The sequence below is a fragment of the Simochromis diagramma genome, unplaced genomic scaffold (assembly GCF_900408965.1).
Source record: "Simochromis diagramma unplaced genomic scaffold, fSimDia1.1 OVJJ01000302.1, whole genome shotgun sequence".
NCBI classification, from domain to species: Eukaryota; Metazoa; Chordata; class Actinopteri; order Cichliformes; family Cichlidae; genus Simochromis; species Simochromis diagramma.
Genome location: NW_024386792.1, coordinates 8,928,352 through 9,033,008, shown reverse-complemented (window position 1 = coordinate 9,033,008; position 104,657 = coordinate 8,928,352). Strand labels below are relative to the sequence as shown.

The 104,657-nt window shown below is 40.7% G+C and overlaps 5 protein-coding genes across 5 annotated transcripts; 2 read left to right on the top strand and 3 right to left on the bottom strand.

The window, feature by feature from the left end:
- Window positions 1–14,954: 14,954 nt before the first annotated feature.
- cdk2ap2 (cyclin-dependent kinase 2 associated protein 2) lies at window positions 14,955–21,493 on the top strand. The gene is made up of 5 exons (XM_040024228.1): window positions 14,955–15,075; window positions 16,369–16,524; window positions 16,804–16,895; window positions 19,218–19,338; window positions 20,804–21,493. Exons 2-5 carry the CDS (start codon window positions 16,470–16,472, stop codon window positions 20,869–20,871), a joined length of 336 nt encoding a protein of 111 aa, XP_039880162.1. The 5' UTR covers window positions 14,955–15,075; window positions 16,369–16,469; the 3' UTR covers window positions 20,872–21,493.
- Window positions 21,494–21,842: 349 nt separating this feature from the next.
- Window positions 21,843–26,458, bottom strand: LOC120728959 (aryl hydrocarbon receptor interacting protein). The gene is made up of 7 exons (XM_040024227.1): window positions 26,323–26,458; window positions 25,677–25,859; window positions 25,403–25,591; window positions 24,559–24,735; window positions 24,276–24,417; window positions 22,746–22,975; window positions 21,843–22,618 (listed from the first exon to the last, which is right to left on the bottom strand). The coding sequence occupies exons 1-7, from the start codon at window positions 26,419–26,421 to the stop codon at window positions 22,613–22,615; spliced, it is 1,026 nt and encodes a 341-aa protein (XP_039880161.1). The 5' UTR covers window positions 26,422–26,458; the 3' UTR covers window positions 21,843–22,612.
- Window positions 26,459–29,806: 3,348 nt separating this feature from the next.
- On the bottom strand, window positions 29,807–38,150 carry tmem134 (transmembrane protein 134). Its single transcript, XM_040024225.1, has 8 exons — window positions 37,912–38,150; window positions 37,306–37,550; window positions 35,370–35,437; window positions 35,197–35,283; window positions 35,052–35,128; window positions 34,509–34,553; window positions 30,284–30,337; window positions 29,807–30,179 (listed from the first exon to the last, which is right to left on the bottom strand). The coding sequence occupies exons 2-8, from the start codon at window positions 37,504–37,506 to the stop codon at window positions 30,097–30,099; spliced, it is 615 nt and encodes a 204-aa protein (XP_039880159.1). The 5' UTR covers window positions 37,507–37,550; window positions 37,912–38,150; the 3' UTR covers window positions 29,807–30,096.
- Window positions 38,151–41,080: 2,930 nt separating this feature from the next.
- On the top strand, window positions 41,081–47,014 carry serping1 (serpin peptidase inhibitor, clade G (C1 inhibitor), member 1). Its single transcript, XM_040024223.1, has 11 exons — window positions 41,081–41,217; window positions 41,527–41,574; window positions 41,694–41,805; window positions 41,899–42,048; window positions 42,153–42,452; window positions 42,580–42,801; window positions 43,874–44,017; window positions 44,109–44,312; window positions 44,390–44,529; window positions 46,065–46,287; window positions 46,538–47,014. Exons 2-11 carry the CDS (start codon window positions 41,527–41,529, stop codon window positions 46,783–46,785), a joined length of 1,791 nt encoding a protein of 596 aa, XP_039880157.1. The 5' UTR covers window positions 41,081–41,217; the 3' UTR covers window positions 46,786–47,014.
- An 870-nt stretch (window positions 47,015–47,884) lies between these two features.
- Window positions 47,885–84,914, bottom strand: doc2d (double C2-like domains, delta). Its single transcript, XM_040024224.1, has 11 exons — window positions 84,726–84,914; window positions 81,108–81,513; window positions 80,526–80,605; window positions 79,887–79,961; window positions 76,874–76,983; window positions 68,787–68,913; window positions 67,799–67,855; window positions 67,062–67,186; window positions 57,132–57,213; window positions 56,794–56,890; window positions 47,885–49,906 (listed from the first exon to the last, which is right to left on the bottom strand). Exons 2-11 carry the CDS (start codon window positions 81,493–81,495, stop codon window positions 49,767–49,769), a joined length of 1,281 nt encoding a protein of 426 aa, XP_039880158.1. The 5' UTR covers window positions 81,496–81,513; window positions 84,726–84,914; the 3' UTR covers window positions 47,885–49,766.
- Between the last annotated feature and the right edge of the window lie 19,743 nt (window positions 84,915–104,657).

The following is a 104,657-nucleotide window of genomic DNA, read 5'->3' as shown; positions in this document are numbered from 1 at the left end:
CACTAATATCTAATGAGCCAATCACATTGCAGCAAGTCCATGCATTTAGGCATGTAGAAACAGCAATGACAACCATCTGAAGTTCAAACTGAGCAACAAAAGGAGGGGAAAAAATTTAAGTGACTTTGAATGTGGCATGTTTTGCTCATGTTAGATGGGCTGGTCTGCGTGTCCCAGAAACTACTGATCTACTGGGAAATAGCCATATCTGGGGTTTACAGAGAATGGTGTGAAAAAGACAAAATATCCAATGAGCTCCAGTTTTCTGGGTGAAGTTGCCTTGTTGATGCCAGGGATCAAAGGAGACTGCTTCAAGCTGACTGGAACGCAACAGCAAATAACCAATGAACACATCGAACTTTTAAGCAGCTGGGATACAGCAGCAGAAGAGCACACCAGATGCCACTTCTACCATCTCAGAAAAAGAAAATGAGTATGAGGTTAGCATGGGCTCACAAAACTAGATGACAGAAGATTGTAACAATTCAGCAATTGATTGAGTAATGCTACTGACTGTGTCCATTCCTTTATGAGCACTGTGTACCCACCATCCAGCATGATAACACATGTCGCGAAGCTCAAATATCTCAAACTGGTTTCTTGAACATGACAGTGAGTTCACTGTACTCAAGTGGCCAAAATCTGAGGAATGTTTCCAGTACCTTGTTGAATCTGGAGACACTGAAATCTGCAGGCTGATATTTTAAGAACCTTAGGTGCCTATTAAAAGGTTTTTAGAAATTTATTTTTTCACAATATATGACTTCTGTACATAAGTTCAAATAATGCTTCAAATGAAATCAAAAAGATTTTATTTTCCAGTCCAAAATAAGTTAACAGATGAATCGGTTCATGAATTCACGATTGCTCTGGAGTGAGGCTTGCTCTTATCTTTGAGATGATGTTCCCAGCTGCTGATAACCATGCTCTCTGTCATAACTTCAGTCATTTGAGAGGTGCATGAGCCTCTTTTCAGGACAAACTCATCTATACGCCTTTGATTAATACTATTAAAACACAAAACTGAATTAGAAAAGGCCGTTACTAATCACAAATTTGGTTATATATCATAGTTTCTCAGATGGTGTAGATTTCAATGCCAATTAAACTCTTTTCACTGATTATGTATATCATTAATTATTGACATCGTCTAACCCACAGATTAACTACCCAACGTAAGGTGGAAGAGGTTTCAGAATAAATGCTAATATTAATGTGAGAGAAAAAAAATAGGAGAAAGTGAAGCTACTTCAGTCTAATGGTTCACTGTTGCATTTCACTCATTAGCTAACAAAACTGAAACAGTGTTTGCTTAGCAAGTATCAACCTGAGAAGTTTGTTGTCTGTGAAATGCTTTCACATTTTTTAAAACCTCAGTTTCCATTTTCTTTCATCCTCCTCTGTTACATTTGGCTACATTCTTCTTTGTTAGTATTGAGTGAAGTCTTGGCAGATGATATAGATGATACTGCCCCCATGGCTTCCTGTAATGTACTGCAGTTACAAAAACACATTTACTAGTATTAGTATATAACAATAAAATTCAGCGTCAACAAATTTTTGTAGTTGACGTCATCAATTATGCCGACACATTGTTGCAGCCCTAAAGATGAACAACCATATTTGCATATACAGCAATTGATTTTTTTTTTTCCATTTTGTTCATTATTTTTTGCCTCCTGCCATTTCTCACCTCCTGAAAGCACAAAATAGTGAACAAGAAATCAGAAGCATATGTATTTTTTTCATTTTTAGCTTTTTTCTTTTTGTTTTCTTCCACATGAAGAACTAAAGATAATACATGTTGCTGTTCTGTGTCCATCTGATGCTTTCTGTTGTGAATTTATAGTCCGAATTCAAGTGAGCAGTGACATCTGAGCAGAATTAAGTTGCATGCAGGTAAACAAGCTGTGTACAAAGAGGAATTAACCAAAACCTTGAAACCAGCTGTTATTGTCTAATGATAATTCAGTTTTATTCGCTTTAAAAAAAAAAAGAAAAAGTATTTTTACAAAAAGTTGACAGGTGTGTTTATAGCTACTATTCTGATCAGTGTTGCCAACTTAGCGACTTTGTTGCTATATTTAGCGAGTTTTCAGACCCCCTTGGCGACTTTTTCTAAAAAGCGACTAGCGACAAATCTGGCCACTTTTTCTGATGTTATTGGAGACTTATTTATGCTGCTGTGGGCACCTCACCCGTGCCAAAGCCCCCAGCTGCTAAGTGGATCACAAGGTTTAAAACTACTTATAAACACACACACACACACACACACACACACACACACACACACACAGCCTATTTCAGGTCACTTTTGCCGGTCCAAGCCCGGATAAAGGAGCAAGGTTGGTATTGTGACATGAAAAAAACCCAATAATTGCTAAAAGAAATTTTATTTGTAGTTCTAAATAAATTCTAAATGCATTTAGGACATTTGTTACTCACTTTATGTCTCTTCCACGATGTCATTTCTCTCTCCAGCAACGTAGGTTACAATTACATTAGCATGACCAATTATGCAAATTAGGCAATGACGTCGTTTAGCGACTTCTAGGACAGCCAATAGCGATTTTTCTTACTGAGGTGTTGGCAACACTGATTCTGATATCCTGTGGGGTAAAAAATAAGCTGTTGTCCTCCACGGATTGTAAGTTTAGAAAAGATAAACACAGCTTCCAAATTTTAAAAATGAAGCCAGCACAGTTCAGTGCAGGGTTGCTTGCTGTGCTTTCAAAAAGTAGTTTGACTGCATCAAAGTCTCCCCCGCGCAGACATCTGTTTTATATTCTGTTCCAAATATTACTAAATAACTTACTAAATATTACTAAATAAAGAAATAATTTGTCTCTCAGAAACAGTTCATAACTTCCCTTCAACTCATTCATGTCACCTAAAAGGTAAACCTGTTTCTCCATCACCTGTTCAGCTCTGATGATTCAGTAAGGACATCTCCTGGTTTCATCTTCATGTTTCCCTCAATATCCATCCATTCCCTTCTGCTTTTCCTCATCAGAGGAATTTGTTAATTTGTTATATACCTGTTAGAATTGTAGAAGCGTGTGTAAATTAGCAGCAAAACAAGTGCAATGAATTTGTAAAAGCTGCACTGTTGATAAAATATGAAGCAAAATAGAAATGGCCTCGACCATAACAAGGAAGTTCAAGTTCTATCAGGCAAGCAAGGTAACAACTTGGCAGGCTGCTAATGAAAACTAATGTGAAAGTGGTCACAAGTGGATCAGGCAGAACAGACGATGTAACCCTGTTTCACCTTCAAGTGGACAGTGGGAGTAGCAGGATGTGCACTGCAGCATGAAAAACACCCTGATGAAACATTAACAATTACTTTCTTTGATAAGGTCAAGTAAACATGCAAAGCGCTGATAAGAATGGCATTACCAAGCGAAACTCTTTATCTACAAGCAGATCTTATCTATAACTATAACAGAATTTTTCTATAACTAAGTTTACACTGTTTAAACAAGGATCCAAAGCCTGCACTGCAGCTTATTGTTAGAAGAAAAACTCAGAAAAAAGGTTTAAAAAAAATGTTCTGCTGGCATTTAATTTGAAGATAAGAGAAGCGTTTTGCAAACACTTTGAATCCCCAGGGGTTAAATATCTCATACCATCTTTCTGCTCAAACAAAGTTTTTGTCACCTCCATAAAAAATAATCTAAGTGTGTGTGTGTGTCTCTTTGAACAACTGTACAAACCCCGTGTCCTGTTATTTTTCTCTCAGCCTTTCTCAGTAAAAATATGTTTTCATGTTCAGCTGGTGTTTTCAAAAGTGGCTTAATGCTTCTAGCACTTTTTGTTTTATGCAAATCCTTGCTAGTTGCCAGAAGTTTTTTCCTCTCTGTTCCCTAACTCATACAATTGCATCTTATAACTTTAAGAGCATTCAAACTCAGAAGGGTGAAATTATATTGATTTTACCTAAGACAAAAAGTTAATTTATAAATTTAAACATGTTCTTCGATCAGTCCCTTCTTGTTTTAAACAATTCAGGAAGAGAAGGGTAAAAACACACACATAGTATACAGAATTAAATAGGGAAAAGTTTTTTTTTGCTGTTGTTTGTTTTTGACTATATTTCTTGAAAATCAAAGATTCAGTATAAGCACCAACCTTAGGAGCTCAAACAAAATCAAATTCAAAAATCAGCCTTATTCAGTCCTTCTTAAGGCTGCCGTCAAAAGTCCCTGCTGACTCGTGTTAAAATGCACCAATTTAAAGAAATAAACCTTTCATCTAAAGATGGTCGCTAAAAGTCTAGACAGCGATTGCTATTTCCGCTTTTATTTGACCTCCATGAGACTGATGAGAAAAATCTGGTCTTGGCACATAAACTGTGCACATAAGTGCTACAGTACCTGTTCACCTGTGCACAAAAATAATGAAAGCAAGTGAATTTAACTAGAAAGCAACAGTCCATTCTATGTTGTTAGCATCTCAAATCCATCAGAAAAGCTGAACCCTTCAAAGAGCGCAAAATGTGGTTGAAAGACTTCTGAGGCTTTCAGCATCTCCATGGCGACAACCTGTGCGAGACTGTAAGCATGTGAAGCTGGAAACGGGCAGAAACCACTCAGATGTGTCATGCATAGAGCTCACAGCATATACTGGCCGCTAATAGTTTTAATTTCCTCTTGAACACATTTTCTTTGAGGGGAGCACATTTTCTCGTAACTGTCTAAAAATCTGAATTTTAAATCATTTTTTTAAAATATCTACAGCACATCAGCAGTAATGAGCATTCTGACTGGTTTACCAGCATTAGAAGCCCAGCTCCATGCATTAAAAAAAAGACTTACTTCTTACTAGCAACAGTGCCGCACTTATGGACACTCGAATCCTGCTAAGGCGTTTTGGCAGTTGTTGTTTTTTTGTTTGTTTTTTGTTTTTTGCTAAATGGAAAAGTGCATTCCCGCTGACCATTTTTAAGCGCAGCAAGAGATATCAGTATATCAGTACACAAAGACGTGCTGTTTGAACAGTGATATTTCCAGTGTTGGGACTAACGCGTTATTAAGTACATTATTAAATACAGTCCAGCCCTGTGTGCAGCTCATCTGCAGTCTGGTGTTACCTACATCTTCCTATTCGGAAGGCAGAATTTCCGAGTTCTGAGTACAATCAAAATCACCACAACTGCAGTTTTTGTGTTGGATGTAAAAAGCGCACATGACGCTGTGACGTAGGCTAGAATCATGGCAGCGGTCAGTGACGGTCCAGGCGTGGGATTTCTCTCGTGGAAATATGCACATTATTTTTTCTTTCTATTGGTAGGTGGCACAGTGCACTTGTGGCAAGTAAGCAAGCTAGAAGACTGGCAAAGTTATGGAAGCAACACATTAACAAGAGAATTCTGAGTAAAACCAAAGTTACTTTCCCTAGTAACTAGTTACTTTGAAAGTAACGAGTAACTTGAAGTAACTGAGTTACTTTTGATAGAAGTAACTAGTAATGTAACTAAGTTTCTAATTTAAAGTAACTTACCCAACACTGGATATTTCTGATGGCTGCACATGCCACTGTGAGACTAATGGAGGTAATGGAGCACTTTGCATGTACCTGCTTATTCTTACGCAGCCAACAAAAAGCATATGCATACAGCACCACTTCACACACAAAATCTAAAAATGTTTTCAGCTTGCTAGAATAATAATTTAATGGAATTCATAGCCAAAGAAAGCTCACTTTCCTGTGCAATGCTTTAAGGCTTGTCTTGCATCTACTATTCAGAACACAGTTTGTCACCTCCAAATTGAATTATATGATACAGACAAAGATAAAGTCTGTTCAAGCAGCTAGGGTTTTTTTGTTATCTGGGGTGTTTTTTGGGTGAGATTCACCCTTTATTCAGTGTTTGATGTGAGAATATAATCTTTCAAGCGCAGGTTCTACAAGTGCTTTAGTCGTTTGAAAAAGACATGCTCGACTGGAGTCGGGGGAGATGCAGTTTATGTTAGATGAAAGGCACAGCTGATGAGATGGGGTGAGAATACAACCCTTCTCATCACAAACGTCAAATGTAAGCACATCAAAATGCCTTATTTTTCCATCGCTATTAAAGTAAACATTTGGCAAGTGATGATAAAGCAGTCGACTCTGTACTGAACAAAAATGCATAAATACACACAACGTACAATGTGCAATGTATTGTTTTAAAATAAGGAGGATTTAAAATGTATAACGTGCTGGCAGAAAATTGCCAGGACATTTTCTGTGTTTTATGGATTTTATTTTATTTTTTACTTTTTTTCTTCTTAAAACCAGGTTTAAGCCCTGATCTTGCACATTTTCAAATTACCTGTATATCATTCTGTTTTTAGGTTCACTCCATATTTTTCCCCTGGCCATCCACACTGCACCTGCGTGGCTCTATACTGAAGCTGTAACGTTTCTTTCAAAGCCTCTCCCGGAAGTGGCTTAAGCACATTAGCTTAAGTACTGCACACTACTTAATTACAATTTAGAGGCACTTCTGTTTTTTCATTTTGAGAAACTTTAGACTTGAAGATTTGCCAGCGGTATTTTTCTTTGCTTGTTTTTAGCAACAGAAAAATACACAAACAAGTTATGAAATCTGAAACGTAATATTTGATATTTATTTATTTATTTTTAAAGTCTGTTGACTAATCATCTGCTGAAAGATATTTCAGAGTTTTTAGTGTATCCAGGAAATCCAGATAAGGGATATCCAGCTCAAAACTTCCTGTGTCATGTGTTGTTGTTTTTTTTTAATATGCAACAATTTTTAAAAAGCTAATAAGAGGCTGCGCTTTCATCTGATAATGGCTATGGGATTTCATTTTGGCAAATGCAATCATTCTTTTGCTCTCCAGACAGGCTGTTTATCTGAATGCAATGAAAGCCTGCTAGGACTCTGGCTCTGAATGAAAACCAGGAAGTTTGCAGTACCATAAATCTCTGTATATAATTGTGATGGATGCATGCAACCACACAACTGAGATACTTAGTTACCTGACCTCCGCACCAGTCCTTCCTGGTTTGGCTGAAAGGGGAGGCTGAGGGTGGAGCTGGTTTAAATGCAGAAGCCAATAAAGTGGACTGGACCATCTATTGTGATCATGCAGGGGGAATGGGGTTCTTCTTGAATGATGGTTAGCTGTTATCTCTTTAGTTTTCACCTTTGGTGTATATAATGGTTTATTCATTTGCTATATAACTGGAGCCGTTTCTCATTTGGGCAGGTCAGTTTGTTGAGTTATGTTTTTGTTAAATGACTTTTGAGTGGCGGTCTGTTAAGTTAACCTCTTTTATGGGCCCACTTGGTTCTTAAAAACTTTATTTTTTGTTATTTTGAATTTTTGTAATCATCTTGTCCTTTTTGGGGGTATAATAAAACCCATTTTTTTGAAGATTACATTTGTACCTGTGTGTTCCTGGCTGCTTGGATCATGACAATTGGTGGCAGCAGTGGGATACAGCCAGTTTAAAAAAAAAAATACACACACAAAAAAGGCACAGTTTTTTTTTTTTTGGTTTTTTTGAGATTTAAGATTAGTTTATTTAATAACCATCTCCACAATAACCAACATTCAGAAGTAGCATCATCACAATATTTCATATCAGGATACAATGATAGAATCTGAGACACAAAGGCTATATACACTACACAATTAAAAACCAAATGATGAACCAGATAACTAGTGAATAAGATAATTAGCTAATCAAATTATTCAAAAGACACGTTTGATGCATTACAACAGAATAGAAAATTATTTTCACAAGGCACATTTATTGAACAACAATGGGACTGTCTTGCATGCAAATGACTATTTGCATGAGATAAAAGTTTCAGGTTTTTTGTTTTTTTTTCCCCACTCCTTATCAAACCATGCAGAGAGGAGCAAGGAGTGTGAGAGTAGTCCGAGGAGATGTACCAAGCCAGCAAATGGGCTCAGAAGGACAAGTCGATGCAGAACAGGAGGAGAATGGAGCTCCTGGAGGGGTAGACAGCACTGAGGGCCAAGGTAGGGAGCCAACGATATCGGATCTGATCTTTCTTCTCCGTTCACATATGGGCCAGCAGGAGGCCAGAGAGGCTAAACAGAAGGAGGAAAGTGCAAAGCAAGAACAACGTTTTAAAGCACTTCAACACCAGTTTCAGTTGTTACAGGTAGAAGCACAAGCCCACACTTCTCCAGTGCCTGAAGGTCAGGCAGCTGAATCACCTGATCCAGAATCTCTAGATGATGACATTCTTCCTCAAGCTGGTCCCAGTATATCAGTTACTGGTTCATCAGGTCAGTCCCATTTTCTGGAGCCTAAGTTACAAAAACTCACCAACGAGGATGATATTGAACATTTTTTGATTACCTTCGAACGCATTGCAATGGCCTGTCGGTGGCAGAGACATGATTGGGTTTTTCACCTTGTACCGCTGCTTACGGGCAAAGCAAGAGGTGCATATGTACATATGGATGTTGATGATTTTTTGGATTATGACAAGGTTAAGGCAGCTATTCTTTATAAATATGATATCAATCCTGAGACCTATAGGCAGAGATTTCGATCTCTTGATGTAAACCCTGCAGAAAGCCCTAAAGAGTTGTATGCACGGCTGAAGGAGCTTTGTGTAAAATGGGTCCACCCTGAAGATAAAACCGTTCAGGACATTGGGGAAATCATCATCCTTGAGCAATATTTACGAATGCTATCTCCTGAGTTGCAGGTGTGGATAAAAGAGCATAATCCACCCTCTGCTGCAGAGGTTGCAAAGCTGGCGTTAGTATCTTGCCCAAGGATATTTGGCATCCTGGAGGCAGCCTGGGATCGAACCACCGACCTTCTGATTAGTGGCTGACCTGCTCTGCCACCTGAGCTACAGCCACAGTACAATGTTGCTGTTGAGGGGTTTCTGCTGCTCCTGCTGCTGATAGTGCTGGAGGGCAGGGCTGTGTTGATCTGAGACTGTAGACATTAAAAAGTCCATAGGAGAGATGGTAGCTGATTAAACAAGTATCATGAGATAATAACAAAATGCAAAGATTGGTGACAGCGCTTGGAACCATAAGGACACAAAAAACTGTGAGAAATAATTTAGGCTCTGCCTGTGAATCACTCTTTGCTTCTCTTCTTCCTTCCATCCCATCATTTCATATATATCTCTCCACTTGCTGTCCATCTGAGAACAAGGCACAACTTGCTATTGCAATAAACTATAATTTAATTATCCACACCTAACAACTCTTGCACTTAATCTATAATAAAATGATGACATAAAAATGTTATAGCACTGCCTTTAGTAGCCTCACACAGCTCCTATTGTTTCCTCCTCATGTCCTTACCAGGCATGTCTGGACAATGTTATATCATGAGTAATATTTTTTTTTTTAAATCCATCTAAATAAAACACACACATGCACGCACACATAGTGACATTTTAGACCTTCTTCAGAATACTGTATATACTGTGGGCATCACTGTGCTGATCCAGAATCCTTACATATTTATTACTAGAGCTACAATAATAAAGCAATGAGGAGGGGGAAGTAATAAATATGAAATAATGTCATTATGATGATTCCATTTGTTTCACTATCCACTCTGTGCAGGGGCAAAGCTTATTACATTTTTAAACTGTAGAGATACAAACATTTTACTGCTGTAAAATCCAAATTTTGTCTTATTTAAAATATAAATCTAATATAATCTGCTTCTTAATGTATGTTTTTTAAAATACAGCGTGTGTTTTTTAAAATATTATAATAATGCATAATTATGTGGACATGCATATTAGATCGTTTTTTAGTGAAATATAATCCCTCCAGAAAGGCAGGAAAAGCCCTGTAACTTACTTTAAAACTAAATATGTTCCCTAAAACGGTGACAGAGCTACAGACCCATGACAGCCTTACACAGGTAGCCAGCAGCTATGACCAGCACTACTTGTGCACTTTGGGCACCCATCAGAAAAGGGGCGGGTGCTCAAGCCCCTCTAGCCCCCCCCCCCCCCCCCTGCACGTGCCTGTCAGAGAGGAAGTGTCATTAAAATGCATGAAATAGCAAGTTAAAGACCCAACGTATAAGACAGAACTCAGATCATTGGTGGCCAATTAATATTTCCTGGGACTGTTGTGGAGGGCCACTCCGATAAGCTTACAAAGAGATAAATTTAACACTGAGCTGAATGAACTTCAGCTTATTGGTGCAGCCTTTCACTACAGTTCGATGTTCACATGTGGCCACTTGGGAAAATCTTTTGCCTGCCTTAGAATTAGATGATCCCCTCTGAGCAGTAGAAAGGTAGCGATATTAAGGAGGAAGAACCCTCATTGACACAGGCATCAATCCAAAGTGACCAATAGGGAAAAATTGCTAAATATGACTGACATTGCTGTCATCAAGCTGCCCAAACTTCTGTTTTGACAGAGCTGGTCATACTTGTTGATGATCAATTAATCAAGTGAATTTGATTATCGGCACCTAGCTGCTACTTATGCACTTACTACCTATGGAGAGAAGTAAACGTGTACTTAGTTTTTAACAGGACTGGATAAAGTATTTTAGACACTTTCTTTTTCATATTCCTGTATATATAGCCTTAAGAGTTTGCATCCAGATATACTGCAATCTAGACAGCATTTTTTACTCGCGTTGCGTGTTTCAGCAAAACACCTATGATTTGAAAAATATGTCACAGAGGTGCTGCTCAGAAGCTGAACAGTACTGCTTATCAAGCAAGAATGGAAAAACAATTCTCTTTCTTTTCAAAAGAACAGTAAATGATCCTTTCAGTTCTGAAAGGGTTACAGCATTGTTAAAAGAAGATGAGATGCAGCGCAATGCAACACAATGCTCCCAGCCTTCTGGAAATGTGTTGGTGCCATTAAATTAAAAAATCTGTTCAAAAAATGTTCAAGATGGGCTTTACGTCTACCAACAACTGCTCACACTGCCAAACCAATTCACCGGACAATTATATCCACGCTCTTTGGTTCTGTCCACCAGTTCAGAAGTTTTGGCGCGAGATATGTGAAGACTTATCAAAGTGTCTGAAATGTAACATTCCAACTTCCCCCTTAGTGTGTTTGTTGGGCAGCTTAGATAATGTCACTTCAGAAAAGAATATAGCCCATATGGTTTTCACTGCCCTATGCATAGCCAAGAAAACAGTCCTCATGAACTGGAAAAATAAAAACAATCTTAATTCTAACCAATATAGAAATTATCTATTAGATTACATTAGTCTTGATACAGAAACTGCTCTCCACATGAGATCGATTGCTCTGGGCTCCTTTGATCAGCTCCATCACCTAGTGGGGGTGGGGGGTCATAGTTTGGTCCATCAGGGTGTACACCACACCCCTGGCGTCGTTGCCCACCTCTCAATTTTAAATACACGTAGACATTGAGGGCTAGCAGGAGGGACTATGCACTTACCTGCTGCTCTCTGCCCTCCTGGGTTTTAAATGCACCTTAGAACACACATGCATCAACACTACAATGAGCGGGTGGAGGGAGGTTTGGAGTCTTCTCTCACCCCCGTTCTCTGTGGCCTGCTGGAGCGGGGGGGGGGGCTAGAAGGAGGAGTTGGCCGTCCGACTGCGGTCTGGAGTGTGGGGCCTCCCTGCTGCTGCGGAGTCGGGGCGGTCTGCCTCTCCCCACCGCAGGGAAAAGGGTAACACCACCTGGGTCTGGGTGCAGTTCCCCCCTCCAGGGGCAAGGGTACCTAGACCCGGTTAGTAGAGTATGCTTGGGGAGTGTGATCGTGTGTACAGCGTCTCTTTATGTTTGTCTCCACGTTGGTTGAGTGTGGAGTAAGTGCATATGAGAGCATGAGGGTGGGAATGGATGTTTGTATCTGTGTGTGCCTGTATGTCTGTGTCTATATGTCAGGTTGGGTATCAGACGCCACCTCTCTGGGGACATCTCAGGCCCTCCAAGGTTTGGAGGCCTATCTCCCCCCACCACCACTTCCCCTGCCAGTGGCGGACTCCCTCAGACATCGGTGCGTTGGTGGTTCTTTGTGTCTGGGGATGGGCGTCCAGGTACACACCGGCTCACTCCTTGGCGGCCGCTTATCGGGGCCTGGAGCCTGGGGCTCGCTCAGGCCACTTCGGAGGTGGGGTGCCCCCGGCCTCTCGGCCTGGGGCTCGGTCACTCAGGCACAGCTGGCTGCCGGCGGAGCTCACGGGCGCGTCACTGCAACCCCCCCTGGCTTCTGCTCGGCGGCTGCTGGGTGAGCCCTCATCTGGGACTCTCCTCAGCTCTTTCTGGGACAGTGGCGCGGCTGCCCCTCTGTTGGTCTTCCTTGGTCTCTTGTGTTCTGGGGGCCTCTGGATGTCTGGAGTTTTGATCTCCACCATACCTGCTTCATGCGCTGGAGGACGGGGCTGTGGCCCCCCCACACCCTCTAGCAGATCATTACATGAAGGAACCTTTTAAAAAACAAGCGCGTCCATGCTCACAGGTGTACACACGGGTGATCACACCCACAAACTACACCCTTTTTGGCTCCTACCTCAAAGCACACTGTGTTCTGTTGATCTTATGTGCTGCACAATAATGTTTAATATTTAGTATTTACTGTCATATTCCCATATATCATTGTGATGTTGTTTATTCTATTACTCTTGTTCTCTTCTGCTTGTTTTCTTTTTTCTTTCTCAGCAGGTGATCCAGGTGATCGATAGATGAATTTTTTTCTTTTTTTTTTTCTGCCCATTCTGTTGGTTTTTGTTTTTTGCCCTTCTCCCCCGTCCCTCTTCTCAGCTGTTTCTCTTTCCCTCTTTCTTTCTCCCCTTCTTTCCCCCAGTCAAGTCTGTCCCGTATTCAGCAAGTGAAAATAAAATAAACAATAAAAGGTGAATCAAATGGACCATTATGGCAAGGCTGGGATGGTCAATTTGGTAAAGTAAATCCGTTGGGCATCTTTCTTTGCCTTTAGACAATAATTCTGATGGCAAAAGAGCCAAACGGGACAGGCAAAAAAATAAAAAAATTAATTAAAAAAAATTAAAAAATCTCTTTCTAAAAGCAAGAAAATACAAGGTTTCAGTATTTGCAATGTTGTCTTGGTACTTTGTGTTTTCAGATACATTGAATATGTTACTAATTGGCAAATAATTATTGTGTTTTCTATTTACAATTTACACAATGTGCAATCTTTTGTAATGATACTTTAATAATGTCTGTCATTGCAGACAGTAAAGCCTTGCTGCAAATGAGCAAAAATCATTTTCACACTGCAAACAAGTGCATTGTCAAAACAGCAATTAAGATGATAGGTGATTTATTTGGAGCAGGTTAAAGTGATCTCTTTTCCATCCATAAATACATCTCCCACCTGTACCAAAATATAATGATGCAGAAGTGCAAATGGGTCTTTTTGTGCTACAGTGTTTGATTCCAGTACTTCAAAGGGTCATAATGTTACAGCAGGGGCATGATGACAGTGCATCTCCACAAAATCATAGTTGTCTGTTCACTCTTTTGGAGCAGATGAGGCTAAATCTGTATGCTAAACTAGAATAGTTCCACCACCTCAGGTAATGTAAATTAAATAAATAACCTGTTGAATTATTATACCTCTTCTAAGGTCCTTGTAGTTTACCTTAGTATTTTGACTTTATACTCCAGCTCCCGTATTTAAGAGGGAATATTTCTCTTTTTTTTTATTCCACCGAGTTTATCTGAGAACTATTACAGCATATTAGGACTTAACATCATCAACATGAAAACTTAACATCATACAGTTATCATAAGCTCAGCTCAGTGTATTTAAACTCGAATGTTGGTACTTTACTACAGCGGTCCCCAACCCCCGGGCCTCGGACCGGTACCGGTCCGTGAGTCGTTTGGTACCGGGCCGCGAGAGTTGAGGCTCAGGTGTGAAATGTATAGTTTTCAGGGTTTTTATCAGTTTTCAGCGTTATTTTGTTATCGTTTTTATCGTTTACTCGGTTTTCCTTGGTCTTTTCACGTGTGTTATGAATAAATTTTCTTTTTTTTCGGTACCGGTACTAGTTTTATTTTGTTGTATTTATCCGCGACACCTTAAAGACCGGTCCATGAAAATATTGTCGGGCATAAACCGGTCCGTGGCGCAAAAAAAGGTTGGGGACCGCTGCTTTACTACAGGAAATGTGAGATGAGAGATGAGATAGCCTTTATTTGTCAGTTGCAGGTCTGAGATGACAGACCTTGCCGACCGTACATGCAATACACAAACATCACATTGGGGAGACAGGTCAGGCTAGGTAGCGAGGAAAAAAAACATCGAAATGTGTAACATGTAAACATGCTGAAGTACTGCAAAAAGGACATCTTTTGTGATCCTATTCTTCTTCTTTGGCTGCTCCATTTAAGGGGTCACTGCAGCGCCTCAACTGCCTCCATCTCACCCTGTCCCTTGCATTCTTCTCTTTCACATCAACCCTCTGATCTTTCCCTTTCTCTTCTTCTACATCCTTTGTCCAGTATATCCATTATCCCTCTGCACATGTCCAGACCTTCTCAGCCTTGACTATCTATCTATCTATCTATCTATCTATCTATCTATCTATCTATCTATCTATCTATGCCCTCGCATGAATTGTAATTACCTATGTAATAAACTATTAATGGGAACAAATTTTTATCATGAGTAAAGCATTCAATCAAGTTACGCAAATATATATTTAAATTTAAAATGTGGGAGTGAAAGCAGAAAAATGAAGGTACATCAAGGGGTAAAATGTTCCCATTTCATATTAACTATTCAGACATGTTTCAAAGTCTAAAAGTTCTTCTAGACTTTATAATTATTATGTAAATGGGAAAGAATTTCTCTCCTAAATATCGTAATGTATTTATCTATAACTATATCTGCCATTTGTTTCAGCGTTCGTATTTTCATTTTCCCTACGTATGACGTGGGTTTGGCGCGGTAGTAGTTTCTGGTGACGAAAACATTTAGGACATATGTCACATGTAAACCGACCAATCAAATCGCTGTAAAGATTAAAAAAAAAAAACCAGCCCCCTCGTCTGCGCAGACTCAGCCACTGAGGAAGAGTCAGAGCTCGCGTCCCACAGAGGATTTCACGTCTCCCTAAAAAGGTACAAAATTGCCACTTTTTTGTATCGTTTCAGGTGTCATCGGTGGTCACAAGTTTAGTTTAACGCTATTAATAGTCGCTGTCTGTATTAGAATGTAAACGGTAAGCCTGTTTGGTTGGGGTTTACTTATGTTTTTGTGGTAACCGGCAAAAGCAAGCTAATCCGGCTAACGTTACCAAGTAGTAGTTAGCTTGGCAGCTTTATGTAAATGCTAACGTCAGCTTTTGTTTCATTGAGCACCTCTGGGCTCCCCTCGTGCGACTTTGAGTGACCACATTCACACTGACCCAGCCTATGAAAAGCTTCATTAGAGGCGGCTTAAAACACAAAACAAGTACAGTTCACAGGTTGACACATTCAGTGTAGTCTGATATTAAGCTATGGTTCTCTGCAGTCAGAGTACCATTGACAGATTAGGGAACTTGTATTGTAATTACGATGTTTTTGCTGCAAATTGTTAAATTAGAGTCCAGCGGACTCTTAGATGACCTGAGAAAGCTCATGTGGTTGAACACGAGCATGGGTATGTTTTTAATGGCACTTGTTGTTTTGTGACTGAATGGGAAGATTTAATGTACTTTCCCATACAGTGCAAGTTACTATCATGGGTCAGCTAAAATCATTGAAATCCACCTGGTCCCCTGTGAATGAGTTAACTTTTTTTTTTTTTAATTTTTCACAATAACTTTGCTATAATTAAAGGGGCAGTATAAGGTTTAATATTTATATATATATAGAGGACATGGGGATGGGTAGAAATGTTATGCTTTATCTACAAAACAAGTGCTCTGTGAATGTCTGATCAGAAGTAAATGTGACTACAGCAGTAATGATCATGTAATACAGCATAATGATCCTTTCTCAATTCAAGCCTGTTAATTTTTGCCATAAAGTTCAAATGTTAAAGTTGAACCTAAGAAAAGGCGTCATTTTAGCACAGAGTATAAAATGTCTGCAGTGAGGACCTTGGTTTCCTGTCGGTTTTCTCATCTCTCTGCTGCAAAAGCAACCTGAATGAGAAACGTTTCCACTGACAGGTCATAAATTTTGTTGTGTAATGTGTGACCTAAGGCAAACGTGCTCCGTTTTTACATAAAAAATGTTTGCGTTGCTCCCAAACACATCCAGGCTGTCAAGTCTTGCTACTGCTGTTAAAGAAAGGACTGTTGTGCTCATTTCCTCTCTGACTTTTGTTGATGGTGATTCCTGATTATTCTGATTCACAGCTTCCTTTGCTTCCTTCTATTCATGGATTGAATTGCATTTGTGTTTCTGTGTATCTTTATGCATTAGCTCTTAGGAGCTCATCATCACCTGTAAAGCTGTATAAGTATCGGGTTGACGGGACTGAAGGAAGCGGCACGTCGTACGGGGAGCTGCCTGCTGAAATCGCCATGAGTTACAAACCCATTGCTCCTGCACCATCTGGCTCCAACCACACTCCACCAGGTATTTTAGGACCAGCTTTAATGTTGTGCAGTGCCGTTATTAGCATGTTGTCAGTTTTCTGTGGTGTGTATGTACAAAACAGTTCACACTGTGACTATGGTCAACAGTCCCATTGCCTTCATAAACCAGTGCTGCCCCACACAATATTTTATCAGTCATTAATAATACAGCATAATAGTATTATTAAACTATTTTTTAAGATTTTACATTTGAAACAAAATTGCTTGTGTTTTAGGTTCAGCCTTTAATGTGTTCTATCTCTTCTCTCCTTCTGGCCAGGGTCTTCTGTGCCCTCTCCCTCTCTTCCATCGTCGTCCAACTTCAGGCCAGCCTTCAGTGACTTTGGCCCGCCCTCCATGGGCTTTGTTCAGGTACAACAACAATTTAATTTCTCTGATACTTGAATACAGACTGCTTTAGTAAAGAGTTGTCATGTTTTTACTGAAGCATAGGTCACCAAACATGGATTTTCAACCACTCTGATTATGTCAATACTGGACCTTAACTGAGTAAATAAACTTAAAAAAAAAGACTTGTGTATTCACATACTTTTCACACTCATGTCCCAGCCTGGGGTTTGATTAAATTCACCTCTTTACTGTTACTGAATTATTTCTGAAAGGCATGATAAAATCTGCTTTATTTGAAGCTGCACAGAAGTTTGTTTTTGTTCCCATACATCCAGCAAAAAGTGAAGCATTAGGAGTTAAACAGTTAAGTTTAAGTAAGTTAAGTTAAAGCATTACAACATACAAGAAGATACTTTAGAAATGTCTATCAGTAAAGTCACCCTCTAAGGTAGTAGAAAAAAATGTGCCTTTCTGCACTACTTATTAGTGCTATATTGATTAAGTACAGTAAATATTGTTGGCAGTGGAAGGCGGTCACGGTTTGACTGAAGCATGTTTCATTAGCATAAATTGAAACCACTGAAGGGAACTTGATTTCAAAAGAGTTCTGAGAGGACATGGGAACAGTTACATTATTGTTAGATGAGGCAGTGAATACTTGAACACTACAATACTACATCATTGCAGTATTATAATTATTTCATCATTGTTACACAATGTTCCCTCTAAGCTGCGCGCGTGCGCAATTGCGCACAGCTGGCACGGTCTCTGCGCAGAAAAAATCTGCATTGCGCACAAAAAAAATTCTTACCTGAATTGAAATTAAAGTAAATACGTTAACAATTCTGTTTTATAGTGTTAGTCAGTAAGTGACTGGCTGCTCCCCTATGGGATTAGAACGATGCCACCTTATCCCATAGTCCAGCCAAGGATGCGATTCACATTCGTATATACGCAGCTAATCAACGTCGTTGACAGGCTATGACAGCGTCCTTCTGTGCCGACACCGGTGTTTTAGTCAGCAAAGCGGCGTGGCTGATGTGGAGTGAAGCCACATTAATGACAACGTGTACAACCATTGGAGATGTGAGCAGGACAGATGGGAAAAAGTCTGGACTTTATACCAGTTTTTAAATTGTGTTGATAGGTCATGTGAAACCAGAGTTGTGATTAAAAAAAAGAAATATACAATGTTTGGTTTTCTTCCTTCCTTCCTGAAACAGTAAAAACAGTGTTTTATAAGGAAAACTCTCAAACGCAATCTCCGCCTGTTAGCAAAGACAAAACCAAAACACCCCCACTCTTTCCTATTGGTCGAAAAATGTACCATGTCGAGCAATCAAAACATGGCATTTAGTTGTAAAGAAACGGGAGGAAGTTTTAGAAGTTACGGCGGTTTTGAGATGTGAGTGATTTGGGACATTTAGCGCAAATCTTCTGTAGTTAGTGTGTAGTGTATTCAATAGTTTTGTTGTGTGTGTCAGAACTAAATGTTACAGGTGTTACAGGAGTGATGCATCTCCTGTTGTCAGGCCTGCAGGTATCAGGCTTTTGATGTTCTCCTTTATCATAGTGGACAGAAATTATTTTCTTGGTGGCACAAATAATTTGTGTGGCATCAGATTTGATGCAGAACAGCTGATTGTTCTGTAAATAGTGTGAAATGTTTGTTTAAAAAAAACCTTGGCGGCATTTTAGGTAAACAGCTGCAAAAAACTTTGTTGTTTGCAAAACTCCGTTACTTTTTTGAAGAAGTAACTATATAATTAATTGCCCAGCATTGGTCTTTATATACTGTATTTTGCAGACAGAGAGTTACAGGACTCTCTCCCAGACCACAGACTCAGACTCATAATACAAGTCAGAGCTTTATAAAAAAATAAAAAATAAAGTTGTGTTTTCAAAATTGGAGTTCAAGTTATTTTTACTTCCAACAGTGTTAACATACTACACAGGTCTTGAACAAGATTTTTTTTTTTTAATTTTCATTGTAAGTGGATTAAAGCAGTTAATTAAAAGTAGTCCAACATAAATGTAAATGCTGTAATTTGATTATTTTAATAAACCATGTAACTTGGATGGATTCGATGCTGGCGTGACCACAGTGCACAAGTCTGCTGTTGCTCACAGTGGTCCAAGGGTTCGCTCAGGGAGTTTGTGTGTTCGCTCAGACACATGAAAAATTACAGGTAACATTGTTGTTACATCTGCTGTAAAAAGCAAACTGACATATTTTTCACGTCATTCTACAAAAAAGAAAAAAAAATCTACATTTTTCATTCATGTCTGGCGTGTATGTGGAACTGTGACATGACTAACGTTTTTTACTACTTTCCCAAACAGCCTGTGAAAGTGTCCCAAGGGTCCACCTACAGTGAGCTCCTGTCTGTCATTGAGGAGATGAGCCGTGAGATCAGGCCCACGTACGCAGGGAGCAAGAGCGCTATGGAGAGGCTAAAGAGAGGTATGTTTTAGTAGTCAAAAGTGCATGTCAGTAGGATTCAGATCATTGTTGCTGTTGTTTCGGTGTTTGGGGGGTGGGGTGAAGTTGTTTTTTTTTTTTTTGTTTTTTTTTAATGCATCTATTATGCAAATGGAATCAGAGGAAGAGTGGTGAACTTCTCACTTTTCTTAGCTCTTTGGTGAATGTGGATTTCACACAGCTTATTCTGAAAATGCTTATTTACTTGCTGCAGTAACAGTGCTCTGTTATTATCCTTTTATATAAAGAAAATTGTCTCTGACTCCAGCTGAAGACTTAAAGCCCGATATACACATTTATAAGAAATTTGCCAGGTAAAGCCCCCCATGACAGCTGGAAGTTATCACAGTCAGTTATCCATTAAGACACATTTGTCAAAGTGTGGGGCACAGTGAAGAATTTAGTGAAACTGAGTTGCATACATGCATTTAAAAGATAAGGTTTGTCACATGACTGTGCAGTCCTGTGAAACTATAAGTACACTCTATGATTTGGTAGCTTGTGTACATTTAGCAGCAATAACTAAAAATAAGTTCTCATTTTCTGTATGACTGAGTTTCATATCTTTGGAGTAATGATCCCACTCTTCTTTACAAAGCTGCTTCAGTTCGTTGAAGTTTGCAGGGATTTGTTCTGTACCTCCACCACTGATAGTTCAAGACAGATGTTTGTGCTGATATGCTGTGTTTGATTTGTGTTGTGCTGTGCATTACCCAGAATATCTCCACTTTAGTCTTGTGTGTCCAAAATGCATCATTCCAGAAGTCTTGTGTATCCACAGTATCTACACCTCCTTTGGTCTTATTGTAGAACAGGATCAGTTGGGCTTTTTTTCCCTTCTCTGGTATTTTCATCCACCATTTTGTTGAGTCCAGATTTGTGCATCACAAACCAAGAAGATCTTTAGGCCATACTCGACGGGCTTGTTTGGATTATATTGTAAAAATCTGAACCTTCCCGTGAATGGCACAAGCGTTTGTCTACAGTGACACAATCACTGGGGATAAACTGTGTGTTAGTTCTTGTTGTGTAAAATAACCTGAGTGGTTGCACTCTTTGTGGTCCACAAAAATATATTCCTGACACTCACACTTTGTAAGAATATAGGGTAATTCCATAGGAAACAAATGCAGGAAGTTTGGGGTAAAAACACAAAAACTAGAATTTTATTAAAAGTATAAAAGGAAAGTTAAAATTTTAAATGGCATGATAGCCAAAAAGTGTTTTTGAGGTATAGCTGGAATATGAAATGACAGCAACTTTTCATTAATTAGGTAGGTAAGAAAACAACATTAGCGGGTCTTCTTTGAAATACTTTTATGGGTTAAATCAACTCGGTTTTCTTGGTTAATGAGAGACCTCTAACTTGGCAGTAATGACTGTTGCGTTTGTTGTATTTGAGTTTTTTTTTTTTTTTGTAAACTTGCCTTGTGTTTGTGTCATACAGGTATAATCCATGCCCGTGCACTGGTCAGGGAGTGTCTTGCAGAGACGGAGAGAAGCGCCCGCACATAACCTTTTGGACAAATCCCTCCACCTGGCACTGGCACTCTTTTTCCTGTGACACCTGCCCACATCGTGATCCCCATTCGATGTTTTATAACCTTTTTTTTTTGTTGTTGTTATAAATTAAATCCTTCCTCTTTCCACTGGCTTTTTAGAGGTGCATTATGCCCCCTTGTATCTGTTCACAGCATTTCCCCCTCGCCCATTTTGGTAAAGACAAACTTTCTGCAACTCGTTGGGCGTACGCAAACAGAAAATTTTATATCTATTTTAAAAATGTGGGGAATTTCAGCACATTTTTAGGTCAAGCTGGGGATATCAAAGTGGATGGGAATGTTTATATTTGTTCAACAATGGGATTTGACCAAGAAAGTTGACTTTTTTTAAAGATGTCCCCACTGCACCAGTGTCGATTTTGAACATCCAGTTTTCAACCCATGAGCATTTTCTGTTATTCTGTACATCTTGAATATCCTCCTGTTCCTTTCACCCTTGTTTTGTTTTCCATATTTTGTAAACACACATCGGACGTTTCTCATTCCCAAGAACTCTGTATATCTCATGTCAGTTTGTTAGTATGGAAATTTTGTAAACCAGATTTTTGAGATTCGGTATGTATAAATAAAAAAAATAAAAAAAATCACAAAAAAACTGTAAAATGCTTTTTAGGTTTTTAAGATGTTACAGTAGGTTTTATCAAACAAATGTGACTCAACATCTTTCAGTGGAGTGTTTTTTGTTTTTATAAAAGTAGTTGAAATGTTTATTGACCTTGGAAATAGTGTTTTGACAACATCCTTAGCAGATTTATTTCTTTATTTTTAGGAAATTAAACTTAACGGCCTTAATCTAGAAAACATTTAAAGAGCAAGGACAGTTTGTTTTTTTCACTCAAGACTTCTGATTGATAGAAAACATCCTAATTTTTTTTTTTTTCAATAAATCCAGCTCTATAGGCCGTATTTAACAAAACACAAAGCTGAGGATAAACACAGATTTATTTACAGTTCCACAATCACAAGCTCAATAACATGTCACTGCAGGCAAGCTTGGGCTAAATGACGCACTGCTTCACATGAACAGTAGAGTAGCTCTTTCTAAGCAAGTGAATGAGATACTGTGAGTTTGCGCAGAGTACATCTTGACATAAAAATAAAGGTAGTATTTAGTACATACGTGAAATAAGTACACAGTAGAAAGCAAAGACAATGAAAGTGTTTTATAAGATTGTCGCAGAGGTTACGTTTCATGGCCCACGTATCATGTAGTCATGATGATTCTGCTGTGACCATAATAGAAAGGGGGTGCGAGGCAAAGATGAGATACATGACTGTCCAAAAAAAACAAGATTTTCTGATCATTTTGATCATGGTAATGGGCTCCCAAATTGCAGATAAGTTGATCATTAAAAGGAAAACGCTCCCTTTAAGAAGGTAAATGAAAAAAAAAAAAAACGCTCCTTTAAATTAATATTACAGACTGAATTAATGGCTGTGCCTTACATTACAGTCCTCTAAAAAAAAACTGGGTTTTCACTTTAAATTCCAGCTACAACATAAACATTTTCAAATCAAAATCTTAATTTAACATTTAGAGGACTAAAGCTGCAATGCAAGTTTTGTTTGCGCATCGACCCGTGGCTGGGCGTTTGGCTTGGATGGAATAAAAGTGAAACGCCGAGTGCACTGACTGTTTCTCACCTCCATCTTGAAATTAACAGGCATCCTCTCGAGTCCAACTCATCGAGACTTCAACCCTGCAAGAAGGAAGGAGTATAACACGCTTCATTAAAACACAATACGACTTACTTACAAAACAAGCTCCTCACTTGCGGGCCTGTGAATATGATCAGTGCAATTAGGAAAAACTCAAACTGGACTGACTGTAGTGGCAGTAGCTGGTGGCGTGTTGTAGTTGAACAGGTCCTTGTAGCGACCCTTTTCCTCCTTCTGTTTGGAGCGGATCCTCTCCTCCATGGTTTTCAGCTCCTTGGCCACAGACGGTCCCAGAGAAGGATCCAGTTCCAAGAGCTTCGCGAAGTCGGCTCGCGCCTCCGTCTCGTTCCACACGGCAGCGTGGGCTTTAGCGCGCTTGTAAAGGGCCTTTACGTTGTCTGTTAGGAGGAGGAAGAACAGCTATTCAAACTACAACATTGGTGACACAGGGCAGGGATAGCTCAGTAGGTAAAGTGGTTGCCCATGATTGGAAAGTCAGGGGTTTGAATCCACTGAACGGCTACCCTGAGGTACCCCTGAGCAAGGTACTGTAGCCACCCACTGCTCCTCGGGCGCTGCACTGGTGGCTGCCCACTGCTTCACTGGGTGAATGGGTTAAATGCAGAGGAGTAATTTCTCTACAGGGACTAACACATACACATCACTATTAGATAGGAGCTCAACTGGCTTGTTACCCATCACAATTCGCAAATTATTGTAATGTGTGACATGCAGAAAGAACGTTTTTTCTAAACCTAACAAGAATTTAAATCCACTGAGAAGTCGAGGAGGCCCGAAAACACTCGTTTTATTAAAATCTGACTACCACAGTAGCAGGAGGAGCAATTCTTGTGCCTTGCCATCACATCAATCCTTCGGACGGATGAGCTAACGAGAATAGCAGCGTCCAATAATATTAATGACAGTGAGACGCTTTTCCATGCCATAATAACCCTGAACAACTGCACAGTTCACTTGTATGGCATGAGATATAGTTTAGTGTTTGTATGTGCAGAGGGCAATTGTGAAGCAATCAGCTGTCACAAGTAAAATAACCTACGTATAATGATTTATTTGATTATGCTGAGCATCCTTGTGTTGGTGATAAAACTCCCAAATGGTAAAGAATAAATGCCAAAAATAGTAACAGTATTTTACCATTTTAATATAGAAATGAAAAAAAAAAACAAGACTAATACGACAACCACAACTGATACGATCAGTCAGGTTCAGGCTGGTTTGTGCGTCTGTTCAACTTTCTGTGTAACACCCCGGAGTGGATCGGAGGACATGGGCATGACATCGATGCGTGGTTGCATCTGTGGCCACGAGGTGGAACCAGGTGATCCACTGACCCAGCTCCAGACCTAAGCCAGGAGGTGCGACTTATCTTTGACGATGAGGCTAGTAGTTGTGGCGGTGTCAGAGTCAAGCGTAAGAGGGGTAAATAATTGAAGTTATGCAATCTGCGACAACTTTGACAAAACTGACTCTAACAGAGTCACATTTGTTTAAAAAAAAAAAAAAGATTAAAAGATGTATTTTACCAAGTTTCTTAGCAACGATGATGTGCCACAGAAAGGCAAAAGGGAGAAAGCAACTAATGCTGTATTAAGCAAGACGCTAACGTTTAAGTGGTGTCATCCGTCAGCAGTGAAATTGGTGCAAACTAACTAAATTTGAGTCAGGCAGCCTTACTCTCGTATTTGAAGAGAAGGGACGAGCAGTGTTCGATGACCTCGTAATACTGGCCCTCGAGCAAGAGGCACTGACAGTAGTTGAGAAGCAGTGTTGTGATCATCTGGTCCAACTTTAACCAATTTTCATCTCCAGGTTGCTCCTGAATAAAAGATAAAAGTATTCACAAAATGACAAGAGACACAAATCTTAATTCCACTTGAAAACATATTCAAGGAAGGAAATGTATGACAGCAATGTGTCCATGGTTATCAGTGCACAAAATGCACGACTGTCCCCCAACCTTGATCTGTAGGTTTTTAAGGCAGGCGATGCCATTGTAGTATTTGTCTCTGGCCTCACTGATGTGGCCTTCTTTGAAGAGCTTGTTGCCCTCCTCGTGGATCTGAGGCACAAAACCGAGTTTCTCTTCATCCGTCATGGCCCACACATCCAGCTGGAATGACCCGGGAGGAAGAACCTGGGCAGGCAGAGAGACACATGAAGTACATTTAGTATATTTGATGCACCTATTAATGGAATATAATGAGTGTATTTACTGAGGAAGAAATTTGAAAAATATATATTTTTCACTAGTATTTTCTTTCCTTTTTCATTATCCCATGAAAAGCTTGAAAATATTTCATAATATAGATTAAACAACTTTACAGTTAATACAAAGTTAATACAGGCTGAAAATACTATTTGATTTATAGCTAATTAACTGAAAATTATTCTAATAATCATTTTTCATATAAAAATAATACATTTTTACAGTACCAGCTTTTGACAAGTGAGATTCTGCTGCCTTTTAGCTCATTTAGTCATTGATCTACTTAATGGATAACATAATGATAATAAAATAATAATGTTATCCTTCACATTTAAAAATCTGACAAATCAAACATGCACCTGCTGTGGTGACATTTTGTGAATAAAAAAAAAAAAGCTCTATTAAGTTTGGACTACTGGTAAGATCAAACAAGCATAATTAAGGTGTCACTTTGGACTAACAGCACAATCTTTAATGGCCTAATCAATAAAGAAAATACAAAAATATATATGTACAAAAACTCAAGTACTGTGTTGGTGCTATTACTGGAACCCAACCCAGCACCACCATTGATGTTGCTCTCCTTCCTGCTCACCTCCAGCAGCTCGATAGTAAAGACAAGTGGCTGTGGATTGGCTTGGAGATGATCCAGGTCCTTGTGGCCCAGAGAGTGGTGCGAGTGGATCTGGGCAATGCCACAACAGTGCCTCTGGCCTTCCAGAGGGTCCTTACCAACACTGATGTTTCTTAAGGACTGGGACACAAGCGGATAAAGTGCTGTGTGCTGAGGAATGAGACAGAGATACAATCAGCCCTGAGGAAGAATGAACTGTTTAACCAATCAATTCCAGTATCACCAGCTTACCAACCTTGGTGTCACAGGTAAATTCTGCAACTTCTCCTTCTCTCATAGTGATGACCAGTCTTTCCCACACAGCCAATTTAAACTTTTTGCCCAGGATGAGCTCCATGGGTTTACTGCGGCCCCCCATGGTTCTGGAGTCATCCAGCACGGTGCCCTCACACAGGCTGGTGCGGTAGTGAAAGACCACCTGATCATAAAAAGGGAAATGGTGTTATTACCTAAAAGAAGGAAGAATTAGCACCCCCAAATGACATATCTGTAAAGGTCTGCGTTGTATCACACTGTGACCAATCACAAAAATGAAAAATTGACTGACGTGAGAGCTCGACGAATCAGAATTCACAAACACAGGCCGTCCTGTTCCCGCCCCTATCTTTCCATCAGATGAAACAGACGGGGGGGAAACGAACCAGGCCTAAAACGATCCTAACCCCGTCTACTACTGTATCACCATAAATCGACAAAACACTCTAGCTTGTCGGGGATGTGTGTACACAGAAGCGTCCGATACAGCAAAGACTCGGACTGACTCGAGTCCAAAGTGTTAGCAAAGGTATAAACGCCGATAGCATTAGCTAACGTACCTCGTCGCGTTACTCAGGCTAAAGCCTGGATTGAACCCGATCAGTCGCTGGGACCGGAGGTCTTACCTTAGTTCCATTGGGAAAGGTCGATAAGTCTCCTTTACCGGGACTGGTTAATTTCTTTTTAATTCCCTCCGCGAGAAGCTTGCGAGCCTCTTCCTCCATCCTCGGTCGACTCTCAGTTCACGAGATATCACGATCTTTCGCGAGTGCTGTCGTTTCGTAAGACGTCATTAGGGGCGTCATCTAGCGCGAGCTTTTCGTTTTAAAAGAAAAACAGCTGTAATGGTTTACAATTGTAGATGCTCAGAAACAAACACGCAAAATAACGAAATAAATAGATTAATAAGATTATTATTTAGCTACGCTTTTATTACATTGATATTACCTCCTGGTAATAACAGTCCCGATGTCGCCAGATGATGGCGCTCTCGAATATCGGAATAATGCAACGTATTTGTTTTATTTACAAACACACACAAAACGTTTCACATGTTTTTACTTTTTTATGAGTTCTCTATGTACATTACTGTGCAAAAGTCTTGAGCCACCCCCTCATCTTTTTATATTTTCTTTCCGAGGAGAGAGACTTAATTGTGTCTTGCAGGTCTTTCAGAGATTTTCTTTAGACATTGGCTGCTTTTTTTTTTTAGTTTTTTACTCATTTTCAGTCCAGACCTTGTACCTTACAATTTTTAGAGGAATGTTTGTTTGTTTGTTTGTTAAGTAACTTAACACTGACCCACAAATCATTCAAGCACAAAACAAATCCAGTGAAGACTTGACACAGGACCTGAGAGATTCTTAATTGAGCCATCTACTGTTGACTGAAGACTCATCAGAAACTGTCTAACTGGAAGGGTGGCTGTCAGGAAGCCATTCTGAAGGAAGGAGACCAGAGAGAAAAGGCTGAGGTACAGCCATCTGTAAAACACAGCGAAGCCTCTGTCGTGGTCGGTGCATTTCAGCCAGTGATGTTGAAGATCGTGCCACATTCGATGGGAATATGAACACAGAAAAGTGCCATCAGATTTTGACCCACCATGCAATATAATCTGGAAAGCATCTGATGGGCAACAGCTTCATTTTTCAGCATGACAGTTATCTCAAACACACTGCCAGCAGCATACACACCATGCTTATCTGTTATTTCTCCTCCTCTGTGTGGATGTGAAAGTCTGCAACCCATTGATTTCCCACACTCTACCCGCTAGCCTCCGGCAGATGGACTTCATCATTTTTGTGAATTACCACTATTTTTTCTCATCATAATGGTCCAAACATTGTAGCTTCATACAGAGTGATCATCAGTGCAGATCACCAAGAACCTTGTTATTTTTAAGAAAGTGCTACCTTACTCCTGGCTCAGCAGTTATCTGACCAGTATGACAGGAAAGCAGCAGAACCCAAGTGTCCTTCATTGGGTTTGTTATTATTGCTGTTATTTCTTTTTAAAACTGGGATCACTGGAGATTTAGATATTTAGAATAATCTATTGTCAATTTAAATGGAAATAGTTTCTGTTTATTGGGTCCAATTGCTCTTTTTAAGAGTCAATTAAATCAACCCTGAACATTCAAGTGCTTGTTTAGCTTACTTTCATAGATGCACACTCTACAGAGGATTTGTGAGGTAGTAAAGAGGTAGTGGTCCTTTGTGTCATTAGGAATAAAATGTGATTAAAAGCCTGCTGGTTTGTCATACTCATAACTGATCTGATCAGGCTTGAAGTACCAAACCAGTGGCAGTATATGTAGCACAGTGCTGCAATTCAATTCATTATAATATATATACTGCGATTCTAGCCATAAACCCATCTGTCCTAGAGTAACACCCTATTAGAAACACCACATTCACTAAGGTATAAGCATCCAGAGTAATGTTTGAAATGTTGGAGACTCATACATCTTATGCATTTTTACTAGATGTGTAGACTTTATATTTTTACATTGTTTTAAGGTTAAATGAATAAAAGAAAGTTCAGGTTTATCAGTTTGCTTTAAAAATGTACAAGGATCAAATCAGGTGTCATGTCTTATCTGTGTCTTATCTGATCTGGCCACTTTTTGAATTATGGCAAATGTGAGCTCTGAAAACTTGTTCTAGCTCTTTTCTGTAGTACTGATTCTCTCTTCATCTTCACCTCTCCACTACCTCTGTTTTTTAATGTGCATGCCACATGCCTCATCTTCTCTATTCTCACCTGCTCTGTCCTGTTGTTGCTTCTGCTCATTAAAAAAAGATGTGATCAGCATATGCTCCTCCAAATCTTACCAAATTTCATTTTATTGTCCTATCAATTAATACTCTACTTAATATGATGTTTATTTATGTGAAAAACAAATTAATGCACTTTGGAATTGTTTTGTAGATTTAACAGAGGGAATGGCATCAAATCATGTGTGTTAATCACAGGCTTAAAATTGGTTCTTTGCTTAGTTGTCTGTTACAGGTAGACCTAACACTGACTGATTTAGGTGCCTTTTTATGCTTGAATGATTCATAGGTCAGTATTTTAAATAAAAATCTACAAAAATGGTTAGATACAAGGACTGGTCTACTGCTCAAGACCAATGTCTCTAAGCATATTTTTAATTTAAGCTGAATGATGAGACTCCTCCAGGGCAGTAGGTCCAAAAATGTTATCTACTTTTTTCTTTTTTTTTTTTACTGTTTTAATTAACTTATTTTGTGGTGCATTTTGTAATATTTGCCAACATAATGAAAATAGCCTTTTTGTTATATTTGTGACTAAAAATTTTATGTTAAAGTATTCTACATGTTTCATTTTACATTACTGTGAAATATAACCATATACCATCCAGAAATTATCACTAATTGACTTTTGCAATGTGAAGTTTATTCGTTTTTTTTTAGTGTGTGCTCAAATATGGGACTTTTTCATATTTTAAGGCAATAGGATTTTTTGATGTATCCCGGTTCAGATCAAATTTCAGGCTTTTATCCTTAATAGCTTGTTCAGACAGGTTCAAACACGGCCTCAAAATCTGAAAAAGAAACATGCTGGAAGTAGGTCAATGGACCATTTAAAAAGAAAGTATTACATTTAAATTGAAAGTAAATTTAACAGCAATTATTACGTATATCCAAACTTTGGACCATGAAATTGTATATAACAAATATATGTGTGTGTGTGTGTGTGTGTGTGTGTGTGTGTGTGTGTGTGTGTGTGTGTGTGTGTGTGTGTGTGTGTGTGTGTTTGTGCAATCCTAATGCTTCTGTTAAATAGATTTGATCCATCAGCCTTTAAAAGCAGACCCAAAGCTACTTCTCAATTAGCCTTACAAATTGAATAAATGCGTAATACCTTTCAGAACAGTGGATGAATAGAGTGAGTCATAGATAAACACGTTCTTAGAACCAAGAAATAGCAGAAGGTCAAAAATAGATTTCACTGAAAAATGCACTCAATAACAGATGCAGAGGTAAATGCCTGATTTTGAACAATATAACATCTACATTTTAAATATATTGTGAAATATATCATGATTTAAATGAATGGCTTTTCATTAAAACCAACTGACACAAATTAAAATATACAACATTTTATTGTAATTTCACAGTCATCTTTCATTTAAAACAGAATACACAGGCGAGACGGTGGTCTTTTTGGTATACACATACAGTAATGTCAGTTCATGGAGTGGAAATATAGTGAAGGCGCTGAGTGGTAAAAGTAGGAGTGGTCAATATGTCAAACAAACCAAAAACAAAGAAAAACAACAAAAAACAGGTCAATATATCTTATGAGTGTCAAAATACCATTAATTATAACATAGTTGAAAGAAATGTAGTGAACATGTCTGGTCACATGAAATTTCATTTTTCAAAATAAGGTAGGTAGAACAGTTTGAAGCCTCTTCTACCACGGACTGCACAGCTGATGTAAATCACATGGTACACTGCGGGCGAACACACAGAATGGCAATATTAGCATTCATCAAAACAAAGCTTTGCACATAATAAGACAAGTAAAAGGTTTAAGAGATAAAATGAACAAAATTACCTCCAGGGATAAACAGAAGAAATCCAGGAATGAAGAAAATAGCACTTGAAATACCTGTGGGGACAGTTTTATCAGCTACAGTCAAGAGAAAACACACACAACGCTTTGAGTTCTTAATTAGATTAAGAAAGTACTACATAACTACCGGTCCATTTAACATTTACATGCTCTGAAACAGCCAGAAATGCTAAGTTAAATTAGAGGATTGATGAAGTTTGCCTGTACAGTAAATCTGAAGCTACAGCTGCATAAATATTGAAAATGACTAACTACTCTTTTGACAAGATTAACACGTTGTTGTTGGAAATCACTGCTTAGTTTTCTAACAACATTAATAAAAGGTGTGAACAAGAAGGTGAAAAAGTATCTTATGATTATAAATTATGTGGCTGAAAGGAAGGCATAAAAATGGAGAAATGGACACCAGAAACATCCAAACTGCAAATTCCTAATATACAACCATCAATATCGATGGTACTTTCACTTTAGTTAGGCAAAATTTAAGTGGTGGTATCAAAGATTTCAGCTGTAGCTCAATCTGTGATATTTGCAGCTGCCTGTGGGAACAGCAAACCACATTTATAACTACAGCTCACAGAATTTTGTTGTAATTTTCATAAACAAACCAGGAAATAATTGGCCTCTTTCCTTCACTATGTGATCTCATTTTATGTTGCACATGAAAGGAGTCTGAACAGTGTAAAACACTTGAAAAAAGAATGCTTGCACAGCTGGGCTGCACTTACAGACTTTCTGGTTATAAGCAAAAGGAAATGGTCACAGAAAAAATAGTGCATACTTTACAACATTTTAAAGTACGTGTCTAAAAGTACATGTCTAAAGGCCCCTATAATTAGATGGAATTTTATTGGATTTAATTTAAAACGACACTGTAATTAGATTTACCCACAAATACTTAAAGGTAGTTACACAAGAATAAGGGGGTAACGAGTCAGTTTTTCACACGAATTATACTGCAAGTAAATGTAAGTAGTGTGTAAGTAATTTTAAGTAAGTAAGCAATTTAGTGGGAAAACAAACAGACAAGCTTGAGTCATATTATGCAGCGGCTTGATCTTGCCTAACTTGTTTTTCTACAAAATTACTTATTTAAAATTACTCATGCAGTACTTAAAAACGTACTTACACACTACTTAAATTTACTTGCAGAGTATAATTTTGCTTTGTTTCCTGTAAAGATCTGGCTTGTTACCTTTAAGTATATAATTATATTGTAATTTCAAATTAAATACATTGAATTCCTTTTAGTTACAGGGTAAATACTCTCTTTGTGATTATAAAGTGTTACTAAATAATGCAATACTTGAGCCGTATGCACAATCACTATTATGCTAGTTCATTTGGAGGCAGATGGTGACTTAGCAGATGTACATTTTAAAGAAAATCTTAAAGGGGTGAGTAGAATAATTCATCAACTAATGTATGACAAAATAGCACAGAAGTTGATGCAGATGTGATTAATAATGTGTCGCTAACTTTCAAAATTCTCTACTTAAAAAAAAGGGGGTAAGATAGCGCCCCCCCCCCACCCACAATTCTTGTGGTGATGATGCTCAAGAAAAGGCTTGGGAGCAGTGATAAGAGCATGAATTGCTCTGAACAGGACTCGGGGTTATGGAAGTATGCCCAGTCAACTTTAGATAACGAAAGTTCTTAAGCAGATTTTACAGCTTAATTGCAGAGATGCACCTGCTCCTGTAGCTACTTATGAAAGGCAAATTGATCTAATCTCATCTATTTTGACTCTGGTGACATTTTCTTAATATGTTGTGGGTGAGCTCATCCCAAAGAGCACATTAATTGCTTGATTTCTGCCTCAAGCTGGAGAGGAGACACTCTATACAAAAAAGGCAGACACGACTAATTTAAAGTGCCTAACTCGCGGTGAGCATTTGAAGCTGATATTCGTGGAATGTGTAGACCAATTTAATGGGAGGTGCTGATTTTTGTAAAGGGGAAAAGCAAGGCTCATTTGATCTGAAAAGACTTTTTAAAACTTGCCTGACAGACTTTAATTCATTATGAATCCTGGTTGTACAGCCAAAGAAATTCTGAATAACAGTTCTGAACATATAGATACTTGATAAAATGCGCTGGGTTTGGACAGAAATACAAGATGAGAAGTATTGAACACTCAGCTTTTTAGAGGTTTGGAGGCAGAAAAAACAAAAGGGACACTACTAATCAAAGACAAGGCAAGAGAGGTTCAAGATAGCTAAACATGTGACACACAGAGCCACTACCGGGCCCAGCAGACCTCTGCACTATATGGAATGTGAAGTGTGATCTCATTCAATACAAACTTATCGCAAGCATGCAGTCAGAGCATTGCACTAGGGCTGCACAATTAACCAAATTTGAAACTCAATCACAAACATGATTGACCAGTGCTGAAAATGCTTGTTCTGTCAATTGAGTACAAAGCAAAAGTAAATCAAGCGCCCCTTAAATCAGTGCCTCATCACGTGCCTGCATAAATAACGAAATTCAAATGTCTGGTAAGGCAGAAGGTGAAGAGCTTGCTCCTTGAAGCAGATCCTCATCTGCTGTTTGGTAATACTTCAGATTTAGCACAAGAGATATTAACCAAGAATACTTCATACGCAAAGAGTTTGCACTGCAAGGCAACACGAACTAAGTTATTCAACCACCTGCAAACACACCACAAGAGTATATGAATAGATGAAGGCCAAGAAAAACAATGCAATGTTTGCTAACATGAATCATCCAATGTCAGCTCATGTCCATAAAAGCAAGGGTGGATACGACACATCACAGTATCCACCCAGCTCACAAAGACATACTGAAATCACCAACCAATTGAATTCCATTTGGCCAAAGATAGAAACACAGTGAGTAATGGAGGGTTCAGAAAAAATGGTCAACTTACTGGAAAAAAGATATTTTATTTCCACAAGATTTTTCCAACGTGGCAAAGCCTGTCCTGTCTGCAAAACATTGCAGGTATAATGTGGAGGGATACACAGCTGTGGACGACTATGAACTTTATTCACACCCATACTACACTTACAATGATCTAACTAAAGATTTCCCTGACAGTAAGAAACAGTGATTCTTGTATAGGTTTGTTGCTACATTACAAAGATTTTGCTGACAACATTGTGTGTAGTAACAATGCGTAAGCTTGAAGAAGTTATTTTAGAGGACAAGTAGAAGTTTTAGGTGTTCTAGGTGAACTTGTGATCACCGTCTACAGCCTAAACCTTAAGCCATCTGTCATTTCCAAGTGCAAATGCTCCTTCGGTTCCCAGAAACTGAGGGACTTTTCAGCTGAATTTAAATTATCAGGGTGGCTGTTCCCCCAGGTGTAACCATAAAGTAAAACCTCCAGGCATCCAAGAAAAAGAGGATTTAAAGAGGTTCAGTGGAGTTTGAGGTTAGATGGAAGTCGGCCAACTAGTTGCTACAAAGATTATGCACCATGTTATCATTTATTTACAAAACCCCCCCAAAATGTTCAGATGCTGAAGATGCTGAGCGAGGGTTAAATTGTTCTCAACAAAAGCAGATGCTGACTGAGACAAACCATCATGGCAAGTCTGAGATGACCCCTATGCACTAAGGTCAGTCAGCATGAAATATTTGCACTTTTCACTTTCAAGTGTAGGACAGTTATCTACCATGGATATAATAAAGCCACCGGTTGCTAGGGAAACATGTGTTTTCTGACTGGTTGGCAGTGGTTGTTGGAGGAGATTGAAAACCTCAGAGCGACTACTTTGGCTGGATTATCACCTTAATTGTCATAAGGCGGTACAAAAAACAAAGAAACAAGCAAAAAAGGCCCACTGTACATCATTCTTGTTATGATTCTGTCACTCCAGTCATAAAAGCAGACAGACTGTGAGATCTGGACTAAGAACTATACTGTCCTGTAGCAGGCAAGGACTATGGCAGCTTTCTGTGTGTTCTTTTGTGTGTCAAGATAACACAGAGATCCTCCCACTTGTGGGAAAGCACACCAGCACTAATGGACTCTAATAAAAACATTCCATTCTGAATTATACTATTTAATCCACTATATAAGTCCTGCATTCATTCATGTTTGGTCTGTTTATGATTTGATAGAAGTTGAGAAGTGACGCGCTTCTTTGTGTATGCTTGCATTTGGACTAACATGCATTTCTAAAAAACAACAACAACAGTCTAAATGCTTTGCATGTCAATATTTTATCTTCCTTACCTGCACTTGGATTGAGCTGTATGCCAATACCTGTGAAAATAAGAGCTAAAACAAAAACAGCACAAACATTATAGGTTTGAAAGGTTCTGTTTTTATTAGTTTGGTTATTCCGGCAATAACTCTGTCATAATCTGTTGATCAGTGCAGGGGGACAAAGTTCACTGTGCAAAGTGCCAAGACTATCATTGCCTGACACAACACGGAACAAACTACCTGGTGTAACATTGCAAAACAATTTGGAGTGGCGCCTTTGTGTTAATGTTAGAGCGTCATTTTGAAGTGAACTTAAAATCAGAAAGAAGAGGTGTGTTTGTCCTGTTAGACTGCAGTCATTTAACTGGAGATTAGCAATTATTTTGAGTTTAAAACCAAAATTAAATTAAAACCACTAAACCATCTAAACTGGGAGAAGGCAGCCCTTGTTACTGTGATGCTCCCACAGCCAAAATGAATCAGGTAAACATGAGAAAAACAAGTTTCTCTCAGTAAATTGTTCTGGTTTGTGTGTTTCATACGTAATAAGTAACAAAAACATGTACTTACCAACTCCAGTGATGAGGAGAAGGAATGAAGAGAGAACAACCCTTCTGTTTTTCTTCACCAGCGGATGGGACACCCACCTAGGCGAAACGTGTTTTTAAAGTAACCGTGTTTGTTATGCTTCTCCGTGAGAGAAGACCGAACTTACCCGCAGCAGTGCGCAGAAAGCTGCGTGACTGAACTCAAGGTGCTGAAGGACCACTGAGAGCTGCAGTAAGACAGCGTTGCAGGGTCACTGTGGAGAAAGCAGAAACACGCTTCATCTCACATTCACAGAAGAAGCAGGGAAAAGAAAAATCACGCCTGAACTACAGAGCCCACCTGATTTTGAAGAAGTTATTGAAAGAGGAATTCCCGTTGTTGCCCAAGGCATCTTCATTTTCCAGATTCTAAAACAAGAGGAGATGGTGGATGTCATATAAACGGCAAAGAAAAATGTATAGCTCGCAGAGAGGAAGCAAAAGTAATACTGTTATTATAGTCGCTGGTTTTTTTTCCCCTATTTCTTAAGGACATGACTTTCAGATATGTTCACCTGTTGTAGAAATTTATTAGGCCTCCCACTTCTTCTTTTGTCCACACATGCCCAGTTTGTCCAGTTTTATTTTTGAGGACACACTGCACAGCATGCTAGGAATCTTCTTGTTGGTGCAAAATGTTTATTTCATTGTGTTAAACTGTGTTATCTCTGGCATTGCTCATATATTCGCCAGAGGAAATGGGAACAAATTATGTGTTTGTGTGACAGGCTGCTAGGAATGAAGTGCCAGGAAATATCATTTAAAACTGGTTCTTTGCTAAGTTGTCTGTTAAGTGTAGACACAATACAGGCTCATGCCTGGAGTTAGATACTGCTTTTATCCTTGAATGATTCAGGCAGTCAGTGTAAAGTGGAGAGAAAAAAACTGGAGAACTAATACCTAACACCACTTTGCTGCTTGTAAGCAAAATAAATAGAAATGAAGGGCAGCTCAAGACTTTTGAACAGTAATCTACAAGAGTCACTGGCCTTCACAAATATGTTGTGACAGAACCACGTTTAAAATAGTTCTTTTCACACGGTTAACAGCCAAACTCCATCACATCTTACAGATTCCATTTTACCAGAACTTACTGTATCTATGTGTGTTTCCATGAATCCCTCCTTGACTTTCATAACTTGAACAGCCACACTTGGCACACAAGCCCAACTTAGGCACCTGCCAGTTGTTTTTTATATCACATATTATGATTTTATTATGTTGCCTAGCTACCGCCAGTCACAAAATGACCAGTTTTAACTTTTATGCTCCTATAACACATTGTAAAGACATCCTATTGTTTTAATTTCATTGCAATAATGTCTCATTCACATCCACAAAAGTTGAATTATGCATTCAGTATTAGGATGGATGAGGGTGCCTAGCAACCACCTAGCAACAGGCTAAAATGAGCAACTTTTACTGTATAAACAATATCTACCACCACTATTTTTCTTAAACTTTTCTCAGTGTTGGTAACTATATCTGTTTGCAGCAGAACAGCACAAAGAGATCACAGATAATACTGTGGTTGGTGTGTACAAGTTGTGCTAATACAGCACTGTGCTGTCAGTGTCAGTCTTTGTGGCTCCTACAGTTCTCCAGAGTATAATGGGAGGCAGAGCCTTGAGCTACTAGACACATCTTTTGTGGAAATAGCTCCCAGTTTAGGCTGTGGACAGACACCCTCTCTCTTCCTTTCTTTAAGGTTGAAATATTTCTTTTTTTGACAAAGATTACAGTCAGAGCTAGATGAGGTAACGCAAAAATTTTTTTTTAAAAAAAATGCTGCTTTATGTTCAAGCTGCTAGCAGAAGCTCTCGTGAAGCCTGCTCTTTCACTCCACATAGATTCAAATCATCTCATTGTTACACGTCATTAAAATTGTGTGCTCCCAAGGTTTATTTCTTTTCTTCTTTATTCTTTGGCATCTTTTCATGCTCTTGTTTTCTTTCTTCTTTTGTTTCATTTCACTGGCTGCTGCCGATTGCTGCCCACCTTAAGCCTGGATCTTCTCTTTCAGTCCTAAAAATGATAAGTTAGCTGTCTTCCTTGCTCACAGGGACTTGCTGAATTCTTGAGTTTGTAGCTACGAATTCGTAGTGTTGTTATAAAAACACTACAAGCTAAAACTGATACCAATCAAAAAGGAATTAGACAGCCTCTCACTGGAAATGTAACAGCAACATGAAAACAGAAATGTAAACAATGTTTTGTATCTCTTGTGTGCATGCTACCTGATACTTGAGGTTAGTGGGTTCAGGGGAGGCGGCAGCAGCAGGTGAGGGATGATTCTGAGGTTTGGAGAAACTCAAAGGGCCAAATGTCATCTCTCCTCCTTCTCTGTCCTTCCATCCCTGCGGCTCTCCGTCAGTCACAACCCCCTCCTCATCTCCCTCCAGCACAAACGCATCGTCGATGGTAAACTGTGTTGCCATGGTGATTCCCTCTTACACCCTGAGGTCCTGTAGCCGGATGCTCACTGTGATTTAAGAGTAATAACGAATGTTTTATGGATTTTTAATCCCTCAAACCGCAGGAAACAGCCTGTGAAAATACTAACTCAGCAGCTGCTGAGTTTTCAATCACCAATCACAGCATTTCCCTTTAAACGTTTAAAGTTCGCTCATACATGCTACACTACATAAAAACTAAATAAAGTAACTCCACCACTTTCGAATTAGTTTAAAAGGCGAAAACAGCTGCCGTGCTGCCTACACGTGACAGCGGATGGGATCGAGGCTAAGTACAACAGAGCAGAGGCTACACGGCTTTCCTGTAGGTCTCTGCCATTGTTTGTCCTCATTCTTCTGTCCGATCAGATGACCAGGAGGAAAACTTACTGTCTTAAGTAAATCCTTTCTCCTGTGAAGAAACTTCGACTTCTGAACTTTGTTCGGAGACGAGTCACATTTTTGTAAGCCCCGAAAAAAGTGGTTTTAAAGCCTTCTGTTAGCAGTATCTTAGTTTTTCTTTTGTAGTGCGACTTCTTTAGAAGTTTGGACTCTCTTCTTTTTTTTTGGCAACCGGCAATCGATTAGATACGACTGATTACGCCCAAAGCGCTCTCTTCGCGTGCGAGCCAGGGCGCCGAATCGAGTGTCGTTTTATCGATCGATCTGCTAACTTTTGTTATGAAGGAGAAAAAAACTCAAGAAACTGGGTCAATCATTACAATTTATGAAATTCCTACGAAAAAATAGATGGCAAAGCATTACATAAGTCACTCGAAATTTCTCTACAGTAAGTTGACATTTTTTAGTTTAAAGCATGAAATTGTGAGACAATAATTCAAAAAGGCGTTCACTGTGTGCGTGTGTGTATGCTGAATTATATAAGATAGCTAAAACAGATTAACGAATAAGTTAGGATAAATGATAAATACGATAAAATGAATAGGAAGAAACTGAAAAGAAATGAACAAGTCAACAAGTCACACAGCTGTCACATGATGTGTGTGCAGCTTTTTGTTGCAAGTTAGAGATATGTTATATAATTTAATACAATGCATCTCGTTAAAGATGGTCACGTTTGGTTCTCACTAACTTCAGGGATAGTATAGAACTAGCAAAGCTGTATTTTATTCGACGCAGTTTGTCAGTCTTCTTTCATAATTTTGATCAAGTGTAAAAACACAGTAAATATAAAAAAAAGATTTATTTTATTAAAAGCACGAATCAATTCAAAAACATCTTGACCTGGGTTGTTGTCAGAATATCAACAAAAGTGTATGTTTGCATATTCGTGTTCATGGACTGTGGTCATCTAATGGAGGAAAGGCATCCTGTCCAAACCCACAAGCCAGTAATATATTACCAAGGCTAAATAATGTCAATTAAAGAGCTGGAATCTATTTTGTGCGTTTTTATCTTTTGCTTTTAATCAAACAGAATTTCAGCTTTTCATTTACTGGAGTTTTAGTGTATTTTGTTTTAACATATTCAATATTCATTAGCAGTGCACTTAAGAACTGATAACAACAAATCAGCTAAATTAATGTATTCTCCATTTGGATATAAAGACACATATAGATTTACTGGATCTTTGTATTACATGCATAATAAATTTGGTAAAGCTGCCTCTTCTCCCATAACTAGAATGATTTTTTTTTAAAGGCTCTAAGGAAGTATTTATTTTTATATAACTTGCTTTGAAATGTCTCCAGTTATGGGTATGCTGATGAAGAGGAAAACCAGTTGAGATAGTCGACACACTACAGTGAAAAATTAATATTTCACAGGACTTGATGCTGTCCAACGCATTCAGGTGTGTGTTAATGCAATGCCATATTCCCTCAAGTATTAGTCATCTCAGCAAATCACCTAAGGCCAAACTGTGTGATGCTCAGAGAAACTGCAAAATACTGCACGTCTTAGTTCATAAAAATACAATAAGACAAAGACTCAACAACAAAGGTTTTCCAGGAGAAAGCCTCTTTTCTCTAAAAATAACATGGTAGCATCTGAACAAACAACAAAACGCACGCGACAATATCCTTTGCACAGATTAAACCAAAGCAGAGATGTTTGGCCATAATGCACAGAGACACATTTGTTGAAACCCAAACACAGCATAGCAGCACAAGTACCTCATACCAGCTGTAAAGCACAGTCGTGGTGAGGTGATGATTTGGGTTTGGGCATGGACACTTTGAAGCCACTGAGTTGGCCATTTAACTCCTCTGTACACCAGAGTCAAATGTGAGGCAGTCTCTTTGGCACCTAAAGTCCAAACTGGGTTATGCAACAAGCAAGTCTACAACAGAAATGCTGAAAAAGACAAGAAATCTTATTCTTCTTGAAATGCTGTGGTGAGGCCTTAAAAGCACTGTAAATATACGAGTGCCTGTAAACCTCAATGAACCAAAGGGACTTTGTAAAGAAGAGTGGGTCAAAACTCCTCCACAACAATGTGAGAAACTGATAGTTATACAGAAATTGTGGTTCTACAAGCTAATCTGAATCATGGGGTGTACGATTTTTTTCACAGTACTTTGTGCAGGATTGCATAGAGTACTGTGAAAGCTTTCTTTGTTACATGACTGTAAAAGATGCAAGAGAGCCAGTTTCCAAAAATGGTAACACTTAACTGTAACCGATTTTATTGGCAGTTTTGTTGGGTTTTTTGTATGTTTGTTTATTTGTTTTAAAATGATTTTCATATTTTATGTGTTGGGTAACATCCCAATCCCAAATAAATTAAAAATTATATCTCAGCAAAAAACAACAACAAACAAACAAACACTTGTTCATTCATTCAAAACTAAGCACGAGAAAATCCAATAAATAATAATACAAAAAATTTGATTAGGAAATAAAAGTAATGTAGAGAACCGTTGAGTAAACTATGCTTCAGATTAGGTACACCACCTATACCATCTATATTAATGAAATAGCAGTTGTTGTTGTTGTTTTTGTTTTTCCACTGATATTATATGAGGTTTTTGTGGCTCCATGTTGTGGTGCTTTGCACCTGAGAGGATCCACAAATCTTTCTGCGGTTGTGTTTAGAAGGACATGTAAAAAACAATCTGCCAAATCAAACATGCAGAGCTGCCCACCGTCTCACCCCTTTGAGAATTAGGAAGCAACCGAAAAAAACTTTAAAGTCGTTTTGTTGTAAGATGTTTCTACACAAATAGTAAGTAAAGTAAAGATGTCGCCTGCCAGTTAGGACAAGCTGGGTTTTTACTTTTTTATGTCCTTGTTTCTTTACCCACCACAACCTTCAGCAAACTAACATAAAAGGGAGTGAAACTGTCTGTCTTCCCCCATAATACCCATGTTTCATTTTTCTTAGCTGAGATGATGTGTTTTGCAAATTCTGCACTAAAGCACTGATACTAGAAGTAATGGAATTTATTTGAAATTATCTTTGAAGGTGAAATAAACACTGAAATTTGAATATTTTCACTTAGTACCTGTTGCCAACATGTGAAATCATGTGATTTCCAACAAGTCAGAAGACTTGCATTATGCAAACAAACATCTCTAAACCAACAATCACAGATTAGTCATTGTTGGTTGCAGTTCAGGCGAGCAGATAGTAAGAGCTGCTGGTTGCAGTGGACACTGGTTCAATGTCAGAGAAACCTTACTGACAAATACTCGTATCAGGACCGAATCTGGACACACAGAAATTCAAGAGCTGTAAGTTATGTATTTGCATGTGTGTGTGTGTGTGTGTGTGTGTGTGTGTGTGTGTGTGTACGACTAACCCAACTCGAATATGTTCAGCTACTTCCTAAAATATGTAAACATATCTGACATGAACAGGAAAATGTGCATATGTGTCTTTTGATTTTTGGAAATCTAATGAGGCAGTGAAATCCTTGTAATTACAACAGTTTAAGAAACTTTGAATGCAGACTGATATCACTACTTCACAGACTGCGCCACATATTGATCTCTCCTCCGGCTTGGTGCCACATTAATTTTGAAATCCTCTCTCGTTTGCAGATGGGACAAAAGGCCACACTTTGCTTCCTCCTGCAGCTCATTTTTGAGGTAAATCTGAAGTAGTGCAGGACAATATCTTTACCAATCCACAGAAACTTAAATGGCAGGTGTTTTGTCTCTTAAATTTGTAAAGGTTTCATTTGATGTCTTTCTTTCCTCCTGGTCAGCTGTCATCATGCACACAAATCAGGGTGATACCTGACTCTACGCTGGAGCTTCCCTGTCTCCCAGCAAATAATCACTTCATCGGAGTGGAAGAAATCACATGGAAATTCAATGGTTTTAAACGGCTTCTGTTTTCAGTGTGATGCAAATATTTGCTGCTTTTATGTACATATATGTATATAACACTTGGTCTTTTTTAAACTACAGGTGCCATCCTGCTTCAAAACTATCAGCCCGTCGCTTCAGACTTTTCCCTCCGCTTTCGCTCTGTCACTAAAACCAAAGAGGGCACGTACGAGTGTCTGTTAAAGGGGAGCGATATGGAAATAGTACGAAGGTTTGACGTCATAGTTGATGGTGAGACTCTTTCGTCATCATACGACCACTTTTAATTTTACAGTTAGTGGAGCAACGAACAATAAAGTGTTTGCTGTTTGTCTGCTTTTTGTTTCTTTTTGCAGAATTCACTGACTATCAAATGAAAGTATTTACAAAGTCAGATGTTAAACTCCCTTGCAATATCCCAAGTTCCAGAGAAGTCAGCGCCAATGCACTGTGGTTCAAAGAAAGTGCAAACGGAAGAATAAAGTTGAATCTTGAAGATGACTCCGCAGATGATAATAAAAAAATAGAGCTGATTTTTCCACTAGACCACGATCAGAGCATCATGGTCATAAACGCTGGCATGGAGGATGCTGGTATTTATGAATGTGAACTGGATGATGGAAAAAAGCTGAGCTCTATAAACCTTACTGTGGAAGGTAGGGGGCTTGTCAAATATAATAGAGATTTAATAGATTTAATAATTTCCACTGCACGTTGAGTCAGTAATGGGGAAAAAAGGATCGATTAGTTGCATAAAACATTTTTATTTATGATTTGTTTCAGTTTTAGCTCCTCCTACAGCTCTTCCTCACACATGCCAAGGCTCCACCTCACCATGGGAGCCCTGCCCGGAGGAGAACAGCCGCACAGCAGAACCCATACTGAAGGAGTCCATGACAGAGTTTTCAATGAAGCTGTATTATTATCTCAGAGAAATATATCCTTCTGGCAACATGCTCTTCTCTCCTGTCAGCATCGGTGGGGTGCTCTCCCATTTGTTGTTAGGTACGAAAAGAGAGGCGAGTCGCTATTTTAATGTAATCACGTTGCAAATGTTTAGCATTCATCATGTTCTCCAGTGAATCCTATAAAAGTTTTCCAGTTTCATGCATCACCATGTTAAATTTGAGATAAACCAACCAGATAAACCTGCAGGTAAAAAGTTAAGATACCTTTTTATGTTTCAGTTCGGCAGAATTTTAGAGGGTGAATTAATACAGTAATGAACAAAGCTAAAGAAATAACAGGTTACAGGTTGATATTAAGTTCCTCTTCCAAAAAAAATTCTGTTTCTGAACTGGTCTGGCTTTCGTTAGGTATTATTGGTTAACGTCTTATGTGGTTAGCTCTGTGATAGACCTTTCCAGGATGTGCCCAGCTTTTAGCCTTATGACAGCTGAAGAAAACAAGTGGAAGATGATCAATGATTGGAAATGAACTGAATGGATGTTTTGAAGTGTAACTCAAAAATAGAAATGATGCTGTGATCATACAGCACTGCAATCTTCTGTGAATGTCCTGGACTTACAATGTTTCTGAGCTCATCAGTGTAACTAGTGAAACTGTTTATTTGACCACTCCTAATATTCCCGCTCTCTCCCTCTGTGTTGGAGAGTGTTTTATATATAAAGCCTAAGGATGGCCCGTTTTTCTTCTATTATGTCTTTTGACCAGATGTTATGAGTTTAAAAAAAAAGCTTCCAAATGTAAATGTTGCACCTGAAATAATCTTCAGATCTTTCACCTGCTGAATTTATTAAGAAACAACAACAACAACAAAAAAAAAGCTCACAGCTGTCCACAGCACAGTACATTTTCCCATTACATTTAAGACATTTAGAGGGCTGTGTAAAGGTCATGCCATATTTTTCTCCTTAAACTAAAGGAGCCCCTGGAGTAAATGTTTCCATGTTTCAAATAACTGTGACTTAAAAATGTTTTGGTACAGAGCTAAAAAGACTACAATACACCAGTGTCTCAAAAATCTATGGATTCAACTGTATTTTTTAAATCAAACATGGCTTGCAGCTTCCTATAATGTACTAAACTTATTGTTATTGTCTAATTGTACCTTCAGGTGCAAGGAACGATACCCGTAAGGCCATTGAGAGCGCTATCTGCGTGCCTCACGACTTCCACTGCGTTCACTCCCAGATGAAGAAGCTGAGAGAGAAGCTGGCCGGCTCCCTGCTGATGGCCTCTCAGATCTACTATAATTCACGTATTGCTATCACAGTGTGAAGTATATCACAGAGCAGAAAATCACAGATCGTAAGAGATAAAATGATTTCTATTTCGGCTCTCCTCCTTAGACATGAATCTGAGTGAGTCCTTTACCGACCAGTCGATCCAGTTTTATGATGCGGAGCCCACAAAGCTGCTGAATACCACTGAGGAAAACACACAGATGATCAACAGCTGGGTGGCAGAAAAGACCCAAAATAAAATCACAAAGTTGCTTGACTTTGTCCCACCAAGTTCACAGCTGATCCTGCTCAACGCCGTCTCCTTCAGCGGTCAGTAAACTGTGCGCACACCTTATGCACATTTCAAAAACGTGGAAACTGATAAACTGTGTTTACGTGTGTTTTAGGTCAGTGGAAGGTCAAGTTTAACCCAAACAATAAAAAAGGATATTTCACAAAATTTAATGGTGATGTGGTAACGGTGCCTCTTCTCTATCATGACAAGTACATGGCAACTATGATGTATGATCCTCACCTAAAGGCACAGGTAAAGAACAAACCAACCACTGACACTTTTCACAGCAACACGTGTCTAAATCCTACACAGACCTTTCTGCCACAGGCAACAGAAGTGACATCCTGTCTTCATCGATTCCTACAGGAAACATGCGTGTTATGTTTCTTTAATGTTGAGCTTTTCATCTTTAATGCACACCTAAACTGCTCTACTAACTCACAAAACATACAGTTTGAACAGTAGCTTAGGTAATGTTAGCATCATAGAAAAATATAAATTCAAATTTCATCTGTCATTATACGGTTATTTAAATTTTATATCACAATCACTATACAGTTTATTCCTGTATAAGTAAATATGCTAAAATACTTCAGATCTATAGCATTCAATTTCCTGTTCCCCAAAGGGTCAGTTTCTTGTCTCTAGTCTTGTCTCTTGAGCTATGACAGGTATCAGAGTCGTAACCAGAATCCAGCATCTGATAGTCCATAATTCCGGTGACCTGCAGTCCTGTGCAAAAGTCTTGAGCCACCTCTCCTTTCCTTATATTTTACTTCCAAGGAACCAGACGGTATCATTTTTTAAAGTGGTCTGCAGCTCTCCAGGCTTTCTGAAGGTCCCTTTATAGTTTTTCTTTGGACATCGGTTGCTTTTTCTTTCACTCATTTTCAGTCCAGGCCTGTGTAACTGACCATTTTCATAAGAATGCTATTACTACAAAAATGGGAAAAGTTTTTTTGTTCCTCAAGCCATTTAACACTGACCATTGAAATGAACAAACAAGTAAAGAACCAATTTTAGATTCTATCTTCAGGCACAAACACAATTTGTATACTTTTTTTGTTGACTCTATGAAAAATAACAAAGAAAACACAGTTTTAAGAGCATTAAATAGTATTTTTGCACCAACAAGGTGATTCTAAAAAAGCTTTTATCTAAAGGGTTGGTGTATTTCAGCATGCTGTGGAGTGTGCCCTTAAAAAAAAAGAGGAAAATGGACAAGTGGAAGACCAAAAAACAAAAACTATCTATGTTTCCTCAGAGAGTTCAGGCTGTGTTGAAGAATAAAAGCAGATTTTGACTTTCAGGCACGTTAGAATTGTACAAACTCAGTTTTTGTCATATATATCGTATTTTCATTAAATTGCTAAACATTTTCCAAGGAAAATGAGCGATGGCTCAAGACTTTTGCACAACAGTAGATATCTTTAAGTTGGTAAACATGTCGGTGGCCTCAGTGCACCGTGGTTTTGCTCAGATGAGTTAGAGAGTCAACAGTTACTAAATTTACTGCACCACTGGTGCATTTTATTTTTTCACTCCTTACAAAACAATACACAGAGAATATTTCCATCTCATGGACAACCAGATGATTTAAACAAAGTTAATGCCAGCCAAACAGTTACAGGCACTGATACTATCATGTGTATTACGATGATGAGATACATTTTTTTACATCTCAGGTTTATTTTAAATGCCAGTGGTAAAAACAGATGGTCTCATAATGAATTCTTTTGTCACTTATTAACACTTCGAGTATTTTTTTTATCTTTTTTGGCCAACAGGTGGCGAGGTTTGCCCTCACAGGAGACAGCAGTCTTTACATCCTGCTGCCTTCCACCAACACAGAGGCAAAGCTGCAGGAGATCGAGCAGAAGATGACCGACAGGACTGTGGTTCAAATGATACAAAACATGAAAACAGCATCTCCTCAGCATATTGAGGTCACTCTGCCCAAAATCAAACTGAATTTCCAGCCGGAAATGAACACGCTTATCAAGAAACTAGGTTGGTTCATCTTCTGTGCTCTCCTCTCTTTCCAACCCAACATCTGACCTTTTTTTGTATTACCAAAAATAAACACCACCCATGCCTTCATCCTGTGCAGTTTAGCTAGCAGTAAACATTAGGTTCCCATTTATGAAATATGCCTCTACATTTGCTTTTTGATCTCAAAGCATCTCCACCACATGCTTGGCTCTCTTACCTGCTTTCACCCTCACTACTACCTTTTCTGTACTTTTCACTCCCTTTCCAGGACTGTCAATGCTTTACGAGGGTGCCGACCTGTGTGGCCTCTACCCTCAGGAGAAACTGTTCCTGGACGACGCCAAACACAGAGCCTTCCTCGCACTGACCGAACAAGGAGTGGAGGCCGGCGCTGTCACCACCTTGTCGTTCTCCCGCTCCTTCCCTTCCTTCTCAGCCCTGCGGCCTTTCATCATGCTGCTGTGGAGCGACCACACCAATGTGCCGCTCTTTATTGGCAGGTTGACCGAGCCGTGAGAGGAGAACATAACAAGGGATGGGGGGTAAAATGTGCAGGAAACGACAGGCAATGTTTAACAAAGGCTGCTTTGCTGCTGTGTTTGAAGTAATTTGAAGAATTTTTCTGAAAATTCAGTTGTTAAGAATCAATATTGCTTTAAATAGTCTAGTTACTAAAGTGAGCAGTGACTTGTGGATTTGGATTATCTTCCGAGATGATGATAAATAAACACATATCTACACAACACACATGGTGCTTATCTTATGTTCTTGAAGAATCACATGTTCAAAGGAGGACAGACGCCCACTGATACAGCTCTGATTTATTTTGAGAAGTACTTACACAAACCCACCACAGGATGGCAGCCATACTGTGTGATTGACATGGACAGTGAATACACAGGGACTGCAACAGTGATTTTCCCATCTCATTCCCTCCTCAGCCCTCCCGCATCATCACCACTGATAATAATTCAAGGAAGACGAGTGTCAAAATCGGCGACAGTAAAGGTTTTTTGTTCGTTAAAGCGAGAGCTTGCTCGGAAAAGCGAAGCGAACTGAGCAAAAAAGATACCCTGAATCGTCGTATTCACAAACAAACAAATACACAGATGGCGAAGAGTCTGAATACATGGCACGTCGGCATTCAGAACGATCAGCTAAGGTTGCACTCTATTATACAAGCTGATGGGGATTGCTAAACATGCAGCTGTACTGCAGATTGAAATGATTACATAAGCAAAGCAGGGTCAATAGACAAAGAGTCAGAAAATTCAGTGACTGTAAACAAAACGAACAGATCCAGAGACGGAAACAAATAACCACCCAGCCAGAAATGTGAACTCTATTTGATCACTGCCAACCAGAAATGTATCCTTAATGCCTGGATAATACGATAATGTTGTTTTGGTTTGATTATCTCACTGCTGACGTGCTGGGAGTCTCAATGTGCATAGACAGAGTGCAGAATAAACCTACCACCCTTTCCCAAATCTTACTGACATTATTTAAGCTCTGAATGAAAATATGCTTTAGCCTAAAAGTGTTTTTTATTAGTGTCCAAGCCCTTTATTCTTATCCTAATCCAACTTTGGAGGATCTACTCTCTCTCTCTCTCTTTTTTTTTTTTTTTGCTGTCAGCAATCAGACATTCACAAGGTTATCGAAGGACACCAAGAATATGAGCAGCCAGATCGATTCAACAGTTAGAAAACTCCCCGAGGCCACTGACCCACCGTGCATGTGCTTCTCTGAACAAGTGTATGGCCAGAGCTGCTGTGACAGATGAACCAGGGGACGACATCTGATATCCTGGCAGGCATGTAGATAAGTTTTATATATATGAAAATGCTGAAATGTGCACAAAGATCCACGGCATGCATGCAGCTCGATGAAAATGGGATCTTATTGTTGTTGGATCTGTGTGTTTCCACTGACCCTGAAGGATGTAATCCCCCTTTACACCGAGAGGTTAAATTATAGGAAGGCTCTTGTACCAAAAGCAAAGTTTTATCTGAACAGGAATTCTTGTGTTTAATAGACGTGTAGATGATTTAGAAGAGACCCGATATTTAACAGGTCAAAAATAACGGGACAATCAGACGAAACACTGACTCCGTCTGATGGCTGATCTCACCTTCAGCCAGATGTCTTCTACCAATATCGAATGTCTGAGGTCGTGCAGATGTGGGTTAGGGAACCTTTTCGAGCTGTTTATAAAAATCAGATAATCGAACTAATCAAATTCCTGTATCTTTAAATTCAAAATATGTGACACCGCACTGACGAAAGAAGATGTTGCATAACTGGTGTTTCTGTTGGAGCAAAAATTACAGTCACTGAGGTAAACTGTCTTGAATCCAGATGAAATTTGTTTCAGAAATGCTGCAACACAGTGCAGGATACTCTGAAAGACATCGTTTTGCCTGCTGTGGACACAGCTTTGGGCTTTCATCAGACAGGAGCAGTCAAAGGTTACGCACCACAGTATTTGCCTTTCTTAAAGTTGCTCTTTTGGCTTTCTGGCAGTGGGAGACAGAGATAGCAAAGGCCTGGAACAAGTGGCCGGGCGCACTCGCACCACTGAGGCCTGCGGTGGTAACAGAGGATTTCTCTCTTTTGTCCTTTTTTAAAAAACATTCCTTCGCACCTCTGCGCTTCTGAATTCGGATGGAGACGTTTTGAATGGGGCATGACGTGAATACAGATTAACAGACGCTGCACAGGCAGAAAAAGCAGGCACTCATAGTCTCACAGCCTTCACGCACGCGCACATTTTGACACATTATCGTCTCATGTGAAGGTGGATAAAACACCACTGTCACCAGAAGACAATGAAAATACATAAAAACAATGAAAAGGTAAAGGTAGAAATCCACCGAACGGATCTTTTTGTGCTTTATAATACGGTGTGTTGTTTTGCATTAGATAGACATCCACGAAGATAAGAGACTTCTCACGACAATCATCCTTTCGTAACATCCCTCCCCCCGCTCCTGCATCTACGTACCACATAATGAGTCACAAAGGGTGCACATACTGTCAGGTACTTTCACTGAATGAATTTTGAGTGCATTAGTCTCAAATCTGGTCATTATGCATAAAATTTGAATGGACATGAGCAACTTCTACAATACGGTACGGTCTAAAGCACAATTTAGTGAGCTTTGTTTTGTTACGTCAACACTTTAATGAGGACATTGTCACAATTTGGTTTACCTTGGAAAAGAAAAGTATTCAGATTACACCTTATTACCATCACTAATATTAGTATGAATATCATATACTAATACTCTGCGCCGTATTTATTGGCAATATGAGACAGATTTGAATCAGTATTGTTATTGCATGTTTTATCCTTTGTTCTTATTTCTTCCTTACTCACACTCTGTTATCGGCCATCGTTCAGTGAGACATAAATATGTGTGTGTGTGTGTGTGGTATAGTGCATTTGCGTGTGTGTGCATTTATGCGTTTGTATCATGAATGTCTTGTATAATCTAGTCCGGTTTGTCACTGCTTGGGGCTCCTTGCTGCGTGAGCGTATGCCAGTACTCGACTTTCTTCCCTTTGTTTTTGAGACACTCGAACCAGTGTCTGAGTCTCTCTCCGCTTGCATTGATGCCCAGCTCCACTCCTCCTGCAAACACAAAGAGGGAGAAGCAGAGGAAACAGAGAGGAGTCAAGAGGCGAAGGAAACCTTGTTTGCTGGTGAGGACGATAAAAGGAGACAGAAACTGGGAGGAGGTGAAGATGACTAATAAGGAAACAAAATAACTAACAAACTAAAGAAAGAAAAATTTGAGTTTGCTTTTCTTTTTTTTTTTAAATACTCTTTATGAATCTGAAATTCCTGATCCTTTTAGCATAGCTATCAGAGGGAAAACAATCACAACACTCACTTATGTGAAATGTTTGCAGGGACCAAAGAATGGTCCAGATCTTTCTAAAGAGCCCCCAAAAATCTGGGAAATACTGGATCATCCTTACCAATGCACTGTACATTATCCTGGGACCTTACAAAACATTATCTTTACAGTTTAAGTAACACATTTCTCGTGAATTGGAGTGGCAGTGTAGAGTGGAATATAATCAAGTTCAGTACCTCAAAATTGGTACATTAGTACAAGGCGTGTTTAAAGATTGATCGAATCTACCAACAAAAAACAAAAAAACAAAGCATTTCTGCTTTAAATTTTACCCCTGTCTGCTCCTAGATCTTCTCCTTGTGAAGCACTGTGAGCATTAAGGCACATCTGCTATGCTTGGACTGCTCCCCAGAAGTTCCAAACATAACGAGAGTTAATCGTCCAGTTTTAGCGGTCATTATTGGGGAAGCCTGCAGACTCCAAGCTTGAAGAAGGGGCATTAGTTAGGAGCACAAGCAGGAGCATATGCTCACAGCTTTATCAACTTTTTCAGGGTTTTGCATTGTGAATTTGCTCCAAAGGAGTCCAACTGGACCACAATTTGTGTCCCGAGGCATCAAAAGAAGAACCATAACTGCACACAGCTTAAGTTATGGAGCTCGCCCTCGTGCCACCATCCACCTACCAGTGCTGGGTAATCACATTACAGTTTTCTTCGAAGTAACGTGTACTGTGATGAATTCATTAATTACACCTACTGTAATACTGTTACAGATGTTAGTGATTAATGATCATCAAATGCGCCTTTTTCTTCCTAAACATTTCCCTAATCAGCTGATTTCAGTTGGGCAGGGAGTGGACTGCAGCCTTTGAGAGGTGGCATATGGATGTTGCTTTTATTTTTATTTTTTATTGCATGATAAGAACAATAGCCTGATCGTAAAGTGCAGATTGCATCCAGGACAGAAGCAGCTACCCATTGCTTGTGATAAGAGAGCCAATGCTCTCTGTACAGACAGCATGCTAACACAAAGCTAGCCAAGAACACAGAGTGAAGTGTAGGGATGGGAACTGATAAGAATTCAGTGCTGCCGATTCCATTACTGATTCTCCTATTGAGTTCTCGCTGGCTCTGCTTTGAGAGTGACCACCATCGCTAAGCAGCATGTCATAAATGTTACATTTATGCAAATTTCTCTGTAAAATGACCTGAAACACACTGTCTCATAATTACCATTTAACAATATAAACTGAGGCTACACACCAACACAAATGCCAAACCTAACAAGGACACACATGTGATCTTTCTCTTAGTGTTTAGGTATGAACACAAAGTTAACAGCACAAAGCAAAGATGAGAACCAGCACAGAGACTTTCAAGTGATTCTACTGTAGAAACATGAACAGGTGGAAAGGAAAGCTGCAGCCTGACCGATCATCAGTTTGTTACCTGTTGAATTTAGGGTCTGGCTGCTTGGCTGGAGTCAGCATTCACTCAGCTTTATCACCACTCTGGGTTCTTGGCTAGCTTAGCGTTAGCATGCTGTCTACAGGATGCAGTTTGGACTTTATCGTTGTGCTCTTGTCCATTTGTACAATACAAATAATGCTAATCTCCATATCCACTCTACACACTATTTTGACACTCCTGAACATTAACTGAAATCACCTGATTGTAGCTCAAGTGCAACTGAAAAGATAAGTTGATAAGCAATGACTGATCAATACTGATTGATAGGAGAGCACACTAATAATCCCCGTCCCTAGTGAAGTTAAAGCTGAGTGTATGTATGCTGCCCCCCAGCACAGCAGCCAGAGCAAAAACAGCAATGATCAGTCAGTCTTGCAGGACTTTTGTCTTATGTTCTAACAGAACACCACTGTGGCGATTGCTGTAAAGTGCTTTTGGGGCTGTTGACTTTGTACTCATATTTAAACACTAAAAGAAAGGTCTCGGGTGTCCTTATTAAGACAGGAATCTGTGTCAGTGTATAGAAGGTAAAATGCATCTCATGCTATGCTAAATGAGTAACACAAGAGTAATGTAATTACTGAGTATTTCAACTAGTTTTTGCTCCAAGGACTGATTAATGCATTACTTTTAAAAAAGTGACAAGTACCTTCTTCTGAGTAGTAACCCCAACATGGCCACTAGCATGACCACACACATAGCACAATCATCGTAGCTCTGAGATCCAGCTTCTAAATGTGATCATCCTTCCCAAAATATAATTAAAAGTGTGAGGAAGGAAGGGAATCCAGTGTGGGATAGAGATGAGCAATTGCAGGTCACAGTTAGACTTCCAGGAAGCAAGTCGAGGAACACTCAGGGCGAATCATAACTACATGACCTTAAGAACAGCAGCAATATTAATAAATGTATGTTTTCTGTGAAGACGTGCAAACCAGTTGTTGTTGGGTTTTTTTGTTTTTTAACTTTGTTGTTAAAAAATAATCTTTAATAATATTTAATTAGGAACAGCCAACAATGCATTATATTAAAATTTATGTAAATATCTTTATTTGCTGCCAGACTGTCATGTAAGGACAGAAGGAAGCAAAAAGGCTTTCATGTCAAATTTTCCCTGACGGAGAGAAAGAGAAATTTAAGGTAGCTGGAAAATAACAATAAATTGAAATTTTGATGACTGATTTTACAAGCATTGGATGCGCTGGGAATAAACAAGTGGAGAAACAAGAAATACTTCAAGTGAGGTAATGGAGCCACTGGCGGAGGGGCGCAACGTATGATAAAGCTGCACACAGCTGTCACGCTGGGGATACAAAGTCTTTCTCTTGGCTGTGATTGCACAGATAATGGAGCATAAAGTTTTAAACCCAGTATTCTGACAACGCAGACATCTAAAAAACATGCATAAGAGTGCCTCAGAAACTGACAGCCACGAGCAAACAAGGCTCGGTTTTTGATCTACGCCTTTTCTGAGCACGGGACCGAGCGTCGCCTGAGACGCTGCTGCTGGGAGGAGAAGAGGAGCGATCTACAGATCATCCCTCGCTTTCCTCTCACAGAACCATGCAACTTGTAGAACAGGTCTAAACCTGTTGACAGAGTTTCGATAGGATAATCACGCACAACACTTTGTCACTTTCACTGCACGCCCCCGCAGCACTCCCACCACCTCCCAACAGTGATCGATGGAGTGTTCCCCGGGCCCGCTGGCTGCTAGTGACAAACGAATGGCTAGCCATCCTGACACACACTGGGGGACAGAAGAAGGATGAGGAACTGGAGCCGGGGGGAGACGTGGCGGCTGACGCACAGGCTGGTGGGCAGGTGCGTGCCAAAACTCGCACGGTTTTACCCCTGCTCTCTCCTCACTTCTCCTCCGCTGCAGATCCCTCTCATTAAACCCCACCAGCGGATGAATAACTGCTTGTGGTGAACCAAGCATTTAGCAGAGCCATAGATCTGAAAGAATCAATAGGCGTCAAAGTTCCTACTGAAACACTGAACTGCATCTGAATCTCTCTGTTCCACACAATTTTCCAATCCTTTTATGGGTGGAGGCGTGTCCAGCAGTGTTTTTGGGCCATCAGATCAACAGTTTTACAAACACCAACCTATTAATGTTCGATCACTCAAAGTCTCACAAAGTCCCTCACAGGACTGACACCTGTAGGTGAACACGAGTAGCTGAAGGTAAATTAAGGTAAATAAGTGTTTAAAAGAGAAACCATTAAGACTTGCTGTATATTAAATTACATTTGACTTTTTAAGCAAGCATGTCGCATAGCTTTATATGTTAAATATTAAGCTTATTAATTTGGGTAACCTGATCTTATCCCTCATAAACATCAAGCAATAATTAAAGTCTTTTTTTTGCATGTGTATACATTCAAAGCTCTCAACTTCCACAGTTTTAAATGCAACATGTTCAAATACAACACATTTTAAATGAAAAGCACTAAGGGAAGCACAGATGACTTTAAAATTTCTAAAGGACACTTTTTACCTGCCCTCAAAATTTGAACTGGAGCTTGATTTGATGGCAGCGCAGTAACTGGATTCATGGGTTTCTGTCTGTGCAGTTGTGGCATCATTACATTGCAATAAACATAAAGTCTCTTGCCATTTGGCATCGTGACTAAAACCAAGATTGAACTGAATCGGAGATATCAGACTTGGAACACAGTCCCACTGTTTTGAGACTGTGCTCGCGTGGCCTTTTCATCAACTCTTTATCCGCTTTTTTGGCTTTGAGACTTGACTTTGAAGGGAACCGATTGGAAACAGCTCAGAGGTTTAGATTTGGCTCATGGTGAAGATGAAATTTCCCAACTCTCTTCATGTGCATGTTGCTCCCTCAGTTTATCCATTCGATTCATTGCCTGAGTTTACTCACCTCTGTGATGTGACATCCTCTACATACAGTGGCTTGCAAAAGTATTCGGCCCCCTTGAACTTTTCCACATTTTGTCACATTACAGCCACAAACATGAATCAATTTTATTGGAATTCCACGTGAAAGACCAATACAAAGTGGTGTACACGTGAGAAGTGGAACGAAAATCATACATGATTCCAAACATTTTTTTACAAATAAATAACTGAAAAGTGGGGTGTGTGTAATTATTATCCCCTTTGGTCTGAGTGCAGTCAGTTGCCCATAGACATTGCCTGATGAGTGCTAATGACTAAATAGAGTGCACCTGTGTGTAATCTAATGTCAGTACAAATAGAGGAGGTTGTCAGAGGTTGTCTAAGAGAATATTGGGAGCAACAACACCATGAAGTCCAAAGAACACACCAGACAGGTCAGGGATAAAGTTATTGTGAAATTTAAAGCAGGCTTAGGCTACAAAAAGATTTCCCAAGCCTTGAACATCCCACTATTAGTCGTGCACTGCACAAAGTTGGCCTTTATGGAAGAGTGGCAAGAAGAAAGTCATTGTTAACAGAAAACCATAAGAAGTCCCGTTTGCAGTTTGCCACAAGCCATGTGGGGGACACAGCAAACATGTGGAAGAAGCTGCTCTGGTCAGATGAGACCAAAATGGAACTTTTTGGCCAAAATGCAAAACGCTATGTGTGGCAGAAAACTAACACTGCACATCACTCTGAACACACCATCCCCACTGTCAAATATGGTGGTGGCAGCATCATGCTCTGGGGGGACTTCTCTTCAGCAGGGACAGGGAAGCTGGTCAGAGTTGATGGGAAGATGGATGGAGCCAAATACAGAGCAATCTTGGAAGAAAACCTCTTGGAGTCTGCAAAAGACTTGAGACTGGGGCGGAGGTTCACCTTCCAGCAGGACAACAACCCTAAACATAAAGCCAGGGCAGCAATGGAATGGTTTAAAACAAAACATATCCATGTGTTAGAATGGCCCAGTCAAAGTCCAGATCTAAATCCAATCGAGAATCTGTGGCAAGATCTGAAAACTGCTGTTCACAAACGCTGTCCATCTAATCTGACTGAGCTGGAGCTGTTCTGCAAAGAAGAATGGGAAAGGATTTCAGTCTCTAGATGTGCAAAGCTGGTAGAGACATACCCTAAAAGACTGGCAGCGGTAATTGCAGCAAAAGGTGGTTCTACAAAGTATTGACTCAGGGGGCTGAATAATTACGCACACATTTATTAAAAAAATGTTTGGAATCATGTTTGATTTTCGTTCCACTTCTCACGTGTGCACCACTTTGTGTTGGTCTTTCACGTGGAATTCCAATAAAATGTATTCATGTTTGTGGCTGTAATGTGACAAAATGTGGAAAAGTTCAAGGGGGCCGAATACTCTTGCAAGCCACTGTATTCTGCTACGACAGTAAGCCTGTTTTCTAATGGTAACGCTTACAGAAGACCACTGCACTGGAACTATGCTTGCTCGACCTCTTTATCAACTGTTTTTCTCCATCTCTCCTTTTTTTTGTTTCTGTGTCATTTTTCTCTCAGACCCAATTAACATCATGGGCAGGCTGCTGTAGCTAAACCTGTAATGATAATGGTCGGGGAAATGGTTGTTATCTGGGGCTGTGTGTGGGTCTGATGGCCTTTTCCCCCAGCAGGGCTAATAAGTCATTGGGTTTATCTAAACAGGGGGTGTCTCCCTCCAGCCTACCGTCTCTCCCACACACACACACACACACACACACACACACACACACACACACACACACACACGTGCGCACACTCGCGCACACTCACATTAGACAAAGTAAAACGCTTTGATCTGAAGGCCTCCGAGCTCATAGGGTGGTAATCCATTCTCACTGTGCCTCCCTACCAGTTCTCCATCACTCCTTAAGCTCCCATGTTCTCCGTTGCTGTGATATACACACCGGGCCATGCCAAAGCTGTTTAGCAGTCTGATGAAGCTGCAACCATCTAATGTGCCAAGTCTATGAAGGATGTGGACCCAGAGAAAATCGTCTTCCTTTTTGAGTTTTCCCCTCCATTTCCTGTTCCACTCAAACTCTTCTTTGCTCGCTCAATCGTTCTCCTCAAGCCTCATAATTACTTCTCATCTCTCTAGTTTTCTTCCCCCTCTCTCTACCCACACTCAGCCTGTTTTTTTCCTCCTTCTTTTTTTATCTTTCTGCTCCGCTTTCATTTCAACAGTCTGCTACGGTCACATTCTTTGCTTCGCTGCTTTCCTCTCCACTCCTCCTCTCCACACTACAGCGTTTCTGAGCCTACCTATGAAGTCGTTGCTCATTCCCAAGTCATAGTCCCACACAGTGATCTCCAGGGTCTTCTTCGCCAGCTGGTCCAAGGATACTTCATATGAAAACTCCTGTGCAGGTGGGGTACATGAGAGCATATTTACATCAATGATTCATAAACAGGTGATTGAAAGGAACTGAATTCCTAACTCAGTGCGTGTTCTGTGATACGCTGGGTGCACCTGCAGGATATGACACAGTCCCTTTAAGGTATGCTTAAATTGCCATGCTTTACATTGGGAGCTCAGTAGAGAAATCAAAGAAGTTGTTAGCTGCGGTGTGGTTAATTGCAGAGAAAGTGTGGAGCTGTACCTCATTGAATTCGGGATTGAGAGTCTTTTTCTTCACGGAAGTCTTGTATTTGGACTTTTTCCCCATATCTGGCTGTAAGACGCTGAGAAAGAGAGAAAAAACAGATAAAGACATGAATTCAGCGTGATCTTGGGGGATCAGGGAACATGCTGTATAACCCCTGGAAAACAGACTGTCAGAAACTATTACTCAAATAGCCACGGTCAATGTCTTAGTTAATCTTTGCCTATATTTCATGAAATTCTGCTACTTTTAGGTTAGTGTTAGTGTTACTGACAAACAAATGGAAATGATCACACACATGCATATTTAGCATTGCTGTGCAGTAATTAGTGTTAGGCACAAATAGAGACAGTTTACCAGGTGTTTACCATCTGTCTCTAGTGGAGTGGAGACGGATGGTAAACAGATATTCTTACACCACCAGTTTTGCACAGATTAACATACAGTGATTGTACTTTGTTTGAGAAAGTGAGTGATCTCAAATGTAAAATAGGTTTGTGCAACAGAGATCTTTGAACTCCTGTCAAACAGAGCCAGAACTTCATTATCAAACCAGTTAATCCACAACTTTTTAAAATCTTTGCCCCGTTGTGACAGTAAAGTCTGCTGAATAGCAGAAACAAAAAGGGAGAATGAAATTTTGCAAAATGTCTTTATGAGATAACTTCAACCCAGAAGTGTTTTGAACAATGGCAGGGACAGAGAGCAGCTGAAAGAGAACGAGAAAGAGACAGAGGAGGATTGTAGACCACAGCAAGATCATAATCGTGCTGATGTTGGAGGAGTATACGCTCCAGAGAAGAGGCAACAGAAGGGTCGCTGGAGGGCAACGGGATTCATCATCAGCATAAATTCAAAGTCAAGATGTTCAGGCAGTGAGATATCACACTCTTCCAGCCTTTCACTGTCAATGACGAATCCTGGCCTGACAGCTGATGCATGCAGAGCTGGAATCAGAGCGAGTGAAGGATGGAGGGGATGCAGGTGGAGCAGGAGGAGGGGGAACTGACAGAGAGCAAGGTGGCAAAAAGTTTGAATCTACTGTTGGATTCTAGTGCCTTTTAATGTAAACTTTAACGCTTATCTGTCAGCTTAGTATCTGAGTGCACTCCCTTCATCAATGCAGACCTTTTCTTTGTCAACTAGAAAGAGAAAAAAACAGCAGATGCTTAAGATTTTATGATGGAGAGTTCAAATGTTGTGTCCACTAGGTGGCAGCACATCAACCACCATGACAAGGTGAATGCGTTTGTAAACTGCAGCTTGTTCACAGGTTCAGCAGACAAAAAGACAACATTTAAATCCCACACATCCCAAACCATTCATGGCTCTCCAGTAACTTCATTCCACAAACTCATGGTATCAAAGAAAGACATAACTGTGGGGGGTAAAAAAAAACAATTTAATGTAAAATACACAACAAAATAAAAATACTATTAAGGCTTCGGATCAGATTTGTACTGATGAGTTCCAGGACTCTAAATCTGAGGTCTGTGCTTCCTCTTTGTGCTGCTTATCCAACATCTTTTTAATTTCCTCTGCTGATCCTGTTCTAGATGTAGGAAACAGGCCCATGTTAAATGGTAATAGTCACAATTTATCAAGCAAGCCTGGAATCTCTTTATTGTGGGTAAAGTAAGTTAATGTACTTCATCTTTCATAAGTTGAGATAATCTACACGGAAGCTAATAAAAAGCCAGAAACTGTGGTGTCATTTGTTTTCACTTAGTTAGGCTGCTGTAACGCGAGTGCAGGAAATAACATTATAATCTGTGCGGCCTACCCAGCAGACTGTTTGGGGTAAACATGAATCCATGATGAATCAACATACATCCATGATGTACAGATGTTTTTATGTTCCATCATAATACCACATCAGAAGTCAAGACTCATCATTTAAGGCAACATTTTCCAGTCTGTTGTCCAGTTTCGGTGAGCCCAACAAAGTGACAAATGAGTGTATATAACTCAAAGTCGGTCAAGTTTCGTACATCAGATTAGCCTGAAAACCAAATGCATCAGAGTCTGTCTTCTTAGAGAGAAGTTAAATATCTCTGAGCAATTCAAAATAAGTATCCCCTGGGTAACAAACTAACTGTGTGCCTATTAAAGTCCCAATTACTGTGTTGTTCCAGTAAAAGCCATCAACTTAAATGTTTCAAACAATGTATAAAGTCGAGACACAGGCTCCGCTAAATGTTTAAAGCATTAAAAAGCTCATTATCGCCACGAGATGCATCCTACCTGGTGTTTACATAATAGTTTGGTTTACTTCACAAGAAATAAAAAAGAAATCTTAAAGAAAATCATGAATCAATTAAGACAGTCGGCCAAGCAAAGCATCTTTTTAACCCCCAGCACGTGAGGCAGTGAAGTGAAACCTCGAGGACATCCGAGCCTTAGCTCTGCCGACTCACATTTTGTATACGCCTCATGTGGGAGAACTCAGATTTTCAGAATAACAAAACATTATTTGACACCAACGTTCGTAATTAAGATCGGGTAAATGGAAATAAAGGCCACAAAAGAGCAACCGAACTGTGCCCAAATTGCCACAGAAAATTCAATGTGAAAAATAATTCACGACGCAGGATGCTGGTCCACAGAGATACGGGAGGATAATCCCCTCAGTTTTTCCACTAACAGTTTCTTTAAAAAGAACAGTGGGGAACAGCAAACTAAGTAACGACATGTTTATGTGCCGTATACGTGCACCGTTTAGCTCTGCGTCACCGGCTGACAGTGACTGATAAGGTTAGCGAGCTACCGCAGCTGCTGCTGACAACCTTTAAACGCTGTTCACGAGACAAACTGTGTTTGTAATGTGAGGCAACATGAACAAGCAGGACTCATCTTTAAAAAGCCCTGTAAGGCGTGGACAAAGAAATGAGAACGCCTCCCCGTACACATACTATTAAGAAATCTAATGCAGCTACACTACTACTCAAAATGTTATGGTTTGTCTACTGGGAGTGACCAGGATGGACAGGATTAGTACATCGAGCGGCAAGGCTGAGATAGTTTGGACATGTGCAGAGGAGGGATTGTGGATGTACTGGATGAAGGGTATAAAAAGGGGAAGACCACAGAGAAGATTCACAGAGTGAAGGGTTGGTGTGACAGGAGCGTGAAACAGAGATAAAGGAAGATGTTCCACTGTGGTGACCTCTAAAATAAGGAGTCAAAAGAAGATAAAGATATATATTAATAATATTTTTCATATCCTTTTCTTTCTTTTTTAAGAGTTAGGAGATGTCCTCCAATGCACATTTGTGCAATATCTCTAAAGTTAGAAACATCCTGTTTCTACAGTAGACAGGCCCGATAGCTGAATGCTCTGCCTCCCAGTTTATTTTGGAAAGTCACAAAGCCAGAGTTTATGTGTGACAAAAGCCAATAGTGGAGGCTATTATAGTACAGGCAGTTCCATAAGAATCAATCGGTGCACCCTAACTGACCCCATTAGAATCAACTGGTTATTTTCCATGATGACTGCATGACTAGACTGGAAAATTAACCACAAGTTAGCCTGCAGTCTGAGAGTGAAGCACTCTGTTTATTGGAATAATATGGTACTCTGAGGTCTTTGAGATATGATGGGGTCTGATTATTCAATATCGTGGATGTGAGGAGAATTTTTTTAGTTTTGGATTTAACAGGGAGCCGATGAACAGAAGCTAATATGGGGAAAAAAATTATGGTCTCTCTTTCTAGCCCCTGTTAGAGCTGGAGAAAACTTCAAAAAGTAAATCTGGGTAAATGTGCACGGGTTATACAACCATCCAGCATTGGTGGCTGGTCCAAACAACTTACAGTGCATTTGATACCAGGTTCATCTTTTGGTCATAATTCTGTCTGTGTCAAAATAATGTCCCAGTTTAGTCAAACAGTCATTGAAAAATAATCATTTGATTCTAATGGGGTCCATTAGGGTCAGCTGATTGATTTTCTAATGGAAGTGCACTGTTCATTTCATCATTATGCCAGTCCCCTATAGGCTCTTCTGACACATGAACTCTGGAAAATGCTGGGAAAGGACATCACACTGATTTTATACTTGAGAGCTAGCAGAGTAAAAATGATTTAGTCCCGTCACTCTCACTGATAGGAGCAACATAACTGGCCCGGACAGTAAGACAGTCCATCACAGGGGTAACAAAGCAAGAGCACACTCTCACATCCACACCTACGGCACACCTACCTCATTAATCAGCCTAACAAGCATGCAGTGCTAACCGCTGCATCGCCATGCTGTTGTTGTTATTTTAATAGATGCATTAAAAATTAAATGAAATGTGTAGTCAGGACAGCAGAATCAACTTCTTTATTTTTGCCCAAAATGTTTCTTTCCACCATGGGACCCACATGACGACTTGACAACTCTCCAAAAAATTCGGTACCACCGTGGCGGCAAGTTGAGGCAGAGGCTGACAGAAGAATGAGAGCAGCCCTGTGAGTGAGAGGGGGAAAGTTGCTGAAAATGACAGGGGTAGATGGAAGAGAGGGAGCCAACATTAAAAACAGGGAACAAAAATAAGTTATGACACACAGATGTTCCAAAAAAAAAAAAAAGGAGTCACCATTAGAAGAGAGGAGCTAAATATATGCCTGCTGCAGCGGAGCCTCATGATCTTTTTACTTCGTTGTGCAAGAACAGAGAGATAACCAAACTGTAAAGCACGGCAGTGTGCTTGGTCAGCATGAAGGATTTGACATGTTTGCACTTTTTCTGCCCTTACATGGATTTTTTTTTCCAACAGACTTTTCTTTTTCATGTTTTAGATTGTGCATAAAGATCAGGGTAAAAGACTCAGGGCTCTTTTGAAAGATGTCGAATAATTTAGTCTTTAAAATGCTAATTTGTCCTTTAAATGGGAGACAAATTAGTTCTAAGATAATTCTGACCTTGTGTCACTTGATTGGCTTCTAAAAGCTTAACGAGAGAGAGAGAGACTGACTGGACTCCTTATGCAGTCATCTCTTCTCTTTTGGCCTGGTTCCCTGTGGCTTTGATAGATAAATATATGCACACAGAAATGAAGAATGGTTACTTTTTTGAACCTTTACGCCATATTATTTATAATGTTATTATTTAATAGTAAAAATGTGTAGCCTATACAGGGAAATAAAACGGTGGTTAGCATGAACGTTCACACATAAGTGTCTCATCAGTATGAATTCCAAATCCAAAAAAGGAAAGTCATTGAGGAAAACTGAGAATGTTTAGACACATTTCTTTTCTGGTTAAAGTTTCTGTCACACAGGCCTCGAGACTGTTCAGAGACCACCTGGCAGCTGCTGGTCACCGGAGGAAAAACGCATATTTCACAACCGATCGGCACGTGGTTTCTGTGAAATCAGTTACTAAAGCATCAGTGACTCCCTGGCAACCTGAGGTCGCTCCAGAAAAATGGGTATTCCATGATCAGTTGGCAAATTGTTGCTTGAAGATGTTGGCAGTTGCGGGGTGAAACTGCTCACAATTATTGTGTGTGTCTATTGTGCTGTACCAAAAAACTCATTGAAATTGCTTTTGGTTGCTAGCAGGTTGTCACAGTTACCCACAGTCACCTGCTACTCTCTGAGTGATAGTGAGACTAGTGAAAAAGTGTGACACAAACCAGAAAAAGATGAAGTTCAGCTTCAAGTTAAAAGGCGAACCTTTTAAAAAGTGTGGATGATGCAACTTTTACCTTGAAGGTGAACATTGCCCATTTCTGGTTCAAGTCACTCCTTTTCTAATTTTACTACCACAGGTAGCAAGTATTTACACTGGCAATCACCCAAAATAATAAAGAGGCTTTTTGTGCAGCTCCCTGCTGGAAACAGAGAGACCTGTGGTTACCAGATGGTTGCTGACCAGTTTTCAGGCCTGCATGACCATACCAGTATGCTTCAGCTGTGGCTGGACTTTACGCTGCCTCTCACCCTGTGGTGATTGGGATAGGCTCCAGCCCCACCGTGACCCTGAATCAGATAAGCAGAATAGGATGGATGGATAATCGACTGCTGCATATTTTATTTAATATCAAACATACTGTGTGTCAATATAGACCTAAACATGCTGATAGATATGTTCAAGAAAGAATTTTGGGTTTTCTTCTAGTTTCATTAAACCCAACAAGACCTTCATTTAATTAAAATTAGAATCACGAGTGTACAATAGTGCACTGCAGAGCGGCCACTTACACCTACCAGTAATGTTAATAAACAGTTTGTATCTGATCAGCTCTCTCTCTCTCTCTCTTACACACACGCACACACACACACACGCACACACACACACACACACACACACACACACACACACACACACACACACACACACTGGCATCAAGATATGCTTGAGCTGCAGAGGATGTCTGGTTTTACAGCTGCAGGACATCAGTGAACTATGTAAATTAATTCCTGTCGATTTAATTGCTCAGTACACTTAAGGGATGTAATTTACCTGTGCCAGCAACATATTTAACCCCCTCCCTCCTTATTTGTTCAAAGTTAACTTCACTAAAACTTCACGGCGTTCATTATGCTGGTTCTACGGTGTGCACTGACAAAAAAAACAGCGCCTTGAGCTGCACACCTTCAACAGCTCATCCGCTGAACTGAGGTAAACAGGGCTCTGTGTGATGGATACAAAGTCCCTGATACGCGAACACAGAAGGGAACAAAAAGAAATGCTGGCAGACGGGCAGCTGAAAAGACCCAAGTGCCAGAAATACGAATCGGATCAGGGCAGAGGCTTAAACGAATAATAAACGACAAGAGTCAGCGTAAAAGAAGCAGCTGGTACAATAATGTAGAACAAGAGGAGGAAGACACAACTGAGAGAAATAACATGTACCAGTGTGCACAAGGCCAAGCAGGGATATAAGATAGAATCAGTTGTGCATTCTGGGTGCACATGTAATTTTACCTTTGTTCTCTAAAACATTGTATTAGAAGAGACACCGATACTGTACAACATGCCGGCTTTAAAGTAAAGAAACAACTCCTCAGAGAAACTGCTAGTATGAGCATTTCCGACTTTCTTGTTTCAGTTGTCAACAGTTAATAAAATGACTCAGAAAATGTTCTCCACTTGCACGAACCTTTGACACCATTAGCTTAAAAAGCAGTTTTCAGTGCAGTGATTGTAGGTGTTCCTCTTATTCAAATCAAACTACTACGCACTGAAAAAGTACTCCTTCACCTCACTGTAGAATACGTCATCCAGACTTTCCTGTAAGCCTGTACTTACAGTTCAGCAAATGCATGTCATTTTTACCACAGATGTACTCAGAGGAGGGTGTTATTGGCAAGGAAGCTGGGTGTCAGGAAGCCTGCGTGTCAGACAAGCTGACTGGTTCTCCAAAAGTTTAGTTCAGAAGAGAAAACATGAATGCGTTTTCAAGCTTCAGCCACTAGATTGGTTGAAACGAGAGAGAAACAGTATGTTTAACCTTATGCCTTTTCAACTGGGGATGTGTTTTCTTTACATTCATTTGAGATCCCTGTGTCATTTATTCATAAATTATAAATAATGAGAAAACTACCCATCACCCTTAGGCAATAAACAAACATCATCAGGTTCAAAAATGGAAGGCTCAAAAAATGAAATTACCTATTGTTAAACCATAAATGATGTTATTGCATCTCTCCGATCAGAGTCATCTAAAGAAAACAGAAAGGTGCTTTACAACCTTTTCAGTATTATTTTTTAGCAACCTTGTGCTGCTTCTACCTTGAAGCCTCCCACTGTTGGAGGTGGCGTTGGTTACAAGATTTGCTGTCCTGTGTGGGAGCTTTCACTCTCTGCACTGTTGGTGCTTAAGTGCAGCAAGCAGGCACGCTGGAGATTTAGCTGTGTGGGTTTTATCTGTCACCGTGCCTTACAGGCAAGCCAGTACAGTATCAACTATAGTTCTGTGTTTCAGACTTTGAAGAGACCTGCGTTGGCTGAGAAAAGAATTGATCTCACTGAGAGTACAATGTGATCAGAATGCATCCACCTCCACTCTGCAGGACCTTCCATGTGTCTCAGCGACTGTCGCAGAAACACCTCAGCTCATAAAGAGTGCTGATCTGCTTACTGCGGTGTATAATGTCAGTCAGGCTCTTGTTGACTTCACATTCCTGTCTCTAATGTAATAAAAGCCTGGAAACAAAAGAAATGAAACAGCTTTTTACAGTTAAAAATAATCTGTGGATTCTACAAGCACCCCAAAAAGTTTCATATAAGAACATTTTCACAGAACTCTTTGCAGTTCTGTGCAACAGACAAAAACTAAGTACAATTACTTCAATGACTTACCACTTCAATGTGAATTAAAAGTCTAAGGAGCAGGTTGGCGGTACTAATAAACTGCACTTGATTATATGATAATCAGAAAATGTAAGCACCTCTATAAAAGCAGGTGTGTGTACACACAAAGCCACAATCCTCCCAGGAGTGGAGATCCAGAACATTCACTCTAAGGTCAGTCTTCGCAATGCTCAGAGAAACTAGAAAAACACCTGAAAGCTATATCTCAGACTCTACAGTCCTCAGCTAGCATGTTAAATGTTAATGACAGGACAATTAGAAAAAACCTGGACATGTTTGGCTTGTCTGGAAGGGAAAGCCTCTTCTTTCTTAAAAGAACATGGCAGCAAGGTTTAGGATTGTAAAGTTGCCCCTGAACAAATCACAAGACTTCTGGTGCAATATCACTAGCACAGATGAGATCAAAGCGGAAATGTCTGGTAAGAATAATAAACCACATTTGGTGAAACCCAAACACAGCATATCAGCACAAACAACTCACGCCAATGATGATGATTTGGGATTGTTTTACAACCACAGGTGCTGAGGTACCTTGCACTCCTTGGGTAAACCAAGAACTCCTCCACATACCAAAGTATTCTGATCATGAAACAGTATAATGATCCCAAACACAGCAGCAACTCTACATCAGAATTTCTGAAAAATAGAGAATAAGAGGCTTTGCAATGGCCCAGAAAAAGTCCCCTGTCTGAAAAAACTTGACTGAAATGCTGTGCCAGAGCTTAAGTGAGCTGTGCATAAACAAATGGCAGCAAAGAAGAGCGGGCCTAAATTCCTCCGCAGCGTTCTGAGAGACTCACAAAGTCAAACAGAAATCCGTTCCTTCAGGTTCATGCTGCTAAACATAGGTTCAACCAGCTACTGAATCATGGGGTGTACTTAGTTTTTCACAGGATCGCCACAGAGTCCTGTGAAAAACTCTGAACCTTGTAAATACACTTTGATGTTTGTTTGAGAATCTTAATGAGCAAAATCATATTAAAGATGCATTCTGATTGCTGCAGCATGTAATTTATTCAAAGAAGCCCGCTTTATTGATCTATCCAGGCAGCCTGGCCTGGATAGATCAATAAAGCATAAGTCTGATGTATAGTAGTTTCTGTAGCTCAGAAAATGTTGAACTGAGGTTTTGGCAAAAGAAAGTAGTTACTGAGATCATAAATCAAGAGAAGTGCAGGGTAATTTTCTAATGGACTTGTATTCAATCACTATCTTCAAGAATGTAAATTTGAGGCACTTCTCTTTCAATCCTGGAGGCCACATCTTTCTTTTACATACAGCCTCTGGGTGTTCCTTGTTTTACGACTGCGAGGCGTCTATTCTAATCTCTGAAGAGCGTCAACAATTAAAGATCCCTAAACTAAAACCACCATGGAATCAGATAAACACCAGGTGGCTTTCTCTTGTTTATGGGTAAAAGGGGTTGTGATTACAGCTAAATAAGATAAATGTCAGCACTGATAAGACAGCACACTAGCAGTCCAATCTATGCCTTTCATTTTGCAGTACCATAAAAACATCCAAACACTTCCTGAATTAAATATGAATCCTTAAATTAAAAGCTGTTCCTGAGCATAATTTGTAGGATCCCAGGTTGTTCACGGGTATCTAACATGACTTACGTTTTGACAAAGGGGTCAGAGTAGCCGTTGGAGTCCATGGCAGCCAGATGGGCGCAGCGTATGATCCCAACCAGCAAGCAGCCCTTCTCCGTGTTATAGCACAGTGACACCAGGATGCGGCCACGCTGGGGACACAAGAAGCTACAGTGTCAGACAGAGCACCTGTTTCCACTCTGATATTTCCCTCTTCAGCGAATAACCACAGCGGGAAATCCTGCGGCCGGGTCAGCAAAGTTTCTCAAAACACTTGAAATACTTTCACCGTGTAGGGTATAGCGTGTTAGCCGAGAGGTTTGGAATTAAAGCTCATAATTAAAGGTCTTATCTGGGCTGGAAAAAATGACACTGCTGCCTTCTCCTTTTAATCTCCAGGTTGAACCGTAAGCCGAGTCTAATCAGAGACCAAAAGCTATTAGCCTTCGTCTCTGGAATCACAGAGAGACGTGAGATAATCACCACCAGGGGAGGAAAAAAATCAGTGTGGTGGCAGTGGTACTGGTCTAAATTACAAACTGTAGCTTCTCTATCAAAGGTCATGCCTTAAACATATATACTGATTAAAAACACATAATTAAACTTCCTCTAAGATTGTGGAAGTAGATGACAGATTAGGATTAGGACTGTTGGAAGGATAAATTGCATGAGACATGGGAGATAAATAAGACAGTGGGTCATGTTTTAGTTAAAGAAAATCTTATAAAAAACAACGATAATGATAAAGAGGTTGATATCATTACCTCCTCTTCTGCAACTAGCGCTCCCTGCTCCTGTGTTTGATTGTTAGTTTCTTTATTCTGAAATAATAAAGACAGGAAGAGAGATCACAGTGCATAGTACATTGCATTTTTCTGTAATGCTCTAATATAACTCAGTAATCACATTGCAGTTCGTAAGCACATCATTGAGACGTTATATTGCATGTAAGGAAAAAAAGTGCATATGTCGCTCTAAGATCTGTATATGCCTTTCAGCATTGATGGTGCTTTACCAGATGTGCAAGTGCCATGCCCATAGACACAGTATTGCAGATGGAGGCTTTTGAACTGATAACAACCTGCATGGTCCCTCTTCTCTTTAGTCTGTAAGGTGTGACGTTCATGTTTTCCAGAAATAAATTCACATTTGGTTTCCTCTGACAGAACAGTTTTCCACTTTGGCTCAGTCCATTCTGATGGGCTTAGCGGAGATAGCAGTGTTTCTGGGTCTTGCTCACATGTCTTCTTTTTTGCATTATGGAACTTTAACCTACACTTTTGGACAACACATTAAATTTCCAGAAGTGTTGCTGAGTCCATGCAGTGTTTTCCATGACAAAATCTGTTTTTAATGCAGTGTCACGATGATCACAGTCATCCAGTGCTGAAGCCTTCACCCTTGCTCACAGAGATTTCTCCAGATTCTTAGTCTTCTAATGAAGCTTATGCGTAAGTTCGAGACGGCTGATCGATGGTCTCACATCTGTCTGCTCCCAGTTGTTGCCGGCTAAATCTAAGCTTCTCGTCACTTCCACTTTCCCACGCTGTCAAGCTGTTTGTGGCATCAAAGCTCTAGTCCAGTCATCTTTCTCCGCTTTAAATCTCACTGCGCATCTGTCATTTCCTTTGCGGACCCCTTCGTGCAACCCACATCACCTAAACCTTCTTTCTATGTGAAGCCCATGCACATACATAATAAATATCACATATTTGTCCACACAAACACGCACACAGAGTAATGTACACATACCTGTGCAATTCTCTCCAGGCCCATGTTGTAGCGTTTGCTCTCGCCTTCTTTCAGTTTCTTCAGAGCGACTCTCACCTCTCCGATGAATTCATTTCGTCCTAGTCTGTCCATGTCACAGACGCACAGCCTTCAATAGACAAGAGGTGCAGGCGAATTAGTGGCAAGTTTTCAATCCCTCTTGCAACTGTGCTGCTCTGCCCCAAAGTCTTGAAGCAAGCAAATAATGCACCAAATACATCCAAAGGGCATCTGAACAGTGCATCCGCAACACGAGATCAGTCCACTGTGTGTTTTGGGTTTTTTTTCTCATTGTTTTGCGCCCATCAGACATACCACTCCCATGTAAGAGGCATAAGATGTTTTAAAAAAGCATTTTCCACAGGAGCTAAAAGAAAAATAATGATGCGTGCTGGCACATTAAATCTACAGGGATCTCCTGGAATAAAATCTTTAATCTCTCACACACACATTGTTTCACTGCAGAAATCATGGATTTGTTTGTACGTATAATGTGAATCAATGTATAGCTGCCTCTATAGTTTATTTCTCTTTAGATGCACTCGGAATTTAAAGCGAGACAACTAAATCAATAACTTTGTCTCTATTGCTACAAAACTGGTTCTGTAAAATGATTTCTTCCACCGAGAGCACTTATTCAAACTGATGGTTATGTTTGATAGAAAGCGAGTTTTTCATCAGCTACAGTTGAGTCTTCACAGCCCATCGCCGCCACAATACTCTCTCTGCTCCGATAATCCCACAGGGACTGTAGCTGCTTCACCTCTTTCTTCACTGTCTCATTCTAAACCTCTCTCGCTCTCTCTCTCTCTCACACACGCACATTCTTCACACACACCTTCCCCCTCTTCCTGTTCTCTCCCTGTCCTGCTGACATTTGGACTTTTGACATGCTGGTTCCAGTCTTTTAGTCATAACGGATGAGTATCTCTAGCAGAAGCTTCAGAACAGCTCTGACTCACGACCACGGCTGTCAGATGATTTATGTCCCTTTGCTCTGTCATACATGTAGGGTGTCTGTACTGAGACAAAGGTTGGCGGGCAATGTGACACCATTTCTGCTCAAACTTCTTCTGTGATGATTTTTCTTTCATTTCCCCAGTTTTGGAGTTCCTATAAAACCAAGCAGATGCTGGTAGAATCTGTTCAACCTCTTGTGCCAAGTTTGGTTCGGTATTATTGATAAAATCCACCACATGAGAGTAAAATTAGGGTTTCCCATTCATAGTGTTAAAAACAACTACGAAGACTGGCACTAAAATGGCTTTATACTGTGCTGTGAAAAAGTCTAGAAGCACCATTCTTTTTTTTATACTTTGGTAAGAAAAGGGGAAATAGGTGCAGTGATTTATTGAAACATGTGCAAACATTCATGGAAATATGGTATATAAGGCAAAAAAGATTTACAATACTTGAAAATCTATTTTTGGTATAACAACCTTTATTCAACAGGGCCTGACCTCTCTCAGACAAGCTTTTGTGTAATTTGGTTAAGTAGTTTTCAGGAACAGTTCTCCAGGTCAACATTTTAAGTGTTTCCTATGATAGTGTCGTCTGTCCAGACGATCCCACAATGCATCAATAATGTTGAGGTCCCGGCTCTGGGGAGGCCAATCCATGACTGATAGTGTTCTACTGTGATTCTTTCTGTCCAGGTATTACACAGCGGCAGTATGCGGGATCACTTTCATGCTGAAAAATGAAGCTGTTGGTGATGAGATGGTATTTAATAGTGGCTCAAACTGCATTTTTCTGCATTCATAATTCCATTAGTTTAGACAAGATCCCCAACACCACTGGCTGAAATGTAGCTCCGCTGTGTCCACAGATGGCTGTACGCACTCACCCTTCTCCTGATATTGAAGATAATCTGAACTAAAATTTTTAAATTGGGATTCATCACTCCATCGGACCTGTTACCACTCATTTTCAGTCCTGTTCTTGTGTGATTTGGCATACCTCAGCCTTTTCATTCTGTTTCCCTTCATTAAGAATGGCTACTTAAAAGCCAGCCCTTCACTGAGATAGTTTCTAATGAGGCTTCAGCAAACTGAAAGGCCAGATGTATCTTTCAGATCCTGTCTTAGGTCTCTGCTGCAGGTTTTCCAATTTCTTAAGGGTGCGCCTTTCAGATCGTGTTCATCTGCTGTGGTTTTTATGGCTGCCAGATTTTCTGACGACACACTGCACACAGTGCTGAGATATGCCAGGTTTTCAGCTAATGTCTTTTTGGAAATCACAGTATTGCTACATAAATACTATTTTCTCCCCGTCGAACTGTGTAATCGTTCACATTTCTTGTAATTCTACAAATTACTGATGTGTTTTTGTGACATCTAGTTAGTGTGTTTACAGATACAAGATCGAGTTAGGTGACTTTTAATGCTTGAATGATTCATAGGTCAGTATTGAGTGGCATAAAAAACACAATTTCCTTATCAGGGTTGTCAGGTCTCTGTGTGATAAAAACCAGCCGATTAAAATGAACCCAAAAACAGTCCAGATCGTATTTGAGGCAGGCAAACTGTTTGATCTCATAATGAAGTCACAAAAGCAAGAGTTATTACAGCTCTCTTCTATTACAGACATTAATCTTTACCAGTATTTAGTTTTAAACAACAATTGAAGCACAGCATTCACGAGGCGTTGTCTGTGTAAACTTTCATGGCTGTTGATAGTTCAATTTAAAGCCAATTTATAAAGCTGAGTCAACTCCAACATCAATATCATCACCACCCAACATCTAACACCCAGCCAACATATATATTTTTTTTACTCCTTGATCATATTTGTACCTGACTGAATCTCATCTAAGCCACCTGTTATGGCAATCTCAGCCTCCATCTAATACCAAATCAAGCCACAGATTTATTCCTATCTGCCCAGAACCGAGGACGGTGGAAGTCTATTATGAGGCGCAGCAGAGGCATGGAGAGAGAGAGAGGAAAGAAAGTGAAAGGAGACAGACTCGAGCTGGCACTGAAATCATGTTTGTACTCCTTTAACACGCACACGCACAAACACACCACATCTCGTGATACCCGGCTCTCATCACACCTCCACATGATCAATTTCTCTGCTGATCATTCAGAGCCTGACAAACGTTTCAGTTGTAAATGTCAGAAGGACTTTTGAAAGATTGTCCCCAAGGTATGCATTCATGTTTGACTCATCGCATTTATTTATTTTTTGTGTGCATTAAAATGCACACAAGAGTGGTGTCATTGAAATAAGGGGCTGGATCGTGGCATCACATTATCACTCTCACTGCTCTCTAAATTATTAAAAATACCGCCTAAAGGCAGATTCACACTGCGGCAACTGATGGAGAAATTTTGGGCCTAATCCCACAATCACGTGGCCCCGCAGTGATAAAACAGGCTGAGTCTGTCTCATACTGAGAATTCAAAAGGAAGCAGATATATCTATAGCGAACTGTCAGCGCTGAAGCTGTGCAAAAATGATCTCAAATGTCTTACCCTTCCTGACAATTTTTGCGAGTCATAACCTGAATAAATAAGTGGCAAGGTTGGAGGTTTTTCCAGTCTGTTTTACTGCAGTGGACTTTTCACTCAAGACGAAAGCACCTCCGGCAGCCCGCCGCACCAATTAAAGGATTAGCTGGTATGAGGCCAACCGTAAAGTCTAGATTGAGGACGTTAGTTATTAGTTTACTCAGCTAGTTCATTGTTAATAACAGAATGGACCTCCAGCAGCCCTTAGAGATACAATCTGCACACTGAAGCATTGAGGCGTTGCATAAAGGATGTAAAGAAAAAAACAATAACGCTGATACAACTTTGAGGGCTTTTTCAGAACTGTCTTTAATTTAGCTGTTCCCTTTTTGTATTTTGCCTTAGCATAATGGTTTTATATAATCACACTTAGCGCAAATTATTGAATGAAAGATGAAAAAAAGAAATAAATGCATAAACCCACTCGCTGAAGAACTCTTTTTTTATGTCCTGTTCTACAAAGAGCAGCGCAGGAGGATGGACTCTCACTCCCACTTTAGCACCATCAGAAGACACGGTGCTTAAAATTTCCATGAAATCAAAGCCCATATTTGGTACGTGTACAGGGTTTTTCTGCAGTGGCCATGTAATGCATTCACATCCACTAACTATGGCTTTATGTAGTAGCTTTTAGTGGTTAAGCTATCCATTCCTGCACTAGATTCTGACTAAGAGGGATTCACAGCAAATTTCCTTTTGCAACAGAGTCAGATAAAAAATGACAAAGCAGCAAAAAGCAATCATGGAAACCCTGATGAATTTGTCACAGAGGTTATCCCATTGGTGTTTTATAGCTAATCATTTCCAACCCCATAAATGCACGACTATTATACACGTATATATCATACGTCTCTAGAGGCCTGGCATTAATATGTGTGAGAATTCATGAATATTTCATGCTGATTATGTCGTAATTTGTTCACAATCCGCTTTAACTTCTGCCAGAGCAACGTCCTCATGGTTACTGCAATGTGGTTGTTTTTGCACAAAGTGCACACCACCTCACTTTTTTTTTTAGGCAGTGTGATGATGGGCAAATGTGCCATCCTCAGTTATTTTCAACTGTTTCTGGGCAAGAAAAGACTGAGAGGAGTAATTAAATGTAAAAAGAAAAAACCCACCAAACAAACAAACAAAAACAGGTTTTGCATCTGTTTCACTGACACATTCACCTAACAAGCAAAAATCCCAGGCTATATCCTGGGAGGAGACACAAATCCCTTTGGGGTTGCATCAGGAAGGGCATCCGGCATAAAAATCTCAACATGCAGAGCTGCCTGCTGTGGAGCCCTGCGTGAATATGACAGCAGCCAAAAGTACTTATTTATCTATTTATTTGTTTTTATGAGCACCTGGTGGTAAATAACATGCTGCCACTACCAAAAAAGTGGCAGTAATGCACACCTACAAGCTTTTGGCCAATCACTAACAACAAAAAAGTAAAAGTAACATATGTGTGAAGTGGCGAGACACTACAGCCATCAAACAGAAAAAGACTCGTTGGTTCAGAGTGAACATCAAGTTTGATTTTTTTCAATCACTGCTGAAGACTAGAGCATTAACTTTGGGAAATCCTGATACCCCCTTTTTCCTTTTCTCCAGCTGTGCCCACAGCATCTGTGAGCCAGCATCCTCCAAGAGCGTGAGCCTTTCTGGGATTTTGGCTTCCTAAGTAGATATTTGGCATGGAAAACTACAGAATCAAGTAACTAAATGTCACTGCTTCATCTGTCCCGAGTGCCAGAATGCTGATGCAACCCAGTTTGACAGCTACACAATCCAGAGCTCCTTCTGTCTGATACAAACTCCTAATGTTTTTTGCTCCAGATCTGCTTATTCATGAATGAGTCGAAAGCTCCTCATCAGGTACATCACCTGAAGCACTGTCATTAACACAATACCTCCAATTTCAGAGCAAACGCAGCTATCAGCTAAACCTCCTTCAGAGCCACTGTGCTCCTGTGACATCACTGTGCCTCGGCTCACTCAGCGTAACAGTGAAACACTTTTTTGTGAGGATAAATGAGGAGGAAAAAGACAGCACCTCCTCTTACTTCAGCACTATAAAAAACAGAAACAAATTACTCTGTCACTGCAAGCTGGAAACAAAAAACAGCTGAATTTATATAAAGAAATAAGTAAGAGCTTCCCATTAGATCAGAGGTCTACACACTGTGTGCCCAAAAACTGAGGTGACCAGGTTTTTTCTTCACTCACAGCACGGGTATATTTCAGTATGACAATGCCAGATTTCACACATGATTTGGCCCCCACAGAGCCCAGATCTTAACCCCTGTGAGAATCTTAGGGATATGCTTTAGGAGAAGACCTTATGCAGCAGCTCTGGATGGAAATAAATCTTGTGACACTGCATAAGCTTATGGAAATGATGCCAGAGTGGATGCTCGCTGTCATCAAATATGAAGGCGTTCCAATGAAATATTAGGGTGTGTGACTTTTGTTGGCCAGCCAGTGTAAATCAGGTCTCTCTATAGCTGCTAGACACGAGAGCACAATGGCGAACAGCTGCTTAAGGAGTGGACCAACGACTGTTACATAACAATCATGGGCTACACCATGTTAACACACTTAAATATAAGGGACTATAGCCTTATGACAATCTACTGAATCAATATGAAGACTAGTTTGTGCAGAACAAACATGCCAAACAACACAACTTTGTATCACGTATCAGTTTGTAACACAGCTGTGCGACTTTACTCGAGTGGTTCGCTCTCACCACCCTCACGGCGCCTCCTTTTGGCCGCAGCTGTTTTCAAAGAGTCTCTCACTGTACATTACCCGCTCGACACCAAATCCGCAGACATACTCAGTTACTGCAGGTTTAGGACTGCGTGGACGTAATCCTTGCGCTTACATAAAAACACATCACTTAAACACAGGACCTATTGGATGTGACAGGACGGCCCAGTTTGACAGTGCACTTTGCACTCTCCAGGCCTTCGGGCGAGTCTATGAGAATGCCGAGTCTGAGCAGAGTCCCTCCCTCTCAGCAGTGCACAGAGCACAGGGATCAAATACTACAGCATCCCCAGCAGAGCAGATGCAGCAGGGCACAACCCCAGCGAGTAAACATCTCTCTGGGGATCCCTATCTGCTTTCCCATTCTCTGACTTCTTGCCCCTTTCTAGGGAGTAATGAGAACAAAGTCTGTTTATTGTCTGAGGTATTGTGCTAGTGCCTGAACTCATCCAGAGAGACACTGATCCAATTTTAAGCCTCCCCTTCTCCTCCGTTCTCCTTACTTTCAGACAGTGTCTCATTTACTGTCTCATATATATTACTGTCCTCGTTCTTTCGTTTTTTGGCCACCCCTTTTGAGAAAACTCCTACTCGTTTTTTTGTCTTCATTCATCATTTCATCCATCTTACACTCTACTCCAGCTACTCTCTCACACTGCCAGTTGACCTCTTGGATTCTCTGCGTCCCTCTTTTCTCTCATCTTTGTCGGTCTTGGCCTCCCTAGTTTCCTCTTCCGCGTACCCTCATCTGTCACTCGACATCATTCGCGCTTTCCCCCCTGCTCTTTTTGTTGATCTTGGCAGCCACTTCTCTCTCTCTCTCTCTCTCTCTCTCTCTCATCATCATCATCATATCTTGCTTGGCACTGGTCACACTCCACCTCCTCCTCTTTCTCATTTTGGCAACCCAGAGCCCCCCTGCTGGTCTGTGGCTGTGAGCTATGTCCTTGAACAAAGGTCAGGTGGGTTTCCTCTAGTTTGAGGGGTCTCTCCTCAAGCTGTTGTTTGCATGTCAAGCGTGGGTTTTGTGTGGCTTTTTTGGGTTGGGAGAGTAAATGTTTTTGTCTCAAACGTGCACGCTCAAGGACATTTGTTGTTTGAGTGTTTGTGTGTGTATGTGTGTGTGTGTGTGTTTTCTGACTACATGCAGAGGAAGGGCCATGCATGATCTTTCCTGCCAGTGATTGCCCTTGACATGGACACAAGCGGATAAGCAACACACCTGACTGCCAGCCTCTGTGTGTGCTGTGTAGATGGGACTCGTGTGCGTGTGTGTGAGTAAATGCACTTCCCTGTGTGCATGCGCGAATGCGTGCATAGCTTCTCCGCTGCATTTCCACAGGATAAACAATGCTATCCAAACCTATTATGAATCCTCTGACTAAACTGACACTGATTACATGTTCACAAACAAAACACACACAAAACTCTGCCTCTGAATCAGCGCACAGACGGACACGCGTGCGTCAGAGTTTTTGGGCCAAGATGGCTACGTTTGACCTCAATCACTCCGCATGCAGGACGATGTGGGAGGAAGGAGGGTGGAGCCTCCTGGCAAAGCCAACACCTGGGCAGTTACTGCAGCAGTAGCAAGTGGAACATTTGGCTGGTGTCACTGGGCTGGAATAATGAATTACAGTACCTGGAAAAGCCCACTGGGAAGCAGACTGGCTGTTGGCAAGTCACTGGAGGGTTTCAAGTTTGGGTTTTCATCATTCGCATAATAAATTTTGGCTCTCAGGGAGGGCGGGGGTGTAACAGCAGGACTGAAATCCAAAGCTGAGTGCCTACCTGAGCGTTTTGGTGGTCATGTCTGCTGCAGTGATGCCGTGATACACCAGCGTTTCGTTCCACACTGGATTCAGTGTGTTTTTCAGGGTTTTTGTGCGTAGTTTGTTTGCCTGCAGAGGAAAAGCGAGACAGATGAAAAGAGAGTCACAGAAAGGCGAAGATCTAAAGAACAAACAAAAGAGTCAGGAATGTTCAAAGGGCAGGAGAGCAAATTCATTAGCTCAGATTCATATAATACAAGAAAAAAATAAGAGAGACAATAGATCAAGAAAAAAGAAAGTGAAAGAGTGGGGACGCATCATTTTTCACTGTCCCTTTGGACATCACAGACATCTGCTGCCTGGGCTATTAAAAAAAGAAAAAGAGGTGAAAGCACGCATGGCTACCTTCACCTCACCTGTCCGTCTGCCTCCTTCTCAACATGATTAGAGAGTGCATTAGCACCAGCCAGACCGCCAAAACAAACACCGCGTCTCAAACGCAACACGACACAGCAGCCAATTAAACCGTGCAACACAATCATCATGAAAAATTAAACCTTTCCAGAAGAGGAAATGCTCCCAAGCTCCTAATGGCTTCAGCAACCATAAATAAAGTTTGCATCTACATGCTGCCTCGCTTGTCTTCAGGGAGTTCTAAGCTTGTTTGATTTTTATCTCAGGTTTAATCAGGATGCTTATATACTTGTATATATATGCATATATGCTTTATTTGGATTGCATCCCATAAAACGTCTTCAATTTCTACAAACAAGTAAGACCATGATGAGACACTGGCAGAACGAACTGACGGGTTAGTAAAGTGCAGATGTGTGTTTTTTTGTATTTTCTCCCTCTGTTGAAAAAATACATTAATAAACAACAGTTACTTTGCATATTTTAATTTGACTGCAAGTCTTTTGCTTAATGGAGTATTTTTGTGCTGTTGCTCTTCTTTCACCACTGCAGGCTATGCAAAATTATACTGTATGTATGTTACAAATACACATTTCCCTCTTAATACCCTCCTGCTAGTGTCTGAGGCGTGTGTGAAGATGCCTTAACTCTCGTCCTCTCTGCCACTGTCAGCTTCTTGCTATAATGCCTCAGGGCCAGAGGCTGAATGCTCCATGCCATCTTCTTTCTCTTTGTCTGTTTTTGTCCCCTCGTCCTATTGTTCTGCCTGAGCAGAAATTCCCTCTTCTCCCCTCTTGCCTCATCTCTGTCTCCTCCTCTATTCTCCGTGTCCTGCTGGAAACATCTGGCTTATCGACCGCACTCGGCTCTTCAGAAGTTGGTCGATCGAGGAAAACAAGTGTCTTTGATTCGTGTCATTTGTTTGATTCATCAATGTGCGAGACGAGCCACGCTTAAGCAGCATCACGACTTGCAGCGGTGTTTCACCACCTGCCGTGTGCGTGCCAGCACAACTCAGCAGAACAGTTATTTTTGTAATACTCATCACTTGTTTGCGCCCGGATCAGGTTTGGTTTCTGCTCCATCTTCAAACAAAAAATAAAAAAAAACACCACTTCCGTCTCTGTCACTCCCATCCTCCGTTTTCCCTCTGTACTGCTGCCTTTTTTTGGTTTGCTTTGTTTTTAAATGTTTTATCAGTAGCACTCCATCTGTCCACCACACCACCCCCATCTGTCTGCATAGATCATTTTACATACTTCATACTCCCTCTTCCTCAGTCCCTACTTCCCAAAGCTCTGAATGAATATTCTTTTCATGTCGGTTAGTAATGGAGAGATGAAGATAACGGTGACCATCACAGACATGCACTAAGAACTACAACTGTATGTGTGTGTGTATGTGTGTGTGTAAGAGAGGGAAAGTGGGAGCATCTCTGTGTGGTTATGACTAAATCCTTAGCATGTGTCAGCGCATGTACAAGGTCACGGTGAGCATGTGTTCTTGTTGTGCACTCGACAGCGAGGGAAGGCGCACTTAGCTGTCTGCTGGTTAAAGAGTGTGTGTCGGTGGGTGTGAGACAGTAGGAAAGGAAGCAAGGAAACGTGCCGGGGCAAAGGAGAGATACCCCCCACCCCCATGTGGTGGGTATTTAGCAAACAGTCATTCATGGATACTACTCATTGACGCCGTCTCCGCGTCCCTCCACCACCGCCTATACCCCCCATCAACAATTGCCTGTTGACGTGAGCCGTGTAACAATCCTCCCTGTTTCCATGACAACCACCTGCTGCTGTCCTCCCCTCATCTGTCTTTCCCTCTCTCCCCCCTGCCCTCCCTGCCTCCACTCCCCCCTTTCTTCCTCTCCTCTCAGTTGTCTCCCTCTCTGCACACTGTTGGTATTTCAAGGTCAAAGAGGGTCACAGGCAGATAGTGAGATAGAGACAGAGATAGGGCTGGCGAAGTGGGGAGGTGAGAATTACAACAATGGGACAGAAGACAGACAGAGGAAGGCTGGAGGACAAAAATCCCCCAGACGTCGTTATGGTCGGCACCTTAAGACTTCAGACGTTTGCTTTGTTCGGGCTGTGCCGCCTTCATCGTCTCCACCCGCAGCACTTTCATAACCTCATTTGGAGTCAACTTTGAGCCAAAATGGCCGACAACAGGTTGTATTATGGGGTTGCTGCTGTTGTGGCAAGCTTTATCTTCCCTGCTGCTTGAGCTGAAAACAAGACAAGAGAAGTCCAGTGGACCAGAACGTGTTTGCGCTCGATAAAGAGGAGCACCGGACGAGCCACATTAAGCAGTAACCAACTGAAACGCTCCCTGCTCGTTGGATTGAAGCGACACACACACAACAAATTAGCTTGCTCCCATGTTACATTTTTGTTTTTCAGGCTTTTGACCTCTTCATGATGTTTCATAAAGAAGAATCCACAAGGGGGGATTTCACATAGAACTGCATCTGGGGTTTTTTTTGGTTTCCTCAGTAAATGATCTACTTCTACCACCAGTTACTGCGTGGCATACAAGCTCAACGACAGTTAGTAACTGGGACATCCCAGCGTGGCGGCATGTTATGATAATTGCTGTTGAGGTAAGGGTGAAGCAGTGACCTTGCTAGCCCCAGGGAGAAGATGCAGCTTGACGTATGGATCAGCCAGCCCATTGGAGTCCATGGCTTTCAGTCCCTGTGGACACAAACAGACACACAAACACACAAGTACTATAGTGTCAAAGGTGATGTCATGGTGCCCTCCAACTATTCACACGTAACTGTCAGGGTCAGAAAAAGACAGCACGTACGACGGACCTGTTTGACAGCAGTCACATCTCAGTAGTTCTTCTGGCGGTTTTCTACCTCTAGGCTAGTGTTTTCTACCTCCTTTGTAATGTCCTCAAGGGAACTGTTCAGTGAGATTTGCATAATTGACATCATGGGAGTGCGTGCAGCATGCAACGGACGGCTCGTGTCCTTGCACGATGACCAAAATGTGTCTGCGAGAGCAACCTAGCAACATTATCCAGCATTACGTCGCGCTGTGAGATGATTTAGTCTTGAACTGACAAGCTGCCGAGGCTACGTGGCAAATTTGTTTCCCTACAAAGGTTGAGAGACAGGAGTCTGACGTCTTCTGCAAACGTAAAAGCATTACAGGAGAATTATTTTCACTGGGCCTTCAAGGAGGATTACGCAATGGCACACATGCAGACAGACAGCCTAGTTATAAAGAAGATTTTACAATTGCGCGTACCTTTGCCTTATGAATAGTACAATGCAGACAGTTGTTTTCTTGATCAAAGAGCAGGTTGAACTCCAGTGTTCCCAGGTAGGCTATAAAAAAGAAGAAAAACAACCACACACAAAACACACCAATTACTGTCAGTAAAAAGCAGAGACACGTTCAGTCTAACACACACTCAAAAGCTCTGAGTCATATTTGTAGCAGATGGGCTCTTCAAAATACGATGCTGCCTAATATGAATTGATCTGTCTTGTTTGATTACTGTTTGGGAAAGAACAGAAACCAGAGCCCTGCTATTGCAGCGCAGTGTAATAAATCATTAGAGCCACTGTGTCACATAAAGTGGGAGTGACAAACACACAAACACAAAATGCTTCACTCCACAATTACTCTGCAAGCATATGCTGTGCTTCTGAGAGGGGAAGGGGGAAAAAAGCAGAAGCTCAAATCAAGTGAAACAAGATAATGTTCCACTCTAAACTGCATAAAACAGCATTGTTTTTTTATGCTGCGGTGCTTAGTCATTTTCGCATGAATGAAAACCCCCGACTTTGAACTTCGAGCACAACTTTCCCCACCTGCAAAACTCACTGTCATCATCATCAGAGTCGATCAGCTCCTCCCTGTCTCCCTCATTCTCCCCTCTTCTCTCGCCATCCTTGTACCCTCCGCCCGTCTCCCCATTGAAAGTCTCCTCTTTCAGGATCTTCTTCTCCCTGGGAGGTGGCGGCGTGCAGGGGTAGTCGTGGAAACGCGGGAAGAAGTCTGAGATCTGTGGGATGGGGAGGATGGGCCCTGGGCACACGTTAATGGCAAAGTGCTCCTGCATAGAGATTTTGACCGGCGAGGGCGGGGGCGGGGCGATAGAGTGGGGCGTCGCCGAGGGGGAGGAGGCGGACGAGGAAGGGGTGGAGGCGGAGGAAGGGGGGATGGCCAGGTGGGAGGTCGAGGGTGGCGGTGGGGGCTTGGAGACACTCATGTGGACTGTCAGACGGGACTGTGGAATAAAAATGGAGAAGCGAAGCGGAGAAGGACAAAAAAAAAGGTGAGAAAGACAAAGATAATTACACGAAAACACCGTCAGCCTCCTCTGACTCTGTCACACTCCACTTTGCAGGGGGTCAGTGGTTTTCAAAGAGCACACTGGTCTCGTATTCACATGGAAGGATGGGTGAACCCATCACTAGTGGGCACCTTTTTTTTTTAAAAAAAATTAAAAAAAATTTTTAATATATCTTTCATTATTTTCACTTCTTCCGTCTGAGTCCCCCTGAGATGCATTCAGGCTGCGCTGAGATGCAAGAACTCTCAGATCTCTGAGATCATTCAGACCACATTCGGAGCTGGTCTGGGCTGTTTCTGTTAGCACTATGTAAGGAGAAAGTTTGCCTTTCTGCCAGAAATGCTTTGTCTCTGAAAGCTTTTTTAAAAATTTTTTTTAATATATCTTTCATTATTTTCACTTCTTCCGTTATATACAGGCACCAAAATAGGTAGATATAGCAAAAAAATAAAGCCTGCGGTTTAAACCCACCTTCATTTAAATGTTTACTGTGTCTTCCAATCTCTGTGTGGCAGAAAGCCACTGAAGACAAACTTTTCCCATGAGAAATGTGCCCTGCACCAGAGTGAAGGACCACTTACTCAACCCACACCCTCCACATAAGTGGATCCAGCTAGTATTTATTTGTCTTCTTCTTTTATTTTCTGGCAGACTATGCACAGGGAGCGCGTTGCTGCCTCCCACGGGTTAAAATCAACACTATATTTCCATGTGTTTATTTGCATATGGAGCAGGGAGGTGAAAATCCAGTCACAGGTGGTCATGACACGCATCTGCAACATCCTGTGAAAAACTGAAATGTGTTCCTGTTTTAATCCACTGATGAAATCCTGACCTGTCAAAAGCCAAAATAGAATTTGCCAGAACCTTTGGCACTTCAAGCATGACTCACACATTGTGTCAGCACCGAGTCTGTGCTCTGAATGAATATTCAAATGCAATGCTGTAGAGTATGAACAAGAGATGTCACTTGTGTATCGGTTCTCAAATCCATCCCTTACCGCCCTCTTTTCCCTCTTCTCTCTCTCATCTGCAACTCCCCAGAGCAATATTTACATAATACTACTTGGAGCCTTTCTCAGTCCTTAGCATATTTGTACCTAAATGAAGCATAATGACTGTTTCTAGACTCCATCATCATTAAGCCAAATGCTCTAATTTCCTATTTTCCTGGCAGTAATTAAGAAATACTGAAGATGTGCTATCTCATGTACTCCCACGGTGCTCTTGAGTCTTTAATATTTCAAGATCCTGTTTGATTTTATTGGTCACAGTAAAAAAAGAAAAACAAAAAAACCCAACAACAACAAAAAAAGAAAAACCAACTTCAGACTGTTTACTGTCGCTGTCCCAGATTAAAATGCTAAATATAAAAATAACTCCATTAAAGAAAAAACTGGCTTAGTGTGTGCAAAAATATACAGATGCACTTCATGAACGAGCATGACGAAGTCACTGTCGACAGCCACATCACAACAGCAGGTCATGTGAGGATGCACGCCAGTCGTCATCCTTCCTATATGTTTCACATGTCCATCATGTCACAGCTTGTTAGATTCAGCTGGTGGCATCTGCTCCTTAATATCTGAGCAGTTTGTGTTTCACACACATCTTTCCAAATAAAAGGGTTTCGCTCTTTAGTGTTTGACTGATTCAACTTGATTCGTTTGTTGAAGGCACAAACGTTTCCTTAACTTGAAAAGTTGCGTGTGAAAGTGCTGAAGCAGTTTTCATTGTGGATGACTTTCCTATTAATTAAAAGTGCAAAGAAAAAAACCTAACGCATGTTTCAAGAGCATCTTTCTCTTATCTGTCAGATAAGAGAAAGATGCAATGATATATCGGTCGAATGGTGTTGCAAACAAGTCAGCATTCGCTGACGGCAGCGGACGATATATATTTGTTGTGTCACATCAGTTTTGCACTGGCTAAATGTTCAAACGTAGTGTGATGAAGACCTGAAAGATTTGTTCCTCTTGGCACAGAGGGGGCGATTCATTAGGGAAAAAACAAATAGACTGAAAATATTCTCTTACCAGCTTTTTGGCCAAATTGTTATCACAGTTGCACTAAAAAAATAGTTTTTCACCCTCAGCAAATGTGAGGCAATGAGTCTGAGTAAAATGCAACTGAAATAAATAAAATCAAAGGTTTATTCATGCAAATAATTAATTAATAAGGAAAATGTAATTGGTATAAACTGAGACTGTACTCAAGCAACATTCACTTGACCAGATTCTATTAAATGTAAAACTTTGTAAGAAAATTACATGAAAAAAATTGCATGTAATTAAATTAGTTAAAGTCAGCATTTCAGGCTTTTTTGTTTTTTTTTTACTGTGGGCTGACCAAGGGTCTACAACTCAAAGATAGTTCACGAAAAACAGAGAAAATCATGGAAAAATTCGGAATCGTTGCCATTTTTGCATAACAAATGACTTAATCAGTCTTGAAAATTGTTATTGATTATTGTCCTGTCAATTTGCACACAGAATAACTGATTGATTGTTTCACCTCCTTTGAAATGAGCTCGAGCTTTAATGAGACTTTGCAGGGAATGTCGTTCGATGTCATCTTTTTTCACAGTGAGCTTAATTTCTCCATCTACATGAGTCAGAACTCGAGCAAAAATCAGCAACGGGGGGAAAAACAAAAACAGACTAACAATGCCTTGTTTTCATCAGCATTGGTGTAGCTCATCTCCAGTCTACGGTGAAGCACGCTGACCGCTCCACGCACAAACATTCACGTGCATGTGAGGCTGAATTTTAACGCACCTCTGTGTCAACACCTTAACTCGCTTTTGAACTTGCATCTGTAAGAGCATCCCGCATTTCTGACCATACTTCATTACACACATTTATTCACACCCTCAACACACATAAAGACCCCCAACCGCCTGTCCCCATCCTCAACAACTACACTCATTCAGTCACTCACGCCGCTCTTACGTAACAGCACCTAAATTCGCTGCTTGGGAACCCGCGTTCAAATGTTCACTTGCAGCATGTTGCTTGCAAACTCATTCGCTCGCGTCCTTCTACATACTGAGACACGCACATGCGAGCACATGTGCTCACACACACACAGACTTCCAGACACTCGTACACACATTCACAATTATAGCCACCCTCAAAAAAACATACCCAGGGACAGTCTTCATCTGTGCCAGCACTCCATCTTGCCTGCTCTCACATCCTCTGTCTCTCACACTCTGTGGAGCATGCAGACCAGCTTTGAGTCAATATATCCTTCTGTACTCTCTCTCTCTCTCTCTCTCTCTGCTTTCTCCTTGTCTCTGTTCATCGTTTGCTCTCCTCTCCCCTCCCTCTCTCCCTTCCCCTTTACTTGTGACGTATGTGCTTAAAATCCACATCAGTCGTTTCCAGACTGTGCATATAGTACTGTCACTCACTTTCTCGGCAGTGGGGAGAAATCCGGGCAAAAAGGCAGGCTTGGGAGGGAGAAGTGTTTGTGGGGTTTTGACAGAAAGGGATAGAGAGGGAGAGAGAGTGACAGACAGACAAGAAGAGCAATACATCGGGACAGATGGGGAGACAAACAGACATACAGACAAACACAAGGCAGTAGGAGCAAAGACAAACACACAGAGACGCAGATATATATATATATACATACAGTACATGTGGAGGGAAATGGGTGTGAAAACACTGACTGCACACAATAGGAAACATTACTTTAGGGTGGGAAAAAGGGGGACGGGGGCACTAGCTGAAGGACACAGAAAGGAAATTAAATTCAACGTGTTGACTGAGCTCAACAAAACACACCGCCAACCATTAAATTACACTACCAGATTACTTTGTGTGGGCTATGACTACAGCCAATATCAGACAAGCATATGTGTGTGCGTGTGTGTTTGTCTGCATGTGTCCAATTCAAGAAGAGCTGATAGTAACGGCTGCCACCTGCCACAGTAATAAAATGAATCAAAGGCAGCAACGCATCAATAGCAGTGGATTTATGTGGGATGTCACTGATGGAAATCAGCGATGGACACAAGGATGAACAAGAATAGGACTGACTGAGTTAAACCCTGCAAGTTTATGAGGTTTTTAAAATTAGAGGGCTTATTAGCATTAGAAAACTCCAAATCAGACATGTATGTCGATTTTTGTGTTTTATTTGTTGTGATAATACTTTTTTAACCCCCAAATCCTATTTTCTAAGAGGTTCAACATGCATTTAGACCCGGCAGTCATCCAAATGTATGAAATAGTTTATACTTTTTAGTCATTCAAAGACCATAAGGCATAAAATGTGAACTGTTTGGTGCAATAAAAATGTTTTATGGTCCTGTTTGGTTACATTATTAAATTATCTTCAAAGCGACTGGTTAGTAAACTTTCTAAAGTGGATTTTAATCAAGTCAAAAGAAAAGACAATATCTGAAGGAAAAATTAAAGGAAAGATAACATTTTCTAAATGTTAGCATGAGGAGCATTAAGGTCGATGGGACATGCAGCCAATATCAATAAAACACGAGGCTTTGATAGGAGGGGTGAAGAAGGGGCCATCTCCAGTATTCTAAGGAAAAGGGGAGAATAAAGATGGAAAAATGGATATAAAAGAGAAAATATCCAGTCTCAATGAGAAAAATGAGAGTAAACCAATAAACCTGGGTGGCAGCTCTTTGGAATCCCAGCAAAAAGGTTCATGGTTCAAATCCCAGCTGGGGGAGAGTTGGCATGTCCTCTGGTGCTCTGGCTTCCTCCCAGAGTCCAAAGACAAAGTGATTTTAAATTGGCCATGGAAGTGAGCTAGCGACAGTGTATAGCACAAACGACTGCACAAAGACATGAACGCTACATGATGTATCATGTAGAGTGGGAGCCCATTGGAAGGTTGTTGGTTTGATCCCTGGCTGCAGTCAGCATGCCAAGATATTAAGTTGCTGCAGATGTGTCTGTCGGAGTGTGAATGTTAGATACAAAACACTTGTATAGGCAAGTTGTATAAAGTGCTTTGAGTAGAAAAGTGCTATATAAGAACCAGTCCATTTACCACGGTTAAAATTCGCCTTCAGTCTAAAGAGCTTTGAGAAAAGCATTTTAAAAACGTGAGTATATTTGTTTTGTCTGATATAACTGAGTTTCTTCAGAGACACAAACAGGCTTTTTGCCTTTAAATGACCCGATTTGTTTGAGACGCTTATTCCAGCTATGGTCTGTATATAAAAAACAGACATAACGTCAGGTCTGAAAAGTCAAGCCAGTGTCTAAGTGTCTTAGCTCTAAATCTTTGTAATGGCCATCAGAGGGCATCTGGTTGTGAGATGAAGCCCAACTGACCCCACTGCTCACTGAATTTATGATCTTATAAAAAATTCCTGATGAGATTACAGCCTCAGTAGTTATGCAACAAGTTAAATATGTAATTAAAGTCCTATTCAGATAAAAATACAGAACAAAGCAGGATGTGATTTAGCTTAATTTAGTCTGATTGACGAGTCTCCACCATATAAGCATGCATTCATCAGTTTTCAGTTAGATCCAAGCTTTGTACAAACTAGTGGCTAATATTAGGCTGGCTGCATCCATCATTTATATACAGTCTATGATTACCTCCTATTTCATTGTGATAATCTTGACTGGCAAAAAAAACCCCAAGTCATGCTAAGGGTAAAGTGGAGTACTGTGGTTATAGAGCACAAAGTTTATGGTGGATGAGGGTAGCGTCACTGGATCTGCTGAAAAATTGCTTTCAGGTGGGAGTGCAGCATTTTGACCCTTGTCTAATAATAACAGTGTGTTTATTCTGGCAACCAAGATGACAAGAGTTGTCTGATAGCAGCTCAGCTATTCTCAGAATTACAGAATTACACCTGTCCTATAATTACTAATATATGTAGTAAATGCTGGTCTGAGCTGCACTCAGTGGGTTGGCGTAAACATTAACAATGTCATTTTGCATTGTTAAAAAGTAACAAATGATCAACATCAAGCATATTCAGTTATGTTAATGGTCGGAGGAGAAGAGGGGTAAATACATGTGGGTGTGTCAGCTCATCCATTTATAGGCAGATTTAGTCTGGGCATGTCATCACTATCAGGATTACCACATCAATATTGCGTTAACAAACCATTACACTGTTTATTCATTAATTTGCAAGAAGAACATGTTGGCTAAATGAGTTGAAATGAGATAAATGATTACTCAGTGTACCGGTGCCAAAATGAACTATTTTTAAATAGGTGCTTTCGACATGCGCCACATGCTTCGAGGGGCTTGAAATTGATTCTCCTACAGTAAACATCTGCCTGAGTTCTGGTTACACGGACACAAAGTCTTCATGGTGTTGGTTTCCACACAGCTACTCAGCCGTCTGGTGAAAATGAAGAAGCATAGGTGAGCAATTTCACTCCACCCACAGCGTCAGTTATTAGAGTGCTCATAGCTGACCTCCAAAACTCTCAGACGCTCTTCATGTGTCTGTGCACTGTAGTCCACCAGGAGGGCTCTTGCAGCATGTTCAGGTCATGGATGAACAATGAACCACAGATTTCTGAGGCACTTTTGCTGAGTTAGTTTAGCAAAACAATTGCAAAAAAAAGTTTTCAATTATCTGAGTGGTGTCTGGAACACCAGGGGGGTTCGTTCTTTTTTTTTTTTTTTTTAAGCTGGACGGTATATAGAGGAACAAGGTTATAGGAGAGCTATATTGGTTGGCTTTTGTAGGTAGTGTATATAGGCTATTTAGTTGTGTGGCTGGGGGAGGCATTATGTCTGATGTGGTGGTTAGTAATACCAAAGCACCACAGGGGCCAGTCCTATTTCCATTCCTGTTTACTTTGTACACCTCAGATATCGAGGATATCAGTGATTCATGCCACCTGCAGAGGTACACTGATGACATTGCAGTGGTTGGGTGTGTTAGGGGTGGGCACCAGTTGGAGCACAGGGAGCTGGTGAAGAATTTTGTCAGGCAGAAATCACCTGCTCCTGAATGTCAGCAAGACAAAAGACATTCAGAGATGGCGGTTGATTCCCGGAGGGGAAAAAACTACAGGTGAGGAGGTGAGGAGGTTAAATCAGTGTTCATTTGAATGACATACTGAACTGGTGGAGCAACCGTGATGATGTGTACAAGAAGGGGATGAGCAACACACCCTACTTTCCGAGGAAGCTCAGGTCCTTCAGTGTGTGCAGAAAGATGCTTGAGATCTTCTACCTGACTGTGGAGGCGAGTATTTTACTGTCGTCTGCTGGGGGGCAGCATCAGTGGGAGAGAGCCGTGCAGGATCAACAAACTAATTCACAAGGCAGGAGTCATCACTGGACACATTCTGGAGGTGTTTGAGTAAGTGAGGACAAGAGGTCACTGAAAAACTGCTCTCCATCATGGATACCTGTCACATCAGCTCCATTCATCACCACACAAGCAGCGGAGCTCATTCTTCCCCAACATTATTCAGTTATTGATGGCATAAAGAATACTTCAGGAAATCATCCATACTGTTATCAACACTGTGTATTAAAGCTTCTTGCTGCTCTATATCTATCTCTCTATACAAAAGGGCTCTAAAGAACCATTTAAATGAAATGTGGGTTACTATATAAGAAAACCTTTATTGAATCATGTCTAAATAACTGAATAATTTTAGGATTTGTGGGGTTTTCTTAAAATCCTGTTCTACAGCAGTGCAGATGAAGTTTTTTTTTCATTTTGTTTGCTCTCCTCAAAGCACTGAAATCATCCATCCAAAACATTAAACAGCCAAAACACAGCCCAGAAACAATGCCTCTGCTACTCTGGATTAATCACAGGCATTGTTTTTCACAGTAACATTTTCCTATGAAAGAAAATGTCCGTGATTTTTACACACTGTATGAGCAAAATGAAGGGAATATAAATGTTTGTGAAACATGAGTACCCTGTATCCAGAATCACTCGATTTGAATGTTATGGCTGTTAAATGTCTGATATCAGTTTTATTTACTTGCATTTCTGTGGCTAGTAGACATCATCAGTGATAAACAGGAAACAACCCAGAATAGGTGTGTGAAGCCTCTGGCTACTTTAATAAGTGCATGCAACATCTCAGGTGAACGTTTCAACCTCACTATTAATTATTTTGATTCCTAAACCAAGCAGCAAGGTAAAATGAAATTTAATAGCTACTAAAAACTGAACCAAGGCAAAAAATTAGTATGACTCAAACACTCTGGATAATAATTGATGGTCTTTAAAAGTGAAATCTCTACCTCACCATTAAGTGAGGTAGACTGTAGAATAGAAGGGCCTCCTTCTTGTGGAAGTTATTTTGGAATAACGTGTGACATTTTTAACTTCTAAAATTAGTTTGAAGATCATTATATTATATATATATATATATATATATATATATATATATATATAGGCGGTGGAAGGACCTTCAAGGACCTCCTTAATCCCACTGACATGTCTTCCGAGGAGGAAGCAGAGTCTGGGGATGAGGGGGATGACCCGCCAATTTCCGGAGGCGAGGTCACTGAGGCAGTTAAACAACTCCTTGGTGGCAGAGCGCCTGGTGTTGATGAGGTCCGCCCTGAGTTCCTGAAGGCTCTGGACGTTGTAGGGCTGTCCTGGTAGACACGCCTCTACAATGTTGCGTGGAAATCAGGGGCAGTACCCTTGGACTGGCAGACCGGGGTGGTGGTCCCCATCTTTAAGAAGGGGGACCGGAGGGTGTGTTCCAACTACAGGGGGATCACACTCCTCAGCCTCCCTGGGAAAGTCTATGCCAGGGTGCTGGAAAGGAGAGTTCGTCCGCTAGTCGAACCTCGGATACAGGAGGAACAATGCGGTTTTCGTCCTGGTCGCGGAACACTGGACCAGCTCTCTATCCTCTCGAGGATACTTGAGGGTGCATGGGAGTTTGCCCAACCAGTCTACATGTGTTTTGTGGACTTGGAGAAGGCATTCGACCGTGTCCCTCGGGGTGTCCTGTGGGAGGTGCTGCGGGAGTATGGGGTGTCTGGCCCATTGCTACGGGCCATTCGATCCTTATACAACCGTAGTAAGAGCTTGGTTTGCATTGCGGGCAATAAGTCGGACTCATTCCCGGTGGGTGATGGGCTCCGCCAGGGCTGCCCTTTGTCTCCGGTTCTGTTCATAATTTTTATGGACAGGATTTCTAGGCGCAGCCAAGTGGTGGAGGGCTTTCACTTCATTGGCCTCAGAATCTCATCTCTGCTTTTCGCAGATGATGTGGTTCTGTTGGCTTCATCGGGTGAGGGCCTCCAGCTCGCACTGGAACGGTTCGCAGCCGAGTGTGAAACAGCGGGAATGAGGATCAGCACCTCCAAATCTGAGGCCATGGTTCTCAGCCGGAAAAGGGTGGAGTGCCCACTCCGGGTTGGGGATGAGTTCCTGCCCCAAGTGGAGGAGTTCAAGTATCTCGGGTCTTGTTCGCGAGTGATGAGAGAAGGGAGCTGGACATGCAGTGATGCGGACGCTGCACTTGTCCGTCGTGGTGAAGAGGGAGCTGAGTGTAAAAGCGAAGCTCTCAATTTACTGGTCGATCTACGTCCCTACCCTCACCTATGGCCACGAGCTGTGGGTAGTGACTGAAAGAACGAGATCGCGGATACAAGCGGCGGAAATGAGCTTCCTCCGAAGGGTGGCTGGCCTCTCCCTTAGAGATAAGGTAAAGTTCGGCCATCCAGGAGGGGCTCAGAGTAGAGCAGCTGCTCCTCCACATCGAAAGGAGCCAGCTGAGGTGGTTCGGGCATCTGACAAGGATGCCTCCTGGGCGCCTCCTGGGGTTGGTGTTCCGGGCATGTCCCACCGGGAGGAGGCCCCGGGACAGACCCAGGACACGCTGGAGGGATTATATCTCTCGGCTGGCCTGGGAACGCCTTGGTGTTCCCCCGGATAAGCTGGAGGAGGTGGCTGGGGAGAGGGAGTTCTGGGCTTCTCTGCTTAGGCTGCTGCCCCCGCGACCCGGCCCCGGATAAAGTGGATGAAGATGGATGGATGGATGGATATACATATATATATATAATAAAATGCTGTTAGTCAACATTTCCTGTATCTTGCTTTTTATTTCCTTCACCAACATGCTCTCGGCCCTCCGTTCACATACAACTCAGTTCTAAAGAGTTTGTTTCTCCACCCGAAGACATTTTAAATCCTGGCCGGCACAGCAGCTCCAAAAAGTCTGGAGGCCACAGATTACAGCTTAAGTCTGTAATAACTGAATTATTTCCATGGTTAAGAAAAATACCATCACAACATCTAACAACATCTATCTAGCAAGACGTAAACCACTAGTGTTTATTGATGATTGCTGATTGTGTAACTGCTGTGTGAAAATGTAGAAGTGTACAGGACTCTCTACTCAGCCAAATGCTGCAAAACTGACTGATCAGTGCTTCACGGTGCAAATGGATATAATGACCCAAAGCATCCTGCAAAATAGCCCAAGAGTTTCTCAAAGCAAAAAAGGGATATTATTACATTTTCAATGGCCAAGTCAGTCACCTGATCATAATCCAAAAGAGCATGCTGTTTAGTTATTAAATACAAAACTGAATAAAAGAAATCCCCATAAACAAGCAGCAACTGAAGCGAGCTGCCGTAAAGGCCTGACAGAGTATAGCAAGAGAGCAAACACAACATTTGGTGCTGTCCATAGCTTCTAGACTTCAGAGACTCATTTCTTGCAAGCATTAGTTCAGTTCAGTTCAGTTCATTTTTATTTCAAACATTTCAAACATGTGCCTTCACAATCATTACAAAATATCATTCCATTATTTGTTTGAAAAGGAGTAGGCTGAAGTATTTACTTATTTGTCCCTACCCCCTCAAGTTTTACCTCTCATTCATTAAAATTTTTTTTTGTCTTAAATTAAACAAACAACATATGAAACATATGAAACATATGAAGTAAAGCAAAACAAAACAAAACATACATAAATCAAAAACAAGAAATTAGCAAGCCCCACCACAGTATAGTTTCTTTCATATGAAAAATACAGAATGTATATATTTGCAGATACACAAGTTATGGAAAAACAAACAAACCAAAACAAAAAAACCAAAAAAGAACCGCAACACCATTACCAGCAACATTACCCTCCTGGGTTAACCCCGTTTTCTTCATTCTTATACTTATTTAAAATTAGGTTTTTATATTTTACTTTAAACTGTTTTATGTTTTTACTGTCTTTTATTTCTTCTGTTAGACTGTTCCATAATTTAACTCCTGCAATTGAGATAGACATAGTTCTTAAAGTTGTTCTAGCACTTTGTATTTTTAAATTCCATTTCCCTCTTAAGTTATACCCACCTTCTCTTTCTATGAACAATTTACAGATTTAAAAAATAATACTTATATCTAAATTTATGTTAGCTTGTCTGATAACCATTGAGCCTCTGAAAACGTTGTGGCTGATGGCTGTTATTCAGAAAAAAAGTTAATGCAAAATCCATCCATTTATCCATCTTCATCCGCTTTATCCGAGGCCGGGTCGCGGGGGCAGCAGCCTAAGCAAAGAGGCCCAGACCTCCCTCTCCCCAGCCACCTCCTCCAGCTTATCCGGGGGAACACCAAGGTGTTCCCAGGCCAGCCGAGAGATATAATCTCTCCAGCGTGTCCTGGGTCTGCCCCGGGGCCTCCTCCCGGTGGGACATGCCTGGAACACCTCACCCAGGAGGCGCCCAGGGGGCATCCTTGTCAGATGCCCGAACCACCTCAGCTGGCTCCTTTCGATGTGGAGCAGCAGCTGCTCTACTCTGAGCCCCTCCCAGATGGCCGAACTTCTCACTTTATGTCTAAGGGAGAGGCCAGCCACCCTTCGGAGGAAGCTCATTTCTGCCGCTTGTATCTGCGATCTCGTTCTTTCAGTCACTACCCACAGCTCGTGGCCATAGGTGAGGGTAGGGACGTAGATCGACCGGTAAATTGAGCGCTTCGCTTTTACACTCAGCTCCCTCTTCACCACGACGGACCAGTGCAGGGTCTGCATTACTGCAGCTGCAGCCCCAATCCGTCTGTCGCTCTCCGGCTCCCTTCTCCCATCACTCGCGAACAAGACCCCGAGATACTTGAACTCCTCCACTTGGGGCAGGAACTCATCCCCGACCCGGAGTGGGCACTCCACCCTTTTCCGGCTGAGAACCATGGCCTCAGATTTGGAGGTGCTGATCCTCATTCCCGCTGCTTCACACTCGGCTGCGAACCGTTCCAGTGCGAGCTGCAAAATCTTTTTGTTCAAATCCTTTAATTAAAGATGAAACTCCATGCTTCAATCACAGTTTGTAAACTCCTCTGTGGTGGTGTGTTATTCTACAAATAGTTATCGTCCTAACTGGCTACACTGAAACTGTAGGTTTGGCAAAATAGTTTAAAAAATGACATAAAAGCTCAAAATTTTGAGTTACTTCCATTAAACGAGTTTTTGCCCAATCAATGGCTCAAATTTGGAGTCTACACCTAAAAAATGTATTCAATGCTAGCAGTGAAAACATCATAACTACAGCTCACCAATGAGGGGAGTGAGGTGGTACATTCAACAGGCACATGCTCGGTTTACGCTGTTCTTCATTCAGGGTGTCATGGATTTGTCTGGTTTAACATGTCCTAGCAAGCTGTGAGGAAGAAATCCAATCAATTGTGCTTGAAGAATGAAGTCTGCTCAGTGGTGTTGAGGTATTGATCTTTCTTAGGGGTAAACATTAGGTTGCCTGTCTGGATATTTAACACAGTGGCATTGTCCATGAGCTGACAAAAGTGAAGAACGGCGAGCAACATCCAAAGAAAACAAGTGAAGCGAGTTACAAAAAAAAAACAAAAAAAGTAAACCCTGACAAAGAATGATGAAAGGAGCTGCATAAACTGAAAATATTAGTCAGTGATATCACCGACTAAAAACCTAAATAAACAGTAAAAAAAATAGAGAGAAGTAAAGAGGGAAACAATGCTGGAAAACAGAATCTCTGAACAAAGCCGTTCAGCTGCCACACACGCCTCAGCCTCCGTGTCAGCGTGATTAAAGCATCCACATCGCTCATGAGTATAATATGAATAATAAACATCTAGAATAAGTGAGGAAGAGATTGGTGGGAAGGAGGGAGAGGCTGTGAGCAATTTGTGGAGAAGCATTTATCCAGTCCTTCTGCATGGCAAGATAATCTCCTCCCATTACTACAGCACAAAGCAGTGCAGGTTTTCCATTAAGTGTATAACCACAGCCTCCCTAGCCTCTCACCCAGCCATTAGCTCTGAGATTAAGTAAACCTCTATTTACATACTTCAGCAATAGCATATGGTGAATTTTTCAACATTTGACCACAGCACAGGCTAAGAAACAGCATAAATCTTCTGATAGAGATCAAAAGAACTGCTCACCATTTCCTACACTTGCCCTTGCAAATGTGTGCAGACAGACTGCCAGACTATCTTAAGTTCCCGAGTAACTTTGCTACTTTTTGCAAAAAGCAAAGCCACATTAATGGCATGGCTGCTTAAGTCAAACTAAAATAAAAATTCACCCGTGACACAGCGGTGTTTCAGCGTTTCCTAGCATTTCCTACTTTTGGCTCCAAAAGCCAAAACCATATCGCTCACAGGACTAGAAAAAAAAGAAAAAAAGAAATTTTGTTTCTTCATTTCATCATAATAAAATGAGTTCAGTTGCTTTGTCTCACTGGGCCTTTAATAGGTGGAAACAACCTCAACAATCTGACCGTTCTACTCTATATTTTTCGCCACCTTACTTCAACCATTGTTGACCTGAAATATAAAAATGCTGTTTCAGTCGTGTTTGTTTGTGTTTGAGGGACGTGTCTGCTAATATAACACAAGAATTTCCTTCACCTAAACACACAGTAGGCTATGTTATTTTTCAGGACAAACAAAGTGTTTGTGTTTGTGTGTGTGCGAGTGTGTAACCAGTTTTGAAATATGCTTTTAACATGAAAGTTATGGGAGGTTGACTTGCGTTTGGAGCCAGCCTCAAGTGGCCATTGGAGAAACTGCACCTTTCTGGCACTGGGAATAGAAAAGACTGGGAAAAGGAGTAAGGGGACATCAACAGTATCTTATATCAAGCAAAACACTTTATTTTCTTTCTTCATGTATACGTTAGCCAAAGACAGCTTTTCCTTCTTTGAAGTGTGGAACAGTGAGGCGCTGTATCAACATCTTATTAAGCAGCCGCCAGAGGATGTTTCCTGATGAGCGCATGATGTGCATGATGCAAATTTTCCTCCTGTGAGAAACAGTTTGAGTGGCATTTGAATTCTGCTCAAGAATTGTTAAGAGGCACTCATCGCATTTCAAATCAACGTCAATAACGGGGAACTGAATGAATATAACAGACAGGTTGGCGGCTGCATTTTTTAACAGGTGGCTAGCTGCGGATGTTCCCCCAGGGTGGCAGTTGGTGTCACAGGTGGTGCTCGCGCTCCACATCACTCCGCTTCGAGGTGGGGGTGGAGTGATCGGTTGCATTGGAAGAGAGCGCTGCTCTGTCAAGGTACATTATTCTTCTCACCACATGCTAAATCCTGCATGCGGAGCTTCTAGTCTCGCACGAGAAGCCGCTCCCCCGTCCTTGTTTTTCAGTCGCTCTCAGCCCTCCCTCCCTTCACTGATATGATCTACTACCAGGCTCAACCTCAACTTCTACACCTTTCTCCTTCTCCATTTCTCCCTCTGAGGGTTTTTTCTTCTTTTTTGACACAGACAGATTCCATTAACTCTCTCTCTGATTTGTCCTTAACTTTGACAAGCAGGGTCACACACACCCCAAAAAAGAAGAAGAAAAAAAAAAAAACAGGTGTGGAATTTTTTTCCCGTCTACATTCACGCACAATGTCACCAAGCAAGTTTTCATTTTTCTAATGTTTTGTGACAGGCACAGCCAGCAACGCAAAAGAAAGAATGACCTCTGTCAAATTAAATGACAGACTGACAGAATGATATTCCCTCAGGCTAAATGTGTTATTTCATTTTTCCCCCCTTTGTTTATTTTATATGTGTCCCCTTGCTCTTTTGTAGTTTACGTGCACAATGCCCCCCTGTGGCATTTAGCTTCGCTGTTGTTTCACTTTCGATTGACTGTTTTCATATAGCAACTTCCTGTGCAGTGTGGAGCCAGAAACATGCCACTGGATCTGAGTCGGGTTGCTCAGGAGCTTTGAGGTTACCTTATTTCTTGTTTTGTCTCTCATGAGATTGAATTACTCTCCTGCTGACGCTGATCTCCAGCCTGCTGTTTCAACTCTGAAGCAAAGCTCAGCACAAACACAGCCACATTATTTGCCACTGACCCAATTAGATCCTGAATAGATACCATGATACACTCTTTCGCTGTCCTTGCCAGCTCCCTGATTTCTTAGTTTTATTCCACTGCTTTTGATGAATGACTTTGCTTTTTAGAAAAAATGACAACTCAGTGATTAATTGCACATGGTCTTTCTCTCTTACACTGCCCCCCTCCTTTTTCTATTTCAATTTATGTTTCTGGCCCTAAAAAAAAAAAGAAATCTATCTTTACCTGGGTTTGCCCCATCAGCATATTCCCATAAATAAAGCAGGGGGAGAGGTTGCGGTGGTTGCAGGGAGCGGTGGAGGGAAGTGTGGCCCAGAGGCAGAGCGGTGGGCATGTGCGAAATAGAGGGTTGAATAGACAGAGAGGGAAGGGGGAGAGACGAGCCAACTGCTTCAGATCAGGAGTGTGAAGGTGACTGCAGTGAAGAAGTCAGAAATGCGTTTTAAAGAGCAGGAAACAGAGAAAAGAAAAGAGGAGGGAATAAACACGAGCTAAAAAAGAGAATGAAACATTTCCACAGCAAAAACAGGAAATCCATGAGCACTTCCAGAACTCCAGGTCCTTTCATAATGGTCTTTTCTATCAAACAACAAACAGAGCGTGACTGCAACCATGAGCATCGGGGCAGCAGATGAAGGGGGAGAATGGGAGCGTATTGAGATCGCAGCGATTGCAGCGAGGTGTGCAGCCAGCGTCCCGTGGCAGGATGTCATGCTATGTTTAATGAGGCAACCGTGCAGGCAATTAGTCCCTGATAGGACATTATCAGTCAACAATAAGTGAATACTTCATTAAACACAAAACCCTCCAATAGCCTCTCTTCTTTAGCGTCTCGCTTTTGCTCATTTATTAACACACTCAGCTCAGATAACAACAATTTACAGCTGAATTCTTTCTTAATATTATTCTTAGTAATTTGCATCAGAAACGACTAAATTTGGGAATAAAGAGTTAGAGAGGCAAGGTTGAGATGGTTTGGACGTTTGCAGATAGTGGACGTATTGGAGCTGCCGGGCAGGAGGAAAAGAAGACATCAGAGAAGATTTATGGATGCGGTGTAGTCGCTGTGAAAATCCCTAAAGCAAGTGGCAGAAAGAGGAAGAAAATACGATCTCAATAATGTGCCAAGTAAAAAAATAAATAATGGGGGTATTGTTCGGTGAGAAAATATTCAATGTGTTTTTCTTGCAACATCAGCTCCATTCCATACAGCAGTTCGCTCATCTGCATCATTTTGTACCTCGTGGCTGTTTGTTGCAGTGGGAATTGCACCTTCTGATGTATTCTGAGTATCCTTCACTCGCTTCAAAGCTGAGAGAAGTTCTGAGTTGGTAGGTTGTGTTTGTAGTTTGCAGTTTTGGCTGAGCGATGTAGCAGTTTCCCATCATCAGTGGCAGCCTCAAACAACCCGAATCAAATTTATAATATGCAAAGAAGATGACCAAGTTTTGTTTTTTTTTAAGTAATGCTATTCACTGGCTTCTTGATTTGACTTTTTGATCACTATTTTTTTTTCAAAAATCCTACAGTAATAGTGAGAAAACCCCAACAATCAAACGCCCCCCTATAAGCAAACACTTAGTGACAGTGGGAAGGAAAAACTCCCCTTTAACAGGAAGACAGATAGGCAGAACCCGACTCAGGGAGGGGTGGCCATCTGATGCGACCGTTTGGGGATGAGGGGAGAGCTAGAGATAATAAGTAATGACTAAAAGCAGAGTGTTGAGTGTTGAACAAGGTGAGTGAGGTAGAAATACTCAGAGCATCATGGGAAGCCTACAGCAGCCGAGGACTACCGCAGCATAACTAACTGTCACCAAATCTAACTATAACTTATAAGCTATGGACAGTGTCTTAAATCTGAAGCACAATTTTCCTTTTTTGTTACAGTTAATCAACTTAACCAGTTTTAAGGGAGATGGTGAATTAGATTTTTCTACTGATTATGTCAACTGACTTGTTTGTTTCATTAACATTTTTATCCAAAAGCTGGTCGAGTCCTCCAGATCCCTCTAAAAATAACAGCAAAATTAAAACATTTGTAGTGCAGTTGATGAGAGACATTTCTAAAATTTCTTGCACTAAAAGTCGATAACGTGAAAAATGGCCGCATCGGTGTTTCACGCTGCACTAACGGCACCTTTGCCTTCATCCTAACCAAGCTAACAGAAAAAAAAGCCGATTCTACTTAAGTCAACAATTCAAAGGTCCACACTCCATTGGGAGCTGAGTGGACCATGAAATGCACATTATTGTGCTCACTTGTCTGTTTCTGTGAAGGTAAGGGGTAAAATAAGTTTCCACTTCTCCACAAAAAAAAAGCAAAACGCTAAATAAGGGCTTTGGTTGGATGCACTAAGCATATTTGAGCGTGGCGAGGGTCGCACAGGGAATAGGTTCTTCAATAGTTTCCCACTGCTGCGCTGCCTCAACGCGCAAAGAACAGGGGAATGAAGGGGGAGAGAGAGGAATGGAGAGAAAGCATAAAAATTAGATTATGCTTTACCTCCAGCTTTTGTTTTCCTTTGAGCACAACAAAAAGCCTTTTCTCCATTTGCAGGGAACACAAGGCTGCGGGATTAATGAAAAGTTGTTCTACCGGTAGTGTTTCGGTAAAATTACAACAAATTTTTCACTGAAGAGGCGAGGCATGGCTGTTTTGCATTTCTGCGCATTTTGAAGTGAGGTGACATTTATGTGCGTCACGGGTCGTGCAGCAGCTTTGTCCTGTGAAGTGAGACAAAGTTCACCAACTGACCGCTCCAGAGCAAAGCTAAATGCCAAGGAGAGGAAGAACAGAGTTCATCTGGAAAGTTTACACATCTGATGCCAGAGGCTTGAAATTGTGTCATTTATGTTCCTTTTCTCTTTTTTCCCTCTTTGTGACAGTTAATATCATACACAGAAAGTTAAAGATGATTCAGGTGAAATTTAAGGTGTACTTTCAGCAAAAACAACCAGTGTGTCTGAGCTACTTTGGCAGTCAATAAACTGCGTAGGGTTTAATAGGAGAGAGCCCCGGGGACCCGAAAGCCCATTAAATTCTGTGCCTGACTAACTAACAGCGCGAAAATCTGTGAAATCAGTTAGTTAGGAAATGAAAGGATGAAAAACAGGACTGTACGTGCCATCTACACACACACACACACACACACACACACACACAACATATACTCTATACACTAAGCTGCCAATGCAGAGATATCTTCACAGCACTTCAAAAAGTGAATCCATTGTGATTATAGCGGCAGCTTTTAGCATCCCATGCATCGGCGCCTGAGCTCATTACTTCAAGCTTAAATTGATATCTACATTTTCTTCAACTGTCAGTTAATTAACCTCTCAAATCACACATTTTGCCCCCAGTTCTTTCTCTAGCTGCTTAACAGCCTTATTCTTCACATTTACTGCTATATATACACACATACTATATATATATATATATATATATATATATACTTGATTTAATTCATTAAAAGTAAACAGCAGCTGCAGTATTATGACACTCTGCGTCAAGAGAGTTTCAAAATTTCCACAGATTTTACATGTACAGCAGCTTGACGAGGTAAACTCTTATGTGCAAAGTTTGAGTTTCACTTGGGTTTTTAGCTCATCCTCTCATCTTTGCTTTGAGGTTATACTCATAACAAATCACGTTAAACATACAAATTTATCCACACACTCGTTTATCTGACTCTGTCTGTGATTAGAGATTTTTCTGGCTGCTTTGTCCTGTCCATCTGCACTGTTTGTGCACTCTCTGTGTTCAGGGTTTGTTTGGCATTTTCTTCTGAGGCTTATTTGTTATTTGCATTGTTTGCCCCCAAAGGCAGGCTCAAAACTCAACAGATCAAACCAACCTGACAATCCTTTGTAGCAAATAACTGCCTGATATCACAGACATCACTGTGTTTCCTCCCTTCAGATCCTCTTTAAGGCCTTTAATGTTGCTGCCTTCAGTTGTTTCTGGTTTTTACGGCATTCAGTTTTGTATTTAATGACTGAAAAGCGTGCTCTGTTGGGCTGAGATCAGGTGAATGGCTTGGTCATCAACCATACCATTTCTTAGCCTATAAACCTCTGGGTTATTATCCCTTGCACTGTGAAGCACTGTCTGATCATCCTGCTACTTCTATCATCAGCAGTCACATAATCAATAAACACTAGTGGCCCAGTTCCACTGATAGCTATACATGCTCATGTTGTACGTGGCCTCCATCAAGTTTAGCACATAACTCTTCCCATCATTTTGGCACAAGTTCATCTTGGTTTCATCTCGACAGGCCGTTTTATCAATTTCTTTTCTAATCTTGGAGCAGCATGTTGATGATGGTTAACACAGCTCACAGCAAGAAGGACCTTGTTTTAAATCCACCATCTGGCCTTTGTGTGGGGGGTTTGCACACAGAACGGTACTCTGGCTTCATCCCACATGCAGTTTGTGGGTTAACCAGTGACTCGAAATTGTCTGTCTCTTTGTGTTGGCTTTGCAACAGGTTGTTGCAGAGTGTATCTGGACAGGTCAACAGTGTACCTACTTACTTCCCTGTAAGACTGAACTAGATAAGCAGCAGGAAATGGATGGATGGAAGTCTAATCTGAACTGACAGGTTTTGACAGTGGGAGGTTGTGTATATTTTCTAACCAACTGACCCTTTTTTGACCAATGGTGCAGCAGTGGATCAATTTTTACAAGTTCTCATTAAATGAACCTAACTTTGTTACTGTTTGTGTTAGAGACAAAAATCTAATGATTTTGGAAAGAAGAGGAGACTAGCATTTGGGGGGTTATTATCATGCATCGTGCATAATGATAGCACAAAGCATTCACAAGCTACTACTGTCTGAGCACAGACAGAAAAATCTGCTCAGTCTAGATCTTACCATGAATACTTCACCTTACAATAACACCTCAACCAATTAGAGAGAGAAAATTCAAATTGTTCCTGAAAGATCAGAATTATTTTGTAATTTTACAGCCAAAATGACAAAACAATTCTGCATGTTGCGTGTATTAATAGCCAAATGATGAAAAGTGTTATTGCTGAAAGTCTGCACTTCAATCAAATATTAATTGTTAAATTTGAAAGGAGCTGTAGTGGTGTACAGAACTTAAAACTACATAAACTGTGTCTTTGTCCAGTAAATTATGAACGATTTAGATGTCAAGAATTATTTGGTCTATTGTCTTCAAACACTAGCCAGAGCTCTCTGAACGTATCCCTTTTGTTTCATCTGTCAGTCTGTTGATGCCTGTTGTGCACTTCGTGACTTACACCTGCCGATAGAAGCACCGCTTTTCTGTTTCAGTGTGTTGTTATTCAGGCTCAGATTGTTTGCTTCTCCTGGACAGTGATATGGACCCTGTGCATGGATGTGATGCTGTGAAATATATATAGAGAGGGACAGAACAGAACAGAATGGTTGATCTTTGCATCTTGAATCTAAAGTTTTTCTCACCAAACTGCACGGAAATGAAATATAAACTGATCAAAACACAGAAAATGGCAAATCTGCAGGAACACAATGTCACTGCCCTTTTTGTTCTTGAGAACAGAGGCGACCGGTTAGATCTATCTATCTAATCCAGACATATTTAGCCAGATAATCACCTTTCATTATATAATCCTCAGGTTAGCTAAGACTGTACACATGCCCTTTATCCACATCTGCTATCCAAGACAAACAAGAAGAACAGTCAGGGTAAGTAGAAGGAAGAAATAATATCATATTCTTTTCTTCTAGCTTCTTTTGCTGTTTTTATATATAATAATAATTTATAGTTAAGTGTTCAATAATTCAGAACGACGACCACTGGCTGTAGTTCATTTGTAGGGAGCAGGCATTGCATGGAGAACGTCTGAGGCAGCCTGCTCACACTGGCTAATGAAACTGACAAGCATTTCCTCTCTGCTTTGTAATATTTGATTATATGGATCCTGAGCTTTGCTGTACAAGCCAGCAGATGGCCAGGCCTCTGTTTTCATTTGTTTTGGTTCACCATTTGTGCCCCTGTTGCTTGCTACAATGCAATTGCATCAGCTGACTTATTCAGAGCAGCTCGCTGTGTGATTATCAGGCTGGCCTCCAGAAAAACAGGCAGCGAGAGCTTGTAATTAGACTCGAATTATATACAAAGCAATGGGGAGAAATTCCCCAAATGACAGGGAAAACATGAAAACGTATCTCTTTCTCACCCTCTGTTATCCTGTCTGCACAGAGACCAAAGGCGACAGTCTCATTTTAGAGCCGTGACATGAAATCAGTGCTGGATAGGGGAGGAGGGATGTGAGGATGAGAAAGTGGTGGTGAAGTGTTAAGATGGGTGAAGATAAGATGGAGTGCCAGGCCTGATTGCATTTCTATCGGTTGTTTATGGATCAGACACGGACTGGTTTGGCTCCTCTGGGACCGACTTTCTTCCGACTGGACAGCAGGCGAACGGAAAGATAATGCGAAAAATAAAAGAAAACAAGGAGAGTACACAGGAAGGTGAAGCCACGCCTGAACTCACAATCAATGTGTGTTTTTTGTGACTCTGATACTTTCTGTTATGCATGTCAGAAAGGTTCATTTTTGTTTCAATTTTCTTTTTAGTTAAGAAATACCTTGAAAACCACTCAAACAATTTCCCTAACTGTAGGCATAAATTTGGTTTTAATTTAATGCTCTTTAATAGTATTTTATGGGGAAATTTTAAGTTCTTGTCTAAAGCGCCCTGTGGCACACTAGCATCCTTGCTTGTACTTTGCTTCCTGCCCGATGTCACAACCTTAACCTCAGCATGACCCAGGATAGCTGGCTAAGAAATCCTCGTCCAAACAGTTCAGTCTTCAGTCTGGGTGTAAAGACTTCAATTTTTACAAAGGATATAAAAGAAGTGAGTGTAGCAGAGTTTCTTTAACTCTTCATCTTTGCATGAAGCTGTTAGCTTAAGGCTACGTTAGCCACTAGCAGAACATACCCTAAGAGAAAACTTTATCTTTGATTCTGCTGCTCTGCTTTTGATCCTTTAAGAAAAATAATACAATGTTTAAGTGGTGTGGTGGTCTGCTTTTCCCAAATCAAAGGCTTTGGGAACTTTTAACTTCTCATAGTCTTTGTAGCCTAGATTGTGTCAGATGTTAACAAGAATTCAACATGCTTCAAATATTTCCCCCAAATAAGAACATCTGCTACACTCATAAAAGAGAGAAATAGCCAATACGACACCACTATATTTCTGAAGTCTGGAGTTGAGCATAAAGGCCACTGCAGTTTTTCAGGCGCAGAAGTAGCCATAAGTGCTAAATTGCTAGCTAAGGTGTATAGACTTTATTTACTATAATCCACGGACAGGGATATTTAGTGCTAACATATTGATATAAATTAATAATAGATAATGGATGGTGAAAATGGTTTACTCACCCAAGACTAAAGAACAAATGTCTTGAATGGCTGTATGGCAACAGAAGAGGCTGTACCTAGCAGACAGGCAGCAGCACCTATGAACACTTACTAAGTGAGGTCTGCAGCTCTTTGGACGTTGTTCTGGGTTCTTTTGTGATCTCTTGGATGAATCATCAGTGGCTTTAGAAATGGCTTTGTAACCTTTCCAGGCTGATAGATGTCACTGACGTTGTTTTGCCTGTGTTCTTGAGTTTCTTTAAATCGTGGCATGATGTGTTGCTTTTTGAGATATTTCAGCCGGCATCACTCTGTCAGTCAGGTTCTGTTTAACTGATTTTTTGATTCAGCAGAGTTGGCAATAATCAGGCCTGAGTGTCGCTAGTAAAACTAAACTCAGCTTTCTAAAA

Bases quoted from the DNA above. Each gene is read 5' to 3' on its own strand.
- tmem134 (XM_040024225.1), bottom strand. From the start codon at position 37,506: ATGGCAACACAGTTTACCATCGACGATGCGTTTGTGCTGGAGGGAGAT. The intron at 30,338-34,508 runs GTAAGGAAGATA...CTGTCCCCACAG, and splicing joins ACAGCTCAATCCAAGTGCAG to GTATTTCAAGTGCTATTTTC. The intron at 30,180-30,283 runs GTAATTTTGTTC...GTTCGCCCGCAG, and splicing joins TCTTCTGTTTATCCCTGGAG to TGTACCATGTGATTTACATC.
- doc2d (XM_040024224.1), bottom strand. From the start codon at position 81,495: ATGAGTGTCTCCAAGCCCCCACCGCCACCCTCGACCTCCCACCTGGCC. The intron at 68,914-76,873 runs GTAGGCACTCAG...TGTCTATTGAAG, and splicing joins ATGACCACCAAAACGCTCAG to GCTGTGCGTCTGTGACATGG. The intron at 67,187-67,798 runs GTAATGATATCA...TTGTGTCCCCAG, and splicing joins CGCTAGTTGCAGAAGAGGAG to CGTGGCCGCATCCTGGTGTC.
- LOC120728959 (XM_040024227.1), bottom strand. From the start codon at position 26,421: ATGGAGGAAGAGGCTCGCAAGCTTCTCGCGGAGGGAATTAAAAAGAAA. The intron at 25,592-25,676 runs GTTGGTAAGCTG...CTCATTCCTCAG, and splicing joins AATTTACCTGTGACACCAAG to CACACAGCACTTTATCCGCT. The intron at 22,976-24,275 runs GTAAGGCTGCCT...TCCTCCTAACAG, and splicing joins CCTTCTCTTCAAATACGAGA to ACAACGTAAAGGCCCTTTAC.
- cdk2ap2 (XM_040024228.1), top strand. From the start codon at position 16,470: ATGAGTTACAAACCCATTGCTCCTGCACCATCTGGCTCCAACCACACT. The intron at 16,525-16,803 runs GTATTTTAGGAC...CCTTCTGGCCAG, and splicing joins CTCCAACCACACTCCACCAG to GGTCTTCTGTGCCCTCTCCC. The intron at 16,896-19,217 runs GTACAACAACAA...TTTCCCAAACAG, and splicing joins CCTCCATGGGCTTTGTTCAG to CCTGTGAAAGTGTCCCAAGG.
- serping1 (XM_040024223.1), top strand. From the start codon at position 41,527: ATGGGACAAAAGGCCACACTTTGCTTCCTCCTGCAGCTCATTTTTGAG. The intron at 44,018-44,108 runs GTATTGCTATCA...TCTCCTCCTTAG, and splicing joins TCAGATCTACTATAATTCAC to ACATGAATCTGAGTGAGTCC. The intron at 44,313-44,389 runs GTCAGTAAACTG...CGTGTGTTTTAG, and splicing joins CAACGCCGTCTCCTTCAGCG to GTCAGTGGAAGGTCAAGTTT.